The 116,994-nt window shown below is 44.1% G+C and overlaps 2 protein-coding genes and 1 pseudogene across 2 annotated transcripts; 1 reads left to right on the top strand and 2 right to left on the bottom strand.

Annotated features, from left to right (window-relative positions):
* Positions 1 to 15,236: 15,236 nt before the first annotated feature.
* LOC119814402 (cytochrome b5) lies at positions 15,237 to 47,668 on the bottom strand. The gene is made up of 5 exons (XM_038330089.1): positions 47,426 to 47,668; positions 23,016 to 23,144; positions 21,458 to 21,487; positions 16,470 to 16,504; positions 15,237 to 15,602 (listed from the first exon to the last, which is right to left on the bottom strand). The coding sequence occupies exons 1-5, from the start codon at positions 47,552 to 47,554 to the stop codon at positions 15,521 to 15,523; spliced, it is 405 nt and encodes a 134-aa protein (XP_038186017.1). The 5' UTR covers positions 47,555 to 47,668; the 3' UTR covers positions 15,237 to 15,520.
* A 9,273-nt stretch (positions 47,669 to 56,941) lies between these two features.
* Positions 56,942 to 87,562, top strand: C5H18orf63 (chromosome 5 C18orf63 homolog). Its single transcript, XM_042055180.1, is given in 16 exon segments — positions 56,942 to 57,075; positions 58,574 to 58,652; positions 60,007 to 60,063; positions 63,569 to 63,680; positions 64,186 to 64,227; positions 65,572 to 65,648; positions 68,294 to 68,403; positions 76,237 to 76,333; positions 76,443 to 76,528; positions 77,668 to 77,851; positions 80,447 to 80,924; positions 80,927 to 81,216; positions 81,218 to 81,460; positions 82,354 to 82,432; positions 84,433 to 84,505; positions 87,394 to 87,562. Coding segments are annotated over 16 exon segments (2,310 nt in total).
* LOC119815926 lies at positions 79,943 to 80,039 on the bottom strand (annotated as a pseudogene).
* Positions 87,563 to 116,994: the final 29,432 nt, after the last annotated feature.

The following is a 116,994-nucleotide window of genomic DNA, read 5'->3' as shown; positions in this document are numbered from 1 at the left end:
CTATGTATATAATGCATGTGTATATATGCCTGTACGCACACACACACACACACACTATATGCACGTGTATATATGCCTGCAAGCACACACATACTATACACACAAACATTTGCTGCCTCTGGTTCAATGTGGCTGACACTGCAGAGTGGGAAGGAACTTCTGATGAGGTTTCTTCCCTCGATGATCGGCTCAGTCCTAGCTTTCCTGAGCAGCGGTGTCAACAGGAAGCGAGAGCCGGCATGGGAGCGATGCTGTTTAAATCTTGGTCACAAACTCAGTACAGGGATTTAGGTAAGCCCTGGAGCACTGCATCCATCGCGAGTGACCCCTTCCCTATCAAAGACTGAAGTCCTGAGGGCTGCAGAGCAAGACACCTTGAGGAGTCAGGGCTGCCTCGTGCCTACCTGTTTACATACCTGTTACACAGAGTCACCAAGTGGCAACTTGATTTTGCCCATTGGCGACAGGGCATTAGAGGAACATCCTGCTCCCAGAGAGAGAGCTGAGTCATCTACTTAGGAACTGCCAAGTTAGGTGTAAGCGTCTCAACCCAGAAGGAACAAGCACACTGAGTGAAGCCACCTCCAGCTGGATGGTGGTGAGGAGGGTCCACGGTAGAGCATGTGAGATTTTGTACTAAGGTCTAGGCTTTCCAATCAACAATGTGCAGCACGCCCCTTTGGACCTATCCGCCTTCCACTCACATGCTTGCTGTGAGCACAGTGCAAGCCATAAGACAGCCCCAGAAACCAGTTCCACTGTATCCTCCCAGACTGGGTATAGATCCTGCATTTAAACAGCAGCACAGGGCAATGCCCCTCTGTACCATGGCCACAAAGGCCTACCAGAGTGGGAACAGAAGCCTGGTCCCAGGATGTGTTACAATCTCAATGTCTTTCTTCCTCTAACAGGACAAGTTTCTGGTATCTTTCTGCTCTTCTCTTTCTCCTCTTCCTCCTCCTCTTTCTCTCCCCCCCACCCAGAGACAGATTGTCATATCTTCCAAGATGACCTCAAGCTCACTTTGAATTTCTGACCTTCCTATTACCACCTTTGCAGCTCTGGGATTACAAACCGGTGCTACTACCAGATCCCACTTATATGGTCCTAGGGATCAAACCCCATGGCTTTGTGCTGTGCATGCTAAGCAAGCACTCTACCTCAGCCCTGCCTTTCTGCTTTCAAAAGCTAATTCAACAAAAACAACAACAAAAACACATTCCTGTGAACACCTGGCCCAAATCAGCTTAGCTATTGTTGGCTGAGCTTTGTCCCTCCCTGAAATCCAGATGTGGATCTCCTTCCTGCTCCACCAGGCTCCACATCTCTGTGTGGCCTGATTTGGAAAGAAGGTCATTCGTGGCAGACATACTCAGCAAAGATGAAGTTATGCTGGTATGGGTGGACTCTAATTCTGTATGACTAGTATGTTATTTAAAAGAGAAATTTGGAGGCCTGAGATTGGGTTTAGTGATTAAGACTACTGGTTGCTCTTCTAGAGGACCTGGGTTCAGTTCCCAGTACCGACATGGTGGGTCACAACCATCTGTTATCCCACTTCCAAGGGATCTGATACTGTCTTAGGCAAGCATCTAGTGCACATACATATGTGCAAGCCAAACACTCACACACATAAAGTAATAAAAACTGTTTTAAAGAGAGAAACATGGATGCAGATACCCCTCCAGTGAAACACCACATAAAGACGAAGACAGAGCCCGAAAGAGAAAGGCACCAGCTGCCACTGAAGCCGCAGAGAAGCCCAGAGCAGATTCTCCTTCCTAGTGCTCAGAAGGAAGGTACCATTTAGAAACCCCAGGCTTGGATTTTAACCTCTGGAATTGTGAGGAAATACACTTCAGTAGCTCAATCTGCCTATTCTGTAATACTTTGTGATGTCACTCCTAGCAAACTAATGCACTTATTTTAACATTGTCTATCTAATAAACCACAGCAAGTTATCAGTGTTTAATATATAATGCATAAAGAGGGTAATGTCTTATTACAGTACTTATAGTTTGTGTTTAAAAGAATAGAAAAATCCTGTCTATCAAAATCTAAATACCAGCCGGGTGGTGGTAATGTGTGCCTTTAATCTCAGTTCTGTGAGGCAGAGGCAGGCAGATCTCTGTGAGTTCAAGGTCAACCTTGTCTACTAGAGCTAGTTCCAGGGCAGCAGAAAAACCCTGTCTTGAAAATCCAAAAAATAAAAAAGAAAAGAAAAGAAAAGAAAAGAAAAAAGAAAGAAAGAAAGAAAGAAAGAGAAAGAAAGAAAGAAAGAGAGAGAGAAAGAAAAGAAAAAGAAACTAAATACCACTTTTTGTTTAAATTAAGTGCAGCATAGATCTTTGGCTTTAAACACAAATATTTAGAAGGCAGTTTGAGAGCATGAACATTTAGCTAAACATGAAACAAAACAGTAGGCTCCCACCTAAGACTTATTTATAACCTCCATAGTTATGGGCTTTTGGCCAGGTTTACAACACCAAATATCAAATTCCTCCCATGAAGAAGGATACAGATCCAATCAGAAAGTGGTTAGTGTTTGGGTAGAAGCTTCACCTCAGCCTCTGGCATCTATATATCCAAAGAGTTTGGAATGTCTGGGTGGAAGTTCCATCTCAAGCCCCCTCCCCTGGGAGTTGCCTCAGTCTAGACTCCACCCACGAGAAAGCCCGCCAAATGGTGACCCCTCCCCAGAGATGCTCAAGACCACTCCCACAGGGTATTTAAAGTGCCCCCCCAACCCCGAGAACAAATATGTGGTTTTCCAGTCTTCCTTCCCCATCTCCTCTCTGGGGGGCTGAAAGGCCACCTGGGAGAGTTGGTATCCATTAAACCTGGGCTTTTTCTAATTCAGTTTGATTTGGTTTAATTTAGATTATTGTGTTGGCGGAGAAGTTTATCGGGGTGCAGAAACTGCCATTTAATTACCATGATGACCACAATGCCACTATGACACCATTGGCTCAATTTGTCTGATTAGTCAGGATTGTATAGCACACAGTGTCCCGCACTGGGCAGGACGACTGGTGTCTTCTCTCCCCTGATACCCTGCATAGAACCTTCCAGCACTGTGTAAATTAGCTAGAGTGTCCAAATCAATGAAGAGACGTCAGCTGCTTCCTGGTCCTTGCGTGTACTTGTTTAACCCCAGGGAAGTAGAGAGTAACGTGACTCAGACTTCTAATCGGTCCGTCCTGTATCTAACTGAACTCATTTGGCTTGTAGAACGGGTTTTGTTATTTATCAACTATTTGATACCATGTGCATTATCCCTCTGGTGACTCAGGGCTGTTAAAGAGGTAGGTCCTGGTCACTATTATCACTTCCAAGGTGGTGAGAAACGACACACACTGGTGTTTCCAACCACAGTACCCTGTACACCAGTGGTTCTCAACGTTCCTCATGCTGAGACCCTACCATGAAATTATTTCCATGGCTACTTCATAATGTAATTCTACTGCTGTTATAAATTGTAATATAAATATCGACTATGCACAATGTCTGATATGTGGCCCCTATGAAAGGACTGTTCAATCCCCAGAAGGCTCATGACCCACAGGTAGAGAATTACTGCTTTATGAAGCCAGTCCATTCTCTTTGGCTAGCAACAAGTGAAAAGCTTACATCACGGGAAGTCATATTTTAGTGCCAAAATTATAACTTGCGAGTGATGAAATCCTTTGGTTTGGCTCTGGATAACATGGCGTTTTACAGAACTTTGTTTTCTCATGCCCGCACGAGAATCACAAGCTTGTTAGGCAGTGCCAGTCAAGGTGGTGGCCAGCTTTTAACCTTTTTTTAAAGGGGGACAGAGAGTTACTTTGAGAACAACCTCTCTTCCTCTAAATATCAAATTATGTGACAGTTCTAGAAACTTGACTTTCCTCACCAGAGGTAAATACTGAGAGGTGATCAGAATCTGACTCTTCAAACCCCACACAGCATTTGCCATTTGAGATCACTGCTTGAACTTTAACCTTTGCAATGACAGTGATTACCTAACTTGGGGCTCACTAAAGGATTACAGCGTCCTTTATCTGTCTTGGCGTAGTAAGGAACACAGGAACTTTTTTCTGGGGTCAGAGATTAGAAAGGGAGAAATAGATAACACAGAACAGCAGCAATGTTTGTCCAGTGAACTCTGCTGAACTGTGTCTCTGCTTAGAGACCAACAAGCAAGAGAGGCCTTTGATTTGGCCAGTCTGGGCTCTGACAGCAAGTTTCACCATAGCATCCACTGAAAGTATCCTTTGATTATTGGGAAGACAGGAGGTTGTAGCTGCCTCCCCTGAGAACAGACAGACAGAAAAGTGAGTGTGTCACCTGCAGTGACACTCCCCGGAGAAGACAAGCTCTTCTCAGAGGAGGGCTTGAATGGCATGGCTGAGGGACAGAGACACAGATAAAGGGTCTCTTTGAGCACAGTCCCAGCTGCCTAGGACAGCCCAGCGATGGCATGTAGGCACTCTCGGTGAGCACAGAGAATCAAAAACAAATGACTTGGAGGTTTCTATGCAAATTCTGACGTGCTTTCTCTCCCCACGAAAGACAAGAACTTTGCCTGATGAAACATGTGTGTTGAGCACTAATCATGGCTTCCAGTTTAGCCCATAGCTCATTTAACGAAAAGCCAGCTACACAGCATGAGCCGGAAAAGCCAAGTTGATCTCGTTGGTGTGCTAACCTAGAAAATCATCTTTCAGCTCGTAAAACTGACAGGGTCCTGCTTGGTAGAGATGAATCTCTCCAGCCATCCCCGAAAACAGCTTAAACCTCCAAGTTCAAGATGGGAATTTGCAAAGGCTTGTCATACAGGCATGATGCCCAAAGTTTGATCCCGATAGCCATGTAAAAGAGGGAGGCATGGCGGCATGCACGTGTAAACCTACTCCTGGGAAGGCAGACACAAGTGGCTCCCTAGGCCTGGTCGACCACTCAGCACCGCACAACTAGCGAGCACCCCCCCCACATCCCAGGTCCCAGTGAGAGACTCTGTCTCAGAGAAACACAGGGAGGGCTGGAGAGGAAGATCAGTGGTAAGGAGCATGGGCTGCTTTTCTAGAGGACCCAGGTTTGGTTCCTAGCCTAAACATGATGGTTCATAACACTCATAACAGTCTGTGACTCCAGTTCTAGGGGATCTAGCTTCCTCTTCTGGCATCCTCAGGCACCAGATATACCCATGGTTCACAGACGTACATGTAACACTCATACACATGCAATAGAATTTAATGAATTTTTAAGAAGCAAGTCAAATAACAACACAAATCCACAGCACCAGAGGAACAACGCCGAAAGTCGACCTCTGGCTTCCACACACACATAGACAACGCACACATACACAAGGGGTAGCACCCATAGCAGAACTCCAATTTCTGTAGCAATGAGGAGTCCTGTGGCAGCAACAGCATCAAAGACAAGCTCTGGGCCATTGCCAGCTCTTTCCTCAGACCAGAAGTCCAAGGTCTAGGTTGAAATATTTTAGTGGCAGCGAATAAACTGTCTTAGACAATAAGGAAATATGTAGGTGTCCGCTCACAAGCATGTTAAAATTAAATTATTATGACTTTCTGCTTATGTTGACTTGGAGCAATTGGCAAGCCAAGCCTACAGTTATACAGGCCTGCTATATTTGAAAATTAAGAAGAGATGGGAGAAGCAGGATGCTCCTGAGAAGGAAGATCACTTGAGAGTACCAGTTCCACTTTCCTTGCTGCTGAAACCCCTTTGTCTTGCCCCACCTCTTCCCTAGCAAAGTCACAGCAAAGGGAAGGGATACAGAACAGAGATCACCTACAACAGACAGAAGAGACGTTACCTATAACAGATACTGAAGAGAGACCGCCTAGAACTTTGATTGTGACTTTGTATGCTCTTTTGAGTCAGTAAGATGAAAAATATTTTTTTCTCCCTTATGAGGGTCCTATAAAAGATTAAGAAAAAACTTCATCTCTCACTAAGGAAACTTCTGTTTAAGTAGACAGTGATGTGTTACATTTGTTCATGCTGCATTTGTTAACTTCGTAAAGATGTGTTGCATTTGCGTTAATTAAATAAAATTAACCTGGGCTCAGAGGTGGGCTTAGCAACGGGTTGACAGGAAGTAGCAGGGAGGAGCTTAGCATGAGCTATTTTTCATTGGTCGGTGTGGAAGGGAGTGACTTCCAGGACGCTGGCAAGGAGAGCAAGTTAGCTATTGCAACTCGACCTCTCTGAGCTTGCAGGTTTTCACCCTGGCCTTTGAATCTCGAATTTGATTAGAACTGTAGAGATTTAGATAGAACTAACTACCTTTAGCAATAGCAACAGAGCTACTGTCTGGGGGAACAGAATTACCCCCAGGCTATGGCCTTAGCAGCTGGACACTCAGTTTAAAGCGACAAAGTTGAAATAGCAACTTCTCTTTACAATAAAGACCACTACAGAAAACCACAAGCATTCAAAACGCAGAGCTGTGAAGCCGAGTTCCAATGGATGCATCTACAAAGCACTCCTGCACCTAAGGTCCAGGGGACATTGTGGAAGAGAGTTAGAAAGACTGGCAGAGTCAAAGGACCCGAGAGTTTGCTGTGAGACGGTCTCCTAGGAATGTCAGATGCCACACCCCTAAAGTCTCATCGACACAACTGCCAAAATGTGTGCTGAACAAGGAGGACACTAAAGGACATGACGAACTGGATGGGGAAAAAGCCATGAGACCTCAACCCTATACAAAGAACCACAGGCATCTGAGGAATGCTGAGGGAACGGTGACCAATCAGTTATCCCTGTCAATGAGCCCTGAGAACACACACACACACACACACACACACACACACACAATGAACATTATATGTACGCAACATATATTTAGGAATACACACATATGTATATGTGTATGTAAATACATATACATATATATACATATATATATGTATATATATACACAATAACAACTGATGGAAAAAGAAGCCATGATTTTGAAGGAGAGTGAGGAGAAGTACATGCGAGGGCTTTGAGGGAGGAAAGAGAAAATGTTAAAATTAAATTACAAACTAAAAATAAAATAAAATAAACAACAGCAAAATAGAAAAGATAAAGACAAAAGTCCCTCGTTCCTTTTTGCTACCGTATTTGCTGTGCTGTTCAATAGAGAGGAGTGCCTTTGTCCATGTCTATTACTTCTTAGATTAGACCCTCGGCTTATAACAAGAAATATCAAACTCCTCCAAGTAAATCAGGTCACTATTTTACATGTGTCTACACAATGGGATTTAGTCTTTCTTTAATGTGGCAATTTCCGTCAAGGGTTTTGTTTTCTATGATTTATGAAAACATCAGCTACTATAACCAATCTCTTGGGAACTGCTAGGTGCTCAGTGTGGGTACTGATTGGAAGCATCACCCCAGTCCCTGGCATCCATCCTAGAGGTGCCAAAGGAGCCCCAATGGAGCAGATAGCTCCATCTCAAGTCCCCTCTCCCTGGGAGTTGCCTTGAGCCAGACTCCACCTCCGGACTCCAACTCCCAGCCTGCCAAGGGCTGACCCCTCCCTGGGGAGGATCAGGACTACTCCCACAGGCTATTTAGGCTTGCACAAGAAAAAGGAACGCGTGGTTTTGGGTTTTGCTTGTGCTCTTCCTCTGTGTGTCTTGTGTCCCCACCCCCCATGCTCCCAGCCACCCAAGAGTTTAATTAAAAAGAGTTTTTATGCATTTATTAAATGTGGGCATTTTTAATTTAGTCTAACCTGGCTTGATGAGAGTTCTTTGCACCGGCGGAGAGGCCCGTCTTGAGATATTCCCTGACAGGTGCATGAATGAATCACATGCTCCCTACCCCAAAGAAACAAGAATGTGTTCTCTCCTACTGCCAGACCTCAGCGGGAAGTTCTGGGTGCTAAAATAATCATCCTTTTCCCAGGAGGAGAGTGTCACTTGCAGGTTTGGGACAAACGGAGGGGAGTCAGGACTGGACATGTTACTGGAAATGTGAACTCTCCTGGCCCCTAGGAACTCACTACCTGAACCTCAGCCAATTGCTATTGCGAGTCACTGTGGCTAAGGAAAGATAACAGAACGTCCTCAATCTCAAGAGCATGAGGCCGGCCCCGCCCTCCATGTTTGCCTCTGATAACCTCCTACCATCCCTCGCCCTGGAGTTTTGGGTGGACTTCAAGAGAGACGCGATGTCCATCTCCACAGCAGTTCATAAGCCAAGAGGACCTGGAGAGCTAAGGATATTACACAGGATTTTCTTCGCTTCTTGCCAGTTTGGACAACCACTGGAGCTGAACACACCTATACTCCAACAAGCAAAACCCACACCTAACCATCTGTCTGCAGTTCTCAGAACACCCTGTCCTAAATGGGTGATGAGCCGTTTGGCATGGCCCTGGACTTGGTGCCTTCGCCAAGGCTTGCAGCAAACGTCATATCCAGATGCTGTCAACGAAGAATAACTCAAGATGATGGCAACAAATGATCAGAAATACAGGTTAAAGATGAAAGAGCAACTAGGAGACATCCGTCATCTATTGGCCTTGTTATTCAGTTAGCAAACACCATCTGTATCTCGAGAATTGGACTAAGCTCCCAGGGACATAGTGCAGACAGAGACAATAGCCTGGCAGATCAGGGGAGACAAGTTAGCCGTTCTTGCAGCAACAAGTCAAGGAGAAAAACTGCAAGCCTGGGAGAATGTGGCACTGGAGGCAGAGGTGGAGGGGTGGCCATTAGACGGACTAGCTGCAAACAGATACTGCATACAGATAGTTTGTATTTAATTAAAGTAGGCAATACAAAGTAGAGAGAAAAGTCCCTTCTCCAGCTCCACATATAACCATGAAGGGGGCTACTACATGGGATGTCAACAGCAGGAAGCAAAGTTACAGAGGCAGGCCATGTGGAGGAGGACTTCCACCCTGCTGTGAAGGGGACTGGGGTCCTGGAGATAAGAGCTGGAGACTTTGAAGTTCTAGGGCCCAGATGTGAGGGTATCTTGACCAAGTTGGACTTTGTTGAGATAGAATTCATGCAGAACAGATCAGTAACTTGGATTATTCAGAACCACGCAGCCAACCGAGCTGCCACCATAAACAAAGTCAGGACATTTTCATTATTTCCCAAAGAAACTCTGTTTCCATTTCCAGTCACTGTCCTTGTCTCCAACCCTCCTTTGAAGCCCCCAAACCATGGTGCCTACAGAACTGCCTGTTCTGAATGCCGGGATCACACAAAATATATCTATTGGAATGGCATCTTCAACTTAGCGTGCTTTCAAATTTTGAGACACGCTGCAGCAGCCACTGATAGTACTAGTAGATTGTATTTTATTACGTGTGTGTGTGTGTGTGTGTGTGTGTGTGTGTGTGTGCGCGTGCTAACAGTATAGCTTATATGAAAGTCAGAGGAGCTTGTCAAAGTCAGTTCTGTGTCTACCATGACCTAATGATCTAACCCAGAGGACCAAGTTTGGTGGCAAGCACTTTTACCTATCAAGTCATCCGGTGGTCCATATGACCATAATGTGTCTTGTTATCTAGTCATGAGTTCCACTTGTCCTCAGTTGGTGGTTTTATGAATGGGGATTTACACACAAGTCTTTTGTTTTCTTTGTTGTTGTTGTTGTTTTGTTTTTGGTTTTTTGTTTGTTTGTTTGTTTTTCAAGATAGGGTTTCTCTGTAGCTTTAATGCCTGTCCTGGAACTAGCTCTTGTAGACCAAGCTGGCCTTGAACTCACATAAATCTGCCTGCCTCTGTCTCCCAAGTGCTGGGATTAAGGCGCGTGCCACCAAGGCCAGGCTCACAGACAAGTCTTTGTGTGAGTACTCGTGTTTACATCCAGGCATACACCCAGCAAAGAGACCGCCGGTTATGAAGCTCTATACTTAGCTTCTGAAGGACTTGCCATTCCTGCAGAGGCCATGATGTTATCACCTTCATCCTCACCCAAAAGGCAGATTTCTCCACATCTCTCAAAACTTGTTTCTGAATTTATTATAGTAATTGTAGTGGGAGTGAGGAAGTCTTCACTAAGGTTCTGATTTGCATTTCCCTAACAACTAAAGACATTGAACCTGCTAAAGTGACAGCAGTCTAAACTGGTCTTTTGCCTATATAGAAAGGTTTTTTTTTTTTTTTTTTTTTTTTTTTTAGTTTATTCATTATTTGGTAATTTCACACAGGCATACAGTTTGCGTAAATATCTTCGTTTTCTTCCCCAGCCAGCTCTTCTCAGATTGCCCCCATTCTCCTTCCAGTTTCACATTCCCCTCATTTTTATTACTCACTGAAGCCAATCAGTGCTCGCCATATAAGCCTAGGCACGGAGTTACCCATTAGAACGTGGGCAACCATCTAGAGGCCACGCCCCTCTCCCTCCCACAGAAGCCACCAATAGTGCCTCAGCTGGGGGCGGGGCCTGGTGAGCCCCTCCCCCATCAACGGTGGAACTTTAACTTGATCTCCTGTGGGTTTTGTACAGGAAACAAGAGCAATGAACTCATGAATGCAACAGTCCTAACGTGCCCAGAAATCCTCCCACTGTCGGGTTCTTACAATCTTTCCACCGCCCATTTCCGCAATGGTCCCTGAGCCCTGAAGAGGGGATACGATACACATCCCAAGTCGGGTTCAGTATTCCAGTCTTCTCTATATTCCAGTATTCTCTATACCAGTTGTGAGTCTCTGCATTTTTTGAGTGGTAGTTTTTTTCTAATACACGATAAGTGTACGTCCCTTTCATATGATGCAGAACCAAGCGTTTCCATCCATCCTGTGCATTCCTTACACTCATTCAATGACCTCACTTTAAACACAAATGGGTTTGTTTTAAATTCCAGGGTATCTATTTCTTCTTTTGTTATCTGTGCTCCTGCTGTTTTTACCTAAGAAACCAGTGTCTGACCCCAGACCACTCAGATTTATACTTGTTTGCTTCCGAGAACTTTATGACCCTTCTCGAGTCTTTGAATTGGTGGGGTCAGACTGAACGTGAAGAGAGCGTTCATGACAACATTAGCGTTTAGGTAGAGCTCTTCTCAAAGAGGTGGTTTGTAAGCTGTTATTGGGTTCCAACACATGATAGGTACAATCATAGAGGGGAAATCAATTCAGCTGCAAAGTATGGGGACCACGACTCAAGTGCTTCCAGAAGTAGAGTAGGCACTCCACGGGATAATGGCCACACAGTTATTATATGAGATACAAGCGCTACTCAAGCCTCTACTCATCTGGCTATTTCCAGAATTCTATGTGGTCCCCAGAACACTAAAACTAGTTGAGCTTTTCGACATAAAAATGGCAAAGTGTCACTTTAATGCTTTCTGTTTTATGAACAGATGTGTATATTCGTGTGTGCAGTGTATACATGTGTGTGGGTATGCATGACCACACACACTGTGGCGTTCAGAGGATGAAGAACATTCACACTGCCACTCTCCACTTTATTGCCTCGAAACCGGATCTCTCCCTGAACCTGGGGGAGCCCAGTGATTGTTTCCAACACCTCCATAGTGTTGGGGTTACAAGTGCACATAGCTACACCCAGCTTTTTACTTGGATTCTGGGTATTTAAACTTGGGCCCTCATATTTTCATAGCAAGTGCTGGTGTTATCTAGACTACAGATAATACTTTCTCAATTGCATATTTTGCATTGTGCCCCCCCCCCACCCCCAAGAGGACCTAATGTGTTAGCACAAGCATAGTTATTTTACTTCTTTCTTTCTTCTTTATGAAGGATGGAATTGATAGCATTCACGGTAACTCTGTCATTGAGTAGACTTGTTTTTAGGTCAATCTGGTTCAAGTGATCTCAGTATATGTACGTAGTGCAGAGCTGACACAGACACACGCCAACACAAACCACCCAGAGGCAGAAATACCCACCTTCCTCCCTTAAACAGTGTTGTTTATTTAAGTCAAAGGTTAAACTATCAGGCCTGGGGCTAGAACTCAGCGACAGAACACTTGGTTCACATTTATGAGGCTCTGGGATCCATATTGAGAGAAAGAAAAAGGGAGGAAGGGAAGAGAGGAGATTATATCACAAGTTCACTTGTGTGCCCGGAAGACAGAAGTCCTGCAACTGTGTGTGGATGCAGGATGTGCAGACAGAAACCCTAAGATAGGCAATGCTGACGTAGCATGACACTAAATTTGACAAACTTGGTAACTGAGATGGAGATGAAAAGGATAGATGAAAAGGGCTTGTGCTGCCACGAGCAGCAGGAAGAAACGGGAGAAGCGTGAGTCTCAGAGGGAACCAGGCACAGTTGGAACCTTCAGTCGAGGCTTAGTTTCCAGAGCTATGAGAATTAATTTGTTTTAAATTAGAGTTTGAGCAACTTCGTTCCAGCACCTAGGACAGACATTCCCATACAGAAGCTCAGAATTCAGAATGAACCCAAACACCCCTCAAAAGGGAGACCTTCTAAGGGAGCTGTCACCCAGAGCTGTCACCGGCACTGTCTAGACAGCTGCTGGACCAGGAGAGTGGCTGGCTCTGTACGGCATCGGGAGAGGCCACCGGGCCAGCAGAACAGAACATGTGCTGTATCTGACCCAGGGACCAGGTTCCTCCTGGGAACAGGGAGGTCGCAGGGCATCCCCCATAATTCTGTCTGCTCTCCATCAGGACACAGTAAAAAAAAAAAAAAAAAAAAGAACAATGGGAAGCCATAGAAGCCATAAACTCTCCTAACAAACAGCAGAGAGAATATTATAAACTGTCATGGGAGGACTGAGGCGGCAGCTCAGTTGGTAGGTGTGCTTTCTCTGCAAGCAGAGGACCTGAGTTCAAATTTACAGCTGCCAGCAAGTGTAACCTCAGCTTTGGAAGGTCGAGAGGTGAATCCAAAGAGCTTCCTGGCCAGCCAGGCTAAGAAACGTCAAGCTTCTGGTTCTATGAGAGACCCTGCCTCAGAGCAATACGGTAGAATGATGGAGAAGGCACCTGACACACTGTTTCGGTCTCTGTATGAGCACACATGGGCATTCATAGCCACAGTCTTCTGTGCACAGGCTATGCAACACACACACACACACACACACACACAGTCAAAAATTTCATCTTCTTTACTTTTAGCTGTACAAACTCTAAGTGTTCAAAATACAAGACAAACCAATTCTTATCTGTACAACACTGTTCTCACACGAAGAAATACTGACGGCCGAGTTCAATGTGGGCACAAGCATTAGTAGAAGCCAGAGAGCCCAGTGGGAAGTAATGCTTGCTGCACAGACATGAGGACTTGAGCTCCAACCCCGAGCCCCTGTAAAAGCTGGACATGGTGATGCATACTTAATCTCAACAATGAAGGAGTCAGAGACAAGCAATGTCTGGGGCCCACTGGCTAGTCTCCAAGCCAAGTGAGGAACGCTGTCTCAAGGACTAAGGTAGCTCCTGAGGGCTAATACCTGAGGACGACTTCTGACTTCCACACTAACGTGTGCACACACATACACACGTTCCCTCTCAAACAAGCAGATGCTAAAACTGATTTATAAATTAATTCCAATACCATCTAGGATATGGCATACCCATGTAATTCACTTTATAGGTGATCTAAGAGAGATGTTTTACAGTGCACTAAAATTGGAAGCTTTCTAGCAAAATATTACCATCTTAACAAGTATTTAACTTATTTTAAAATGTGCATGCTCTTGTCAACTGCAGCTCATAGCTCCTTATTCTTCTGTCTCAAGCTCTGAAGAGTTCACAATATGGAGAGGGTGAAGATGCTATCGTCCGACCCTGACCCTTCCCCTGCTGGACAAGAATTGAGATGGTGGTGGCTGGGAGTAACTCGGTGACATAGCATATACTGAGCATGCGCAAGGCCTCGCGCTGAGGCGTAGCACCATGGGAAATAACGGGAAAGGGCGATGCATGCCACTGACTATAAAACAATCCCTCTTCACGGGTGCTAGAAAGATGACTCCGTTAAGTTATGCTGATCTTGTAGAAGACGTGGACCCAGTTCCTAGCACCCACGTGGCAGCTCGCCACCGTGTTCACAATCATCCGACATTCTAGCCTCTGTGGGTACGAGGCACCCATGCAGTACATAGACCCAGGCTTGCACTCACACACATACGATAAAAATAACTGAAAAGGATCCTCGAGAAACAATCCGTGCTCTATAGCAACGCTAATGCTCCTTTCTGATGTGCTAGTTCTTAAGAACGCCACTTCCGGTCACCTAGTCACAGGTCGGTACAAGTACCACCTAGCAAATTACCCCCTGGGGTTTCTACATTTAAAATAAAAAGTCATGGATGCTAATAACGCACCAGGCAGGGGATAACAACCAAAGCTTCCTGAGAGGTGGGGGGGGGGGCAAGCAGAGCCACACCAAACCTCTCAAGGCTCATCACTCAGCAGCTAAGGCTCCACCAAAAGAGCAGGCAGCCAGTCTGTCCAGATCTGTGTTCTCATGAGTCACTTAATCAGTATTTCCTAAGATGAGAACATACTCTGCTATCGTCTCTGGAGGGGGAATCTGTAGAGCTTCAAAAGTTACGAAACTGTGAGTCTCTAGGGAACGACTTTGAAACAGAGAGAGAACAGGCCGTTACAACAGCGGTCCCCAGTCCACGACCTGGTTTACGCTGCTGCTATCTGTCACACACTGAGGATGTGAAGCCTCTTTTTTTGATCTTGTCGGTCACTTCCATACTCTGCCATGAGTTTCAAGTGGAAAAATTACCAATCTTTGAGATATAGTTTCTGAATCTTAATCTTCTTGAAAAAGAAACAACACTGGCACTTTATTGGTTGGCTAGGAAATGTCCCCACAGCTTGTGTGTATGAACATCTGGGTCCCATCTGGTGGCACTGTCTCGGGAGTTGTGGAACCTTGGCAGCTATGGCCTGGCTAGCGGGAATGGGTCATTAAAGAGGATAACCCACTTCTGTTTCCAGTCTTTCGCTCTGCTTCCTGATCCAACAGTGTTGTCACAGACCTGCACCCTACCCCTTTGGCCTTCCCGTCATGGTGGAGACTTCCATTCTCCTCTTCCTTCCGCTGCTGCAGCCAGGTATGCTTGTCAGGCAACTAATGTAAAACCATGTAACAGTACGTGTTAAGTGCCATCATCACCGCGTCACCAAGACAAGAACAATCAAGCCTTCACGACACAGACAACCCAGGTCTGAATGATCGGCACATTAAACGATTCTGTGAAATAAACCAAAGCACTAAGCACTGGAGGCGTCCTACCAAACAAGCAGACACGCACGGCAGCATGTTTTAAAAGCCAGATATATTTTAAAAAGATCGTGCTTACAATAAGTAAATTATGTAAGTGAAGAAACATAAAAATGAAGTTGATGAAGAAAAAGGCACATTTGCAGAGTTGAAGAGTACAAAGAGTTCCTCGCTGGTTCCACTAACACAGAAGGAAAGGGAAACAGATATATTACAATTACGTTCTCAGCGGAAGGTGTCTGTCAGTGGACATGATTAACACTGGCTTCTTTTCTCCCTTCTGAGGGGCAGTCTTTCCCCTTCCTTGGTTTGGAGAGGCAAGTTAGTCTTCTGCCATGTAGAGGCGATACATCAGGGCGACAGCCAGGGCTGAGACGGCTGGGATCACCCAGTTGGTCCACCAACTAGAAAGACACAAGAGCAACAAGATGCTTGAATGCTCCTCACTACAGAGACCTCAACCTCTGTGCTCCCACAGCCTAGTTTTCTCACTTTAAAAGAGCAGCTCAGCTCTGCTAAACTTGAGCACAGAGCACACTCTAGAATGTTGACGTCGCTGCTCTCCCCCTTTGTCGCCATGAGAAAACTCACACCCTTGCTCTGCTTCCAGCTATTCCCAAATCCATTTTACAGAGAGCTGCATCGGCTCTCTCAACAGACGCTGCCTTTCTCCTGACGTGAAATCACAGACCACACGGGAGTGCTCCTGATATGTCTGGTCCTCTTGCAGGACCCACTAAGCGTTTTAAATGGCACTGCAATGAGAATCAGAGGATTGGCATTCCCGTGTGGAGGACACTGCCAGCCAGCTCTACAGCAGAGGGCAGACCCTGTCCCCAGAGCCACCAAGTAAGGAGCCTGAACCCCGAGTACTAAGGCTGCCACTCAAACTCAGCTTTAGGTTCTCAGATACTTCTTCAAAGACCCAAACTTTACACCTATGCCATATGGATTTAAACTGTTAAGTAAAACCATACCCAGAATATTTAGTCTGTGGTCTCTCTCCCAAATTCAAAAGCATATCTGATTTATTTACACTGTTCAGTTTTCCTAAGCTTCCAGTGGATGATAAATTAGAGATTATGGGTAAAATTAGAGACAAACCTGGGAAGAACTTTAATGTAGCTATGAATTTTCAAATTGGATTTAACCTGTAAATTTCAACTTTTTGGAAGACAGAAATCAGATGGGGATGTGTTTTAACTCTGGCTCCAGAGCCCTATAGGAGCCTTTGTCCAAAACAAAACAAATGAAAAAACAACAGAATGTACCTGGAGTTAGAGTCCACGGTAGTGATGAGACTTTCCTGGAACACACACACACAAAACATGAAGTTAACATCTGAGCATTGATCCCCCTGATCCAAAACATGCTTTAAGATTAAAAAAAAAAAATCACCATTTTATTCAACTCTATCTTTTAAAAATTGTTAAAAGAAACAATTATGTCCAAATTCTTACTAAAAAGCCTGATTTCACCATTTTTTAGGAAAATAAAATTTTAAGAACTATATTTAAATTGATGAAGAACATAAACTTTCTAATTTGAAAATGTCAATAGATTGCATATAATAATTCACACTTAACATGTAAGCACTTCATCATGAAAACTAAACAGAGTACTCGTGGGCACATATGCAAGGCTGTATCACTCACTGTCCTTAGGAAGGGAACTTGAGCTCTTCAAAGCACGGAGTATGAACTGTAAGTGTCATTTATGTCAGTCACACCTGATAGGGCATGAAAGTGCACCTGCACTACGTTACAGGCGTGCCAGCCAACATGGTAAGAACTGCCATGACACATGCTACACCACCTGTCCTGAGACTTCTTCAGCTCACCGAACAGCACTAGAAAGAGCCCAGACTAACTCAGGAACTCTCTGCCTCACCAACAAATGGTGTTATTTACCTTCCAGCACTTTCTGAGCACAGGCCTTCTCAGGAGGACCGTTAAAAAAAAAATCACATATTTTATCAGACCATTCAAGGACTGCGTCCCACCGAAGCACACGCATTTAGGTTTTAACACATTTTAGGAAGCACTTGTAATATTCCACACCAGCGAAACTGTTAGTGCGCCAGCAAAAGCAGCCACAGACAGGCCAGCTCCGTCAGAGAGTCATGTCTGGAGCTTCCTGCAGCATAGATGGAAAGTATCAGCCAGGTGGCATCTGGAAGCAGCAAGGCAAAGCGGTGCCCCTGAGAGGTATGTAAGGGAACCCCTCCCCCCAAAAGCAAATTCATTTTAGGGGTGCATGAGCAAAGCAGCCCAGCAACACACACCAACCTTGACACATCACCTTTAAGATTCCTGACATAGTAGGGGAAGAAAAACAAATCATTTAAAAAGAAAATGTCACATCTGTTGCCCTTTTAAGCAATTTTAAATAGTGGTGACGACAGAAATTCATAACTAGCACAAGATTAATTTTCATGAGCATCTGAGTATAATTAACACTGATTGTGAGAGACAATTTAATACGCAAACAATATTATTCAGTTATTAGAAGACGGCACCAAAGAGCCCGCTGAAGGCACGATACTATTGCATGCTGGATAGTAGGATGCAGAGAGCAAGGACCACTCACTTGAGATACAGGCAGGGGTGCATGCATTTCGGGAGACCCTGTGCAACCTCAGGTAGCCTTCCCTGCCTCCCCCGTCTTTGTGGCCACATTGAGAGCACAAAGGCACCAATGTAAGGTTAAAATATGGCTGAGGCTCAAATGTGCCCACGCCATTTAAGATATGGTTATTAGGGCAGGTGACTTGGCTCAGTAGGCAAAGGTACTTGCTTCAACCTGGGCTTTCCTGACCCCTGGGACCTGTGCCATGGAAGGGGAACCAGTTCTCTTGAAAGTTATCCTCTGACCTGTGTGTGTGTGTGTGTGTGTGTGTGTGTGTGTTGTGGCACACAAGCGTGTGTGCAGACACACACAAAATAAATATTTCCAAAGTTTAAATATAAGTAAATAAAATGATCCTAGCGTACCATCACCAGTGACAATGACATTCCAAAAGGTGGAACTTAAAAAAAAAAACCCCAAAAACAGAGAGTTTTTGGATTGTCTACTTTCTTCATAGCCTTAAAACCCAGAAGGCTTGGGAGTTGAAGCTATAATCTCCACTTCGCAGAGGGATAAAGAAGCCCATTTTATCTAGTGGCCTGTGTTCTGAGAGGATCAGCTGGGTTCAGGGAACCAGCAATGAACTCTCTGCCACCTGTTTTCTGTGCAACCTGGAGGACTTCCAACGTGTAGTAAAAACTACCAGAATGGCACGTATAATGACTTACAAAGGTCATGTGAGTCAGCATAAATCATGATTAGTTTCATATAAAATAATATACAAGTCCCTAAAGCCTTTGCAAACTAGTCATCTCAATGAAGTTCACATAACCTAGCTCACTTCCTCATTGGAAGTACTGAGAGTGGAGTCTTCCTAAGAAGTTCAGAGACTCCATGAACTGAAGAGACCAACTGACAAGCCAGACGGCGGACATGTGACTTTCACCAGAGCTTCAGGACCTTGAGGTCTGAGGATCTCAGAGACAAATACAACCTTTTCTATCACAGTGCTTTGAAAAATATTAACAAGAAAATACCCCAATATTATTACTACCTTCTATGTAAGCAAATTTGGTTGCTGGGGATTCATTCATAGATGTGTAATTTCTGTAAATTCCTTAACTTGGCACTTTAGCTTCTTCTAGGCAGGTTCAAGCGAATACATCATATTTCTCAAATATGATGAGATATTATTAAGCTAGGTATTTTAGGTAAGCAATATTTTTTTCCTCAACATCGAGGACTAACGCACACACCAGGCCTTATGTAGACTTGGAAAGTGCTCTATTGCTGAGCTCCGGCTCCAAGTATGATGATTATTTAAAAATATCAGACCACAGAACACATCCTCCAGCCTAAAGATAATTACATGGTGCTGTGGGACAATGGTCTTTTATCCTGTCACTTGTATTATTTTTAATAAAACGTTGATTGGCCAGTAGGCAGGCAGGAAGTAGAGGCGGGGCAATGAGAATTCTGGGAAGAAGGAAGTTTCAGTCTGTAGTTGTCACCCAGACACAGAGGAAGCCAGACACAGAGCAAACAAGATGTGACTGCCTCGCTGAAAAAGGTACCAAGCCACGTGGCTAACACAGACAAGATTGGGCTAATACAAGTTATAAGAGTTAATAAGAAGCCTGAACTAATGGGCCAATCAGTTTACAATTAATGTAGACCTCTGTGTGATTTCTTTGGGACTTAAGGACTGCAGGAACTGGACAGGACAGAAACCCCTATCAATAACATGGGACCCTAAGAAACACACAGTTTTGTTTGGCAGAAATAACAAAGCACCTGGAAAAGCAGCAACTCTTTTTCTTCATGTCACCTGCTTCCAGCCTCTGGAGTAACCAGCAAGGGTCACCCCCTTTCTCCCAGCTCCGCTCCAGTTTAAGCGAAATCACAATAGGAAATAAAGGGATTCTTTTGCTTGTTGGTTTGTTTGTTTTGAAACAATAAAGTACCCCAAAGCTGGTCCACATGTAAAATCTTGAGAGTAAAGGTGTCTGCTTTGCACACTGAGCAGACGCGGAATCCAGTGAGAGGGTCCACAGCCACTGAGCCACGCGTGGTAAAATGGAGGCCCAGTGTCTGGGAGAGAGCTGCTCCCTCCTGCAAACACGGGCAGGAGCTCTTTCATTAACGCTGACAGTGCGAGTCCCAGAATTCACCCTGCTACGTGTGCTCCATCCACCAGCTATTCCAAACATCAAAGTGATTACAAGGCCAAACAGGAGACTAAACACCCACAGAGAATAGCAAACATGGCAGGCGCACACACGCTCGTCCCTCAACACTGCCCTTCAGGACAGAGTCTCGTACATCCCAGGCTAGCCTAAAACCCACGATGTTGCCAGGGATGATTCTGGTGCCCTCGTGATCATTTCCCAAGGACTCGGGATTTCAGGGGAGCACAAAAATGGCCAGTTGTTGGAGACTGAACTGAGGACCTCGTGCATGCTGAGCACCAGCATGCGGATCTCCAAGACCCACAGCTGCACAGCGAGCATGTTCTAAGAACAAAGGGATGAGGGTGGCCTCCAGTGGTCTGGGGTATGAGACAGGCTAACCACCAAACACACCTGCATGGGCACTACGGCTAGGGATGTGGTTAGCCTGCAGCAGATGAAAGCTCAGGAAGCAAGCCTCCCCAAAGCCTGTTTTCCTGCAGGTGACTGGCTCACAACAAAACCACTAACACACTAAACATGTAACAGGACTGAAACGGACCTCTTCCCTAACAGACTCTAGGGGAAGCAACCATAGTGCTCCAGCATGTCAGCTGCCTATAAAGCAGCCAGAATCTGAGCAACTGTCACAGTCAGCATTCAGATTCTAAACACCATCTCATTTTCTTAACTCTCCCTGAAGCACGCCTATCCCCAGTGTTAAACTGAAAAGCTCGCACATGGCTTTTCCTGCACCGCGTAAGAGTCGGAGTGAGCACGGCATCTGCCCTCACGCTCTTGAGTTATGTGCCGCAAACAGCATCTCGGCAGCACAGACAGCACAGCGGGCTTCCCGGTTCTCATCGCAAGCTCCGAGAGGCTCGCCCTGTGTGCCTTCTCCACTAAGGCCAGAAGCACAGAGCAGAACGGAAAAACTGGGTTTCCTTGCTGTCGTTTTTAAAGCAAAACCTTCCCTCACCCTTCATTAGTTACGAGCCAGAATTAACTTTGGCCTAGGTATACTTTTCGGGAACTTCGGCTGCTGTTCTCATAAATTCTCAGTCTAGATTTAATGAGCAAATTAAATGAGAAAGTCAGCTCAGACTGAAGAACTAGGGGATGCCAATGTGAAACACCTTTTCTGAATGCCCAGGACACCACACTCCACAGAGAAGGGAGGGGCACAGGTAAGTCCTCTCCAAGTCAGGGAGGAGAACATGCTTCCACTTAAAGAAGCATTTTCAATCGAGCTATACACCCAGACTTTTGTTTATTGATAATTATGATGTTTTTTAAAAGTAATACATTTGTTGTAACACACAAGGTCTCCTCAAAACCACATTGACTGGTAAGAAAAACAAAGAAAAAACCCCAAACCAAGCTTTTACAAAGCCAGTAAATCACACATCTACCTAACCTAGAAAGACCTGTGCAGGCGGTGACCTTTGCCCCAGTTTGACATGCAATGAAGACACATAGTGACCTCTGTCCACCAGTCCTCTGAGATGGTTGTGCAAACTTACCGAAGGCTTGGCTATCTTTGATCTGTCATCCTGTAAGGAAAAAAAAGAAAAGAGTGGGATTAAGAATAATAGGACATCTGTAAAAGTCTCATGTTCAAAGGGCTGATTTTTTGAGAATTTAAAAAAATATATATTATTCAATGACTAGCATTGGCATTCAGCAAAGTTAAGTATAAAGTTTGATCCATGTGGTTTGACAACAAAAATTCACAGTAGTTAGGAACAAGAGGCACTTCCATCTATAGTCCCAGAGTTCAGAATGGACCCATGACTGTCTTGGTTATATGTGGAGGTGTTTAGAGACTTCCTAGAGTTGTCAATTCAGAGAACAATTGAAAACAAAATCCTTCCCTTCCTTCTCCACTCTCAAGTTCACAGAGATATGCATCTTTCTGCTATGATAGTCTCAATGAAGCATGCAATCTCCCAGAAATATGACTATAAACTATCCACCCCTCAGGCTGAGGATGTCAAAATCCAAGGGCATCTAAATGCTGACCACAGAAGAACCTCACAGGGTGGTGACCTAAATGAAACTCACCCTCACTCCTCATGGGAAGAGAAATTAAAGGAACAGGACAGGGAGGAATTCTCACAAGGGCAGACCTTGCAGATGCAATACAACCATGTTATTTCTGGGAAGTATGAAAATGTGTGGGCTGATAAAACTTCCAGAGAAGTGAGACAGAGTTTCTCTAAGTATACATAGCCTCCTAGCATATCCAAAAGACAGCAGGCAAGCAGAAAAATAGACACAGACACACACATACATACATACACACATACACACACACACACACACACACACACACACACACACAGACACACAGAGAAAGCTCAACAGAACCTGCTCTAAAATGGATTTCTGGGACTTCTAAAAAGAGCCTACCTTTATCTTTTCTTCATTTTTTGGTCCTTACAAAAACCACCATTCTCATACAGTAAGACATAAAAATAGGGATATGCCTATATTTATTTATCTTATCTTCAGCATTTCTTGCTTGCTTAATGGGCTGGAGCTGCTAGTTACTTGTCTCTCATCACGGAACAAGTACTCATGGCCACCCTTCACTCCCCTGGCTGTAGAACAAACTGACTGGACTGATTCCCCACCCTTTGGATGTGTCTCTCTGTGGGCTCTCAGAGCCTGGGTTCTATCCCCAGGGCAAAGACTTGGAGCACAGCATTCTGACCACAGTACAGCAATAACCATAACCAAAAAATGCAAAGCAAAGAAAGATTGAACCAATTTATTTTATGACAAAATGGTGTCCTGGCTAGGCATGGTGATGTACACTGGTAATTCTAGCACTTGAGAGATAAGGGTTTGAGGAGCCAGTTCCATGTCAGCATTGGCTACACAGGAAGCTCCAGACCAGCCTGGGCTATGGACTGAGACACCGTCTCAAAGTATTCTAAACTCTGAAGAATTTGGTTTTGCTCTATTCTTTAAAAGTTTTTTTTTTTTTTCTTTTCTTCTTTTTTTTTTTTGGTAGATGCAAATCTAAACTTACCAATGTCAAACACTAGCCTTATAAAAGAAGAAAGAATGACTTACTGGGTGGAGCTCCCCGATGATGTACGTTTTGGACAGTTCTCGTGCATCAGTAGAGTGTCCAACATCCTCAAAATTCTCGGTAGCATCGCCCCCGGCTTGTTCTCTTAGAACTTCTTCCCCACCAGGATGCTGTTCAGAGAACAGATTGCATGACCGTTAAAATCTTTTCAGGTCAATGAGTTTAAAGGAAATGGTTACTTTATTGAATCCAATAGCCCACCCCAGAAGTCACTGATGACCATGGCTGACTTTAAGTGTCTACAACGGGAACTCTAAGCATGCTTCTTCACGATCCAGTTCCTTGATGATGATACCGCAGAAGCTTCCTCTGTGGCTATCTGTCACCGTGCTTGCCCAGCAACCACAGTCTTATACGGGTGGTGGCCTTAATAATGTGGTGGGAACCAGAGGGATGGCTCAGGGGTTAAGAGCTTAAGAGCACTGCTGCTCTTTCAGAGGACCCGGGTTCAATTCCCAGCACCCACTTGGCAGCTCAGCTCACAACTGTCTTTAACTCCTGTTCCAGGGGACCTGATGCCCTCATACAGTCATGCATGCAGGCAAAATACCAATGTACATAAAATAAGTAAACTATTTTAAAAGATGTGGTAATGCCTGCTCTTCTTCTCTGGGAAATTCCCCCAAATTTTCCTTCTTCACCCATCTCTAAACTGTCTCTTCAGCCATCTACTTAAGGCTCAGACTTGAGACCCTCTCAGCCTGATTCTGGACCATGGAGAGACCATCCACTGGTCAGAGAGAGGTGAACACAAAGCCTTCAGGATGCACTCCGTACAGCTGCAATGGACAGCTGGCACTGCTCAGGGGACAAGCAGGAAGGCGCAGGCTGAGTGAGCATGGGATTCTTTCTGGAGGGATCCAAGTAACCACCATAGGTATAGTCAGAACATCTATAGAAAAGACAGTGCGCTTCTATGTGGAAGCGGCCAGAAGAACCCTTTATTTTGTAGAAGCATTTTAGTGCTTTTATTGCATTAATTGGAAAAACAGAGGACAATCTTGCTGCAGGAAGCCAAGTCCAACAGTGGAAAGAGACCCTAGGGGATGAGGCCCAGAGATTCCTGGGTAAGAATCTCAGACAAGCAGAAGGAAAACGTGCTCGGCTAAGTCATCCAAAACACTCTGGCAGGAAAGCAAAACAAAACAAAACTCACATCTTAAGTTTTTGGTTATGAGCCTTGCCTTTAATGGCTCAGCCAACTCTCTCACCCCTAAAACCCTTCTTAAATTAAGCTTGAAGATGTACCTGAATCAAATTCATTCTGATCTTTAAGTAAGTTACCTTAGGGTCCAGAAGCCACCTCCCTGTGTAGCTGAAGGCAGTGAGGCCTTCCTTCCTAGGAGGTGTGATCTTATCAAAAGATCTACATCACTGGGGATGGGCTCAGAGGTTTTCAAAGCCCACACCAGACCAGTGTCTCACTCTCCCTGCCTGCTGCCTGGACTTCATGATGTAAAGCTCTCAGCTACTGCTCCAGGGTAACCCATGTCTTCCTCCTGCTGTAATAACCATGGACTGCAAGCAAGCTTCTCGTTAAAACTGCTTTCTCTTATGAGTTGCCTTGGCCATGGTACCCTTCACAGCAACAGAACACCAACTAAGACACGATGGGAACTAGAGGATTTGCGGGGCTGGAAAGGTGGTTCAGCAGGAAACAGCATTTGCCACTAGCAGAAAACCAGATTCAGATACCAGCACTCATCTCATGGCGGGGGGGTGGGGGTTGGCTCAAAACCACCTGTAATTCTACTACAGGGGGTGGGGACCTGCACACATGCGATACACATACATACACTCAGGTACAACGCCCACATACACATAAAATAAACAAGGAAGGAAATCCTGGTCATAACTTTGAAGGATATATTTTAAAATGTGTCAGACACATATCATTATGTTTAGCGAACACAACAGAGTCTTAATAAATACTTCCCAATATTAGTATCTGCCCCCAGCATGGTTTGCATTGCACAAACATTCCTCTATGTCACTGGGGTATGCTCTGCTCCAGCTATTCTGACAATGAGAAGTGACTGGCAAGACGCAAATTTACACTAAAGGCTCTAGGTGCACCTCAGGTGTGCCAGTGGTAATCAAGACTTTCTGGTTCTGGAACAATCTGGAACTGCCAAACATTGATTTGACCAAGGAGCAGAAAGGCAGGGACATAGGAGATATGAAGTGACCAAAGTCCCCAGAGCCCACAGGTGACCGGTCCCACACTACTGCTCCTCAGCTAATGACCTAACTCACAAGTTCCTCAACTTGGGATTCCTGCTCAGGACAAGGGAGCATCATTGGATCTCCCGGAGTCTTGATGTCCACCAGAGACAGCCTATCTTCTGGGACAACACAAGGAGGTGATGTCATCATCTTGGTCTGCTATGGAGTCATGAGGATCCTGGAGTGAAGGGGCTAAGGTGGAGAAAGCACAGTCCCATCTCAATTACACAACAGTCTAACTTGAAAGAGCGATGCCAAGGGGGCAGCCCTCACCTCAGCTCCAACAGAAAACAAAGCAAAGGGCCTGTTTACCTTAAGCTCCGTCTCCAGTGTGAACCTGGCCTTAATCATCTGTCAGGCAATTTTCTAAGCAAAGAAAACACTTTGGGCTACTGGTAGCACTGATTACTGCTGAGCAAGTGTGTGTGTGTGTGTGTGAAGTGTGTGTGTGTGTGTGTGTGTGTGTGTGTGTGTGTGTATGAATAACTTAGGAAAAACACAATACCAAATAAACTGATTGATGTTGGAACATTTTAACTCTACCCTAAAAGCTTTGTGAAAGAATCAATAAGAAAATTGAAGCCTGAAAAAAATGTTATAAGAGAAAATAAACTTCAAGCCCTGATAAAAGAGCAAAGATAAGGGACTAGCTCTTAGTAATAGTATTTTCCTTGAAGCATGTGACACGCACAGAAAAAGAGAAAGTACTTGCCATATAATTAAGAGAAAGAGGGGAAGGTGGAGAAGGACGCTGGGCCAGAGTAGAGCGAGACAGCCAATCGCATCTGTGAAGGGTTCCTATTATCCCAAAGGAATATTTCATTTTCTGTGGCTCTAGTTAATTCAAATGCATGCCTTGTGTCCTCAAAACCCAGACTCAAGAGTAAGCCAAGACAGTCCTGGTTCCTGCCCCTAAGGACCACAGGCTAACAGGCAAGCATGAACAGTGCTCAACTGTGAACTACAAGTGAATGTCACTTCTGAAATCACACGGTGAGGGCCACCAAGATGAAAAAGGAGTATCGCCAATGGAGAAGAAAAAAGTAAAGACAACTGGAGTTATGAGAGGGTGGGTCACAGGAGGAAGTCACTCTAATGCAGAAGTTCCTGAGTTCGGGGACAGGAAGGAAGCCTGCCTGAGGCCCAGGAAGGAGAAGGCCAGCCAGGCCAAGAAGGGATCCCAGGTCTGTTCAAGGATCTTGATCTTTTTGGTGAGTAACAGGAAGTCACCAAAATGAAGGCGATGAAATCAGACTTTACTCTGAGGAGAGTCCTGAGGGCGACCAAGGACAGTAAAGATTCTGGCCAGAATGACGGCTCATGGCGGACGCAGTGGGATGAAGATGAAGAAGGTGAAGATGGGAGAAGAAGGGAGGGGATTAGGGAGAGAGACCAGATCTAAACTGGTTGTTGGGATAACCTCAGCACTCTGCCCACATGTCTTGCGAGATCACAGTTCCTTCCACGTATTTTTGTGAACTCCCAACTTGTTTAGCTGCCTTGATACACCCTGATCCTGACAATACACGACAACAGAGACAGAGATGAGGGAATGCCAATAAATGGTGTTAGTAGTCTTCACGTTTTTATCTGAAAAAAGAAAGGAAGGAAGGAAGGAAGGAAGGAAGGAAGGAAGGAAGGAAAGAAAGAAAGAAAGAAAGAAAGAAAGAAAGAAAGAAAGAAAGAAAGAAAGAAAGAAAGGGAACTCTGTTTTTAAATACTAAAAGTTGACATGGTCCATAAATGGAGAAATTTTCTGCCACAGTTCCAGCTCAGAACTAAGGATACATTGAGGAAGTCATGGTACAAGTTGTACACTCCTAATCCTAAAACCTCAAATAAAAACTTACTGAGTGCTGACAAGATACCCCGACTTCATGTAAGGGGTTGTAGGAAAAACATAAGTACACTAAAAATCGTATAAAATTACCTTCGGGTTATGTGTGTAAGAAGGACAAGGCCTTGCCATACATATCCTGCAAGAATGAAGAGCATTCTCAGCAATTAAATGGCTGCTGACCTTCCAGAGAGGTCTACAGCACTCGAGGGATGTACATCTGTTGCGAAGGGACCCAGAGGAACCCTATGGCAGTACTCCAATTCCAACAACTGCATCGCTACACAGCTCAGTCTTCTTAGACAGGAAGAGAGGCTCTGGTTGGAGCAATGGCAAGGAAATGGGAAGCTGATGACTGTGCAGACTGTCTACAGCCATGGTCAGAGCACCAGGCCTCCATTATGAGATCTGTGGACGCTCATGTCATGATCAAGGCTTATACGCAGGAGACTGTGTCTCTTGTCCCAACCCAGAATATACTGGGGAGAAGATCCATCTGCAGGGTTCGGATGCAGACAGGGGTGCCCGCTGTGCTTCTCAAGCCCAGAAAGATGAGTTCACAATGGTTGGAGGAAATGATGCTGAACTTGTTTCAAATTTAGTGGCTCTGATTCAGAGAGCTACAACAGCTTTGGTTGGTTGGTTGTTTTTAAAGGACAACAGAAAAATGCAGGTGATATCTGTTTTTGCAAAAGGAACGGTGCAGTGGTCTAGTGGGACTTCACGCATCTACAGAAGCAAGGTCCTAGAGCAGAACTCTAACTTGTGGTATCTGACAACACAAAAGAAGCGTGTGCAACAAATGGCTCTCACACTGGTGAGTTCCGTCCCTAAAAGGCCACTGTGAGTACACAAATATTCCAAAATTGGAGGCCGGAAACACTCCTAGTACCAAGCATTTCCAAACTGTATCACAGACAGTTCAAGTTGGTTACCCACTCCTGAAATTCAGCTGGCTCTCTCTCTCAGCAAAGTTTCTCATCATGGGTCTCTTCCTGAAATGCTGTCTTCCTCAGATATGTTCTCTCCGTCCTTCAGCCCATCAAAGCAGCCCGATACCCAAGTGCTCCCAATCCACTTGCAGTATCTCTCCTGGTGATTGCATATCACCGTCCACTAATGAAGACAGTTGAGTAACAACTTCTGTGACCTCATGGTGCCAGGCTCCTAGCAGGTCCATATACTTGAAAATTTCACCCAATGCCCAATGTAAATTTCAAGCATAACATTTCTCTCTCTTGCCCTAAATACACTCTCTCCCATTCTTTTGGTCCTCGGTTAATGTTGCTACCGTGACCTCAGCTGCTATGGCCATCTCGCTCCTGCTCCGGTGACAGTTTCCAGACACCATCCTTCAATGGCCACTCCCAGCATGGCCTCTCCCCATTCCCTCTCAGCTCACACTGCTACACTTTCAAGTCGTGTATACATTTGTTTGCAAAATTCATGACTCAGACTTCAGCCTGCTCTGTTCATCTGTGTTTGCCACCCACATCAATGCCTTCAAGCATGCGCTAACTAAATACATGAGATTAGCACGGACCTTTACTTTTAGCATCGCTACATATGCCAGCCAGCTGAGGAGCTGAACTTCCTCACTCCCAACGGTTCACACAAATCTCCTTTCCCTGAGATAACCCACTAAATTTAAATCTACTATGTGCAAAGCACCGTGAGGCATATAGGAAAGGGCACACCCGATCCTGTCTGACTGAACAGCTTAACAGGCTCAAGCCTGTTCATAGTTGGATGGGAGAAAAATCATAAAAAGAAAAAAAAAAAGTACACGCTCTACTCCTGAAGAAGCATGTACTTCCTTTGGGCAAAAAAAAAAAACAAAACAAAAACAAAACAAAACAAAACAAAAAAACAAAACAAAAAAAAACAAAACAAAAAAAAAACAAAAAAAAAAAAAAAAACAAACAAACAAAAAAACAAAAAAAAACAGAAAACCAACCAATGAAAAGGCACTGACAGAGCCTCAGCTTTGACTAATCACAAATGGCCCGCAGGCCCCACACCTCAGGCGTGACTTGGAGCAAGGTCCCTAAGAGGCAAGTACGAATGAGCTGTGTCTCCCAGGTGTCCGCCTCACACAGCAGTGTTAGGATTGTCATCTCTGTTAATGTCCAAAATAAATAAATAAATAAATAAAACCTCTCCCTAGCTTCAGTGTAACATAGGTGCTCTCTCCCTCTCTTCCCCCCACCGTTTATAACAGAATGTTTTAAAAATATATAAACATCTTGAAATGATTCGATCAAGCGAATTACTCTCAGCAATTATCAACTATACATTCTACTTAGCAATAACCATCAGAGGAAGAATCTAATACAAATCAAAAACCCTTCGTAGCTGACACATCCCTGGAAAAGCGCAGGTATGAGGTGGCAAAGAACCAAAGGACTCCTCTGTAACTACAGGATGAGTGTTAGGATCAAGCCAAACCTGTTCTACAATCTTCCCAACTGTAGGACTTTGAAGAGGTTCTGGGTAAGTCTTGTTTGCACAGTGGAATTAAAGCTTATGTAACATTTCATTCACATTAACTTTAAATAGATTAAATGTTATAGCTTTAATCATTGTATCTGAAGTGATTTCTTAATCTTCTTATTTAAGATTTATTTAAATAATTAGGGTTAAATTATTAAGTGAAAAATATAGCAATATATATCATAAATTAGAATTCAAGGGCCTACCTATAAAATGAGAAATATAAATAAGGGAGGAAAATAAGCATAAATGAATGAGAGCAATCATTTCAGATAGGAGAATATACAAGAAAGAAACCCTCACTATTCAGAATGACTGAGTGGAAACGTGGGGCTACCCCTGACTGCGTTAACTGGGCATCCCAGTCAGTGGCATTCAGAGAACTAGTACAATATTCAAAAACGTAACAGGTGTATCTTCGGTTTTCTAAAAAATAAGAGTTATAAAAAGGAGATAATAAGGTCATTATTCTTCACCGAGCAACATTTATCCATAGCAAACTGAGTGCGCTATTTACAGACCCTTGGTCAATGCGGATAAAAATCAGATTCCTGTTCCATCTTCACTAATAATGCTAACCTAATATTTTTAAGTAATTAGTTAAATTACTTGCTGTGAGAAATGAACTCAGTTAAAAGCATGACTACAAGATATAGGCTTATCTACTTACAGGGTGACCCGACCAACCCCACACCTTTCCAAAGGAATTTAATATGAAAAGTACACAGCTGTGAAGAGACCACTGCTCCTGGGATTGCTTTCGTCATGAGAGACACCAGAGTTATCAAATCTCCTCCCTAACGGACCAGATGATAACACCATCCACAGCCAGGCTCTAGAAACCTCAGTGAGAGTGCATGTCTCTTGTTAAGACTACAGTGCACAATGGTTTACCCCAGGCCATAAAAAATTAACCCAAACATTACAGGCCAAGCTGGCTAGCCCGTATGTCTCACCCAGTACTGTTCATGTGGTAAACTTGTCCCCGGAGGGTCCTTATCTTCACCCCTTTCTCTAGCTTCTTGTTAGGTCTCCACTTCAGTACAATCAGGAGTAGGGATGACAGAGCGCACACTTAGCAATGGCTTTGCAGGTGAAGAAGAGAGTGGGATTTTTCATACACAGAAGACAATAATAGTAGAGAAAATCTGAAGAAGGCGTTCTCTAAAGAGCATATCACATGTATATCACACGGCCCTGGAATGCATTTATAATACACTCGTGACCTGAGGTTACTTTTTAAGTTATGAGGACAAGAACGATAAGATATTAGTGAAGTGGTACTTCAAACCCTTTTAAGGATGAGGCCAAAGAGAAGTGATAAGGGACAGACATATCAGACTCTTCTCAGTGCTTCTCAACCTTCCTAATGCTGTGACCTTTAATACAGTTCCTCATGGTGTGGGGACCCGACCATAATAGTATTTATGCTACTACTTCATAATTTTGCAATTGTTATGGACTGCAATGTAAATATCTGGTATGGATATCTGATATGGGACCGCTGTGCAAGGGTCATTTGACACCCTAAAGGGTCATGACGCACAGGCTGAGGACCACTGCCCTACAGGACCCAGAATATACATATTTTTAAACTGCAAGGGGGAAAATCTACTTTGGATTTTCTGAGACCTACAAAAACTGATAAGATAACTTTTGATACTAGTTATGATATGGATTATTTACAAGAATAATAAATAATAATTCTTGACATAGAGGCAATGAACTCAGATGAGAAAAAATGCTGCTGCCAGAGAAGTCAGCATTACTTTAGATTCAAACAAGCAGCCTGTAGCCGTCATTAGAGAGATGCTCTCTCCTCGGCAAAACTGATCCCCAGGCTCGCTCTTCACCCCCAGGCTCACTCTTCCCCGCTGACTAAGAGAAGATGCAAATGACTGCAGAATCTTCCAGAGGTCCTCCCTCCTTTGCCCTGCTTCTTTATCTCCTCCACACCGCTGCTGCCCCTGAGCTGAAGGACGAGGACCCTGCCCCAAGCTGCCTGAAGAGGGAGGGAGCTAGAGTGTCAACTCCTCAGGACAGAACGGTTTACCCATAGCCCTGGGCAGGAAAGCCACTCGCTTTGACAGAGAATCAACTCGCCATGAGTTTAATCTAATAACTGCATTAATTACCTACTTAAGAAATCCAGCTTGTCTGATACCATCTCTAGCAGCATAAATACCGTTTTAAACCGCAAATATATATATATATATATATATATATATATATATATATATATATATATACTCAAACAAATTCAGGGACAAATGTCTTGACATATATCGATCAGAGAATTATTAAGAAGCCTTCTGTAATGTTGACTAAACAGTAAGACTTAGACATCTAGATAGAAAAACAGGGATTTTTAAAAAACAATCTAAGTCCTTTCTGGATTGCAAAAACCGAAGTTCAAAGAGCTGGTACACAAAGGAGTAGAGGTCAAAAAATAACAGGTTATCCACGGATATGTGCAAAGTCTGTTATTAACAAAGAAATTAGTTTAAATTAAAAAAAAAAAAACATGAAAGACTAGATGGTTGGAAGTAAGTAAGCAATAGGGTGTTGAAAGCCAGCATGCTGCAGGAGACCAGAACTAAGGGTCACTCCGCGGCCAGAAGAACACGGCAGGACAGATGTCCCAAAGTACCTTGTCCCCACCCAACACAACAACTGAAGGACCCAGCCAGGTGTAGGCTAAAAGCCATCGCAACCCAGCTCCAGGAAATCACGGTGATGCTGCAGGACAGTGTTGCAATAAAAACTGTCACACACCGCACATGCACACATTTGATGTGAACTAGTCCAGGCAGCCAGCCTCACAGCAACCAGTCCTGGACTCCTGCTAAGTCTGGCCTCCTCTGAATCCAGAGCCCAGCCCAGAAACACCCATCTGGGTCAAAGTTCCTGATTCCAAAAAGGCTGAAGGTCAAAAGCCCAGCCCAGAACCGCAGAGATTAAATGGGAAACGCCCTTCTAAAATTCACAGGTGGAGAAGGCGACAGCGACAAATGACGGAAAGGCTGCAATCAGAAGAAAGGACGGGGCCACAGCCACTTTTCTGACGCAGATCGATTACTTTTTTAAAAAAGTGTGAACCAAGTAACTTTATATACAAAACCAAGTTTCTTCATAAATTTCTCGTCCAGATATTTGGAAGGAAATCTGTTGGCGAGCGGTCGATAGAATTAACCAGACTAGCTTTAATATAAAATATTCAGCTTTAATAAGAGGAAGAAAGGGAGCTTACAAAGCCAGGGTTCCAGCGGAGCGCAGGAAAACAAAGAGAGAAAACACACACACACACACACACACACACACACACACACACACGGATGTTTTATAGACTATTTGTGGCGGGGGGAGGGGGAGGAGGGGGGTACACCCCACAGACAAGGTGATTGGCTGAGCTTCCCCATCCGAAATCACTCCTTTAAACACAAGAAAACTAACTAAATGCTTATCACAGTAGCTGCTCCAACTAAAAATAATCCAAAAGAAATTTGTATAGTACATGCACACAAGTGCGTGCACGCACACACACGAACACACACCCCTCCCTTTCACACACAAGCACCCCCTCCCACCCACACACCACACACACACCCCTCATACCCACACACCACACACATGCATGCACACACACACACATGCACCCCTCACACACACACCCCTCACACACTCACACACCCCTCATACACACATACCTCTGCATACACATGCGCGAGCACACACACACAAACACACACGCACCCCTCACACACTCACACCCCCTCACACTCACACACCCCTCATACACACATACCTCTGCATACACATGCGCGAGCACACACACACACACACACACACACACGCACCCCTCACACACTCACACCCCCTCACACACTCACACCCCCCCCACACACGCACCCCTCACACACTCACACCCCCTCACACACACACACACAAGCACACATGTGCACACACACACCCCTCACATTCTTATGTAGGAGCTCTTAACTGACAACAAAATGGCCCCTATGAAAAAAAAAGTGAGAAGCACTGGAAAGCAGGACTGGCAGAGCCCCAAAGGTGAGCAGACTGCACAGCACTGTAAATCACATCCAGTCAGGATTGCACCCAGCTTGCTTCATCGAAGTGAAAAACTACAAAGGACAAATACACTTTGCCACGTAATCTAACTATGTGGTCCAAAAGCCCACCAGTTCTGGAGTTTGAAACAGGCTCTTTCATCACACACGCACGCATGCACGCGCACACGCGCGCACACACACAAATTTCCCAAAACAATGACAAAGCAAAAAGACAAAACAAAAACCCACAAAAAGAAAATAATGCCCCCCCCAAAATCACAAGCAAAAACTTATTAGAGATTATCTGTAATAGTTAAAATAAAAAATACAAAAGAATTTAAAAAGCAGTAAGATTTAAAATCACAAGACAGTCCAACTAGATGTTTCCTTTCATTTCTGAGGTCTGTTTTTCTAAGACGGCAAAGCTTTGACGCTGGCTCGAGCGCATCCGACTTCTCTTAGCTGGGCGCTCACATAAGACCCCTGTGCAATCACCCAGCTGACACACAGCCTGCCCGCTCACTCAGACATATGAGCGCTACTCCAACCCCGTGACTGCGGTGGAAAGGCCAAGGAGGGGGTCTCTGAGGACTCTGACCGTGCAGACAAAGGACTAAGCGACAGCCACTGCGGCGAGGGCAGAGACAGAGCAGAGAAAGAGAGTGTGACCAAGAAACAAGACATGAAAGAGGCCTGGGAAGAACATGGTGGACCTGACACGGAGGAACAAGCAGCTGCGTGTAACAGTGGAGAGCGTGGGGGAGATTCCTGTGCAGGCTCCTCTCTGCAGACAGAACTAACCTAGAGGGACGGAGAAAAAACCGCCGCAGAGAGTTTGCCTGAGATGCCTGCATGTCACAGCAATGCTTCAACGTTCCTGTCTGTCTGTCTGTCGTCTGTCTGTCCGTCTACTATCTATCTCTATTCATCCATCCTCCAAAGTTTCCCATTCCTCTGCCAGCTTGTAGCTCTCAATCCCTGCCCTTTCCACTTGTGCAGTGAAATGTCTCAAACTGGGGAGCAGGGTCCATAGGACACTGAAACAAATTGAGGAGCAAGGAGTTTATTAGAAGAGCTATCAGCAGCAAGAACTGTCAGGCAGACCACAGCATGAACTGTCAAGCAGACCACAGCATGAACTGTTAGGCAGACCACAGCACGAGCTGTCAGCCAGACAACAGCATGGACTGTCAGGCAGACAACAGCATGGACTGTCAGGTAGATAACAGCATGAACTGTCAGGCAGACCACAGCATGGCAGAGCTCCTACAGAGAGTTCAGGTCTCCAGCATTAGAGACAGCACAGGAGGGAGGGGCTCTGTAGAGAGGAACCAGGACCCTGGGTGGCACACGTGGGAATCTCTTCTCACACTTTTCGGAAGATAGAGGAGGTTTCTCAGTAAAAGCCCACAGCCAGGTACTTTGGTACCAACTTTCATGTAATCTCCTCCAGGTGAGAGATCCCAAAACCTGATCTGACATCTGTTAGATGTGGGGAGGACTAGCAAGCTCCGTCACAATAGGATGCCTACAGGACTTGTGAGGAGAGGGGAAGGCACCGTGGCCTGAGTAACAGCCAGAGTCCAGTAGATAGCTGTTTCTTCCGCATCAAAACATCCCATCTTTGAGGGGAAGGGGATGCTAAGAGGTTTAGGAAACTTAACAGACTCACAGGGCACTCCCCATGGGGGTCACATGATGAGTGACACCGGCTGAGGAGAAGAGATTGCTCTGAGCTACAGCCTGCCTAAGGGCTGCAAGGGGTGGTAGAGTCCTCATTCATGCTGGGTGGGCTTTTCTGGTGATGCCCCTGCCCCAGGCACCCAAACTCCGTTAAGCAACCCCTTCACTCATATTCCTGTAAGTGATGCCAATAAATTCATCGGTTCAACAAGACTTTCACCGGCCTGTTGCCACAGCTCTTCATGGGGTGAACAGACACTGCCTCACCTTTCCCTGGGAAAACTCGCCCAGCATTCTTCTCTTAGCTGGGAAAACAAAGTAAAGACAACAGTGTCAAGTAACAGTGACAATTGCGTTTCACCAATGACAGCCGGGCCGGGAAGTGTTCTGAGAACAGCCGTCTCCACATGCCTCCAAGAGGGATGTTTCTACCATCATCCCAGGAAGAACGGGAGGCAGGTTCCCGCGCAGGCTGACACCACTGCCATGAGTGACGCTTCCACAACCCAAGTCCAGGATGGTTTCTGCGCCACAAGCAATGCTTATCTGCTGGGCACTTGTCCTCCTCCCTCCAACCTCTCCAGATGTTTTCTGGTGGCCTCTTCTCTAGGTCAAGGCTGCCCTTGAAGGTTTAACCGGATTTTACAAGTATAAAAATATAGTGGTTAATGGTTTGCTTACGTGTTTTGTGTGTTGAGGAAACATTGAGAAAGAAGAGAGAACAAAGCGGATATCACTTCCCATGATCATTTATTAAAACCTTACAATAGACCCTCAAACTGCAGAAAATTAAACAGCAAAACAGTATGAAGTCTGGCACCTAAGAGTGTTCAAATAATAATGCAGATCCCATGACCCCATTCCCTAAAACCGTTGAAAGCCAGTTCTAGCACCAAAGCCCAAAGAAGGCCATTCTTACCACCCCCACCACATCATCATCAAGATTATGAACTTAAATCAGCTACCACGATTCTGAGAAACTGGGAGGTAGACAGACTCCCCGGTGAGGAGACAGAGAGGGAAAGAGGCCCTGGCTAGGTAACAAAGGTGACAAATCTCCAAATTGGTCAGCTTCTTCCTCAACGTCCCTACTTCAGACAAAATCTACCTACCTGGGAGTCTATCTACCTCCTAGTGTCTCGATTCCACTAAGGCATGCACTCAAAGAGGTCACAGAAACATCATAAAGAGTGACCTCACTCTCTAAGGTCAGTTACGAGGAGGGCACCTATGTAACACGGGGGTCAGCTGGGAGCTGGAGATAGCTGGTGGCTTTCCCTCCTTGAGAAAAGCAAACAAAACTTCACTTTTTAGAAATAAAACAGTAAGTGCTTGGACTAAAATATTCCATGAGTCAATGATGATTTTGAGCTTGGTCAGTATGCCCTGACCAGTATTTTCAGTCTGCCATTACTAAGCCTGTCTCAACAGATAAAATAAAGCAAGTGAAGAAAGTGAAGACATAACTATTATTCTGGGTCCTCAAGGGCACAAAGCCCCAAGTTCTGATGCAATGACTTTGAAGTAGAGGGAAGAAAAGCTAGGGACAAGGCCTGCTTCCCAGGGACAGAACCATGCACAGATGCCATCAGGCTGGGGTGGTCACAGTGGACTTCTTGACTGACCACCCAACTTCAATTAAGATTAGTAAAGGTACCAAAACCAGGGGCCCAGAGGCAGATGACTCTGACCTGAGAGGGGCTGTTGGTCTACCTGAAATCCAGAGTGAGTCTCCTCATGGACACCAGAGGGCTGACAGTGGCACCATTCCTTCCTCCCTGCTTCCCCTCCATACCAAAAACATCGGGGCCCCTTCCTTAAGTGTTAATAACAAATAGGATGGGAGGTGGTGGCTCATGCCTTTAATTCCAGCATTTGAGGGGCAGAGGCAGGCAGATCTCTGAATTTGAGGTCAGCCTGATCTACAGAGCGAGTTTAGGGATAGCCAGAGCTGTTACACAGAGAAATCCTGTCTCGAAAAACAAACAAACAAACAAACAAACAATAAATGGGGCTGAAATCCACAGGTGGGTAAGGAAAAAATTTAAAAATTGCCAGGAAATTACTCAGTCTGATCCAACAGCCACTCCTAGGAACGTTCTTCTATTTTTTTTTTTACTTTTAAGATTATATTCACTCAGTCAATACATATATACGGAGTCCCTTCTCCTTGCAAGGCTATTCTAGGAATTAGGAGAGACCTATGAATAAGACCGAGGAGCTCCAGGGTTCACAGGGGGCATCCTTTAGTAGGAAACAGATATGCAACACAATAAGCAAGCAAATTAGTGTTTTGGGGTCATGTAAAACAAATACAAGGCTGGGGATGTAATTCAGAGATAGAATGATTGATTGCCCAGCATGACTCGGGCCATGATTGAATCTCTAGCACTGAGGACATAGAGGATTAAGAGAGAAAAAGAAATGAAAGAAGGAAGGGAGGGAGGGAGGACGGACGGACAAACTCAGGGACCTAGATAGACTTCCAGCTTGATTAATTTGGTCAGGACAGGCTTTGTCCGTCCATTGTTTTGAGAAGATCTCATTCTGTAGCTCAGGCTGCCCGGGAATGCATTAGGAAGTCATAGCAGCCCTAGCCTCTGAAGTGCTGGGGGCCTAGGTGGAGAGGTGGGGGCCTTCTTGGGGTAGCAGCTGGCTAATACTTGAAGAGGACCAAGGAGTGAACTGTATAGATATTTTCAAGGGATATTTTTCCCAGGCAAAGATTTTAGAATGGGTCATACTTTCAGTACCGTGCTAAGAACACTCTGCCTAAATCTAAGCTCTTCAAAAACAAAGTTTCTGTGATCCATTTTGAGCCAATATCCATAAAATGTGAAGCTTAGAACAGGATTTATTTTTGACCACCGATACAGTCATCCAGAACCACTTGCTGAAGACTGCCCTTCCTCCCTAAAACTGCCTTTATATTTTTGTAAAAAATTCAGTGAGAAATATCTGTGCAAGTCTATTTTTGGATTTTTCTATTTCTGTTCCACTGATCTACATATGTGTCTCTCTGCCAGCACCATGCTCTCCGGAATACTGTAGAAACACCCTGAGTTTTTTTTTTAATTAGGTAAAGTAATTATCCACAAAGGGATTAAATGGAACAAAGGGACATAAATTGGCTTTACTTCTAAAATGTCAATCTACTGTGGTGAGCAAATTCAGGGTCACAGGAGACCTGGCCAGGCATGAGCTGCCAGAGGATTCACCCAGTGACTGCAGCAGAGAGAGGAAAAGCTAACCCAAGTCTAACTTTCATATGAAGATAAGCCAACAGAACATTCTGGTGAGTTTAATAGGAGGTGTAAGAGACTCAAGACTGGGGAAGGCAGGCAAGGATAAACATGGAAGTTTTAGAACACAAAACCAGGTATCTGTTTCTCAGATGTTAGGTTTGAGAAGCTTACCAGAAACCAAAGTGGGGATATGAAACAAAACGCCATACATGAAGCCGTGCTCAGCAGAGGGGTCTTTCTGGCCTGGATATGATAATCCAGAAGCTGTGACACTGGACAAAATGGTCCGGGAAGAACAAAAACCTCTGGCCTTAGGGTTTCCAGTACCCAGGTCAGAGACGGGCGGAAAAGGAAGAGAAGGAGGCCAAAGGTGTGACCACGGAGATAGGAGGAAGCGAGAGTGCTATCCAGGACGCCAAGCAGGAAATGACTGCATGACCTTCGGGTGACGTGAACCCAGGAGAGGAGCAGTCGTGGCTGAAGAGAAAGGAGCAGATGAAACAGAGAGAAGCGGGGAGTTGTTGGAGATAGGTTTAACAGGACTTTCAAAGGCTGCACTATGTAAGGGAACAAATCCTGGGGAGACAGTGGGGAGAGCAGTCCAGAGACACTGTGTGCATGTAATTATTAGGATGGAGGTCCCCATGTTGAATAAGGAAGAGAATGGCCCGGGGGCGAGACTCGGACGCTGGAACTTGTTCATGCAGAATAGAAACAGGGGGCGGGGAAGAAACGTCACATCACCAAGTGAGAAAGCAGAACCCAGAGGAAACATGGCGGCATGGGCTTTGACAGGAAGAAGCCGGGAAGCGTCTCCGAATGTGCTCTGTGTGTAATGAACCCCACTCTGTCTTACAACACAGGATCTGACTCAAGTGTTGCTCCCTGCTCTGTGGTTATATAATAATCCGGATTTCCACAACAAAGTCCCGTTAGTGCTGAGTGATAAATCCCTCAGGACAGAATTCCAAGTGTCTATGACGAAGAGATCCTGACACTACCACAAAGTGGGAAGTGGGTGAGGGAAACCCGACAGCAGCGAAGCGTGAGCTGGCAGCTGGGGTCCACAGAAGGCTCTCCTGTTCCGCCCCAGGGTTAATGCTGAGCAGTTACTGTGTCCGGGGCAGACAGCACCGAGCAGACACACACGCAGTCTGCCATCTAGAAGACAAAGCCCAGCAGCTAAAGAAATGCCAGGGACCATGAAACAGAAAGTAAGACAGAGAACTGTCCTCTCTGTGGAGCTGACCAGGGAAACAGAGGACAAGTGGGGAGGAAAGAAGAACAAAGGCTTCAGGCAGAAACAAGTCTAGCTGGTTTGAAAAACAAAGGCATGGTGGACAGGAGACAGTGTCACTACCTGAAGTGGAAGAGGGCCACAGGCAGGGACCCATCACCATTAGATTGGGCAGAGATGGGATTTGAGTCTAAATGCAATGGGACGGACCAGGAAGGAGTCACATGACAGTCACGTGACAGTCTTTCACAAGACGGAGCTTAGTTTTCTGGAAAGTGCACTCCCTAGTGTAACGTTAGCAGGCGTTAACTAGCTGAAGGCTCATGGTGCCACCAAGTGAACAAAACCAAAGGCCTGCTGCAGAGGTCAAGGTGAGATGGGCTGGAGATGCAAGGGCGCCAGAGCCGCTGAGCGATGAGCCGGGACACAGATGTCCCAGTCACTCCCATGGTGGCGTGACCCACAGGAGAGGACTACAGGGCAGGAGAAAGCTGAAGACAGGAGGAGGGAGCGGGAGGGCAGCCAGACACACCCAGCGGCTTCACGTGTGTCTTCCAAAGGCAGTCAGTCACTGAGGGAGCCTTCTCCAGAACCTCCACAGCCTCCTCACACAGCCTGACATGTGGGAACTGCGCCTCTCTGGATAAAAATCACTCATAGTTAAGCCGGCCCAGTGGCAAAGATCCCTATGCCAAGAACCAACTGGGCGAGACTTGAACAGCTCCTGTGAGAAACGGAATGGCTGCTTCCCTTCCCTTCTAGAAAGCTACATGGACAGAAGGAAGGCAGGAGTCTGTCCTTTCACCTCCTTCCATCTGTCTCACAGCTTGCCTTGGAACCTCAGAGCAAGTAAGGGCACTCCTACCACGGGATATGATCTCACTGAAAACTACCCTGGTTATCTTCCAAACCCTATAGGCCTCAGGTTTGGTAGCGCAGTGCGGGCTGTACGCCCGAGCCAGCTGGGAGACTCTCTAAGCCGAGTGCCTTTGCCTTTAAGAGGAGAAGGCTGCCCCCCCCCCCCATGCAGTGGGAGGTCTGTTTTAGTGACTGACAACACAAATGTAAAGTTCTGTTTTGTTTCTTGTCTGGTTTGTATGCGCGCACCTGTGCTTGTAGATGCAGCACACATGGGAATGCATGCATGCATACACGGATGCGTGTGCGCACACGTGTGTGAAGGCCAAAGGTTAACCTCAGGGACTGTTCCTCAGATGCTGTCTACCTTGGTTTTAGACACAGGGACTCCTACTCGCCTGGAGTTAACCAAGTTGGGTAAGTTAGCTGGCCAGTGAGGTTCAGGAATCTCCCCAACTCTGCCTCCTCAGTGCTGGGACTACATGTCTGCACCACCACACCTGGGTCATTTACAAAGGCCCTGGGGATTAACTCAGATCATGTTTGTGGGTTGAGCACTTTACCAAGTGAGCTATTTAACCCCAGCAAGGGTTTTAGAACCAAACTGTCCTCGGCATTATAGCCTACTACACAATGAATGTTAATAAACGTCCAGTAAATGTCCCCTGCTATAGTTTTTATCACCCCCTGGGGAGGAGGGAATTAATAAGTGACATTTACTTGCATAGTAAAAAGACAGAGTGCAGGCAGAAAGTGTTTTGTGTCCCAGCCTATGGTGGCCACAGCTGTACAAATCCTGATGAACAAAAGAACAGCAGGCAGGAGAGAACTCTGGTACCAAGGAGCCTGCAAATGCTCAATCAGCTGCATCCCCAGCCAGCAAGCCAGACAGTGTGGACCTAGAGGATGCTAACACAATCTTATCCTTTCTCCTCCAGCTCCCTTGAATATCCTGCCTTCTTCCCGAGTCTCCCTGGGCTCCCACTGTCTGGACACTCACCTGACTAGAATATACTTCATGGGTATAAAAAATTAAGTTTGTCTTTGTGATCCTCCTGACCAGAGGCCACCAAGACCAAGTCCTGGACGCCGCCTGTCATAGAGCTTGGTGCACCCGATCTTCAACCCATTCCCATGGCTCTGATAACAGCAAGAAGCTCAGGAGTCAGCTCATAAATACACTTAAGGGTCCATTCCCGAGGAAACTACATCCCAGGGGACACCAAGAATGCACCTTTTTAAGAGAGGGAATGGTTTTAGGTCCCTGTTGTTTCTCAGGTCACCTGTCAAATGGTCTTGCACATCGCACAAAGACACGGAATAAATAGTGCAGGTGCGGATGGCCACTGTTCCCATAGGACAGACGGGTATGTGACTCAAACTACGATATTAACAGATTTACATGTGAAAGGTGCCAAGCACCTTTCTGTTTGTTTGTTTTTCTGATAACAATATACACCCACATAACTTAGAAGATGTGGATAAATCATAAGCAAGTTTCTCGGTTATTAAGAGACCTTAAGTGACTCAGAGGAAAAAAAAAAATCCCTCTGGCATGCAAGCTCTTGTGAGTGACCACATGGTCCACCACCGCCAGAGCACCCCCAGGGGTACTTATCAAATGTAAAAGAGCACCCAACTTTTTAATCGCAAGGATTTATAGCCTAAGGAGGTAGCCACAGGTAGAGTAAGCGCACAGTGTGTAAGAGGGGGTGGCTGGGATGCTAAAATCTACCAGTATAATAGAGATGCAGCCAGGAGGGCGCTCAGGTGGGTCCTGAAAGTGAACGAGGGCAGGTGTGCGCTCGCACGTGTGAACTGACACAAGACTATCCTGCGGGCTTGTGTGCGGCTACCAGAGGGGAGTGGAGTTCTGGGTTTTCTTCTTCTCCTTCTTGCACATCGTATTTCAGGTGAATATTTGTAGTGTGAATAGTTTCTTTTTCTGGTGAACACGATAATCACTAATTATAAATTAAATTAATGTTCGTCCTGACACATAGCAAAAATGAATGACAATTTAAATAAGGGAATTTTTTTTCAAGTGCCAGGGATCAAATCCACAGCCTTGAGCATGCTATAATACTCTGCCATTAAGCAAGTAGGCAGCAATCAAAATGTAATCATGTGACACGGGTATGGTGGCCCCACTGGCCATCCCAGCACTCAGGAGGCTGAAGTGAGAGGACCATCTGTTAAAGGCCAACCTGCGCAAGACCTGTCTCCACAGTAAAACAAGACAGCAAGGCGTGGGGACGTAGCTTAGTGGCTTGTCTGGCCTACTCAAGGCCCTGAGGTCAAACCTCAGTACAAAAACAAAACAAATTCCAAGCACAATTAACAATAACAAAAAAAAAAATGTCTGAACACCTCCTCTTTACACGCTTTTCGCGCATATTATTCTTCCCAACGTCCTAAGACCAGAGCCAGCCTTGCCACCACAGCCCGACCTGCTCGCATGAGTGGAGGAGGACCAGAGCTATTCAGATTCTATTACACAAGACACATGTACTGTGGGTTGTCTCCCAGGGTTCTGGAATCTTCTAGAATAACAGATATCCATAGTAAGTGGTGATTAGCATCTTACCTAGTCCCTGATTTACCCCCACTGGCCTGCAGAACCTGTTTTACTTCCTTATAAAATTTTCATCACCTCAAGGACAAAAAAGCGAGATTTAGGTGCCTCGAGTGGGATGTGGGGTTGTTTTGGTTTTCACTGTTTTAGAACAAAGCTGGAATCTATTTTCAGAAAATGTACACCTCCCCAAAACAGTAGAAATAGCTAAAAGACACTTAGGTGCATACCCAGGTGGCCTTGCAGGAGGTCACATTGCGGCCTGTTTACCCAGGATGCATAAGCCACTGCCATGACTGAGGGCTCCTTTAAATGTGACAACAGATTTCATCAAGACCCCCAAAAGCCAAAGCGCATCAGAAGCTAAGAGCTTCTGCAAGGCAGAATGCTTTCAAAGGATATTCAAGACTCAGTTTAGAAACAGCGGCATCTGGGGGCCACTAGGAAATGTTCCATGGGGAGAAGGGTCAACTTTCCTTGTGACAAGGACCAGAAGATATCTATATTACCAACACCCACGCTGCCCAGATGGAAAGGATCACAGGATGCTTCCTTCCCTCCCTTCCACAGCCTGTTAAAACCTGGCCCAACCGCAGGAGGAGGAAATGCAAACTTGTTCTTTGGCCCTAAACACCTGTTTTCATTTCAAATAATGATGTCTCAAATTTCTGTAATCATTAACCTGGTTAATAACATGATCTGATAGGACAAGACTCAATTTCACAAAAATAAAATAAAAACCTAGGGGTCGGAACTAGAAAAAAAAAAGAGGGGGTTTCAAAATATATAGGTAATGAGACTTATAATCCCGTTGCAGGCACCAGCTAGGAAGCAAACACCCGCGGCTGTTTAGATTGCCTTTGCAATCGGCCTGCCCTCCCTCTTGGGTTTCTACCCATCCTTTGAACCTCTAAACATTATTTCAGCAAGACAGAGGTCACATTGCACAAGTAACCTTCAATCTGTGTTCTTGACCAGAAAGATAATTTTTTCTAAATACTCTCCTATTTCAAGATTACCTTCTGGATTTACATGTTACCTAGAAACACCTCAAGCCCTCAGCCACACATGACACTGCGAAGAGGAGACCCAAGTCTGTCCCTGACGGCAGCTGACAAAAGCACAAGCACTCATCCTGCTTTGTGGTTAGCGAACAACGGGTTCTGTTTGTTTGTATGTAGGTTTTGTTTTGTTTTTTCTTCTCGTTTTGGTTTCTGGAGACGGACTGTCAGTGTTGCCCAGGCTAGCCTCTTTCACTCTTGGCCATTCTCCTGCCTCTGACTCTTGAGTTCTGGAAATGCTGAGATTACACGCATGCACATTACACCACTCATGCTTCGGTTCCCGTGTCAGCAGTGGCAGGCAGTCTCCCCTTTACATGTAGGGGTCTAAGGCACAGAAGAAGGCAGAGAGCTGAGCAGGAGCCGCCCAACATCACAACACACGCTTCTTCAACAGAAACGAGGGATTCTTAAAAAAGGAGAAAACCACCTCAGGGAAGCATGGCTGCATGGAGGGGTGAATCTGGAGCTGTGGAGACACAGCTCGAGGTGACAGAAAGGTCCATTTGGAGGTAAGGAGGCTGCCCCCCCCTTTTCATTTGTAAATTAGTAAGGATAGACTAGATGTCTTCAGTTCACAGGCCCCATGAAAGTTCGGAGGCCTTGAAATGTAGACAAATGGGAGGGAAAGGCAAAGAAAGTGGGTCAGACGGCCAGACACTCTGGTCTTGTAAAATATTTCTGTTTTAAACCAAAGCCTGTGATAACTGCATAGACTTAACAAAGATAACTGAAGCTGGAGGGACCTAGGAAGGAGAAAAGCTGTCTGGCGGCATGTCTTCGCAGGAGGGCTGAAGGAGATGTGTGAGAAGCTGCAACCCAAACAGACACAGGAAGTCATCTGCAGGGACCACACAATGCAATGCACACAGAGAACCTAAGGGCAACACTACCCTGGGTGTGGAAAGCCAATGATTAGGACACTGTGAAAAACAAGCAGTCATACGTAGGAAAAGCAAGCTACAAAGATGTCAAGAGGAAAAACCTGTCGACACCTGGCAGAATCTAGACATATTGAGAAGTCACAGGAAATGCTCCTGCAACATTCCAACATGCTAGAACATTCATACACAGTGAGAGCAGGGGTTAAGAAAGGCAGGCAGGTACCTTGGTTCCTCTAACCCTCAGGTCAACAGGACCCAACCGTTCTGTATCTTCCAAACTCAACTCTCTTCATCATCTCCCTAGCTGACTGGCTCCTATTGCTCAAGAAGTGTTCTTCCCAAGCAATTCTCAAAGACAGGGTGTTGATAACTTCGGGAGAACAAAGGATTTGCTTCCAGTTTGTTTCCCAACCCAGCGGCTGCCTCTTAGGCCTTCAGCTGGGCCCAGAAAACCTGTAGGATCCTCTCCCCCATTTCCTGCCTCATGAGAATAAAACAAGAGAATAAACAGCTTTGAATGGGAATTAATAATCTCTTCCTTGTTTATCTACTTCAAACATCTACTTTTAAAAGTCATACACAATGTATTCACTAGGAGAAACTGCATGGTCTGTGGGACATTTGGCAGGATCTGGAGACAGTGTTGGTTGTCACTGTTAGGACAGGGGTACTTAGGACAGCTAGAGAGGCAGCCTAACAAGTCAACAGGATGGAGATCTAAAGACTGTGTTTGAGAGGACAGCAGGACAAGTTAAAACTGCTTCATAGTATAAAATAACCCAATGTTTTTTTGTACAAATGCTATACTTTATTACACGCACACACACACACACACACACACACACACGTGCACACAGGAAGTCAAAAGGCACATTGTATGATTACAGATATCATGGCATGGGAAGGGGCTAAAGGGACAGTTCCATGTGAGGAGTCAGGCACATGGGCTCCTCATGTCATGCAGGCATGTGAGTTTGAGAAGCCATGATGCAAATTTCCTCAGAAGGGAGGCAGATCTGAGTCCACATTGCACTCTATTTCCACCTAAATTGAAACCCCATTTTATCCTTAACAGTCAAGTATTTTACTAGGAGACATCAACTCCAAACTTGCACGTTTTCCCTGTGTTTGTTTAACACTGTATGCAAAAAAAGGCTCTTGATTTAAATTATAATCTAAAACTGGGCCTCCTTTTGCCTAGTCCACAACCAAAACAATGCAAAACACAGGCAAACCATCCCCATCAATCAGAATTCTTATTTAATTGGGATAAGTGGGGTGTAAAAAGTGGTGTTGTGACTCAAAGCAAAAGTGCGTCGGGAGGGAATAAAGATTAAAAACTACAAAATGACACCTGGGCAGTGCAGCAAAAACTACAACCTTGGGACCAGCTCTGCCCAAGGAAATTTAAGCCATTTATTTTAAGCCATTTAAAACTTCCGAAGTAGCTTAAGGATGAAGCGCCAGTTTTCTGGCTGTACCATCCTGCCTACCTGCCTACCCTAGTGCTAGCTGAAAGGGCAGGCTAGGGAGTCTTCCGGATGCCCACCAATCAGTCATACTGCAGTAAGGTGGTCAACAATCAGTCTCTGCTGAGTGAACACTGGTGAACATAGAGGTCTGGACTTCAGAATGGCCCTGGGGGTGTCCCCTCCTAGACTTCCGACCCTAGCGAACCCTCTGGAAACCCACACCTCTTCAGACCAGCGGTCTCCAACCGGCTGGTATAAGAAGTCCACTCATAAATCTCTGTTCTACAAGGAGAGAGCCTTATATGCAAACACAAGAAGAAATAAAAAGAAAAGGGGATCGTTTAAAATCCTTATGCGGTTATGCCCTCTCCTAGTAAGTGGGTAGCATTTATTCAGAACCCTCCTGAACACCTTTAGGAACCCAGCTCTGGCCCAGAAGTACTCCTCCCGTAGCAGCTTGCAAAAACGGCTCAAAACCGCTAGGATGCTTCCCGACCTCCCAGAGCCATGCCCAGGTGTGCAAACCCAAGGTGCTCAGGAGCACAGACGCAGGTGTGCACACGCAGGTGAGCATGCTCAAAAGAGAACACAGTGTGCAGACTTGGAGGGCCCTCCTAAAGGTACGCAAACAAATGCGTACTCACAGATAACGCCTATTCAGACATCGGTCCCAGGTCACGCCGGGGAGACCCAAAGCCCGGGCTCACCCTTCCCGCGCCCCCACTGGAGCGCGAGTGCCCAGCTCACCTCTTCCAGAAACTTGGTCAGATCGTACACCTTGTGGTGCAAGATCACCCAGGTGCTCTTGCTGTCTTTGTGCTTCTGAATCTCTTCCAGGGTGTAGTACTTCACATCTTTGTTTGCCTCTCCGGCCATCTCGGAACAGTGAGCCTCCCGGGCCCTGCCACTCAACCGTGCAGGGTGCTGCGCTACTCAAGTCTGAGTTGCCTCCGCCTGGGACATTCCCAGCCTTACCGGGACCCGTGCCCAGGACCGTGAGGTGGCGCCTCCGGGACCGCATAGCCTCCGGAGATTGGCCGGTATGGTGCTCCCGCCCTCGGTCGACGCCCTCCTTCGGTCCAATCACGCCCCTCAGCTCAGGATGCGGGTATTGATTGGCTACAAGAGATGCCCTTCACAATCACCCGCTGCCTGCGCGGATGACGGGGGAGAGGCTTTTCTGAGTCTGCGCGGAGGCAGCGGGTGGGGTCACTGGGTGATGATGAGGCAAGATCAGAGGTCTAAGCACCAAACAGAAGAGGAAGCGGCAGGGCCGGGGCAAACTCCAACCCCAGCCTTAGGCCCTGACCTCCTTGCCTGTTTCCTACTCAAACCGGCCTTGCGTCCTGATAATCACTTAGAACAAAAATTGCAGTGGTTCAAGTCCACAAAGTGACTGTCTGTAAGAAGACATGAAAGAGAGTCTCTTACACAAGTGTCACAGCTTAAGCCCTCAAATCGAATATGTGACCCCAAATAACAAGCCATGCATTTTACTTGGCCGGTACCTTAGGGATCGCTCATCTAACAGGCAAACAAAGACTCTAAGAAATTACTACATAAAAATTAGAAGCATACAATAATTTCTGTAACCTGAAACAGCTTCTGTGCCAGGACACGCCGAAATGGCAAGGACTTTCTCTTACCCTCCACAATGTTGTCAGTTTAAGTCCTAAATAAGGAACCGAGCTGTGCACTGTGAAAAGTACCCCCCACACACCTCTGCCTGGCACTTCCCTGCCCTTTTGACAGGGAGTAAATACCATATAAGATAGCGGGGGGAGGGGGCACAAAGACTCTTAACCTTAGTGGTTTATTTAAGTCTTTTCAACAATGGTAATGAACTCCAAAAATAAATATAAATAAATAACATTAGTGATTGTCCACATCTGTGATTTCAGGGGGAATCAGGAAGGTCCTGAACACAGTAGGTGCTTAGAGGGAAGTTCCTTCCCCTTTACCTTCTCCAGGAAGACCTACTCACTGGGAAGAAAGCACTGGAAAGTACTCAAACTATTCTCCTTGTTTCTTTATTTTAACCAAAAGGAAACATTTCCGATTGTAACTCAGAAGTATTTCTAGGGTAAATTATTTGTATTAGGATAGCTATCTGTTTAATTCACATACAACATGTGTGGATTTTATTTTACATTAACCAACTAAAATATAAAGTAGGAACAATTTCCAAGAAGTTCAGTGGAGTTTTTAGCATCATGAGAAGTTTCAAATATGTAACGAAAGGCTCTCTGTATCCCTCGCCTGGCAATATAATAATGTAACTATGCAATACAAAAAAAAGGCAGCACACACCTGCATACCCTGACTCAGTGGAGACAGAGGACAATGGGTCTGAAGCCAGCTCGGGCTACATAGCAAACAGTTTTAATTCTGAAGACATCCCATTTTTGCTTGGTTCTTTGTGTTTGTTTTGCTGTTTTCTAAGACAGTGTCTTACTATGTGGTCCAGTCTGGCTGGGAGCTTACTGTATAGCCTACACTGGCTTCAAAATCCTCTCTTAAGAGGTCTTTCTGTCTGATTTTTGAGTAGCATGGACTACAGAACACCCCCACTATGTCCCAATTGCAATGCATTCCAAGCTCCCTTTCTTTGTGTACAGTAAGACTTACACTGGAGTTTCTTTTCCTTGTATCAAATTCCTCAAGCATTATTTGTTGAGAACACTTGAAAGGAAAAGGAACGGAGTCAAAAATACCCTGTGCATACCCTACAGTAATTCGTGTGTGGATTGGTTAGCTGTACCTAACAACCAAATACAGGAGCTGGATAGCAAGAGGAAGCACAGAAGTAGCGATAACTGTATGTGCACATGGAGATCTTCACGAGAGACAAATGTTAAAAATACAATCAAAGCACGATGCTTTTATACGTTTTAGATAAAGAACAATCAACTCGTGAGGAAATGACGGACCTCTGAGCTATGCTAGTAAATTCAAGGGAGGTCGTCAGGAGATAGACAGGATGAAGGTAAGTGCTAGAGGAAGGCAAAGGTCATGGGAAGAACTTATCTGTGTGGGTGAATGGCTGCCCTCATCAATACTTAGTGAGCAGGGCTGTTTTTACTCCTGGTGTTGGAAAGGTAAGGTTTCATCTTGAAACAACCACTATGCCAGGGCCAAATGATTAGGGACATGTCCCTAACTCCTGCCATAGCCTGTCCTTAGTAAATATTTTTGGCTTATTTATCAAAATTAGTTAGTGGATTTAATTCTGAATTTTATACTCTTTTCCCCTGATCCATATGTCTATGCTTCTACCAGTATGATACCGTCTTGACAACAGTAACTATGGAATAATTCCTGAGATCAGGTAGAATGAGTCCTCCTGTTTGTAGGCAGCTTTTCTGTCCCATCAACCAGCTCCCAAATCATGACATGGAGACATATTCATTATGGAAGCTCAGTCAATAGCTTAGGCTTGTCCCATTAGCTCTTATAACTTAAACTTTTATTCACCTACAAGTTGTCATGAGACTCCTGGCCCTTGCCTGTCCTCCTGCCTGTTTATCTCCCTCTCACTCTGGCTGGTAACTCCTTGTGTCTCCTCCTTTCTTCGTCCCAGCATCTTTGTGCCTGGAAATCCTACCTAACTATTATCTGTTCAGCTTTTTATTAAGCCAATAAGAGAGACACATTTTCACAGTGTCCAAAAAGAATATTCCACAACACCTGCTTTATTTCCTTCTCTAAAACTGCTTCAGATAATCTCATTCCTTTCCTTGCCGCATACACATAAACATAGCTAATGCCTATGTCGGCCCCAGTAACTTTTCTATTACTGTGATAAAACACCATGACCAGAGCATTTGATTTAAAAAAGCATCTTTATATAACTTTCTTCTTATTTTATCCCCCCTTTAGTTATTGACTTCTGACTTTTCCTTTCTTCAAATATATGCATTTAGTGAATGTTGCAGAATATTTCATCACACTTTCAACCCTGAGATGTCATTATTTACTTGAAAAAAACTGTTTATACATGTAGTGTGGCTCAGCTCCAGCACACACCTTTAATCCCAGAGATTTCTGTTTGTTATAAACAGAATTAAATGAAGTTAACCAAAGGTCAAGAGACAGAGCAAGCAGCCAGTTGACAGGAAATGAACAAGAAGAAAACCATAGAAAGTAAGAGGGAGTCAGGAGGGCAGGACATAGAAGGGGGAAGGACAGTGAGTTGGAAGAGTCTTGTTTGAGACAGTGTAGGAGAAAGGTAATTTTCTGGGTCATTGGTGGAGGAGGAAGGTCAGATGGGTGATTTCTCTCCCCCTCTGAGCTAGCAGGCTTTCACCCCAGTATCTGGCTTCCAAGTCTTTATTGGTAAAATCAAACGATTGAGATTTTGCTAAAAACAATATTTGGTGTTCCAACACATGGCACAACCACACAGACTGAGAAATCACGCCAGCTGTGAACAAACTGAGAAACCATCAGATTTGGTAAGACACCTAGAAGGTTTTCAAGGAAGGAATTAAGTAATATTAAAGGGAAAAATCTTTCGCATATCAATGATGGGAAATATAATACAGGGCTTTAGGAGGAAGTCAGTTGGGTGAGATCTCTGCCTCTCTAAGCTAGCAAGCTTTCTTTCACCCCAGCATCTGACTCCCAAGTCTTTATTGGTGAAATCAAATGATTGAGATTTAGTAAAAACTGACAAGGGAACCATAATATATTTTTTTCTTTGAAACCCTAGGACTACTGAATAACCTATGACCTCCAGCAGAGCCTTCTCTTGAAGTCATGGCAACCTCTATAATCAGACCTTGGTTCCAAATAACTCCCAATGGATTTCAAAACAAAGCTTTGAGCTGGGCAGCTATATCACTGGGTAAAACACTTCCTGTGCCAGCATGAGAAGGGGAGGGTGAAGCCCTAGAATCCACTGGAAACCTGGGTGGGTATGGCCATCCTCCTGTAATCTCAGCTCAGAGGAGGCAGAGACAGAAAATCCCTTGAGCAAAGCCAAATTGGCAAGCTCAGGTTCAATGGGAAAGCTCACTGCAATAAATAAGGTAGAGAACAATCAAAGAAGACATGTAATGTCAACCACAGGCCTCAGCACACAAGTGCACACACCTGCATGGCCACCAGTACACATACACATGCAGAAACAAAACCATTTTGGTATTGGTGACCTGAATCCTATCTTTAATTTTATCAGAGGTGTGATAAAGGGTGTGATGATGGCCTAGTTAGCAACTCTTGTAAGCCATTAACTCATGCTTACCACTGGGTTTAGCATAAAGAAACCAGTCAGGTTTACCTAGCACAATTGTTATTATTACTCAGAAAGACTTTCTTCTTCTAAAACCCAGGTATGAGGAAGCAACCTACCTGACAAGCCACTGCCAACAGGCAAATTTAGACACAGAAACCCAAGAAATTAAAAGTACACAAATATTACAAATGCCTCCTGACTTCCACAACAGGGATATTGTAATAAACATTGAGAATATCAATTATATGTCTAATCTTGTGCAAAAAATATATATACTTTAAGAAGTATTTGCTCTCTATCTCCTCTCTGTCTGTCTCTGTCTGTCTCTCTCTTGCTTTCCTTATTAAATAAACTTTTCTGCAAAAAGACTCCAATTTAGATATGAACAGAGAAAATCTACATCCTATTTGTGTCTTTTGAATAACATGTTAATGCAGAACAGCTTTTCCTTTCCAGAAATATCAGTCTCTATGTCTTGTGCATATTTAGTTAAATCTAAACAGTTGTGCATCTACTTAAGAATAAAGCATCTTTCTTTGGTATGAAGTGGTTTTACCCCATGACTATTGTTAAACACCATTGTTGCTACTGAGATTCTTTCAGGTGCAGGATGTGGAATGGAATACAACAAGCCTGTCATATCTGGCTATACAGCTAATAAAAGCATCTGGTGTTTTCTAGGGAAGAGCACATGGACTGGTTGTCTAATCCCAAATCGTCAGCCCTGAAAACATGCATACAAGTCACATGATATGCACTGAGCAGGTTATATTTAGGTTTATGTGTTCCTAATAACAATCAATGAAAAAAGTTTGAAGGACAGCAGAGATGGATATACGGAAGGGTTTAGAGGGGGGAGGAAGAAACCTTGTAATTAAATTAAAATTTCAAAAATAAACAACTTTGTAAAATCATCTGGAGTTCATTGATAACCTAGAGCCATTAATGACAATAACTTCAGACAATGGCAAGTTAATTTATGCAGGACATCTTGCTATCAATTCATTCATATTAGTTAAATTTGCATAGTTACAACAGAATAACCAAATACTTCAGGAGAGTTACTGATTCTAGCTCATGGTTTCAAACAGGTCAGCACATGATCACTTGGCCCCTTGCACCTTTGAACCAAACATCATAGGACAGCAGTGTGTGGCAGAGGTTACTCAGCTCATGAGAGGCATCAAACACAGAGGAAAGGACTGGGGCCCGGGGTCTAACGTCCAAAAGTGTGTCCTCACTGTTCTACTTCCTCCAAGTAGGCTCATAATATTAAAGTTTACATGACAGTCTAGGGCCAACTGCCCAGGAGTCAATGGTGAACATTTCATTCTCAAACCCTAAGAACCATCATTGCCATGTTTGCCTGTGTGTGCGTCGTGAAGGGTTAGGGCAGTCAGAGTAATGAGCGGTTATGGGGAATGGTTTAAATGCTAAATTCATTTCACAACTCTTCTGTCTTCAGCATAACCTGGAGAGTCATGCACGTCTTTGTGCTCACAGATATTCACTATGAAAACCTGTAATGTTAAGCACACAGGGTTGTTTCCCAAAGGAAAAAATGCTAGACCCGTTATCCACCCAGAAGGCTTAAGCAAATGTGCTTACTGGTCCACTGACCACTGCTCCATCTGTGTGGCTAGAGACTTTTCTGGAACTGGTACTCCCCTGGACCTTTATTGTAGGATTGTTGTTCTCAGTCAATTTATAGAAACTCTCTTTGTGGACTTTAAAATGAGTAACAAAGATTTATGTACATTCTGTTTTGAACATGGATTTGAGTTAATTATCATCAGAGTTAGTTTTCACCAAATTGTGCTGTGCTTAAATTTTTCTCTAATAAATTAGCTGTTGTCAGACTCCACAAGTCTGAACACCAGCTATTAAGTCGCGTTGAAGCAAACCACCTTCTTACCTATGGTCGCTTGTCACTCTGCTGGCTATGGTGGTCGCAGAAACTCTTGCAAATAGCAAGAACAATGCTAAAATAATACGAAGGGGAGAATTCCAGATACTAAACATAACTGTACCAACCATTCAGGGTCCTTGACAGTCCCAGGACATAGAGGTGACGGTGCCTCTCAGGCCAGGAGTTAGGGAATTGTCTAGGCAATCCTCAGAATCAAAGCCATCACCAATGAATTGCTTGTCTTTGCTTAGAAAACAATCACTTATTTTAAAACAGTGCCAGCCACATTAAAGTCTTCTGAGGCACATTTTTTTTTCCATTCAGAGTTATGGCACACGATGACCTATTTAAGAGGTTCAAGGAAAAGGATTATCTGATGGCAAAACAGAAGTACTCCATGTGAGCTGCTGGTACACAAAATTCACTAGCATGGGAGGCCTTAATCAGCAGTTAGGGTGAGCTCGCTGGTGGAGCATCTGTTGCTGGTCAAAGAGTCTAATAAGCACATCGTGTCTGAATTGCTGCAGTTTTGAAGAATATTATAGGTGAACTTTGTCACAGGAACCTGCACATCTGCAAGGAGAACGCTCATTGGAATCTTGCGAAAGAACCGATTGCAGACAGGCAACGACTTTTATGACTTCCCAACTCTCGTTTTCTGTGGATCTGACAAGAATGAGTTCACTTCGGGATCAGTAACTTTTCCTGCTCCGAGTAAGTCCTGCTATGGTAGAAAATGCTGTTTAATGCTCCATAGCCAAACGCCTAGCAAAGCACTTAAGTGTGGCGTGTGCTTAATAACTACCTATCAAATGAGTACGAGGAGCAAGGAGCGTATCACAGCGGTGGAGCCTCATCACCACAGAGAAGTTCTGGAAGTTGCTTAGAGCAACCAGAATCTGAGCAGAAACTGTTTCTGTGACCAGCCTGTGGCTCACTCATCCCAACCAACAGGGTGGCCTGCGGCTTCACACAGCCCTTGCATGCTGACCCAGGAACCACCTGCCCTTGGGTGTTTGGGTGACCTGCGAGGTGCTAAGCAAACTCTCATTTTCTCAGGAAAGCCCATGGGCCATGCTGGGGTGCTGACAGAAGGCACTGCATGTATTGCATGGTGGGACCGATACCTCCGGGCATGTGACTCGGAAGGCCACGCTGAAATGGGCTCCCTAGGCACCGTGGCATCTGTCGGCGGAGGGCACGCGGGGAACAAAGGCTGTGCGGGAGCAGCCTCCAGGGGTCATAAGGTGGCACTGGGAAGCACAGGTCTCTGGGAGCTCAGGACCCCATGGGAGACTTGACGGGAGCCTCCTGCTGGGCTGGCAGGGATGTGGGGTGGGGGCTGCCGGGCTGAGTGGAGGGCTAGGCCGACTGGGGCCGGACCATGCAGGGATCAGGGAGCTGACAGGAGCTCCAGGGGCTGACGGGAGCCAGCAATGTGGAAGAACGAGGAGCACAAGACGGGAGCAGAGAGCGCAAGGCAGCATGGGAGTTCTCAGCAGCCCAGAGCGCGGGGCCTGATGGGAGTTGGAGCGCGGGACTTGACAGGAACTAGGTGTGAAGGGAGCAGGTTCTGACGGGAACACGAGGCTTGAGCATCCCAATAGCTCCCGGGACTGCGAGGACCGACTGAGGCGAGCACAGAGGCTGACAGACTGAGGAGAGCGCGGAGGGTGAGGACAGACAGACTGAGGTAAGAGAGGACCGGCTGCAGGCGACTTTGATGCCAGCCTGGCCTTCCTCACCTCCCGAGGAAGGGCTTCTCAGAGGCGCCACATCATTAGGAAGCAAGGAAAGAGAGACGAGGGAGGGGGTCAGAATCGCCCATCGAGCGAGACCTTCACGATCACCCTGAGAAAACTGGGGCACTGCTTTAAGGACCACACGGAAGACCCCAGAGTTAAACAACCCGTGCTGATTTTGCACTGGGATAGCTTAAGGGCCAGGAAAAGATGATTGTTCTGTTAAAACGATGTCATTTGCTTCGATTTTTTAGAGCATTAGAAATGTCTAGAAGTACCTTAGATTTGTTTTTAAAGGCTTCAGAGGTATTGCTTTTACTGAGAAAGTGGAGCCTAAGGAGGGGAGGAAACTCACTGTGAACTCACTTATGGGAAGCATAAGTGAGCCCAGCACTGAAATATTACCGAAGAAAATTTCAAATGCTGTGGTTTAAGTGCGTTAGATTTGTTTAAACCAAAGTTCAGGGCCAGCATTCCTCAAACGACAACCAAACGCATTTGGCTGATGTGACCAGACTAAAGTCCACCCACACTTCAGATTCCAAGGCTGGTGGTTTCTCTTTAAAGAGAAAAGGTATGTTTGTGTAAAGTCTGCCGTTCTAGAGTCCAAATCGCCTCCCACTGGTGTACTTGACATTCCCTAGCCGGCTCTGCACTGAGATTCCAGTTTTCTGTAATGCACGACACACACTTCAAAGGTTGCCTATGAACTAGCAGTTTTAAAATGTGCCCCCAAGTACAAGTTTTAAAGCCAAGTCATTTCTTGGAAATGAAGTCTACTTAATGGTTATACACTGACTTGTTTTGGCTAACCTTTTCTTTTTTAAAAAAATTATGTAAGAGAAAAGATTTCATGTTTTTGAAAATAAAACTTTAAGGATAGCCAAGATCTGTAGAATGAAATTATTAAACACAATATGGTAGGCATATAGCAAGAAAAGACTTAAGCATTTAATAAATTAGAGCTATTAGTATAGAAATTAGCCATTCAATTTGTATTGTAGAACTGAAGATTTAGAATCTTGGAAGAGGCAATGAAAGTGTTCTTTCTAATCTATTCCATTAATAGGTGTGTAGCTCTGTGAATATAGTAAACAAAAGTATTAAACTTATTCTAACTGGATAATCATAGGTGAACAATTTTTTTTTAATAAAACCTCTCTAAAGACAAGGGATTTAGAAGACCATGAAGCTGAAATGGTGATTTTTTTTGGCTGAAGTTTACCAATTCATTTTTATTTTCTTATTCTAACATGGCATCAAATAAAATCTGCTGAGTTAGTATTGAAACCTATGGTTAAACTGTTGATGTATGTTTTTCTACAGCTGTGTGTCTGTGACGGACCTGCTTGCTGAAACACAGTCAACACGAAAATATGAATGAGACGAGGCAGCCATCCCTGTTCTTTATCATACTCCCAGATTTACACAAAGTCTGCGCTGTCCAGATAATATTGAGTAGCAGGATGGCAGAAACAGAGATTAGGAGTACACAGATCAAGATGTGCAGGTAAGAGCATGTGCCTTCTCTCTGAGCCTTTAGACTTTACAAATCCCATTATAGCTATTTTAGGGGGATTTCCTTCAAAACATCTACTAAATCTGTATCTCTATTTTGAAAGCAAAGAATCCAGGTATATTAGATTACATTTTAAAAGGGAGTTAAAATGCTTGAGGTAAATATCTCACTGTTAAGTTTTTATATTTGTGACCTCTTGTGAGCTTTAAAATTTTTGAATTTTCAAGGCTGCAGAGATGGTTCAGTGGTTGAAAGCACTAGGTGCTCTTCCAGAAGTTCAATTCCCAGTACCCACAGGGAAGCTCACAACTGTCTGTGACTCCGGTTCCAGGGACTGACACCCTCACACAGACATGTATGCAGGCAAAACACCAACACACATAAAATAAAAAATAAATTTTAATTCTTTATAAGATTTAGTTTTTGAATTAAATCAGCCTTCCCCCCAAATATACTAAGTAATATATATATTTGCTATATACTCTTTACAAGGCACTTAACGATACAAAAAATTAACATAATTTCTAAATTTCTATGTCAAAACATGACAATGGAGAATATATCTGCCGTGGGATAATGCTTTTTTGCACTGTAAAGACTTGTCACTTGTATTGGTTTAAAAAACGCTGATTGGCCAGTAGCCAGACATGCAATATAGGTGAGGCAACCACTAAGAGAATTCTGGGGAGAAGAAAGGTGAGGGAGTCACCAGCCAGATGCCGCAGAAGCGACGAGAAAGCCTGAGTGAGAAAAGGTTCCAAGCCACGTGGCTGAACATAGATAAGAATTATGGGTTAATTTAAATTGTAAGAGCTAGTTAAAAATAAGCCTGAGCTAACAGGCCAAAGAGTTTATCATTAATATGTCTCTGTGTATTTCTTTGGGACTTAACAGCTGTGGGACCAGGGACAAGAACTTCTGTCTGCATATTTCTCTAAGAATTTTCTTGCAATTCCTGACCCAAGATAATCTTTAAGGAACAGCTCAACTGAAATCTGTTGGTTAAGGACTCACTTGTATTAGTGCCTTTAACTGTTTGAGGTACCCAAAGGACTCAAGACAAACTTATGTGTTTAAATAACTATCTCAGAGAAGAATAAAGCCTGTAAGATTGCTAGGAGAGAGCTGAATTTAATACAGAATTCACACAATCCCAGCAGTCTGGATGCTGAGGAGCAAGAAGCTCAAATTAGAGGCATCCTGAACTATATAGTGAGACGGTTGCAAAACAAAACAAAATCGTAAGGACAGAAATGGGGAGTACAGTCCTGGAGTGCTACCCTATCTTAAATCCCCAAGTATATCAGAATATCTGTAGCATTCCTGTTGGGTGTAATTTAGTCATGCTTAATACAAGTTATCTCTGACCTCGTTGAAAAGTAACAAAATAGGTAGAAAAGTGAATTCTAAGTTTCTAAATATTTCAGTAGCATACACGCATAGACAGTAGACAAGTTCAGTTTGAAAATAATGTGTTCCTTCTCCACAGGCAGCTGCTACTGCTGCATGAAGATGTTCTTACAGCACCTGTGCCTGGAATATTAAACCAAATCTGGGTAGTGATGTCGGTTAGTATCGCTGATTCCTAGAAGCAATATTGATAAACAATAATAAGTACGGTAGCAGAAATGAAAGATTGTTTATGGGGACTGACCACCCCTATTTCAGTTTGAGTGAATGTCCCATTAACTTGATATGTCTGACATTTAAATCTATCTTGTGATTCTAAATTAATATTTAGCTTTATCTTATATAAGTGCTGAAATAAAGACCACTAATCAACAGAACATGTTATGGTACAATAGATAGGATAGCATGGGCTTCAGTGCTTTTGATCAATATTTTAGTTATACTTAAATTTCTCATCTCAGTAAATCAACATTTTTATTATTCTTTGAGAATATCATATATTTATACCCTTTGTTTCCATCACACCTTTCCCCCTCCAAGTCCTTCCATACACAACCTCTTCCTCCTCCCAACTTCATGTACTCTTTCTTAAAAAATAATCCACGGACTCTAATTAGAGCATGCATGCATGGTGTTAGAGCCATCCACTACACCATCCACTACAGTGGTCACGATGACAGGGGTCACACCCCTTCCCTAGCAGCCATCAGCTCTCAATAACTGTTCAGCTTGTTGTGGGAATTGGATGCCCTCCCTCACCCCTGCGGGAATGTCGATTGTCTTGATTTCGTGCAGGCCACCACAGTTGCTGGGAATTTGAGTGCCAGCTCTGGAAGAGACTACGTAACACCAGTCCTTCCTGGCCTCTGGCTCTCCCTTCCTCCACGATGTCCCATGAGCCTGAGGGGCAGGCAGTATAATACAGTTGTCCCGTTTTGGGCTGAGCAGCTCCTAGCCATTCATTCTCTGTACACAGACTAGCTGCGAGTCCCTGTATTAACTACCATCTATAAAGACGCTTCTCTGGAGGGCACTGAGAGCTGCGTAACCGATTGCATAGATGTATGTATTTAGATGTCAATTTGATACCATGCCCATTCAGCAAATAATGTCTGCTGTTCTTTTAATACTTATGTTTCTTTCATTAGTAGGTAGAAGCCTTTTAAATTTAAATTTCTATTTAGGTTCATTTTCCACATCCATATCTAAGTACGTCTTGTTTATTTAAAAGTAGTTAAGTACTTATATGAAGTGTATTTGCCTCTTTTATATGGCTTGGAGAACATGTCAATACCAGGCAACTTCACCTTGCCAATGAACCTGTCACAGATCCTATGTCAAGGAAAAAGTGGTTTTCATAGTCTCTTTCTTCAAATGGATATAGAATAGAAATATAGAACAATAGCCAAAAATCTGTGCCCTTTGTTGTATTTTACTTAAAATATTTATGTATAACACTGTTTTGTTAAAGATCTATGTTTAGTCCTTTTTACAAAGGACTTTCTGTTACAGATACCGTTTTTCAAATCTGGGAGACTTCATGCCTATATTGAAAAATATGGAGCTAAGGTATGTGTTTAAAATAGTAATACAGGTGTTCTATATTATTATAGAACAGTATATAGTCAATTTCTTTCATCAGTGCCCTGCTGTGTTTTCTGTTGCTAGGATGGACACTATAACTAACGAGCAACTTAGGGAGAAAAGTGTTTATCAGGCTTATCCTTCCACATCACAGTGCATCCCCACAGGCAGCCAGGGCAGGCATTCCAGACAGGAACGGAGTGGCAGGAACTGAAGAACAGACATGACCATAGAAGAGCTCACCTGTCTGTAACATGGCTCACTTAACTCGCGTTTTTACATAACCAGGACCACCTGCCAAGAGGTGGCAGCGCCCACACTGGGCTGCCCTCACCCCAGCCTCAATCATTTAGAAATGACCCGCAGACTTGCCTGGAGGCCAATCTGATGAAGGCATTTTCTCAGTTGAGGTTCCCTCTTTCCAGATGACCCTAGTTTGTGTAGAGTTACCAACAATAAATAAATAGCCAAAACTTAACCAGCAAACATAATTTTGAGTCTCTTTCTCACAAATTGTTGTTAAACATGGGAAAAGACCTCAAACATTTATTTAAGGACACAATGAGAGATTTACTCCATTTTGACATAGAAAAACAACAAAATACCAAGAGATGGAATCATTGCCATAATTATATATCTAACATGTAAGAGAAACAAAACTGTAGACTATATTACACTAATGGTGAGCTTCTTCGAAGGCAGAAAGTGGGCGTGGGTGTTGGGGCAGTGCGTCCTGGCTTCAGAAGGTAAAGCACATTGTGGTGGGAAGGCTTAGCTGATATCACCTAGGTGGGAGAGAGAGGGGGGGAGAGGGAGAGAGAGAGAGAGGGAAGGGAGAGAGAGAGGGGAGAGAGAGAGAGAGAGAGAGAGAGAGAGAGAGAGGGAAGGGAGAGAGGGAAGGGAGAGAGAGAGACAGAGAGAGAGAGACAGAGAGAGAGAGAGAGAGAGACAGACAGAGAGAGAGAGACAGAGAGAGAGAGAGAGACAGAGAGAGAGAGACAGAGAGAGAGAGAGAGAGAGAGAGAGAGAGAGAGAGAGAGAGAGAGAGAGAGAGAGAGAGAGAGAGAAGAGCCAGTTTGCACTCTCAGGCTTTCAACGTAGCCTCAGCTCCAGCCTGTGGGGACGGCACTGCCACGTTCACTGTGGATTCTACCCCAAGTCCTCCCTGTAAACCCTTGACACATCCAGAAGTATGTCTTACTCATCCCTTTGGCGCTTCTCAAATAATCAGAAATTGTCATATTTATGGATCAGTTAAGATCTCTACCACCAGGAATTGTAAGAAATAAATATCACCTCCCTTAAAAAGAAACTTTTCTGAAAGAAGTCATGTCTGATTTTGTTATTTCTTCCCTAAATGTTTCATGAAATTCATCCATAGAGCTGTCTGGAACTTGGATTTTAAAGAGTTTAACTATAATTTTACTTCATTGGGGAGTGGAGATATTAAGTTATTTTGAGGATTGTGTCCTTGCATTTAAACTCTCAAATTTGTTTTAATAAATTTGCTTTGGTGTTCTCTTATTTTTCTTTGCTGTAAAATATGAAGTGATTTCTCCTTTCTGATTTCTTTTTTTGTTTTGTTTTGTGTTTTGCTTTTTCAAAACAAGGTTTCTCTGTAGCATTGGAGCCTGTCCTGGAACTAGCTCTTGTAGACCAGGCTGACCTCGAACTCACAGAGATCCACCTGCCTCTGCCTCCCGAGTGCTGGGATTAAAGGCCTGTGCCACCACCTCCTGGCTTCCTTTCTGATTTCTAGCATTGGTTATATGTGTGATCTTTTTTGAATTTTTTTCATTTCTTTTTCTTAGTTCTCTGATCAGTCCAGCTAGAGAGTTGACAATCATTGATAGGATTAAGGAGGGTGTTAGGTTTCATTGATTTTCTCTCTTGTTTTGCCACTTTGTATTTCATTGATTCCCCCCCCCCCCCCCCGACACACACACACACACTCCCCTTTGGTCTATAATATTTTCTTCTACTTAATTTGGTTTTGTTTTGCCCTCTTTTTTCTAGCTTCCTAACATGATGACCAATGTCACTGAGTTAAGAACATCATTCCTGTCTAGTACAGATATGTTTAGTGTTTTACGTGTTCTCTAAGTAGTTCTGCCCTTTAACTTTTCAGTTACAAGTGCTTCCTAACGTCTGCTACAAATAGGCTGCATGGTTTCCAAATGGGGGTTCCCAGGGGTCTTTCTGCTACGCTTTTTCATTCAATTATTATTTAGAAAGATGTTTCATAAAGCTTTAATTTTTTTAAAAAAATTGAAATTTTAGGGTCCAGAATATAAACTACTATAGATTTAATAAATGTTCCTTGTCCTCTTGATAACAATATGAGTTCTGGTCTTATTATAGTATTCAGCATCTTATAGATGTGAACTGGGTCTCATTGGTTGATAATGATAAATCTACCACATTCTTGTTTTCTGTTTGCTTGTGTCAATGATTAGGATCAGGGTATCAAAATCTCTACCTGTAATTGTGGATATCCCAGCAATTAATACTGCAAAACAATTCTTGGCCCTCTCACTTCTCCACTTGCTTTGTTGCAGAGTGCAGGGCAGATCTTTCTGGATTGTAGTCAATGCTCATGTAGCAAACAAATTTGGTTTTCATTCTGACTTCAGCAGTTTCCTCACGTGTGTGTGTGCTGGTCTGTACTCAGAAAACCCAGGGACTCTGCTGGCCTGCAGTCTGTTCTCTGCGGTGTCCTCCTCTCAAGGGCTTTCTAGCTTCTTTGTCTTCTGTGGACCCTCAGCTCTGTCTCTTCAGCTCACAGAGACTAACAGAGTCTCTCTAGATTGCCTCTTTTGTGACCACAGTCTGGAAACCCCTCTTTATACAGTAAGCCAGGGACATGTTATCCTCTGTAGAGGAAAAGTCCACAAAATGGGCTCTATGATTTCCCAGGGCTGATCTTATTGACTTTTCATCTATAGAGAATACCTCTTCCTTGTTCCATAATGTCCAGCATTTTATGAACCATTGTTTCAAATAACTTGCCCAGTTTTTTTAGAGACCTCAAGTGGGAGAAATAAATCCAGTTCCAATTACTTGGGAGTCAGCAATGAACGCACTAATATTAAAGATTGACTCTGTATATATAGATAAATGCTTGGTTGCATGAGTAATTTTGTACTTAGTCATTTCTAATGTTAAACTACAGTGGAAAAATAAACAAACCATAATATCATTCTTTCTTGAGTTCCTCTGTGTAGAGCGGGCTGCATGGTTGAAGATTGGGTACAGTTTAGACTTGAGCAGGAAATTGTGGCACAACAATGCCGCACTGGTGGCTTCGAAATGAGTATCTCTTAAATTCTTTAGCCTTATAACTAAGTAGTATTAATTACAAGAACAACTGTCTTTTTTTTATCTAGAATTGTTTAGTTCATTGGAGGCTGATCTAAGACTGCAGACAGTATCTGAGTTTATAGCTATACAGCATTGCTCTTAATCTGCCCATATTCTCTCTTTGTCTCAGATGGAGACTCCACAAAGAGTAATTCCTGTAATTCTTCAAAGCTGCCTTTCGTATTCCCTCAGCGCGAGACTTGCTCCAGCTTGGAATAGAACAGGTCATCTCTTGGTACAAGGTGACTTCGCTTGCCAGTCACTGGACTGCTTCTATATGTACTTCTGTTTTGATTTCAAGGTGGCTTCCTTTTAGTGAAGAGTTCTTAGACAAGCCCACAACAACACCACTGTGATCTCCCTGCAGGGATAATATGCAGAACCCTGCTGGTGCTGCTTTGAAGTGCTTTGATTAGTAGAATTCTTAATACTTAAGAATGAACACGTTATGAAGATTTGATAAAATAAACAGATTGTCATTTTTGTTGGGCCTTAAGGGCCATCTTGAATTTACTTCTAAAGTTTGATGGTTTTCTACTTTATAGCAAGAGACAAATTGTTGAAGGAAGTATTGGGTATCTTGGTCCTTTTCAGAGAACAGGTATTTTTTGAGTGATTATATATTTTTCTAAGAGCTGTCATTAGAAATTTGTTTTATAATTTTCATAGCACTTCAAATGGTTATATTTGTCAATAATGATTATTTCTGAATTATAATAATATGGTATTTTCTTTGAATTTTTTAAGGAAGAGATTTTCTTTCTCATATGGGAAAGCAAAGTGCTGTTGGTAAGTAAAAATGCTCAAAACAATAGACAAAGCATTAAGATGACAAACAGTTGTTTAAAAACCAATGTTGAGTTGTTACAGTCTTGATGATTACCATATGCAAGGAGACAATAAAACATAATTATAATCAGAATTCATGTAGGAAGTTACTTCTCATTAAAAATATATATTTACTTACTTGAGAAAAAAATCACTTAGTTGGGAGGAAAGTTATATTTTAATTTCTCTACTTAAGAAAATGATTGTGAAGATCTTTAATTCTGTAAGTATTTTAATATATTTTCCAAGATCATATTATCAAAAATTGTATTAATTATGTCAAAACTTATTTTTATTAGAATTTTATTTTTCTCCTGAAAATAATCTAAAGGAACATCAGTAATCTCAAAGTTAGACTTTATTATAACATCCAATCTAATTGATTGCTCTGCATATTGCCTTGAAGGCAGGTAGGTTCATAAATAGACCTACTGAGGTAGCAGATGGATCATCAGCTTCCAGTAGGCATTAGAGACCAGACGTGGCAGGTTCTCCATCGTTTGAACCCAGTCTTCCAGCCCTCATCTATAGCCCCCAGTTCCTGGAGCTGAGCAGACTGTCCTGCTGAACCGTTCAGTTGACAGCGGCAGTCGCTCCGACCTCACTCTGGATGAATGAGTTTGTTCCCTAAATTTAGCTTCGTTAGCATGAGACCTTAGCTAGAGAGTTGAGATAACAATTTAGAAGAGAGAATTTCTTGGGCTTCTGTCAAAAGATGGTTTTTCCTTTTGTGTAAATGTAACATACTTAGCTAAAACTCAGATATTTTAAGTGCACACTCACTAAAGTTTTACAGTCAGAGCAGCCCTGTCACTGGTCCTCTGCTGTGCAATACGCTGTCAGCATCCCCGAAGCTCCGGGCCTCTTCTGATACTGTCTTCTCCCAGGGTCCCCATGACTGCCATGCCAGCACAGCTTTATTGAAGAGAGAAAGGAAGGTCTCTAGGAAGAGGCTTCAGGGATGACTCTGAGGTCAGGAGCCTGGTAACTCGCTGGAACTAGTAATAGATGTCAGGTTTGCAGAAAGTACGTACTGAGCGTTCTATAAGCTGTAGGAAGTCTCATCTCTCCCACTGTCATCCTATCATAGGGACTCCTTCCCACATATAGCATACTGTTTCTTATCTTTGTCTAAGAGTGTGATCTGTGGACTGCCAAATTTACGGTCCATTGTTTAAAATTTATTATATGTGTAAAAAGAATTCTTAATGTATAAGTTGGATAAAGTAATATGTGCTACTAAAATGCTCCATTTGTTATGATAGGATACTAATTCTAGAACATTCGTGGTTAATTGTTTTTCAGTATTAGACATCAACGTAACAGAAACACAAGTTTGTTTAAGTATAGAAGTCTATACTATCAGATTGCCACCGCCTGAGGTACAAAATATTTGATTTCTATAAGTTCCTATATCTAAATACACTTAGTGTATGTATGTTATTATTACTGTTTGATTTTAATTTTTAACATAGAAGCTGATTGGAAGGGTTTGTTACCAAAACAATTGCAATGTTTTCTCACATATGCAGGATATACGTATATACACACAGACATACATACATGAAAACAAAGGTGAATATTTGGAGGGAAGAGGAGTGGAGGGAACTAGCAGGAGTTCAGGGTAGACAAGAGAGACCAGGGGGCTACTGTGAACAGAGCACAAATATACACTTCAATTAAAGTCTTAGGGAAGCCCATTGTTTGGTGCTGGCATTTTAAAGGGCTCAGTGGTTGTTTGTTGCTGTCATTTGTTTGTTCAGTTTTGGAATTCTGAAACAAGGTCTCATTTTATAGCTCTGGCCGGCTAGCAGTTGGTATCTGCCCTGCTGGCCTTGAACCTGTAGCTATCTTTCTCTGTCTCCTGAGTACTAGGACTGTAGGCTTCTAATTTGAATTAGACAACTTACTATCAAAAAATCTATTCTTCTAAGGTAGAAATTCCAGTAGTTTTCTAAACTTTGATCTTATTTAGATAACTTTTTAAGTAGTTTATCATTATTGTAAGAAATGGTTTCTCAGCTCTTATTTTTTATTTTAAAAAAATCCATAGCGCCAGGCGGTGGTGGCGCACGCCTTTAATCCCAGCACTCGGGAGGCAGAGGCAGGCAGATTTCTGTGAGTTCGAGACCAGCCTGGTCTACAAGAGCTAGTTCCAGGACAGGCTCTAAAGCTGCAGAGAAACCCTGTCTCGAAAAACCAAAAAAAAAATAAATAAATAAATAAATAAAATAAATAAATAAATAAATAAATCCATACATTTTTAAAAATAATAGTTATTTCTCCAAATTTAGACTGTGTTCAACTATACTATTTTCCTAAAACTAATTGTCTTGGGGTTTCTATCGCTATTAAGAGTCACCATGACCACAGCAGCTCTTATAAGGAGAACATTTAATTGGGGTGGCTCACTTACAGTTTCAGAGGTTCAGTCCATTGTCATCATGATAGCGAGCATGGGGGCATGCAAGCAAACGTGCTGGAGTAGTAGTTGAGAGCCCTAAATCTTGAAGGAAACAGGAAATGATCTGAGAAAGTAGTTGGTATCCTGAGCATCAGAAACCTCAAAGCCCACCCCCACAGTGACACACTTTTTCCATGGCCACACCCACTTCAACAAAGCCACACCTCCTAATAGTGCCGCTCTCTGAGATTACAGAGCCAACCACATCCATGCTAAATTTATATGTGTAAACTGACTCAAGTTGATACATTCAGATTATAATTGAATACATGATTACCTGAGAGATATGTTCCAAAAGTTTTATGTAATATTAAACTGTTGCCCTGAAATTTTAGTTATATGGAAAATAAGCAACTGAAAGCCAATTTGTGTTTATTGTAAGACAGATATTTATTGGGTACCATTATGTACATGTGCAAAGTGTCTCCTCCCAAAGATTTTGTCGAGGTCAGAAGAAAAGCCAGCATAAAGATGAGAACACTTACAAAATACTCATTAATGTTTGCACACCTAAAACATTCAGAGTTAGCTTAGAGTCACATTAAAATTCTCAAATCTTCATTCAATAACAGTACCACTTTGAACATTCTACTTAGTTTCCCTTAATCTCAGACTTTTGTATAAATTTTATCGTTAGAACTAAGAATTGAGACTCGGGTATCAAAGGTAGTCAGACGGTCACGATTCAGAATTTTTCTTTTCACACTGTTCGGTTTCATTGATTTGCAACTAATTGGAGTCACAAACTCTAGAGAAATATCTTACAGGACTTCCCAGGGCAGCTGAACTATAAGCTGTGAACATTTACTGTCTGTATAGAAGCTGGAATCCTCTCTGGGTAGGATATTTGAACAAGAGGAAGAAAGCAGTCTAGGAAATGGAGTAGGGATATCAAAGGAGAGTGTGACACTGGCTCTGTCAGAAGTTGGTCTTTTAAAAGTGTGATACAGGGCTGGGAAGGTTCCCTGATCTGGTGACATGTAACACAGGGCTGGGAAGGTTCCCTGATCTGGTGACGTGTAACACAGGGCTGGGAAGGTTCCCTGATCTGGTGATGTGTAACACAGGGCTGGGAAGGTTCCCTGATCTGGTCTAGTGTTTGCTGGGCTTGATCCGCCAGATCCCGCATTAGTAATAGAAGGGCACTGTGGAACGTATTTGTAATGCCAGCACTGGAGTGACAGCAGCAAGCAGACCCCAAACCTTGCTGGTTGCCCTAGTTGAGAGTTCCAGACCAGTGAGACTGTCTCAGAAAGCAAGCAAAAAGGATTATGTTCCCAGGGAATGACTGCCAGGGTTGCCCCCACTCACACATGACCACATAAGCATAAAACAAAAGCTTGGACTCGGAAGATGAAGGGGAAAGGAAAGCCTAGCCTGCCTGAGAGGCGTCCTGTGCAGTGGAGAGACGGGTATGTCACAGCACTGATCAGGCTGTGATTCAAAAAGACGTGAATCCCTGAAATGTTCACAACCACGGCCAGCGTGTATTGGCGTAATGTCTCCTTTTATGTGGCAAATTCCTTGAGGACTTATTTGTTGAAATCTTATTTCATTTAAAAGCTACAGGAGTTTGATATTTCTCAGCATGTTATAGAGGATTTTCATACCAACCAGAACGCTGTCATTGAGAGACATTCCATTCTAAGCAACTGGTGCTACATTTTGCCAAGGTAAGATCTGAGTTTGTAATGCAAAGCTGATGTAACAACTACTTTTGCACCACCGTGACCACAATATCTGGTAGAAGAAACTTCAGGGAGGGGAGGTTTTTCTGGGCTGACAGCTTTAGAGAGTTCAAAGCATCCCGTTGTGGAAGTCACAGTGGGGCAGCAAAGTTTGTCATCAAAGGCCAAGAAGCAGAAATTGGAAAATGCCAGTACATGGCAAGCTTTATCTTCTCCCCTCTTCTATTCTGTGCCCTCTGGCTATGAGAAGACTCCACCCACGGTTAGGAAAAACCTTTGATTCCCCGCAGTTAATCCTTTCTGGAGTTTCTCTTCACAGAGACATCTAGAAGAGTTCCTTAGCCATATCCTAGGTAATTCTAAATCCAGTAGGGTTGATGATAAAGATTAACCATCACTGGTGGATTCAGAATATTATAATGCTCGATAATTTGTTTCTTAACATTTTGTTCAAAACAATAAACTACTTTGAACTTTTAAAAACATAATTATGTCACTAGAAAGTACTGGAGCAGGACAGGAGAGATGGCTGTGGCAGTAAAAGACACTTGCTGCTCTGCAGAGGACCTCGGTCAGTTCTCCACACCTGCATGGCAGCTTGCAACTGTTTGTAACTGCTTTCAGAGGACCTGGCGTCTTCTTCTGGCTCTTCCCCAGGCACACATGTGGCACACATACATTCATGTAGGCAAATTATATTCATACAAACAAAACCGGAAAGCGCTAGAACGGTTTGTCACAGTAGCAGAAGCTGTAGCTCTCCCTGCTTGAAGCACTACAATAATTTATTCCGCATTCACATTTTTGCTGGTTCTGCTTTTAATAAACAGTAAAATTTCCTAATTTCCCAGTACCACAACAATTCTAATACCAAAATGTATGAATGTTTACCTAATACTGATTTATTATAATTTAATGTGAACTGGTTTTGTTTGTATTATCAGAAAAAAATGATTCATTTCTGTTACCAAAATGTTTTAACTTGCTCAGGAAAGTTAAGAAAGGGTTAACAGATGGTAAAGCATCCAAGGGAAGGGCGTGATTGTGGCTCAGTTCTTACCAGACTTTCCCTCCAACTAACAAGCACCAGGCACACTGCAGATGGAAACTTTTTTTTACTTCTATTTTGTGTGTATTTGTGGTTGGTGCATTGTTTGTAGCAGGTCGACACAGTTTTTCCTAATCAGTTCAGTTATTAAGATTTAATACAAGTAAGTGCCATACATTATAAACCCACAGTAAGGTCATTTTTAATGGTGGAAGGTTGAAAGCTTTTCATTAAGATCAGAAGCAAGACAAAAATTTTACTTTTACAATATCTATTCAACATTCCAGAACATAGGAGGTTGAGGTAGGAGGACCATGATCTCAAGATTAACCTTGATTACTTAGCAAGCCTGTGTCTCAAACCACCACTGTCAACAACAGGAAAATTCAGCAGCATTTCCATACTTCAATAGGGACTATATAAAAAAAGAAATTAATAACTCAATCTCATTCAAAGTAGCTAACAAAAAGAAATTATAGAATAAATCTAGCAAAAAAGTGAAAATTAAAATTTAAAAATACTTCTAAAAGGCATTGAAGAAGACATAAATAATTGTAAAGAGAACTCAGTCATGAATTAGAGGAATTATAACCATTAAAATATCCACAATCTAGTCTATAGATTTTATGTAATCTCTACCAAATTATGCTATTCTTCAAAAATAGAAAAAAAAGTTTAATTTCATATGGAAATAAAAGACCCCAAGGAACTAGCAATTTTGGGGGCATCATACTCTGATTTCAAACTATCCAATAATCAGACATACAGACTGACAGAATAGAACAGCGTGTCTGTAAATTAAGTATGTATCATTTAATGAAACTTAATGAAAACTTCATTAAAAACTTCAGGAAGGCATCATGGCTTTGATCTGGAGGTGAATTTTTTATATGGCCCAAAACATTGTACAACAAAAGTAGAAATGGATCAGTAGGACTTCATCAAACTAAAACTCTTCTGCATACCAAAGAAAATAGTCAAAAGACTGAGGATCACTATGAAGTATGAGAAAATACTTCTAAACCATTTTTATCTTAGAATATTTTGTGTTTCTATAATAGAATGTCTGGTCCTGGATAATTTATATGCAATACAAACTTATTTCTTATATCGGTCTGGAAGCTAGGAAGTCTGAGACTAAAGTGCCAGCACATTAACTTTCTACTGAGTTCTTTGCTGCGTCATTCCAGAGTGAACAGGCAAAGAGAGGTCCAGAAAGACACACAAAAAGGCCAAGATTGCTATTTTCTAAGGAACTCAAACCTGAGATAATTACATCATTGTACTCATTGTCAGCAGAACCTTACCAGCATAATTGCCTCTTAAATGGCTACAATGTCAATTAAATTTAGGAGGGAGCAAACACTCCATCCACATCAGGGTAGACATACAAAAACTTAATTCAGCAGCAAGATAACTTGATTTTCAAATTAACAAAGAAATAGACATCCCTTATTCCTCTTCATCTTCTTCCTCTTCTTCTTGAAGACAGGGTCTCACTGTGCACCCCAGACTGTCCTAGATTCACAATCAGACTTTGAACTCACCGAGTTACCCTTTTCCTCTGCCTCGTGAGTGCTGTGTTTAAAAGCAGATGCCACTAAACCCAGCTTACATGGATAAAAGAAGATATCCAGATAGCTAATAAACACATGGAAAAGAACATTAAATAATAATAGGGAAATCCAAACTGAAGTCATAATGAGATATAACTTCATATCTGTTAGAATGGCATTATCAAAAAGAAAAATATCAATAGATGTAGAAAGGGCCTATATAATGTCACACCCACTAGCCAACATTCTAAATGGAGAAAAATTTGAAGCAATCTCGTTAAAATCAAGAATGAGAGAGGGATGTTCTCTATCTCCATTCCTCTTTAATATAGTACTTGAAGCCCTAACTAGGGTATTAAGAAAAGAGAAGGAAACTAAAGGGATACAACTATCCCTATTTGCAGATAGTTTGATATTATATATAAGAGATCTCAAATATTGCACCAGAAAATTAGAAATGATCACTTCAGCAAGTGGCTGGATACAAAATTAACTTACAAAGCTCAACATCCTTTCCACACATCAATAACAAACATACTGAGAATGGAACCCATGGAAACATACCTGTTCACTATATCTTCACAGGAGAGAGAGAGAGAGAGAGAGAGAGAGAGAGAGAGAGATAAAATACCCAGGAATAAACCTAACCAAGGAGGTAAAAGGTCTTTACAATGAAAAATTTAACTTCTTAAGAAATAAATGGAGGAAGTCACTAGGAAATGGGAAGACCTCCCATGCTCATGGATCACTACATTGAAACATAATCCTACAAAAAGCAGTTTATAGTTTCAGTGCATTCTCAGTGAAGCTTTATATGAGAGATAGAAAAACACCTCTAAACTTCATATGAAAGCACAAAAGGCATGAATAATGTCAGCAATCTGTATCTAAAAAATAATAATGACCCATTATCACCATACAATATTTTAAGTCACATTACACAGCAATAGTAATAAAACCAGCATGATACAAGAGTGGACTTGTAGATCAATGGAACAATAGAAGACACAGTCTCAAATGCACATTAGTACAGCCACTTGATATTCGACCAAGATGTCAAAAACACAGCCTGGAGGAAAGAGAGTATCTTCCACAAACAGTCCTGGGAAAATTTGATGCACACATGTAGAAGATTTATATTTATTATCATGCACAAAATTAACTCCAAATAGATCAAAGACTTCAGGGAGAAACATGAAAGTCTGAAATTGCTAGAAGAAAACAGACTGTCCCTATAGGATATAGGTACAGAAAAGACTTTCTTTTAATAGAACTTCAATGGCCCAGGAATCAGCCCCAGCAATGAACAGATGGGATCTTATAAACTAAAAGCTTACGTGTATTAAGGGAATAATAAGTGAGGAGGAGAGAATCTTCACCAGCTATACCTCCAACAGAAGACTAATGCCTAGAATAGTGCAGAGAACTTAAACAATAAAATAGCAAAGAAAAACAGTCCAATAGAAGGGGGCTATAAATCTGCAGTGGTTTGAATGAGCATGTCTCTTATAGGCTTAGGCATTTGAATTCTTGGTCTCCATTTGATAATGCTACTTGGGGATACTTATGGAGTTGGTACAGTGTTGCTGAAGAAAGTATATTACTTTATATTTCTTTTACTTTATAATTTTTTATTTTATATCACTGGAGGTGGGCTTTGAGAGTCTAAACCTCACTGCATTTCCAGTTCACTATCTCTGCTTTGTGTTTGTGGTTGAAAATAGGATCTCTCAGCTCCCTGCTCCTGATACTGTGTCAGCCACAATGGTCATGATATTTTATCACAGCAATGGAAAGGTAGCTAATACAAGATGATTAACAAAAAGTTCTGCAAGAAAAACAAAAGTTGTTAAGACCATCATTAGCAAACAGGGAAGTGGAACCTTACTTTAAGGTTTCATCTTGACCCAACCAGAATGGCTAAGAACAAATAAGCAAATTACAGTAAATGCTAGCAAGGATATAAGGAGAGGAGAATCTTTATCCACTGTTGGTAGGATTATAGAATGGTGCAGCCGCTATGGAAATCAGTGTAGAGAACACACACACACACATTCACACTCACACACAGATACACAGAGGGGAGAGAGAGAGACAGAGAGAGAGAGAGAGAGAGAGAGAGAGAGAGAGAGAGAGAGAGAGAGAGCTTACAATCAAGCTATACCACTCTTTGATATATACTTGATATCCTACTACAGAGACTTGCTCAGCTGTGTTCAGGACTCTATTCACAAGAGCCAGAGAGTGGAAACAGCCTAGATGTCCGTCAAGTCGTTACTAGATAATGAAAATGTGGTACACATCCACAATGGAATTCTACTCAGCTATAAAGAAAGAAGAAGCCATGAACTTTTCAGGTGAAGGAATGGAACTGAAAAGTATACTGAGTGAGATAACCCAGACTCAGAAAGACAAATGCTCTCTTTTCTTTGTGGGTTCTCCGTCTAAATCTATAGGTTTGAGTGTATAACTTAGAGTAACCACGGAACCCAGTGAAGTAGAAAGAGGCCATTGGGGGAGGGATGAAAAGTAGGGCTAGAGGAATGTCAGGACATAGGTGCTATGAAGGGGGAAGGGAGGATGGAATGGGGCATTTAACTGGGTAGCAGTGAGGAAACATAATCTAAGTCTGATATATATGGAGAGTGAGAACATGTTTTGAAGCAGTTACCCCCCAGAGCAGGATAAATCGCTTCCCCGAAGACTTAGACTATTTTACAAAAACCCCGAGTGTCAGGCAGGGGCTACTTCCCTGAGTTGTTAGTCAAGGAGTCTGTTGTTCCTGGTTGCCTAACAAACGTGAAGGTAAAACCCTCTTGCTGAAGATACTACAAACTTTGCTCCAAGGACCTGTAGAAACCAAGCTGAAGCTTATCTGGGAGTCTCTTCCCTGAAGCTAGTTGTCATGTGTTAGAAGGTGCTGTGCCAGGTGCCTCAGGAGAAAAGATATCAATAGTCTTACCCAACTCTAAAGCCCGAGAGCCACAATAATAACGGGACTCGCAAGATAGTGCAATAGTGGCCCTTGTGTCCCGATGGCAGCCAAGCAGTGTCTAATAAGAACCGCTCACTTGGAGGTAACTCCTGCCTGCTAAGGTAAGTTTCCCCCAGAATCTCTAGCTGGGAAGGGCCCATACTGTTAAAGTAATACAGCTGCCATTTTCTTCTGATGCTCGTCCTTCCGCTCCTCGATAAGTGCCACTTGCACATCTCACAAGAGAAGCTTCTTTCTGCAGCAGACATCAAAATGCAGAGAATAAGTGACTGCGGCATCCCCAGCCCCCAGGGGAAATCTGTGCACAACACCTACACCTATGGCTCAGGGAACATCTTGGAAGTTGGGGTGGAAATATTGTTAGAACCAGAGAACTGAGATGCCTGCTCTGTGGCGGTTTCTTCTGGACAGGAGTGTCTCACCCATGAACTCTCAACAACCTAGTTGCCTGCACAAAACCTGCAAAGACCAAACCCATCAACACACCGATGCAGATTGGAAGAAAATGTCATAAGGTTCCACCCCCAGATGAAAAGCTGTATGTCTGTTGAGGGACAAAGAACCAATTTTTGGTGTTGTTTTGTTTTGTTTTTAGGGACAAGACCTCAGACCTAAAGGTCAGCTTATTTAATTTGCACTTATGCAGATAAGTACAAAGTAGTTAGACTCAGTAGGTCATATATTCATACACACACATATGTAGTCGACTTTTTAAAAAATCGTTTACTCTTTGGGGACCTGTCACCCAGCTCCCAAAGAAATAGACTGAGACCGTTGTTGCTTATGAATGCCTGGTGTTAGCTTGGAAGGCTCCCTTCTCTTTATTCTCTTTGCCCACCAGTCCCCTGCCCCATTTCTCTCTCTTGCCTAGGTATCAGTCATTTAGCTATTTATTACACCAGTCAGGTGTTTTAGGCAGGCACAGTAACACAGCTTCACAGAGTTAAACAAATGCAACATGAAAGAATGCAACACATCTTTGCATCATTAAACAAATGTTTCACAGCATAAATGAATGCAACATATCTTTAACTAATATTCTGCAACACACACATATATACATATACATTTAACAAACAAATACAGAAGAGTTCATGAATTAAAAGGGAGTGGTTGGGAAGAGAGGGAAGCTGAGGGAGGGAAAATGCAGGGTGGAAAAGATAGAAATACAGTATAGGCATGTATAAAATCCTTAAAAGAAAGGTAAGTATCTCATGTAAAGGGGATGTCAGCATGCTGCTCATGAGAATGTAAATTAGTACAAATACTATAGAAAACAATATGGAAATTTCTTAAAATGGTAAATATGGAATTACCATATGATCGTTAATCCTATATGTCCAAAGGAAATAAGTCATCAAAGAAATAAAATCAGCATGTCAGAGATATTTCTGCACTCACCTCCTTTGCAGCACCCTTCACTGTAGGTGAAACGTGGATACAGCCTAAGCATCTACCTGATAGAACAGATAAAGATGTGGTGTGTATACACATGGAACAGCATTCAGCCTTAAAGGAGGGCAGTCCTGTCATGTGCAACAATATGGATGATGAACCTGAAACATGTTATACTAAGCAAAATAAGATAGACAAATTCTATGTGATCTTATATGTTGCATCTAACAAGTTGAGCTCATGAAAACAGTAAATTTGTGGTTACCAGGGGTAGGATGGAGCTTTGGACTACAGCATAGAGATGTTGATAATCATAGTTGCCAGGGGTAGGATGGGACTTTGGGGTACAGCAGAGAGATATTGATAATCACAGTCGCCAGGAGTAGGATGGGACTTTAGGGTACAGTAGAGAGATGCTGCTCAATGATAAAGAATCTCAGACAGAGGAATACATTAAAACAATCTGTGTACAACACACTCTAGTGAATATCAACAAGTTGTTGTTCTTGAAAATTACTACAGATAGATTTAAGTATTTGCACCATAAAACATGTACATGTGTGAAGTAATGTATGTATGAAGCTGATTAAGGCATTCCATAACCTATTTATAATTCAGAGCATACCAAATATATCTAAAATTTACATATTAAGACAAAAGACTTAAGGTAATGGGGTTTGCAGCTCTGTGCAAAAGATTAGTTTGTCATTTATGTGTGAATAGTGATATTTCTCGCTAAGTCTTTTGGAATACTTTCTAAAGCACAGCTAACTTCTCAAATTTAAGCAGCGGCATAACGTTGTATCAAATCTCCTTGTTCACAGTATGAAAATGGGGCAGATAATAAACGTTCTTCATACTCCACCACCTGACTGTCCCTTCCATTCCTTTGACGATTTCCGGAGGCACTGGGATGACCTGGTAAGAAGCACATGTGCGTCTCATTAAGTGTTATTTGACCTCTTTGCTTGCCATGTAACACAAGGACAGACTCCTCCAGCAAGGTTTATATCGTGTGCTTAATTTATAGTACGGCTATAAACTTCCGGAAGACCGTGGAGACCTGAAAACATACTGCAGCATCTACTTCAGAATGACCAAAGAAAGGACCTTCACGTATCCTTTGTACACTGGTGATAGCAGATACTTTCTGTCTGCCTTGTGAGCCAGGCTTGCTCATGCCCCGTGCTGTCATTATTTCATGGACCCACGTTTCCTGTACAGCTGTTTTTAATTTAGCTTAGAAGATGATAATAAAAATTTTTGTGGATGTTTATTTTGGGTATTTTTGTTTTGTTTTTGAGACAGGTCTCGTATAACCCAGACTGGCTGGGAACTCACGGTGTATCTCAAGCTACTCTGGAATTTCTGATACTCCTGTCTGTACTTTACAAGTGCTGCTATTACAGGCATACGCCACCACATTCAGTTTTTGCTGAGGATAGGATTGGGTCCAACACTCACTGCAAGACTCTATATTACATCACGCCAGCTGAGCTACATCCCCAACCTCTCATCTCCTAATCTTTAACAGATCTTAATTGCTTCTAATATGAAACTACTTTAGTGACAGGAAGAAGATAAAGTCTTGTTATGTAACCCAGGCTATTCTTGAACGGGCCATCCTCCTGCCTCAGTTTTCTCAGTGCTGGACTTACCAACATTCCAGGCTACAAAGACTATTACTTAAAGACTATTGAAAAATTTAGAGAAGAAAAGAAAATTCAGAATAGCAAAAGGTATGTTCATATATTTTCTAGCAGAACATTAAGAAACCAATCATAGGATTCTCCTTAGCCAAGAGCTCCCCCTAGTGCTGCCCAGGCAGTATTGAACAGGTTAAGTTAAAGGTCACTAAGACTGGTTTTGAAGTCTGACTATAATTGGTAATGGGTTTCTTCTCCATGCCAAGTTTTTCATTGCTTTTGAAGATAAGAGCAGCTTAATGTGTACTAATTTTGTCCTTATACTCTGCACAGGTGATAGATGGTATTGTGATCTACTCTACTTACAATTCTATTTATAAAACAAAGTCACGGTGATTCATCTTGATTGTCTCATATCACACACGTGTAATTTTTTTAATAAAAATAAACTTAAAATAGAAGGGAAGGAGGAATGCTTTTAGCTTTGAAAACAGTAGAATATAACATAAAAATAGAATCTATTTGTCTGCATCTTGTCAACATTGCCGCCTTTTGCTGTCTTGCAGACAGCAACCTTCGTGTTGCTCTTTAACCTTTCCCCTTGCTCAGGTACCCTCTCAGCTGCATCAGGAGTCAGCCCATCCAGTTCTTCCCGAGGGTGGATTTGGAAGGTGTGCTGAAAAGCTTTCTTTCAGACTTAAAATCTAAACTGCCTCACATATGTGGATTTCCCATGAAGATGACAAGTAAGCCCTGCTACTACACACAGGAGCTAAGCAGACCACAAGCACGGGTAAGACGCACGCTTATCTCACCCAGGGACTCAGTTCTTTAGCAGATCACCAACTTTTCTTGGTACAGCATCTCGCAAGTGCTATTTGTTGTTACTGCTACTTAATTGTTTGCCCTACCGTTGCTATTATTGCGCTAACAGGATGAAAGCCGCTGTCCTGATTTTCCCACACCGAAAGCATGGGTGCAGCAGAAGGGCATCCAGCAATAGCCTGGATAATTGGTGGGCTTCTAAAATTCTTCTTAACGATTACCTTAATACTGGGATGCTACTGGATATCTGTAAAATATTTAGTTTACATAATTCTATATCATTACCCAAAGTTGTATACGCTATGTGTCAGTGCGAGAAGTTAAAAGTCTACTAAGCTGCGTTTCCGGCGACACCCAGAAGAGAGATGTGAGCCCTGAAGCGCATTGCTCTGAGCTGCTCACGGCTCCACAGAGCCTCAGCTGTTGACAGCTTAAGAATATTTAAGTTCTGTGAATTATTTATGATCTCATTGTTGTCTACACAGGCGTCTTTTGCTTTTCTATACATTTTGAATATAAACCTAAGTTTCCTCCCTTTTGGCTATGTACAGTATTTTAAAAGTTAAAGCAATGAGTGAACAATGTATCGACCGGCTAGGGAGCAAGCGGTGCTCTGGGCACTGCTCTCCCTGGATGTGCGCTTCAGACAAGGGCTGGAAAGCAGGTGTGAGTGTAGCTACCTCAGGTGCAGACACACACGTCTGCAGAATGCAAGTCATTTGTCTTTATCCTAATCCGCCTAGAGTTTTGGTGTATCTCAAGTAATAGGTACATTAAAAAACATACAGTTTGTGAAACCCAAGAATCTAAAGAGCAAGTGTTCTTTGCTTGTCTATAATTAGTTTCAACTTAGTTCTCAGATATGTTTCTTTCAAGGCAGTGGGAAAACACTCGCTCTCCAGAGTGACGCCATCAGTTTTGACAAAATGTCTCCTGGTATTTGATGGGATAATTTAAGAGTATTTGCAATGACCGCATCTGTGTGCTTATGTAGCATGTATAAGCTGTGGTTTGTGGGGAGTGTGTTGGGTGTCTAGTGCTCTCTGTGGAGAAGAGCAGACACCCTAATGTCGGTCTGCACTGCACCCCAATCCAGTGAGTGAGCAGTGCGACTTCTGCCTAGCAGTGACTGAAGTCAAGGGAAGTGTTTGTAGTTGACTTTTTCAGCAAAGCTGGCACAGGCATTGCTTCCCCTTCTTTCCAACTTCCCACAGTTGTTGTGCATCTAATTGACAGGCCGTAAGTTCCATTCAGGAACCCTGAATGTCAGCGAGCAAACGGCGCATTGAACTTCACAGTGCTACTCTCGGAAACTGAGAACAGGAATTCAAGTAGAAGCAGAAATGGAGAAATAGTACTGACTGGCTTGCTCTCTGTGGCTTGCTGAGCCTACTTTCTTATAGAACTCAGGAACACCTTTCCGAGAGTAGCACTGTCCACGGTGGGCTAGACCCTCCAATATCAACAATGAATCATGAAAATACCTCCACAGGTGTGCTCATATGCCAGTCTGACAGACGTTGTTCCTCAGTTGACACACTCTTTTCCTGGTGACTCTAGTTTGTGGCAAGTTGACAAAATCTAACTAGTTCAGTTGTTCTTATACAGCAGTGAAAGCCCAGTATACATTTATTTCAAAAACAATAGAAACACTTTCCATCAACAATTGAACAGATAAGAAAAACATCATATATACATACTATGCAATAGTCAATCACAAGAAAAGAAATCCTGATAGTTGCTGCAACATACCTGAATCTTGAAAAAAAAAATGTATGTTAGGTGAAATAAGTCCAACACTAAAAGGAAATATTGTATGATCTCATATGAAGTATCTAGAATGGGCAGACATAGCAAAAGAAAATGAAGCAAGTGTTGCCAGAATCCTGGAGCAAGGGGAAGGTGTGAGTTATTTACAAAGGTCTACGTTTTGGTTTTGTGTGGGAAGAAGAAACCGTAGGTGGCAGTTCCGTCCCCCGGGCAATGTTAAGTGTGCTAGAGGCCTCTGAGTTGTGCATCTAGGCTGAAGCAGTGGAAACGTCTCCTTTGTTTCTTTATTTTAAATATGGGGCGCTTCACAAATTTGCCTTCATCCTTGCGCAGGGACCATACTAATCTCTGTCTCATCCAGTTCTAGTCTGGGCTCACAAGTGAACACGGGAAACTTGATTTCCTGTGCAGACAGAGGTTTTAGAGGCGAGGACGCACTTGGGTCTCTTTGCTGTATCTAACTAGTTGGTTTGAGAAGGGCTGAGTTACTGCCAGGCACCAGAGACTGGTGGTGCAAACACGGGCAGGCTTAAGACACGCACCCCTGCCCTGAAGTCAAAACCCCACTTAGAAGTCAAAACCCCTCCATTCCATCTTACATTTGATTTACATAGGGCTGTAATGTGGCCTGAGAAATCTACACATTACACCAGAAGGCTCGTTTGTATTTTCCTTTTCTGCGGTTCTATGCATCTTAGTGTTACTTTGTGTTCATATTCTGATACTTTGTATTTTCTTTCTTGTTTATTATTAACATTACATTTTTACATTTTCCTAATCTCCATCCTTCCAGGAAAACAAAGTCAAACCCCCCAATCTGACGACGAAAAGCCACTTCAGAGCGGCTCTGACTCAAGCCACTCTGCTGAAGCCCACAGGGGCTCTGCCTTTAGTCCCTCAGCCAGCAGCAGCCAGCCACAAGGTGGAGCCTTTGGTCAGCCCGCAGCGCGCAGGCTTGTCTGCAGCGGGCCGCTGCCAGCCAGGGTCTCCGCAGCACAGAAAGCCCGCCTGGCCTCTCAGGGCGCCACCCCTACGTGTTGGGGAGTCAAAACCCAGCAGTGAAAATATACAGACTCAAGGCGATAATCTTTGCTCACAAAGTAAGAGGGCCCCGGCGTTCATACCGGTTTTCAAAAGGAAATCTGAGCAAGTGAACAAAGACGTCTCAACACTCGGCAGCCTGAAAAGAAAACAGAGTGCGGTTACACAACCTACATGCTGGCTCAGAAAAACTAGCGTGACCCAGGGGGGCAAACCAAGTGTAGGTTCAGCTCGAGAAAAAGACCAGAGAGTAACATTCAAGTCCAGGCTAGGAATTTAAATCAGAAGAACGTCAGAACTCTGCTAGGGAAAAGCTCTGAGTTCCTTGAGCCTGAGGGGAAACGTCCCTCTTGTGAGGTGGAGCGGGCTGCGCGCCTCACTGAAGGGGGGCCACTGTCTACCAACACCACGACACAAATGTCAGGCAGTAGTTTAAGTACGGTAAAAAGTGCTGTTGACAGCCACGCCAGCGGAAGACGCAATTTAACAAGCAGATTTATAACACAAATTTTGGGGAAAAGCTTATGAGTCACTAAAAACTCAAAGCCAACCACACATTTTTGAATCAGAAACGGAAGACTCCCCACTCCAACAGCAACAGTTAACAGATCGGACTGAAGAAGCTGACGCAGCCGATCATGGCCTCATGGAGAGCAAAGCATCCCAGAAGCACAGACGGAAGCTAAGCCTTGAGTCTTCACAGTCTTCTACAAAGCATCGTCCTAATGCTGCTCATCAGAGGAAATCTGGTTCTTCTAGAAAACAGGTAAAGGTTTGTTTTTCTTTCAACCTGGAAAAAATTCATGATAAGCTGGCTAGACTTTTAGAGCCTTTAATAAGAATGTAAATAACTTGCTCAAGTTGATGTAGAAATGTGGTAATTAAGAAAGCCAACCCTGCTCCACCTTGAAAAGGATGCTCAGCCTGGCGTGTTGTTACCACTCTTAGTCCCAGCGTCTGGGAGGCAGAGTCAGGAGGATCTCTGTGCATCTGAGGCCAATCTGATCTATAGAGCAAGTTCCAGGACAGCCAGGGCTACGCAGAGAAACCCTGTCTCAAAAAATAAAAAACAAACAAGCAACAGCAAGCAGGACATCTAAGGACATTCACAGTGCACAGAACATTGTAGAAAGGGAGCAGAAAGGATGTAGGAGCTGGAGGAGGGGTGGGCTGGGGACGCTATGAAACAGTGTCTCTGGACAAGACACGGCCGTGTGCCTGTGAGCTCACCGTGGCTATGGTTCCCTGAGGAAGACTGGGCTCCCCACCCCAACATTTCATGTTGGGGAAAGGGGATCATGAGTTCCCACTCACTCTGAGAGAATGTGAGCTGTTTAGGGTTGCTTAAGTAGTGTAATCACCAACATGTTGACCATGCTCCAACAAATGACTTCCCACCATGCTCACACAAGTCACCAAAATTAAACTCAGTTGGTCAAAAATTTCAAGGCATCAGCATAGGAACAAGACTTGTTTTAAAGGGTTTTGATGGAGGAGGGTTTGAGGAGGGTCTGGGAATGGCAATGGCTAGACTTCACTATATATATATGTATGAAATTGTCAAAGATTTTTAAAAGAGAGGACTAACTCTCTTAAGACTCAAAACTGTTAGTAATATGGTTAATTTGTAACAAGATGCCGTTTTTCAATTTGATACAGGTACCTAATACAATAAAACCTCAGAAGTCCTTTGGCATTCCTGAGACTGAGTACCTTGTGGAACAGAGACGGCCCACAGGTAACCGCAGGGCGCGCCCTTGCTTGCTTTACTTAAATAGAGAGAGCTGCACTTAGATCAGCAACGGGAATAGGAACAGCCACCCTGTGAATAAGCTACTGTTTTCCATGTGTGGACCCAAAGAATGGCTTTGAGAAGGACCACTGGGTCCCTTCTCTTTAGTTTTGGGGTCCTACAGACTAATAAGCCAGTGCCTGCCTTGTGGTCACAGCAGCTGACTGGATATGTAAGACTACGGCCCCACTGAAATATCCTTCTGCTTGGGCGATGACCGAAATAGCAGGCCTTAAGCAAAGTCCCAGAGCTAATCATTACAGTGACATTTACTCACAAGTGCTACGAAGCCAGCTACGCTTAACTGAGATTTAACTTTCATCCTGGGTCCCTGGCACCGAATTCACAAAGCTGTACATCTGGCAATAACATCTTATTCCTTGTTGCCATCTGCTCTGTCCTGAGAACAAACATGACTGAAGTACCCACAAACGTTCTGCACATAAAACCATTGGCGTGCGTTCAGATCCTTTAAGAACCAGCTAGAAAGCTGCTTTTCTGTTCCAAATGCTATTTCTTTCTAGAGCTAATAGAATTTTCAACCTGATTTGAATTAACTAAAAGGTGCCTAAGCCTATTCTTATATAAATTATGATGTGGTATCTTATGTAGTTTTAAACATCTTCATTTTAATACTCTCATGTGCCTGAAGAAAATATTGTATGTACCTTGGACATGGTTTTTTTTGCATTTTTAGAGATAAGAGGAATCTATTCTGGGTCCCATGGTCTTAGAAATATGGTCACTTTCTCATTTTGAATTGCTTAATGCCTGACATAGGAAGAATATCATGATGAAAAAGTTGTAGTTTCTGTAGTGATCAATGGACAATACCATCCTCCTGCTATAAAATTAATACATAGTTATATAAAAATTTTTGAGTAACATGGAGTAATCCAGTAAACAAGTTTAAAAAAAATTGGTCGCTGGAGAGATGACTTAGCAATTAAGAGCACTGTCTCCTCTTCCAGAAGACCCAGGTTCAGTTCCCAGGACCAACGTGGTGGTTCACAACAATATATAACTCCAGTTCCAGGGGATATAATGTCATCTTCTGGACTCTGTGGATAGCAGGCTTGCACATGGTACACAGCCATATATGAAAGGAAAACACCCATACACATAAAATAATAAATTTCTGAAAAGTGAACTCTACCTACAATTGCTCTTTCAGGGATGATCTCCCAGAACCCAGATGAAGTCCTGCAGACTTGGCTGTGGGCGAGACGCAGGCTGTGTGTGCTGCCCCTAGGACTTCCTGCTTCACTCGGCTCTTTTCTTCTCAGTTTTTGCTCAGTGTTTTATTGGATGTGGATATGCCATGTTTAACTAGCTCCCGACTGGTTAATACTTTTGTTTACAAACTTTCAGTATTATAAGGCATGTAAATTGTTCTATACAGAATGCTGCAAAGTTACTGAATTTTCTTTATATGGTACATTATTTTTTTTTAAAGAAGGAGTTTCACTCTGTAGCCCCCAGCTAGCCTGGAATTGCTATAAAGATCAGGCTGACCTCAAACTCACAGAGATCTCCCTGTTATCTACCTCCCATGTACCACCTTATCCAATGTAGTGTTGGGTCCGGGGGTTTGCACAGGATAGAAGGAGAAACCACCAAGTCTATTAAACCAGAAGCAAACTTCATTCCAGGAAAAGAAAAAGGGGAAATCTCTGCAGGGCACAAAAACTTATCAGCTATACCAGTGGCCACAGCCAGACTGGGATTCTGAGACTGTGGCCGTGGGCAGTTTCCAAACTCCACCTTTATAGCAAGAAGCAAGCGTTAGGCATGAACAAAAGAATTTATACAATCCCGAGGTAAACTCGGATACAAAGTGCTTTTTTCTTTTTCAATTTCCATTAGCAGGTTTTTTTTCAGTCAAACTAGTATTTGTATTTAGCCTGTTGTTTCTCTCTGGCACTTTCTGATGGTGTTTACCAAAGCTCTGCACTCCACTGATACTGCCAGGTTTGCTCAGCCAGAAGGGTATGGGACAATGCACAACCAAGAAGTCAGGTACACCCCATCATTTAAAAGTTAACTCAGCTCACATCAGTTGCTGGTCATGAGTGGCTGGTGTGGGGGGTATCTCAAAACTCACCCTCAGTTTGCAGAGGGACGGACTTGCACTGAAGGCTGAGTCTGGTCTTTAGCAAACTTATTTAGGCTTTGGCTCAGGCTCAGGGTTATATAGGTGATGGAGCAAGTGTCCAGAATCCCCTGCTTGTCCTCCACGAACAACCCTCTAACACTGTAAGGAACAGGAGCGAGAAGTACAAATAATGAGAATTCTTCTTTTTCAAAACTTTAAGACTTTTTAGTGGATTTGATAACATACCAAAGATACTTTTAAAGTCAAAATTCTTCACTGAATGCCCTACTACAATAATCCTTCATCATATAAAAGAACCAGCAGGGAATCAAGTGTAAGCTGACCCATGATTGTTTACATATGGTTTGCTGTTGCTACCAATTCATCAAAACACTGGAGTTAGACAAAAGCGAGTCCTAACCTCCTTCCCATGTGACTGTGGCTCCCGCTCCCAGAGTTATGCCTAGCAATTAGTTTGCTCTGTGCCTTACTGTGAGCACTTCTATTTCACAACTAGCTCTAGTTCCTAATTTATCATCTTCATAGGAAGAAAGTACATTTAATTCAAAGCCCATTTTAAATGCTCCTTTCTCATGAAGCCCATGTTGTGGAAAGTCAGCAGATCATAGTAAAGACCAGGACACTGTTTTTCTTGTGTCGAAATGTATTTCATGCCGGGCGGTGGTGGCGCACGCCTTTAATCCCAGCACTCAGGAGGCAGAGGCAGGCAGATCTCTGAGTTCAAGGCCAGCCTGGTCTACAAGAGCTAGTTCCAGGACAGGCTCTAGAAACTACAGGGAAACCCTGTCTCGAAAAACAAAAAAAAAAAAAAGAAATGTATTTCGTTTTGAGAGTGATGTACTGATACTGAAATATACATTTGTGGTTAGCAGTCATCCACACGTGGTCGTTCTTGGACCAGCCTTCCCGGGTGCTTCCTGGAGCTGCTCCATCATCGCACCTTAGGCTAGGAAGACATCGTATTGCTCAACTCAGCAAACTAGTTAGATAATGAGTCTACGCTGAAGCAATGTACAGCGCTTCCCAGTTCTTCACGGAATCTTTATAATCCCTCTTCCTCCACTCTACTAATCTGGACTACTTAGAACTGACAGCGTAATATTCCTTTCTGTTTTCTTCTTAGACGGGGCATCACGTAGCCCGGGTTGGCCTTGAACTCACTGTGTAGGTGGAATGGCTTTGAACTGCTGCTCTTCCCACCTCTGCTTCCAGGCTGCTAGATTATAGCTTGCTCAGCTTACGCCATGCTGGAGACTGAACCCAGGGTTTGTGCACTTGAGGCAAACCCTCTACCAGCTGACCACAGCCCAGTCACTAGTGTTTCATTTTAGATGAGTGTCCACGTACGTACAGGGTTCGCTGTGCTAACATGAATCTCTGAGTCTGTTTTCATTATAGTACATTTCTGTCTAACAATTGTTCTAATGAAACACACACACACCAAAAACCTGTGCTCAGATTCCAGAGAATCAATGAAGATCTTGGCTTATATTAAAGATTTCGATCTGGGGTGCTAGCGATGACTCAGCAGTTAGATCACTTGCTCCTCTTGTCAGGGATGCGTGTTTATTTCCCAGCACCATAGAACTGCTCACAACCACCTGTACTCAGGTTCCAAGGGGATCTGACATCTTCTTCAACCTCCCAGGCACCAGTCACACACATGATACACATACATACGGGCAGGAAAACTCATAAGCATAAAATAAAACAAATGTTTTTTAAAAGACTTCAATTCTGATGAGAGCCAAAATAATTGCAGTCAATTGGGGAAAAAAACAGATTTTTACTTTTTATAGGGTCTTGATGCTTTGTTTGCAGTATGGACCCATTCCAAAAATCTTTACTTTTCAATTCTGCATTACAGGGCCATTCCAGGTCTAAACAATAAGCGGTTTTATGTTTGCCTATATCCAGAAATTTAAAAATCAACCACCACACCAAAACAAACTTATGGAAATAGGCAAAACTCAATGCCAAGAATCACATTTATAGTTATGTAAAAATGTTTTTCATGTGTATTAGCTGCTTGCTATAATTGTATTTGGTTTTATGTTTTTATTATATAATTATTTTTACTTTATTTGTGTCTGTTACTCACTGTCGCAAATGAGATAAAACTTTGAGCATCTCATTGAATGGCTTTTATTTGTCTAGTTTACCAACCAATTTTCACTCTCTGTTTTCAAGTTGCATATGATCTGCTTTTATTCTGGACATGCTAATAGATGACTATTTGCTGATAATTATAAATAATCAATAAAAAGATTTAAAGATGCATGGCCCTTATGTGTTTATGTTTAGAATTTTCATGTTGTATATTATTTCAGATGACAAACAGTTAGAGCATTTCAAATGTTTGTACTTTTCAGATGTCAGGGTGACTGTACAGAGATGGGCCGGCTTAGGAACCCTGAAAATTCCTTCCCACTGTAGTTAATTTCCTAAGCCAGCTTAGGTCCTTAGTAAATCATAGAGTTTTGCTCTCAAAAGATCTTCATTTCATCTTAAAAGTTACTCATAGCTGGAGGGTGGTGGTGTATGCCTTTAATCTCGGCTCTTGGGAGGCAGAAGCAGGTGGATCTCTGAGTTTGAGACTCAGCCTGGTCTGCAGAGTTCCAGGACAGCCAGGACTACACAGTGAAACCCTGTCTGGAAAGAAAGAGATATCCATTAAAGTATTTGCCATGTGTCAAGCACTTTTGAGGTTTATAAGAGGGTGGTGACGTTTGTTTACAGAAGGGAAAGAAAGATGAGGTTCTTAGGCATAAAAAACAGCCTGTGGTTCAAGGGCACCAAGGAGCCTAGAGTGGCTGGAGTCTAAGAAGCCAGAGGGGGAGGATAAGTCGATCACACCTGGTCCCATGGGTTCCTGGAGAGCGTTTGCTTTATTCCACACGGTGACCCAATCTGACAGGGTTTGGCATGATACTGCAGCTGCTGTGGCATGGATAGAATAGGGCTCAGGAAATAGGAGAGAAGGTGAGAGACCAGCTCGGAATCCTGGCAGTTGATAAATGTCAGGACCACCGTGGGTGCAAGTCAGGAAGCTACAAAATGCTCCTGCTGTCTTGTGAAAGGTAGAGCCTACCAACCGGAGGGTAGGATTTTCAGGGGTATTGACAATAGTGTCTATGGCTTGATTGCTTGGAAGGATGAGATCCTAGCTTACAATGCTGAGACTTACCAGAGAAACAGTGTTATTTTTTACAGTTACCAACAGAAAGGCAAGACACTCAGTCTCCTTCACCAGGGAGTCCAGAGTCTCTCGGAGTGACACATCTCCCTGGCACCCTCTGGTCTCCAGACCCATACAGTTGGCCGGTGGTGAGGGTGGTGAGGGGAGAAGCACTGGGTGAACAAGAGCCCTCTGTGTGTGCTGGGGACCAATGACATGCCTTCTCAGACAATTCCATGGAAGCTCAGCAAAACTGTGCAGGTGGGAAAAATAATCATAATTATTTATTTGTTATAAATACATATTTTTATAATTATAGTTTTATAATATGTATTTTTATAAATATATTTTTATGATATGTATTGTTATAAATATACATAAGTATATATTATAAATACATATACGTATTTTTATATGTAAGGACTTTTATGTGTAATAAGGAGAGAAATCCCTGTAACCTGCAAAGCAATAATTCTGCCTGCCTCTTTCCTTCTAAGAGCCGGCTTTTGTACTTTGTAAACCAAAATAACCACACTAAACATGGAGTTGTAGAAATGAAACAAAGGAAAGTGTTTTGGTCATATTTTTCTCTGACCAGATTTACCACATTTCGTTATTTTGCTGCCTCCCACAGCTTTGCAGTCCCTAAGGAAATAAGGATATGAAACCGAGAAGAGCAACAGAAAGTAGGATACTCGATACCCCAGGATGCGAGCACCCAATCTGGTCACACCATGATTGAATTTGGCTCTTGTTAACCTGATTTCAAGTGCAGCTCAGTTCTGAGGGATGATGAGAAACAGAATGTTTGTTCCATATCATCAGAAAATATTTTCATCAGAACGTACGGCTTTGGCTTTCCCTGCCCGACAGAACGTCAGCATGGCACAGGAAGGGTCTCCTTTCAGAGACCACTGAACAGTCCCTCTGCCGGATCAGCTCAGTGAGGTGCATGGAGCCAAGGAGAACATTAACCAGCATGCCTTGCTGCTCTTCTCTCTACACAGGTGTGCTCACCATCTGTCCTGCCTGGGAAGGCAGTATGGCCACCTGATGCTGGGACCCATGACGTTCCTGACGGGCAGCCTCATCTTTGGAGGCCTCAAAGTGTCGAGAAAGTTCTTACGTCCAGAGGGGGCACTTTGAGATATTCAAAGATGGTTCTCTAGCAAGGCCGTGTAATTCCCAAGGGATAAGAATCAGGGATAAGAAAGGGGGATTTACAAATTAAACTGTTTTACTGATTTTGATTAATCAGTAACTTTGCTGGGAGTATGGAGATGGTCCAGCGGACTTTTCAACATCTCTCTAAGCTGCCTGGTGTGTACTATGTGCCAGTGTTAGAGTAGAAAGTGGCCTTCCTCCACAAAAATCCAGCTCCCAACGTAATTTACAAGGAGAGAACTGAGGTGTGGGCTCACATGGAAACTATGAAGATTGGTAATATTTCTCCAGAGCTTCACTTTGCTCCCTCGGGGCCTCCCAATAGCCCCTTTCTGGAGACCATGGGAAGAGCAAGTATGGGTGCCTATGGTTTCCACTGTGGTCCAGCGGGTGGATGGTGGCATCGTTCCTAGGGACAGCAGCTGACATCTCCACTCGGTGAGTGGAGTGGGGAATGTCAGATCCTGACGCATTTGTTACTGCGCGGCCCAAATCCAAGTCACCTACCACTCACGGAAGAAGTCCTGGGCTCGCAGAACACCTTGCTCAGAACCTTGACCTTCAGGATATTCATCCCACTCTGCTGCGCCCTCAGGAGGCTCCATTGCAAGGAGCTGGTAACCCCTGCCCTGCATAGGCAGCAGCAGATGCAGCCATACGATGGCTGTGAAAGAAAAGTATTCCCAGAGCTGGTAAGGCGGTGCAGCACTTAGAAACGCTCACTGGAGCAAGCCCCCATGACCCGCGTACGATCACTGAAACCCACTGTGGAAGAAGACAGCCAACTTCTGCAAGCCGTTCTCTGCTTTCCACAGGGCGCTGTGGGATGTCTGCAAGCTCACAGATGGAAAAACACAGAGAGAGAGAGAGAGAGATGCACATGTCACACACACACACTTATATATACATACACATACATATATACACATGTGTGTATGTGATAACAATTATTAATTTTAAAAATCCTTCACAGAAATCTGCTCGATATTCTCCAAGCACTTTAGTGTGTGCCCAGCATCCATCCCTTTCCCAGTCTGCCTTGTTCTAAACACTGCATCAGGGGAAACACTGGTGCTCTTGTCCCTGCCCTGCCCTGGGCCCAGTTGCTTCCTCCCTTAGCCCCGCCCCCACCTGACTGGACCTTCCTTTTGTCCTTATTTTCACTTCTCCATTTCCTTTCTGAGTCGTCTTCTCCAGAGGAGAGAAGCTATGTCGTATTTATCCCCCCAAACCCAGAGATCTTTTTTAGGGTCACCCAGGAAGTTCTATACATCATCTCCACAGGAATAAGTAATAAAATCACAGCAGTGCAGTCCAATCAATCCATCGTGAGGGAAGAAAAGTGTTCTAGAACTTAAAGAAGCACAGTCAGAAACGCAGCTGTGGCTGCAGTAACTATAACCTGCTGCTACTGAGCAAAGACATTTAGGCCTAAAAGCTGGGGTACTGAGAAAACTCCTTCCCCATGAGCGTGGAACATCTAAAGGAAGATGTACATGTCTCAAGTTCAAACCTAAACTCCTACCCTTTCAAAGCAAAACATTACCACAAATTAAAGTCTTTCCTCGCTGAAGACTTATATATAAAAATCTTGGCATCTGATATCATCCTGGGTCACAGTTCTTTGCTATTGTTTGATAAAGAAGGGGGAAAAAAATCACATGTTGATCTGGGAGCATGAGCTAGATGATGTGTAATCCACTTTGTTCTCTTTAAGTAGTTAAAACAAGTACTTAATGAGTAGTTAAAAACATGGCCATAGGAGGCTACCTGAGCCCCAGGGTCCTCTACCTTCTGCCCTTCCCTAATTATGCCGACGTCTGGAAAGGGGGCCTTCAGGTCAGAGCTCAGCACGTCAGAATGGCAAGTCCGGGTTTCACCACAACACTGTTTAATCATGTTGTGTAACAGGCGGCTTCAGCCACGCTGGGAGCAGGACAAAGCAGCGGCTTTGTGGAGGAATCCTAAAGTCTGTCTGGACACGACATAACATGGTGACTGATTATCTGCCAGCCAAACTTTCAGCACGGACGGGGAAGGAGCCTTGGGGGCCGCCCCTTTGGAAGGAATGAGGCAGTTAATAGCTGCAGAGGGAGGGACACTCACTCTCATTCAGACAAGTGGCTACCGGTAGGTTGCTTGTGACCCAGTAAATGGCCAAACACCAGTGAGCATATGGACAGCAATAAATGTATTCAGTGAGTTATTAATAACAGTAAAATAGACACAAATTTATGAGGAAGACGGGGTGAGATGGCAGTAGGGGGAGCTGAAGGGGGTAAAGGTATAATATAATCAATAATATAATATGTAATAATATAATCAATATGTGTTGAATAAATATATAAAACTTTGAAAGAATAAAGTATATATCTTAATTTTTTTAAAAAATCCTGAAGTCTATAGCTTAAATCCTGTTAATACTTAAAATCCCAAATTTTAAGCAATTTGGTAATATTTTAAAAGAAGAAACCGAGTAATTTCTGCCACCCAGAACATCATAGTTTGAAAGGGGAGGCGGAATGAATTAGAACAGCTGTTGAGCAAGGGTAGCAGCTTTGGTTGCAACAGTTTTAACCTAAGCCAGCTTGGTTAACCTAAGCCCTTCTCACTCTCTTTAGAAGTGTATTTCTTCTTTGGGTACTAAAACCATGTCTCTACCATTTTGCTGGAGGAACCCGCTTGTTGGTTCCCAGCTGCTCAGCCCCGAAATAACCACTCAGAAACTATATTAATTAAATCACCGTATGGCCCATTAGCTCTAGTTTCGTATTGCCTAACTCTTACATCTTACATCTTAATTTAACCCATTTCTAGTAATCTGTGTATTGCTGTGGTTTACCAGCGTCTGAGTCTGTGTCTGGCGGGGCTTCATGGCTTCTGTCTGACTCTGCCTCCTTCCTCCCAGCATTCAGTTTAGTTTTCCCTGCCTAACTCTGTTCCCCTATAGCTCTGCTATAGGCCCAAAGCAGTTCCTTTATTAACCAATGATATTCACAGCATACAGAGGGGAGTCCCACATCACCACTCAGCTGGGAATTCCTAGCCACTTGTATCCACTTGTCTGAAATATCACATTTACATCTCTTGTCAACATCTTGGAAAGTTCTGTGGTAGTGATGACCCTTGTGTTCTGTTTCTTCACCCAGCTGCATCTTTGAATCCCACAAACCATTTAACCACAGCCTGATGAGAAGAAAAATGTCATTCCACTCTTAATATCTCTAACGGAAATAGGAACCTCCTCATGCGTGATGCAGCCAAGACAGAGCAATGGCAATTCACATGCTCTCCACATTTTTATTTCATGTGAACTGTTGGCACAGCCCTGGTGTACCCAGCCACCAGGTTTGCCCTGGTGCAGCCAAAATCCCATGAGTCTTTTTTATACAAGTTTTCTAAAATCAGGTCATGTATAAATGTCACTGCTTTACCAGGCATGTGGTTCAGAGTTCTTACTTTTCAACAGCAGAGTGCTTTGGAAGTTTCTGCTGGCCTTCGATTACAGACTCCCTCATTTTCTCAAGGTGGACTTAGGAGACTTCACCGTGTGTGCAAGGAAAGCATTGCAGCTGGTGGATAGTTTACACGGAGAGAAATCCACAGAGGAACGTATTTGAAGGATCCAGTGGGAGAGGAGTGGAGAATGGATGGGACCAGCAAGGCATCTATTGAGGCAATGGAGAGTCTCAGAGTAAAAATGTGAGCTGTACTGAAATCCAGAGACCCCGAGTGTGGGACACCATGGGTTGCATCTTCTGTCCAGTGCCCCCTAATAGTTTCAGGGCTTCAGGGTTGCTCTTACAGCTTCTATAGCTTAGAGTTAGCAAAGATACAGGCTGTTCTACGGGACCCAGGGAAGAAAGACTCATGTGCGGCATGATGAAGAGCAAGGGGACACTTGCCACCAGCACTTAGATGACAGAGCTGCCTTCTGGAGTGTGCCTCTCGCTAGATCATTAGGGAAGACTTCTCAGTGAGCTGGAAATGTGGGAGAACTCCTGAGAAATGGACAGAGGAGATTAAAAAATAACATTTGCAAACTGAAGATGTATAGTGTCCCAGGTATTTTGGCAGGAAGTGGGAAACAGCTTGGCTAGAATGGAGGGATGAGACAGACGTCTGGAGCTAAGATATCAGGCTGAGCTGAGACAAGCAATAGCACGGAGCCCAGCTGGGGCCTCGCCTTTCGTAGCAAAAGATGGAGGGAGCATGTACAGCTTGGGCCTCTGTTCCCAAACCAATGACGCCGTTTCGCACATCTGCCACCCTTTCCTCGAGATGAAAGGAAAACAGACATCCTCATGACTAAAATAAGAGAGGGGAAGGAAAGAAAAGGACAGCTGTTTCCCAGCAATGGGACCCAGCAGCAGGTCACCAGATACCTCCAGTCTCCCGTCCCGACTCATTCAACAAGTGTCGGCAAGGACCACTGTGCCCAGAGTACTTTGAAGGTTTGCTTATTATAGAATCATAATAATTCAGGTAAAATAAATGTAATCCACAGAGCCCTAAGCAGAGACCTTCTTGAAACCTGGGCAAGAAACAAAACAATAACAACAACAAGAAAAAAAAAAACCCGAGATTTGAATGAGCTACAAGTCTGACAAGTCTGCTGTTCCCTTCCTGCGGCTAGAAGCTCTACTAGTTGCCTAAAGCCATGGGAAGGTGAAGCCTTTTCCAGCTGTGTCCAGCGGTGTCAGGATGTCTACTGTTATCATCTTTCAGGTGATCCAACCCTAGAAACAGTGGCACTGTTGGTGTTCAGGAAGGCATTGTAGGTAATTCTGCTCACTACTAAAATCTCCACCGAGAACCTCTATGTTCCCCTTGGTCTGCCGTGATGACTGTCTGGCTGTGGAGCATCACCCTGACTGAAACTCAGTTTCCCTTGACCGAAAGAGTAAACGCGAGTTTTTGCCTTTGGAGCTACTTAGACAGGGGACTGGCTATTTGCGCCTTGTGAGAAACGCCATGGGAAAGCAGTTTCCTGGAGAGCTTTAAGGCAAACAGAGTGGGACTCGCAGTTTAGTAGACCAGAAACAAGAAGTGCTGCTTTCAGGTTCTGCTCAGGACAAGGTTTGGGCACCTGAGAGTGCAGTAATAGCAAAACACCCAAGTCGTTCTTTCATAGTGTGGGGACTCAGGGGCCAGGACTTCCATTTATTTGGGAAAACAAAGACTAAAATGGTAGCATGTCTTTCACTTCAGGAACCCAGGCCAGCGGCAGATCAGCGGCAGATCAGCGGAATGCTAGCTTGTTGCTGTATAGATACACCACGCGCGCACGCGCGCACACACCCCCCAGGATAGGGAATCGGAGACTTTGGCACCTGGCTGCTCCTGGCTGAGATTCTGGTGCGTGGTATTGATGTGCACATAACTGAACAGCAGTCTTTTCCTACCCACAGTTCCCTGGGCCTTGCACCCTGGTTCCAGGGTGGTCTGGCATACTCGCTGGCTCTCCAGGACCTCTCTTTAGGGCTAGGACTTTATGACCACACTCCTTGCCCGTCTCAATTGTCCTTTTACAATGTACCCACCATCTTTGCTCACGGTTCTGCTTCAGGGCAGCAGGCATGAACCTCATGTGTCACACACACACCCAGTAGAGAAGGATTTGCTGTACCCTGTTCCTGCAGACACTGGGGACTTCCTAGGGGACCCATTGGTCTTCAGCCATCTGACTTCAGGGAAACAGCAGAGTATCTCTTCCTCACCAATGGGAAGCAAGGAGTGTGACCCCAGACTCTGAAAAGGTCATGCTGTCTCCCCTCTGTCATCCCTGGCAGAGGGGGCCCACCAGCTGCACTAAGGGCCTCTCAGAGAGTCCTCAGGCGTGGAGCTGACCCTAAAGCTATGGTTTCCAGGGTTGGGGTGCAGTTATTACCACCTTAATTCTTGTACTCAAGGCAATCAGTATTAGCAACTTCTTTTGAATCCTTAAGCTTACCCACATGTACTTTTATTGATCAAATCTACTATACAAGAGAGACCTACCAATATCGTACACCACCTTTCCCTCTTCTTATTTTATGGGGCCTCTTCCTATGGCTCCCCGACTGTGCTGACAAATTTATGTCAACTGGACACCAGCTAGAGTCATCCGAGTCGGGAGAGCCTTCTGACACCCAACAGGAGCAATAGAACTTGCAGGTTATAGGTTCTGCTTGCAGTTAAGACAGTTAAGAATAAGTTCCGGTTTGTCCTTTGTCAAGTCCTTGCAAGTTAAGGTTTCTATTTCTAATTAAGAATAAATTCCTGTTTCTTAGATCTGAGGTTAACTGCTTGTGACCCCATTCAAATGATGTACATCCTTACCCTCGTTCCTTCCCTTCCATATCGTCTTTCTAACAATGTAGAACGGCTGACTCTCTCACCCCTTTATCTCTCCTGTGAAAGGGACTTCAAGAGGCCAGCAGGGCTGCTCTCTCAAATCCCAATTACAGTGAAACAACCCGCTGGCCAGCAACACAGCTCGCTTTAATTAGACAATTGTGAATTTGGTGTTTTCACCTTGAGACTGTCAGTTGAGAAAATGCCTCCATAAGATGGGATTAAACACAAACCTATAAAGCATTTTCTTAATTAGTGATTGGTGATGGAGGGTCCAGCCCACTGTGGGAGGTGCCATCCCTGGGATGGTGGGCTTGGGTTCTAGAAGACCGAGCAAGACTTGGGGAGCAAGCCGGTAATAGCTCCCTTCCATGGCCTCTGCATCAGCTCCTGCCTCCAGGTTTCTTCTCTGAGTTCCTATCCTGACTTCCTTCAATTTATGAAGTGATATGGAAGTGTAAGCCAAATAAACCCTTTCTTCCCCAAGTTTCTTTGGGTCATGGTGTTTTATGACAGCGATAGCAACCCTAACTAAGACAACTGCATCGGATAATCTCTGGCTGCCACTATCTCCACCCTGATGAGCATGCAGTTGGTGTGAACTTCGCTTGTGGACTGCGAGTGTGCCGTCATCCTCTCCCGGCACTTTCTGCCTAGAGAGCTCACATCTGGCCTGTGTGATGACTGGGATTCATGTAAAACCCAAAGGAATTCCCAACCATGTTGGCTGCATCAGAATCCCTAGAAGAGCACATTAACCATTCCCACACTGGGACCCCATCCCAGCTAGTTCCTTCCACCCTCCAGGAGTGGACTCAGGCCTCTATGTGGACTTGAAAACTCGATGGGAGACCCCCCCCCCCAAATGGCCAAAGTTTTTAACCTCAAAGACTGCCAACAGGAGCAGAAAATTCAAACTAGGGGTGGGCACTGGCCTCCACTCACTGTAGAGAGTAAGACAAATCACGCTAGCCACTAGGTCATCTCCCAGGAGGCTCTGCACCCTCTCTAGTTTCTCTGCATGGTCACATTCCTTAGACTGCACCTCTCCAAAGAAAGCAACCCTGAATCGGTCCACCAGAACAGATCTTCAACCCGCCTCACAACTCTTGTCAAGGACGGATCTGTCTGCAGCCCCATAAGTGTAAGTTAATTCTCAAGAGGGAGACCTATTGGTTCGATATCCCGGAGAGCTGTCCTAATACTGAGATCTTCAACTTCCTCCAAGTTGTTCTCAGAGCCCAGGGCCTCCAGCAACTGACAATAAACTCTGCCGAGAAAGAACTCAGCGGAGAATCTTCTAAAGACACTACCTGTTTTATGATATTTTTACTCTTTTGGCTTTTTGTGGGGCCACCCCCAGCTCTCCAATAAATCACCCACAGAGGTGATTATTATTCTTAGTTATGAATGGTCGGCCTTAGCTTGACTTGTTTCTGGTCAGCTTTTCTAACTTAACCTATCCCAACCACCCTTTGCCTATGGACTTTGATCTTTCTCTATTTCTGTATACCTTTATTTCTTCCTCCATGGCTTGGCTGTATAGCTGGGTGACTGGCCCCTGGATCCTCTTCTCCCTGGTCTCTTGCTCCTCCTTCTTTTTTGTTTCTCCTTCTATTTATACTCTCTGCCTGCCAACCCCACCTATCTTTTCTCTTGCCTTGCTATTGGCTGTTCAGCTCTTTATTATTAGACCATCAGGTGTTTTAGACAGGTAAAAAAATAACAGCTTCACAGAGTTAAACAAATGCAGCATAAACAAAAGCCACACACCTTAAAATAATATTCCCCAACAACTACCAGTATCTAGGATGCCCAACTACAAAGCTCAGCAGATCACATGAGCTGAGCACTGCTCAAAACCTTCCAAATGCTCAGAACTCCGACCTTAGATCCAATTCTGAGGACCTGATTTTCAAGATGGAGAACAGCTGAGACCTAAGACAGCAGCGGAGAGAAGCACAACCATAGGAAGAGGACAACTCTCAAAATACTGTAGTTGTTTCTCAGAGAGGAGAGAAATGCTCTGTCTATAAACATGAGTAAGATTGTTTTTCAGAAAGAAAACAGCAATAAAAGAACTCCTGATGGCTAAAGCGTATCAGCAAGAGCAGATCAAAGGGTTACCAGTCAATAACCTTCAGGTGGATGATGTGGAAACTTCCCTGCCCTAAGCAGTATTATGTACCCCAGATGCACAGTATAGCTTATGAATCCTGAAATCTGGTAGTTAAAAAAAATTATCCAGCTGCTTAGAAACAGTTTAAAAGAAGATGATATTTCTTCCTTCTTTCCTCATCAACTGTTAATAGTTTCCAATCCTCCTGAGAGTCAAAAGAAAAGCATCCCCCCACATCCCAGGCCCTTCCTACCTAGCAGCTGTGACTTCCTTTACATAGACAGGGTGTGCTGGAAGATCAGCCACAGGCTACAGACACAGAGTGGTTCATAGTTATGATGAGGGTGGAGGGGTTTGTGCCCATTTCTTTCTGTTTCCTTAAATGGTCATGCGCTTCACAGAATTCGACATTCTTATCTGTCAAATGTATGCATCTCATTTTCTTAACTTATTTGCTTATGTAACACTTTAAATTTGTGATATTTTGTATCACAAAATTCATGGGTTATAAGAAAGAGAGGAAAATCGAATTTCCTTCCCGCCCTGGTCTTTTACATATACAGTTTCCTCCTAGTATCTGATAGTTACCAACATGTTACGGAAACTTTGTCTATGCTGTGCTTCAATGTCCAGTGGAGTCAAGCGTTAGTTCATGAGTCAGGGTCCATATTCAGCTGGTTGGGATGGATCATGAAGTTAGTTCCCTGACAGACTGGGGGGAAAAGGATCCTGGGAAGAAGAGGCGGGGCCAGAAGGTCGCATGGTCCTTTTGAGCTGGGAAGCAGATGGTGGTGGTTTATGTCATGATTTGCTCTCAATTATCTCAGGTTTTTATCTTTAATATTTGTTCCTGAGTTTTAATTTATAACAAACAATAAACAAAATTGCTTTATCTGAAGCCCCATGTTAAGCGCCATTTGTAGGCAGAGTTTTTTGTTTGGACTGCCGTTCATCTCTGCCCTGCCAGCCAGATCCCAAATTAACTACACTGAGACTTACTACTAATTACAAATGCTTGGCTGATACCTTAGGCTTGTTACTAACTAGCTCTCTCATCTTAGCGTAATCTGTATTTCTTATCCATGCTCTACCATGTGGTGGTACCTTTTTTTAGTACGGCATGTTCATCACCTGCTTCATCAGCATCTGGCTAAAGATTCCCCTCACTCCACCCTTCTTCCCAGCATCCTCTCCGTTTGGCTCTCCTGAATAGACTCTTTCTGCCTAAATATTGGCCAGTTAGCTCTTCATTAATCCAATCAGAAGGTGTCTTGGCAAAGGGACATCTTTACAATGTACAAAAAGATTATTCCATAACACCAACATCTTTTATATCCTTCTAGAGACATCCTACACATGTACAAGAATATCCCTGCTCCCCCACAGTCCACGCTCCATAGCAGCATTTTTGAAAAAAATTTTCTGATCATCATCTATCAGTAGCCGGAGATCTCCCTGTAACTAAGTATTACATAGTATTCCCTCCTTAAATGTCTGGGAGTTCGGTCAGTCCTCTACTGATGAATATTTTAATCCCCTTGCTGCCACTGCTGTCTTTATGCTTTGGGCTCTTCCCCTCTGTGCTGGGGATCAAGGTGAAGCCCTCCTGTGCTGAGCCAATCTTTACCTCAGCTAGGACTCCAGCCTTATTTTCACTCTTTGAATAGTATATCCCACAGTGCCAAAGTTACTCTCAGAAATATACTATTTCCCATATCTGCCAGGTTATCTGCTAAATAAATTATTTTAAATGTAATTTTTGGATCAAGGAGAGATTCATTTTTAATATTGGCAGACATTTTGCGATAAAAGCCCTGTGTCTCAATGGTGTTTATCACAGTGGTTTAACACTGAGAAAGTAAAGATAACTGAGAAAATGTGATGAGAAATAGAACCTCAAATGACATGGACAGAAAAGAAGGCATGCCATTAATCCCAGCGCTAGGGAAGCAGAAGCAGCCCAGATCTCTGTGAGTTCAAGGCCAGCCTGGTGTATGGTGTATAAGAGCTGGTTTCAGAACAGGTACCAAAGCTACACAGAGAAACCTGTCTTTAAAAACCAAAACCTGAGAGAGAGAGAAAGAGAAAGAGAGAGAGAGAAAGAGAGAGAGAGAGAGAGAGAGAGAGAGAGAGAGAGAGAGAGAGAATTTGTGGTGAGACCTGCCTGCCAACTGCCAACACCCACTAGATTCTGCTCCTCTAAGTCCCGCTGTGCTGTTCAGTCACAACCACTTCATCATCATGATCAAGACAAGGCTGTCCACACTCTCCATATATATTCAATAGAGTACTTGAAGTTCTAGCTAGAACAATAAGACAAAAAAGGAGAGAGATCGAGGGGATACAAATTGGAAAAGAAGAAGTCAATGTATCGCTGTTTACAGATGACATGATAGTATACTTTAGCAATCCAGGAAATACTACCAGGGAATTTCTACAACTGGTAAGCACCTTTAGCTAAGTAGCTGAGTACGAGATAGTAGCCCTACTATATACAAACAAAAAGTGGGCTGAGAAAGAAATCAGGGAAACATCACCCTTCACAGTACTCAAAGAACATAAAATGTCTTGGGGTAACCAAGCAAGTGAAAGGCCTGTATGGGAAAAACTTCAAGTCTTTGAAGAAAGAAATAAGATATCAGAAGATAGAAAGATGTCCCATGCTATGGATCACTAGGATTAATATAGTAAAAAAAAATAATCTTACTGGAGCAATTTACAGATTCAGTGCAATTCCAATCCAAATTCCAATACAATTCTTTACAGACCTTGAAATAACAATACTCAATTTCACATGGAAAAAAAAAACAGTACAGCATTCGCTTAGCTAGAAGAAGATTCATGCCCCCACATTAGACAGTCGATGGAGGGCATATTTCCTCATTTGAATATATGTCCCGAGCTTTCTCATAGGACAAGCACCCTTAAGCACCCAGGTTCATGCCAGTCCTCCGCCCCTAACTCTGTGTGCAAACCCGTGGGAGCACCTGGCCTGTCCCTAGTGAAAGTAGCTAGTAATGAACAGTGAGAGCCGAAAGCCGGGAAGCTGAAGTGCACTGCTCATGTGCACAGCAGAAGGACAAGGCCTGAAGGCTGACATGACCACTTGGAGATAAGCTGAGACCCTACCGTCCAGCCTACACCAGGAAGAAGCATTGCGACCAACCCAGGCCCTATCAGACTTATTCCCAATGGGAAAGTAAAAGACTGAGCCCAGCCCTGAGAAGACAAAGAAACTCTCTTCCAGACCACAGCTCCTCAGAAGTCTCCACTTCTCAGACTCAGAAAGCATGTGTCCGGAGCCAGACCTCTGGGCACGTTCTCAAGAAATACTGCTATTCACATCTATTAAAAGCTCCCTGGAGAGCGTGGTCAGTCCTTCGGATTCCACTTCATATATTATGGTCTCATGTTTCCCAACTTGAAATACCACAGTGAACTTATCGGCATTGAAGTGCAACCCCCGGCACTCACCAATGTCAGATTTAATCTGCTCTTTCCCTGGCACCTGCGGAAATTGGAAGCCAGGAGGAAAAGAGGCAAAACAAGTGTGTGTGCCTTGGGCAGCCTGTTCCTACCTAAGTACTTTGAAATGCTTTTAAGGTATTTTATTGCTCAGCACCTCGCTTGTGAAAGGGCAACTGTGGCCTGGGAAACTTAAGGTAGGCCACTTCCAAATTGGTGTCACGTGGATGTGCTTAACTGTTCAAGGTCACAGGGTCATGGTGTGTCTGTGACAAGTGCCAAGATGTCCTTGCTGCAGCCTGTCACCCTCCCGTGAGAAAGGGGCTGCTTCCCCCTGGAGCTTGACTGCCAGAGTATCCCCATCATCTGTGATGTTTACACCCGGGAGCCCCCCCGTGTCCTTGCACATCTGTGTCTCATGGTATCACACGCCTGTGATCGCTGCTAAAGGCCATGTTCTCTGAAGCAAGGCAATGGCTGTGCGGTCAGACTAGCTGATGGTGTAGGAACTGCCGGAGGAGCCCCACGAGGAGAAGGACTAGGTGAGTAAAAGTGCTTCTCAGCTCCCCTATTTTGGAAAAGAGAAGGGTCAGCCTCAGCATTGCTGCCTGCACTGATTGATGAAGTTCGTGGATGGACACACAGGAGTTAGGGTGGGGCGGGAAGTGAGATCCGGATGGAATCATAGACTCTGCTATGGGCCCTTCTTGGAAATAAATTCTGATGGGGCATTTCCAAGGGTGCCTTGAGGCAGCTTAGATCCAACTACAAATGAAGAGAAGGTACTAGGCCTCTGCGAATGGCTGCTGGTCTAGCTCATAGCCCCACCCATTCAAACTCTAAGCTACCAAACACACACAAACAGGTTTGTAGAAAAGTACGAGCAGCCAGACTTGCCTGCAAGATCAAGGGTCTTTAAAATAAACAGGATGTAAACTGGAGAGATGAGGCCTCTATACATGGATGGCTCTTGTTGAAAAAACAAAAACAGCAAACTTGACAGAGAAAGGCAAGTTCTAGATAACTGTAAGATTTCCCCCTCCTGATTATTAAAAAGGGAAGAGAAGCCATGCGCTGGGGTTTATAAATTGTTCCCTACACTCAATCAATGCGCCTGCCGTTCTTAGGCTGACACTCAACTTTGTAAGGTCATAAACTGTCCTGAGCTCATGACTCTCTGGTGCTCTTATTATGAAATGATAATTTTTTATTGTGCAGTAAGAGTTATTGTTTCTCACGGCCCAAAGTTGCCTTATGCCCGCCAGGATATGGTTCTTGAGTCTGTGCTGCTTCAGGACTGCTCTTGACCCAGACGTCCCAGGTCTTCTAACTTCCCAGGCATGGCTGGTAGAAGGCTGGTCCATGAAGCACCTCTAGGCTGGAGTCTTTCCTAGGTAGCGGACTCCCAGGAAGAAAGCTGTAGTCAGACACTGGATGGGAATGATGGCCTGTGTGTGACCCTTCCAGCCGCCTCCTTATCTTCTGTTACTGAGAGCTTAGTTATTCTTGATAGCTGTAACAGACTACCACAGGCTGGAACTCAAAGAATAACCACTTATTGTGCGGAGTTTCACAAGCAGGAAGTGGATTGGGTTCCAACCAGGGCTCTAGAAGCTGCAGCAGCTACCTCCTTGCTATATCTACACATGCTAGAGAAAACATGGAAGAGCATCCTTTCTCATAGGGCACCAATCCCTTCCAGGAAGCCTCCATCCTTTGATCTAGTCACCCACAAAGCACAAAATACCACCATTTGGGGAAATGATTTCAATATATGAATTTTACAGAGGCAAAGGAATTCAGTTCATAACAACAAAGTGGCTGAACAAAATCACGCGAGGAAAAAAGGAAAGTTTTAAGAGAGTAAAGTGTATCATTAACTAAAAAACAAAACCTCCTAGGCTTGGAAACCATCACCTTTCAAACAGAAAGCCCACGGGCTCCTGCTGTAAATACCCAGTGTGCTGTTCTTTTCCTGTCTCCAGTCTAGAACATATTCGCTAAATAACCAATGTGTCCTTCTACACCCAGAGCATGCGTTAGCATTGCTGCTGGTCAAGAGAAGAACAGAAAACCAAGAACCTGGTCTATGGGCTGGAGGGAGGCTCGGTGGCTAAGTGTGCTTTTTGCTCCTGTAAAGGACTGGTGTTCAGTTCCCAGCGCCATGTCTGGTAGCTCACAACTGCCTGTAACTCCAGCTCTAGAGAATCAGACACCCTCTTCTGGCCTTCTCAGGCACCTGCACACATGTAGCACACCACACACACACACACACACACACACACACACACACACACACACACTCAAATTAAATCTCAAAAAAAAACAACTCAGTTCAGCATTGAGGTCAAGTGCTTGCTTCTCATCCACAAGGCCCTGGCTTCCACCTCAAACACCACACAAGCTCATCCTGGTGGCAGAGTCTATAAGCCCAGAACTTGAGAGGTAGAGGGAGAAAGGTCAGGAGTTGAGGGGCATCCTCAGCTCCATGATGAGTGTATGCCATGCTGTACAGCATGAGGGAGGGCAGTGCCAAACAGATGCAGACCTGATCTCAAGCCGTGGCATGATTCTGTCCTTAAAATGCATGTGTCCTACGCTGTCCACTTTGCCTCAGGACCTGCCCCACCTCTCTCTGCCCCACGGCAGCATTTAGGGATAGATGGGAGAAAGGCTGCCGCCGTTTCTGGAGTTCTTATCCCTTTGCTCTGGCAGGTTCTAGAACGTTTCTTATGCAAACAAAGACTATTTTAAAATATTATATGGAGACTAGTATCTGCAGTCAGTGTGGAGAGAGAGGGCTGGGGCAGAGGGTGTGCAGAGGGTGTGTGTCTGCCTAGCGGCTGTGCAGGGGGTGAAGGGAAGTCCGGGAGGCTGCCCAGCCTTGTCAGCACACTAAATTACATACCTTACAGCAATGTGACGGGTAAATTTTATGCTATGTATGTTTTACTGCAATAAAAACTGCTAATTAGTGAGCCCAGTGCCAGCTTTGCTGTCACTTAGGAGGCAAGTCTTCTTGTCAAGGACCTGCTTTGCACTGCGGGTGGATTTCCTTCGCTTGAGAGAGGACACACTCATCCCTGGAGGCACCATCACCATCCGTGCTGTTGTTCCTATCAGGCTACTGTTATTCTGTTTTCATTACTACTGCACCGTTATGACTGCTGTTATCACTATTATTGTTGCTGTTACTGTCCCCATCAGTACCACCAACATAGCTATCACTATTACTTACTGTCTTAGATTTCTGCTTCTCTGATAAACACCTTGACCTAAAGAAACTTGTTTATTTCAGCTTACAATCACGTATAGTCCATTGTAAAGAGAAGCCGGGGCAGGAACTGAAGCAGAGGCTGTGGGAAGGCAATGCCTACTGGCTTGATCCCCATGGCTTGCTCAGCCTGTTTCCTTGTGTCACTCAGGACCACGTGCCCAGTGGGGTGGCCCCTCCTACGTCAATCCTTCACCGAGAAAATACTACACATGCCCACAGGCCAGTCTGACAGAGGCAATCCCTCAACTGAGTTTCCATCTGCCCAGATGACTCTGGCCTGTGTCAAGGTGGCAAAAAATCAGCCAGGACCTTATTCTTATGGTTGTTAATATCTCGCTTACTGTTGTGTTATGATTGCTATTACTATTTTATTAGCACTGCATTTTATTAGTATTTTATTAGTACTTAGCCCTTGGCTGCCCCTCTAAGGGTTACCCTTTGCAGGTCGATCAAGGTGGGAAGACCCACCTACTGTGGACGGGACAGTTCCTTGGGATGGGACCCAGGAAGGAGAAGGAGCTGCTCACGTGCACACATCACTCTCTTTCCTGGCTACAGATGTGATGTGAGCAGCTGTTTGCAGCTGCTCCGTCTGGACTTCCCCAGCATGATGGAATGGGAACTGTGAGCTGAAATAGACCCTCTCTCCCTAAGCTGCTTTTGTGGGGATGTGTTAGCACAGCCATGAGAAAAGAAACTAAAACACGGAGTGTGTCCCTCACGGGCTTCAGGGAGGTGTCTAAACTACAGACCCTCTGAGTCGAGATGTCCTGACTCTAAAGTGGTTTTAAAGTGTGCCACACCAGCGTTCTATCATGTTCAGGACAGTCTCCAGCCAATCTCACAATATACTCAGTGTTTTCTCATGAAGGGGGCTTCATGATAGATGGCTTTTCTGGGCTGCAGGCTGCTGTGTTCTGAGAAAATTGGAGGTAGGACAGGCATGAATAGTGCATTTCCAGTTCATGATACAATCACACTGCGATGGTTCATCAAGGCAGTCCCGGTGTTAGCTGGAGGACAGCTACATGACTTCACTTACATGCCTTGAGTGGCCGTCCCTCCTCCCTTCTACCTCATATGAGTGTCACGACTGTCTGGTGCATCTTTGAGGCCCTGTCACCCAGCCTAGCACCAGACTCCCTGGTACCTGGGACTTGTGGAATGAAGGATGATGGGTAAAGTTGACTCCATAATTCCCCACCCCCTTTCCGATTGCCTCCCTCTCCTTTGCCCATCCGAAGTCAATAAAATTCCACAGCTCTCGTGAACTAAGAGGTGTGACCGCACCAAGACCAGGCTCCCCACAGTAGAACATTTTCTACCTTAGACCTACACAAAGCCAGCAGCTGTCACCTCCTTTCCTTCTGGATAGGGCACAGGACAGGAGGGACCAACCTCGAGGCAAACACATTTCTAGGTTTCATGTTTCCGTGGCTCTGCTCTCTGCTTTCCTTGGCTTTAACCCAAGCCTCTTGGGCAATTATTTTTGGCTCATTCAGAAATGGCTTTAAGCCAAGTTTTCGTGTCCTGAATACTTGATGTAAGGCTTGTCTGCTTGTAGCATTTATGGCATTGCTGCTGGTTTCTTGGTAGTAAGTCTTTTCATCCCTAACCCAGTTTTCTGCTCGTGTTCTGAGAAGTCGGCTGGCCCAGTAGGGAACAGAGTAGAGATGAGTTCTGCAGGTAAGAGAAGTTTCTTGGATCTGTTTAGAATTCCCACTGGGTTTGATTTGTCCAGATTAGCAAAAGACATTTCAAATCCCTAATGATGTGGTCAGTGGAGAAGCTGAATCCAGTGTGTGTCTGCTTCCTGTTTTCTGTGGCTGCAGAGTTCACATCAATGGGATTGCAAATGCCTTGCCTTCTATCTCTGGGCTCTAGCACTCTGTGTTCTAGCGGATATCTTAGACTTTTTTTTCTTTCTGTTGATTAGAAAACCGAGACACAGGAGGCTAGGGAGATGGCTCAGTGGACTCGCTGCGCAAGCATAAAGACCTGAGTTCTAATCCCAAGCAAGCAAATTAGCAGCCAAGTGTGGCCACCTACACCTATAACCCATTGAAGGAAGTGGGTGTAGACATTCAGGTCCCAGGAACTCTGGCTTGCATACAAATGTGTACCCATGCACACACAGGCACACACATACACATAATACCACACAAAAATAAATAAAACTGAAGCATAGGCAAGTAACTTGTTGTACTGTCTAGTTATATAGGAACCTGACACAAACTAGAGTCATCTGAGAGGAGGGAGCTTCAATTGAAAAACCACCTCCATAAGGCCAGGCTGTAGACAAGCCTGTAGGGTATTTTCTTAATTGGTGATCTATGGGGGAGGGTCCAGTCCATTGTGCAAGGTGCCATCCCTGGGCTGGTGGTCTTGGTTTTATAAGAAAGCAAGCTGAACAAGCCAGTAAGCGGCACCCCTCCCTGACCTCTGCATCAGCTCCTGTATCCATGTTCCTGCCCTATTTGAGTTCCTGTCCTGACTTCCTTCAATGATGAACAGTGCTGTGGAAGTGCAAGCCAAATAAACCCTTTGCTCCCTGACTTGCTTTGGTTATATCACAGCAATAGTAGCCCTGACGAAGACACCCTCTGCACCACACAGCTATGCAGAATTAGGATTAGGCTTAGATTCTACTGGAGGCATGTGTGGGCCGTCTCATGAACCGTGGACTAAAGTTACTGTTTCATCATAGGAGGTCAACTGGAGGAAAACTGATTTAACCTAGGTCGTTTCTTTGCTTTTTTGCTGAAACACATGAAGTGAAATTTCCTTTTGAGAGCCTTTTCTCAAGTGGGATATACATTTATCCCAATCTTAAAGGAAAGACAAGTGGATGATACTCACTAAAGAACAATCAGTTTTGCAATAAGTCTGGACTTTCTAGGCCCCAAGTGGGAGACTAAACTTCCTGTCTCCAGGAAGGAAAGGCTTGATTCCATTTGTGCATTTCCCAGAGCTTTTATGTGCCTTCTCTGTAACCTAAGGAGATGCCATGGCATTTTATCTGTAAATGGGTGCTCCAATGAGTGCCAGCTGGCCGGAGCTGCAAGCCAGCACAGGTGAAGAGCCATCTGATGAAGGACACCCAACATAAAAGCAGGGCTCTGCCCCACCTGACCAGGCCAAACCAGAAGGAGGTCATCGTACTCTGGTCTTCCCAACCTTGCCCACAGATTCCGTGAGCCTGGAAAAGATGACCAGGAGTTATATCACCATATTCTGGGCCATTTCCATGAAGACACAGGATGCTTTCATAATACATTTCTAGACATTCACATTGTCATTGCCGGTCTGTGCACTCACTATAGCTCCTATCAGCCAATATTCTTCATACAGGGTCACATATCTTTGATTGATTGATCACTCCATGCTTAGTTTGATTCCCAGCGCTGTTTTAACAGTAGCTCTACTAACTGTGTTTTTAATCACTTACTGTTTAGAGGAAGACTGCTAATTTTCTAAATTTTAATCAGTATTTCATCTGTAGATACCCTCTGTGGGTTTCTGCTACAGTTGATGCCTTGTGTCTAACTGTGCCTCCTGACCACCATCTTCCATCCCCTTTCCTCTTGACCCTTGTCCTAGCCTTTTCCTGTTGCTGTGATAAAAACCATTCCGATCAAAAGCAACTTGGGGCAAAGGAAGGTTTATTTGGTTTATAGTTCCAGGTCATAGACCATCATTGAGGAAAATCCGAGCGGGACTCAAGCAGAAGCCACGAAGGAACATTGCTTCCTGGCTTCTCTGGGTTTCGCCCTGGCTTATGCTCAGCTGGCTTTCTTCCATAGCCTAGGCCCACCCGCCTATGGAGGGCACCACTTATAGAGGAATGGGCACTCCCATACCAATCATCAGCCAAGACAGTCCCTTGGAGACATGGCCATGGGCCACGCTGATCAAGACAATTCTTCAGTTGGGATTCCCTCTTCCCAGGTGTCTTTGTTAGGGTCTCTATTGCTGTGAAGGGACACCATGATCACAGAAACTCTTCCAAAGGGACACATTGTAGCAGCTTACAGTTCAGAGGTTTACCATCATGCTGGGACACGGCAGCATTCAGGAAGACATGGTGCTTAGGGAAGGAGCTGAGAGTCTCACATCTTGATCCACCAACAACAGGAAGTAAACTGTGTTCCATAATTAGCATAGCTTAAGCCAAAGGCCTCAAAGCCCACCTCTCTAGTGACACACTTCCTCCACCAAGGCCACACCTCCTCCATCAAAACCACACCTCCTAATAGTGCCACTCCCTTTGGGAGCCATTTTCTTCAAACCATCACACTAGATAACTCTAGATTGTGTCGAGATGACAACAAAAACTAACTAGGACACCTCTGCAACCACATAGCCCTGCTTCTGGGCTTCACATTTTAGATGGACACTCTGTAACTATGTAACCCTGTTTCTGGGTTTCACATTTAAATGGACACTCTGTAACCACATAGCCCTGCTTCTGGGTTTCACATTTTAGATGGACACTCTGTAACCACTTAGCTCTGCTTCTGGATTTTACATTAAGATGCCACATGTAAGTGGGGCCACCTGCCTGGGTAACTTCATGCAGCACATGTCCTCCGGGCTCATCCAGTCAATGTTCAGAATAACAAATTCTACTTAAGACCGTCACATGATTCAAAAACCAACAGCAATTTTTTTCTTTCTTCCTGTGTTTGTAAACCTTTTTAACTTTTTATTATATTTGTGCTATTGCATTGCTATGGTCTGCATCCACTTCCAGATAGAGTCTTCCCACCATGGTATTTTGTTTATTTTCCTTGCTTTTTATTTAGCTTCTTTCCCTTTAGATTTTTAAAATTTGGTTATTCAACTTTCTTTAGTTCCCCTTTCCTTTCCTGCCTCTGTTCCCACATACATTTCTAACTCTCAAAGCTCTGAATGTTAACTCCTTATTCACATGGCATCTGGGAACACTCTGAACTCTGGAATATTCTACCAGCTCTAAGTCAAACCTCTTACTTGGCAAGAGCCCCTAACCCGGACAGCAGGTTGCAACCTTCTCGCTGTGGCATGGTTTTTGACCCTATGCAAGTCAGTCTTGTTAGTCTCAGGATCCTAGGCAGCCAATTCCTCCCTGACTCACTGCTGAGTTAAAAAAAAAAAACCCCAGCTCTAAAGCCGGACAGTGGTGGCGCACGCCTTTAATCCCAGCACTCGGGAGGCAGAGGCAGGCGGATCTCTGAGTTTGAGGCCAGCCTGGTCTACAAGAGCTAGTTCCAGGACAGGCTCTAGAAACTACAGGGAAACACTGTCTCGAAAAACAACAACAACAACAACAAAAAAAAAACAGCTCTGCACTAAGCGCGATGTGTTCAGTGGAGGAGATCATCCTCAGATACCCGTCTTTCTTCCTGCAGGGAAAACAAGAACCTGGTTGAGTTGAGGTGGAGCACGCCTTTATTCCTTGCTCTCAGGAGGCAGAGGCAGGCGGATCTCTGTAAATTCAAGGCCAGTCTGGTCTGCAGGGCAAATGCCAGAACAGGCTCCAAAGTTACACAGAGATACCCTGTCTCGAAAAACCAAAACCAAGACAAAACAAAACAAAACCAAGAGTCCTGAGCCATGAATTTCCCTTCCTGGTTCTCATCTGTGACTTTGAGTCTCTCTCATTTTTAATCAGAAGATTCTCATCAAGGTCTTAATTTCTGAATGTTTTGGGTCTTTATCAGGCATCTTCATGTGCTTGGAAGGGGTTGTTACATGAAAGCCTGTCTCCCAACCACTGTGATGTGTTGCTGAAGTCTCTATCATGGATGGTACAATAGCCAAGTCAGGCTTAAAGGGAAAGGCCCACTACAGAGTAACTTATGCCAACAGTTCATTCTCCACTCTGGAAGTTGCTACTGCCTCCTTCATGGAGGGATAAATCTTAAATCTCCCCAGCCGGTGTCTGCCCTGCCTGTAACTGCAAAGTGATGCCTTATTTTCTCTAATCTGTATAACCTCCAGAAGTGTTTTTATTTTCTCTAATCTGTATAACCTTCGGAAGTGTTTTTATTTTTTATTCTTCTTTTCCTTGTGGCAAAATATGCATGACATCTTAGGTGCAGTTTAATGTATCAAGTTCAGCATAAAGTGGCGCCACCATCATGACCCTGTCCCTGCTCAGCTTCTCTCAGCCTGCAGAACTTAGACTCCATTCCCACTGAGCACAGGTTAGCTCCTTATCCCTAGCCCATGGCCAGCCCCAGCAACCATGGCCAGACTTCTGTCTCTCATAACCACTTTAACTAGAAGTATTTCCAGCTCCAGCTTTGAAATGCAAAGATTGGTACCAGGGAGAAATTAGTCCCTCTGCTACCTGAAGTCCCTCCCAGCCTTTGAGGTGCCTGCTGTGTTATGGATTCTGCCTACTGAACACATGAACTCATGAGGCGGGGGGGGGGGGGGGAGGAGAGGAAAAAGAAGGGGAGGGAAGGGGGAGGAGAAGAGGCATATTCCACCCCAACCCCCCATATCTGGAAAATGAATACAGAGAATTTCAATGGAAACAGATTTCAAGTCATATGATATTTTTGTGGGAAAGAAAATTGGGAGTGGATATGATCAAGATATGCTACGTACATATATATTGTCAAAGAATAAATAAAAACATTCCTAAGAAGAATGTTGGATACCAATTAAAACATCCAAAGTTGTTCCTGGGAGTTAGGGTGTTGTGGCAAGGGACACTTTGAAAGGCTGCCTGCCTAGCTGAACAGGTTTATGCAGATTTTCCCATGCCCCATTCTGGGACTCCGGCAGGGCTATTTTCCCGTCTATTCAAGGCCTCCCATTCATTGGACTACAATGCCTCACTTGATCTAACCGATGACCCAAATAGCTTCAAGTAGCTCTCCATGGGTGGCCAACTAATTACAGAGGGTGTCCAGTTACAGCTGCCCAGACCAGGTACCTTGTCTATCCCATAATGCTCTGTGAAGGGATGGGGCAATGTCCTGATTAAGATGGTCCTCTGATACCCTCTCTGGAGAGGAGAAGGGAGAGGCCCGTCTGTCCCAGCCATGGGCACTGCAAGCAAGGGGAGGAAAACAGAAAGAAAAGTGACAGAGGAGAGTGGCAGAACACTTCTGCCAGGGTCCCCAGCCATTGAGCTGGTCAGTCTGCACCTTTCCAGTCTTGAGGGGATCGTGCATGCAGGGAAGGGATTCATCCAGACCAAGGAGAGGCAGAGATCAAGAGTTTACAAGACACACTACAGTCTGTCTTGAGTATGCAAGGCCAGAAGCAGCAAACGGCACAGAGACATTCTGGGCAGGGGGGTGACTTGATGGGAGAGAGCGGATATGCTGGCACTCGGGGAGTGTTTCCGTGGCACTGTGCCCTGGTTGTTTAGGTTTTGCCACGTGAGACACTTGTGTGGCTCCTATCTGCATGGGTAGGTAGACATTTCCCTGCTTTTATGAGCAATGTTTTGTAGTGCAGGACTGGCTTCATGTAAAAGGCAGCTCAGGAACCCAGAGATTATGGTCCTCATGGTCAAAGCCTGCTCCAGGGACATTCTTAGACTGGCAGAATGGCTCACTGGGTAATGGTACTTGCCACCAAACCTGATGACCTAGGTTTTATCCCCAGAACCTACATGATAGAAAGGGAGAACCAGCTCCCTCATAGTGTCCTCTGGCCTCCATATGCCCACTGTGGTGTGTGTGTATAAATAATGAATATGATTTTAATAATTAAAATGGCATCACTATGCCCTAAGACAGACTGTATAAGTGTTAATTATTTCTGGTTCTGCCCAGAGGTTAACAGAGCTCTGAGACCAGCCTGCATTGAGGCAAAAGCAGCCTTGCTCTGGGCTTAAGACACTGTGTGCTTTAAGAAGGCCAGAACTTGGGCAGTAGAGCTGGCTCGGTCACTGAGGTGCCTGCTATGCAAGCATGAGGACCTTGACCCAAGCCCTCAGGATTCCCATAATAAAAGCTTGCTGGTAACAGCTCTGAGACCCAGGAATAGATGTTGGCCACTTCCTCCTACTTATCACCCAGTGCTGGCCGCTCTGGTGTGGGTCTGCCCTCTGGAGGCATTTGCACGGGCATCACTGGAGAGTAAGTGGCAACGGTCCACAGCTGGGGTGTTCTGGGACTCTTGTCTCGGTGTGAATGTGATTGAGCCCTAGGTCACTTATGCTCTGGAGCAGTGCCCCGGGTGCCTATCTAGAAGGCAGCCCATGGCTGGGCACCAAAGTCAACACACATAGGAGGCCCTGGCAGGAGGCATGGCTCTTCCAGGTCAAGTGGTGCAATCACTGGCTAAACACAGGCACAGCAATGGGGTCACACAAGAATACAGCAAGGGACAAGAGCAACTGAAGAAGAAATCCATGTCTGATCTCTCAGATGCCATCCGCTCCTGTCAGAAAGGAATTCTCCCCTGAAGTCAGATGGCGGAGCTCTGCAGTGAGGTCCTGTTACCATCTACCGATCTTGATCAGGTTCATCTTTTCTACCAATTAAAGAATTAGAAAGCAGAAAAATTCTCAGACACAGCAAGCAGTGACAGGCAACAGATTTATTAAAAGTGAAGATGTATACACAGCAAGACACAGAGAAGAAGACCACCCCCAGGGGGCAGAGAGGCTAATTTCCCCCAGAGGGCTGAGGGTTATTAGTGGCTCTAGTGGCCTGGGATAGGATTCCCTCCCCTAATTCTGGATGGTTCAGTTTAAACAAAGAAAGGGTCACATGTTTAGGACCAACCTCAGCATGGTTAACAGCTAGGACCAATCAGCTAGAAGGAAGCCCTTGCTGGGAAACGCCCACCAGGCCTTTATCTCAGGTCAGGAGAGCAAGGAAAAAGCTGGAAGTTTGCCACCATTCTTATCTGTCTGTGGTCTCTTTCCCTGTCTGCCTGTCAAGGATCTAGCGAACTCCTAGCCCCTCAGTCAGCGTGTAAATGCAATCAAAAATTATCAGGGTAAACCAGAGTGACCCAGCAAAGCCCCATTATGATGAAGAGCTCACAGTTATGTGTACACTGGAGAGAAACCAAACTGTACGTCGGAGGAGAGGAATCTATACGGCGCTGACATTCTTTCCAGGCAGAATGATTTGGGGAAATAACTGGCCTTGCACCATTGGAAAAGCTTTTGGGACACAAGCAGCATTTAAAACAGGACCTTCCCACCCTCTTGCTAAAGGTTCTAAGGCTTAGTTAGCTTCCACCAATCTCAACATACGTCCTAGCCTTCTTCTTCTGAGAGTGTGTGTGCACACACACACATGCATGTTAGTGACTTCCTCATTGGGGTCTCTCACTGAAACTGTAACATTTTCTGAACTGACTGGCCAGCAAATCCCAGCCCCTCCTGTCTGTGTCTCCTCAGTGCTGGACTTACAGCTGTGTACTCCTATAGGCAGTCCCTCCTGTCTGTGTCTCCCCAGGGCTGGGATGGCATTGTGTACCCCACACCCAGCCCCTCTCTGCTGTGCTTTTCTCACTCCTGCTTGACTCTAGGCTGAGGTGACAACCCTCGTCTCCTCATGTCAGTACAGGGGAGAACTATCAACCAAGCCACAGAGACGAGATTAGAGTGGCCATTTTAAGTAGGAAAATCAGGCTTGGGAATGTTAACTGAATTTTTATGGACTGTAATCACCCTCCACTCTCTATTTACAAAGCTTGCTAGTTAGAAATACTGTCATATTCAATAAACGTGTGTGAGCGGCAGCTACGAGACGGGCACCACGCTGGATGCTAGAAACAGGAGTCCCAGGCCGAGTGATAGGAATGTGATCGCAGAGCAATGGATGCACAACCCTGTGGTAATTGTTCCTGACAGACAGCCATTTGTGACTCTCAGACAGGGAAGACAAGGGGTGCTCCAATCCATCCTTTTTTTTTTCAACAACAGCCTATATGGCCTGCCAGGATGCAGCCTTCGAGGCTAGCTGTGCCCTGAATCTTTTCATCAGCACCTCATGCTGACACCCAAGACTCCATCCAAGCCAGCAACAAATCTCCCACATTAAAAATCAGACTAGGAGCGGTGCAGCCAGGACAGGAGCTGTCTTCCAGGGGAACATGGACACATGTCACTGCTCAGCTTTTTCCTTTCCAGCAGAAACGTGAGCTGTTCCCTGAGACCCTGACTTTTTGCAAGGACCTGCATGACTTTGCCCTCCCTGGGGCCTCCTCTTGGCTACCCCAGCCACACAGATTCTTTTCCCTTTGGGAAAGCTGGTGAGGGAAAGAACACATTCCCACACTCAGGGGAACCCAGAACTGCATTTCCAAGTCATGGCAAGCACTGGCAGCTCAAAGGGGTTTCCATCTTAAATGACTTTATTTGGCGTGATAGACAAAGGCATTATATGCCCTTTCTTTAAGGAAAAGAATGCCTGTCTGTACGAGTGAACTAGTTTATGTACCGTTCTATCCACAGTCTCCATGCGCTTTGAGAAGGCTTCCCTTGCTCTCCACCCTTGTCAAGGCTTGTAGTGATTTGTGCTCTGTGAGCCTGTGTTGTAATATCCTCAGCTGTGAAGCTGAGAAATGCCCCCAGGTTCCCCTCAGCGAGCACTTACTTCACAGGAGAATAAAATATCTCAGAAGAGTGTGGCTTTGGGCTAAGGGGGAAACTAAGCAGGTGAAAATTGTTTCCTTTTGAATCCTGGATGCCTCAGTGTAGACATGGCCTTTGGGGCTTGGGGGACAGCAGTAACGGGCATAGGTCTCCACGTCTATGATGCTGGCTCTCTGCATTAGACTCAGAGGTTGTAAGTCAGTAAGAAGGAGACTCTGCCTTTCTCTCAGGTGGCAGCCACATGGGCCTTGCCTTCTCAGACTGGCATGTCTGACAATCATATCAGATGTGGTTATGGATTCTTCTTTCATGTGTTCAATAAATATATGTTGTACACAATATGCAGGCGTGGTCTACAGCTGGATATCCAGCCATGAACAGAGAAACATGAATTCCCGCATTGATGAGACTCCTTTCTGAGTGGGAAAAGAGACAATAAAAATATCGACCGTACTAAGAGAAAAGTCAAGCAGGGAAAGGAGTGGGAATGAGGGGACACCTGAGAAGTGAAATAGAGGTGCCCGCCACACATCCCCCAACACACCGAAGAAGACATCATTCCGCAAAGACACAAGGACAAAGGAAAGTCTACAAGGAAATCCCAAGGAGGGATAGACCCTTCAGGCAGAGGGCTTGAGCTAGCATATATAGCATATCTGCACACTTGAGAAACAGCGAGGAGGTGGCCAGTGTGACCAGAGACTGAAGAGAGGGAACGCAGAAGTCATGAAGGAAGAGGAGTATGAAGTCCTTTAGGTCACATAAGACATCTTTGCTCTCTCATTCCAGTGAGCCGAGAAGCCAATGGAGGTTGGTTTTTAAATATATTCATTCTTTGAGATTTTCAGACAGGCAATGTATTTTGATCAAATCAACCCCACGTTCTCCTCTCAGCCCACCTTGCCGTGTCCCTGTTCCAACTCCATGTTCTCTTTTCACAGCCCCCTGGATCCGATCAGGGTTGTCCATTTTTGTGTGGCAACAATAGATGTCGCGTCCATGAAGAAAACTGGCTCTCCCTACTCCGGCGACCTTCAGTTACCAAGCCTTCTCAGCTAGAGGGCTGGGTTCATGAGCCCCTTGCTCATCTATGCTTGATCGTCTGCATGTCCTGTTTGGACAACCAGAGCCATGTGGGCTCACGAGGGCAGCAACCCTGTTGTGTCCAGAAGGCAGTTCTAGCCATTCTGTCCAACCTCGGCTATGAGTCCTTCTGACCCCTGTTCCTCAATGTTCTCGGAGCCGTGTGAGAAGGGGTAGATACGGGTGTTCCATCTAGGGCCAAGCCGTGCACACTCATTCTCTGAACCCTGACCAGCTGACGCTCTGGATTAATCCATGTCTACTGCGAAGAGAAACTCCTCTGTTAATAGTTAAAATCTGCACTAATCTACGGGTACAGAGATAAGCATTTAAAGGCAGTTTCGATACTGTGTCAGTTTCAAATAGTAAGTTCACCCCTCTGGTCCACAACACCCCAGGCACCAATTCTTAGCAAGGTTTACAGTACCAGGAGTTCCATGCTGTGGAGTGGGCCTGACATTAGATTAAGGATTTTGAGACAGACAAAATAACCTAGATAACAGGGTTGAGAGAGTGGGTGTTGGCGAATGCAACCGGAAATGGAGGTGATGTAGTAATGGAAACAGACCTCGGAGTGATAGGGCCACGATCCTAGAAACACTCACCGCTACCAGAAGTAGGGAAGACAAGGAAAGAGGCTGAGCTAACTGCCTCACAAAGGAGCCAATCCTGTGACCTGTGACCCCGACGCAGAGATACTGACTTTGTACTTCTGACCTCCAGAATGGTAAGATGGTTGTTTGAAGCTCCCAAATGTGTGGCATTTGTTGTATCAGTCATGGGAGACGCGGTAGTTCGAATGTCATTGGCCTCCATTCGCTTACAGGTGTGGCTTTATTGCAGTAGGTGTGGCCTTGTTGGAGGAAGTGCGTCACTGTAGAGGTGGGCTTTGAGTTCTCCTGCTCAAGCTACTCCCTGTTTTAAAGACCATTTCCTGCTGCCTGCAAGATGTAGGACTGTCAGCCCCTTCTCCAGCACCGTGTCAGCCCGCACTCCACCATGTTCCACTGTGATGATAATGGACTGAACCTCTGAAACTGTAAGCTGCCACTTCAGTGCGTGCCCATGGTGTCTCTTCACAGCCGTAGAAGCTCTAACTGAAACAGGAGACAAATTAGGTCCTTTTCTGATGCTGTGACCAGTGTCTAAAGCAGCAGCTTAAGGATGGTTTCATTTGGCTCATGGTTTGAGAGTTTATTTGTGCCCACA

This window comes from Arvicola amphibius, chromosome 5, assembly GCF_903992535.2.
Source record: "Arvicola amphibius chromosome 5, mArvAmp1.2, whole genome shotgun sequence".
Lineage (NCBI taxonomy): Eukaryota > Metazoa > Chordata > Mammalia > Rodentia > Cricetidae > Arvicola > Arvicola amphibius.
Note: the sequence above shows the minus strand (reverse complement) of the source record. Positions and strands in the feature narration are given on the sequence as shown.

What these genes read in the sequence shown, in the direction of transcription:
- LOC119814402 (XM_038330089.1), bottom strand. Translation starts at nt 47,554, where the DNA reads ATGGCCGGAGAGGCAAACAAAGATGTGAAGTACTACACCCTGGAAGAG. An exon ending in TCATCGGGGAGCTCCACCCA is followed by an intron (nt 21,488 to 23,015) that starts GTAAGTCATTCT and finishes TTTTCCTTACAG; the next exon opens with GATGACAGATCAAAGATAGC. An exon ending in CAAAGATAGCCAAGCCTTCG is followed by an intron (nt 16,505 to 21,457) that starts GTAAGTTTGCAC and finishes TGTGTGTTCCAG; the next exon opens with GAAAGTCTCATCACTACCGT.